The 144179-nt window shown below is 36.2% G+C and overlaps 5 protein-coding genes across 6 annotated transcripts in view; 2 read left to right on the forward strand and 3 right to left on the reverse strand.

The window, feature by feature from the left end:
• Positions 1–654: 654 nt before the first annotated feature.
• Positions 655–13870, reverse strand: LOC131955012 (putative defense protein 3). The gene is made up of 5 exons (XM_059318890.1): positions 13728–13870; positions 10554–10730; positions 2939–3085; positions 1463–1608; positions 655–696 (listed from the first exon to the last, which is right to left on the reverse strand). Exons 2-5 carry the CDS (start codon positions 10615–10617, stop codon positions 655–657), a joined length of 399 nt encoding a protein of 132 aa, XP_059174873.1. The 5' UTR covers positions 10618–10730; positions 13728–13870.
• Positions 13871–47383: 33513 nt separating this feature from the next.
• On the forward strand, positions 47384–77011 carry LOC131955013 (dual oxidase 2). The gene is made up of 34 exons (XM_059318891.1): positions 47384–47517; positions 48242–48331; positions 49192–49353; positions 50999–51183; positions 51763–51976; positions 52831–52997; positions 54198–54312; positions 54464–54560; positions 55193–55325; positions 56052–56151; positions 56648–56826; positions 61481–61665; positions 62036–62163; positions 62963–63121; positions 63848–63955; positions 64440–64678; positions 65239–65329; positions 67486–67583; positions 67906–68116; positions 68610–68703; positions 69063–69244; positions 69713–69791; positions 70051–70250; positions 70985–71129; positions 71596–71681; positions 71808–71901; positions 72222–72271; positions 72543–72645; positions 72908–73086; positions 73392–73621; positions 74252–74413; positions 75664–75819; positions 76505–76633; positions 76839–77011. The coding sequence occupies exons 1-34, from the start codon at positions 47481–47483 to the stop codon at positions 76959–76961; spliced, it is 4710 nt and encodes a 1569-aa protein (XP_059174874.1). The 5' UTR covers positions 47384–47480; the 3' UTR covers positions 76962–77011.
• Positions 77012–98303: 21292 nt separating this feature from the next.
• On the forward strand, positions 98304–109720 carry LOC131955014 (dual oxidase 1). Its single transcript, XM_059318892.1, has 20 exons — positions 98304–98340; positions 98750–98988; positions 99804–99894; positions 100093–100190; positions 100669–100879; positions 101167–101260; positions 101546–101727; positions 101856–101934; positions 102224–102423; positions 103436–103580; positions 104105–104190; positions 104353–104446; positions 105230–105279; positions 105456–105558; positions 105880–106058; positions 106320–106549; positions 107243–107404; positions 107936–108091; positions 108426–108554; positions 108750–109720. The coding sequence occupies exons 1-20, from the start codon at positions 98304–98306 to the stop codon at positions 108870–108872; spliced, it is 2688 nt and encodes an 895-aa protein (XP_059174875.1). The 3' UTR covers positions 108873–109720.
• Positions 109721–136258: 26538 nt separating this feature from the next.
• LOC131955015 (dual oxidase 1-like) lies at positions 136259–138602 on the reverse strand. The gene is made up of 4 exons (XM_059318894.1): positions 138438–138602; positions 137992–138120; positions 137732–137795; positions 136259–136266 (listed from the first exon to the last, which is right to left on the reverse strand). The coding sequence occupies exons 1-4, from the start codon at positions 138600–138602 to the stop codon at positions 136259–136261; spliced, it is 366 nt and encodes a 121-aa protein (XP_059174877.1).
• A 1396-nt stretch (positions 138603–139998) lies between these two features.
• The window catches only part of LOC131955017 (uncharacterized), a 4685-nt gene continuing 504 nt past the window's right edge, over positions 139999–144179 (reverse strand). The window contains exons 2-5 of one of the 2 annotated variants that reach the window (XM_059318897.1): positions 143370–143580; positions 141256–142372; positions 140620–140658; positions 139999–140436 (exon numbers count right to left, since the gene is read on the reverse strand). In XM_059318897.1, the coding sequence (XP_059174880.1) occupies positions 140432–140436; positions 140620–140658; positions 141256–142372; positions 143370–143576 (1368 nt within the window). In that variant the 5' untranslated portion in view covers positions 143577–143580 and the 3' untranslated portion in view covers positions 139999–140431. Of the gene's footprint in view, positions 140437–140582; positions 140659–141255; positions 142373–143369; positions 143581–144179 lie in introns of both variants that reach the window. The other variant, XM_059318896.1, reaches the window with a different exon arrangement.

Raw genomic sequence — 144179 nt, forward strand, 5'->3', positions numbered from 1 at the left:
TGTTGATGTGGGTTTTCATACTGTCCTAGGGGAGACAAATCATTCAAAATTTAAATTGTTGATGTGGGTTATCATACTGTCCTAGGGAGACAAATCATTCAAAACTTAAATTGTTGATGTGGGTTATCATACTGTCCTAGGGGAGACAAATCATTCAAAATTTAAATTGTTGATGTGGGTTATCTTACTGTCCTAAATGAGACAAATGTTTCAAAACTTAAATTGTTGATGTGGGTTATCATACTGTCCTAAATGAGACAAATGTTTCAAATTTTAAATTGTTGATGTGGGTTATCATATCGTCCTAGGGGAGACAAATCATTCAAAACTTAAATTGTTGATGTGGGTTATCATACTGTCCTAGGGCAGACAAATCATTCAAAACTTAAATTGTTGATGTGGGTTATCTTACTGTCCTAGGGGAGACAAATCATTCAAAACTTAAATTGTTGATGTGGGTTATCATACTGTTATAGGGGAGACAAATCATTCAAAACTTAAATTTTTGATGTGGGTTATCATACTGTCCTAGGAGAGACAAATTATTCAAAACTTAAATTGTTGATGTGGGTTATCATACTGTTCTAGGGGAGACAAATCATTCAAAACTTAAATTGTTGATGTGGGTTATCTTACTGTCCTAGGGGAGACAAATCATTCAAAACTTAAATTGTTGATGTGGGTTATCATACTGTCCTAGGAGAGACAAATTATTCAAAACTTAAATTGTTGATGTGGGTTATCATACTGTTCTAGGGGAGACAAATCATTCAAAACTAAAATTGTTGAAGTGGGTTATCGCACTTTCCTGGGACAGACAAACCATACAAAACGTAAATTATGCTAATAAACTACTATCGGTGTATGTTGTACACCTGTGCCCGATGATGCTACAATAACAGAATCTTCTTTAAAAACGGATATCTCTGTTAGCTAACTAGCTAGAAATTTGACATGTTTATGCCCATGCTAACCTAAACTCTAACACACGGCCTACCATAATCCTATCCTTAGTTACTAACCGTAAAGCTAAACATGACAGAGCCCCCCACCCCCCGAAAAAAGTCTACCGCCCTCTCCCCCCCCCCCCAAACACGAAATGGAATTTATATAGAAAACATACTTTTACCAGTGTCCGCCCCCTCTCCCCCCCCCCCCCCCCAAAAGGATATTAAGTGCTCCCCCTCCCCATTCATGTTGGCCTATATATAAACGTGAATCAAACTGAGTTATAGGTGCGTAAATTTTTTTAAAAATATATTTTAAGTAGTCTATTTTTGGACAGCAGCTTAACCATAAATGATAGGCCTACTTCAAATGGAAAAAAAAGTTATTAGATATAGACTGCTACACCTAACATGCGTGCTACCTTAGACTGCTACACCTAGCATGCGTGCTATCTTAGACTGCTACACCTAGCATGCGTGCTACCTTAGACTGCTACACCTAGCATGCGTGCTACCTTATAGCCCCCATGACACGTGAAGGCTCGGTATTTGGTTGCATCAAAAGTCTGGAACGTTCCCACCGCCTCCTCCTCGTTGCTGGCCTTGAAAGCGGCCATTTGCAGACCTTTGAACCCGTGGCCAGCCGTGCCGCGTACGGTGACTGTGGAGGGTACCCGAGAGTTAGATTTTGGCGTTGGTTGGTTTATTTATAGGTATTGGTGTATCAGAATATGGGGAGGGGGGAAGTAGATTGGTAAGAGGGGGGGGGGGGACACTTGTGCACGAAAAGATGAATATATATATATATATATATATATATATATATATATATATATATATATATATATATATATATATATATATATATATATATATATAGTGTAGTTTAGAAATCGTGGCATTATTGTAATTTTAATTATTTATATTTGTATCACTATGGGCAGATCCAGAAATGGACACGAAGGCTTACCCGATGTCCATTACCACCCACCCCCTTCATAATATCTAATCACAACCTCCCCCCCCCCCCCCCACCCGCCCAAAAAAACAACGACATAAAAGCTAGATATATGAACATTTGTAATTTAGGTTACTCCTCTCAGACAATGTAAGAGTAATTAAACTGTCTATAGCTAAATATATTGATGAATCCTCAGAGCAAAGGTGGAAAAAAACTTTGATGAACTGAGGTTGACAAGGAAATGTAGAGATTTGAGAACAAATCCATTTAGACATTATGGCAAGCTGATGACGGATAAGCCCATTATAGAGCTGTATTTACAAGATACACGCAAGAAAACAGGTTTAGCAAGATGGTTTTTGTCGGAGTTCACGAAATCCAATTTCAGAAATGGAGTGGCAAGGATTCGAACCTGGGACCACTCACTGTAATGTGACAGGACGAGGAGAATTAACGCCGTGAGAAGGAAGGCTAAAAACTGAATGCTACTTCACGCTAAAGTTGGACCAGGGTTAAACAAGGGTATAATCGTTGAATACAACCATAAAAACTGTATACTTCACACGAACTTGGCCAAGAGTTAAACGGGTATAATCATTGAATACAACCAGCTCGTTGTTAAAGTATAATGAATAAAGCTTTGTAGAATGTCGACTCTACTAGGTAACTTAGAAGAAAAAAATATATGGTCTGAATAAACTATAATATAAACAGTTTATTTGAGTATGAGTATATCGACAAGAAAAACGAAATCTTATATAGGACATATTTTCCTGATAAATGTACTTTATAAGGGCCTAGAGTACACTGAAAAATTACTTTAAGAATATCATCCATATCATCCAGAAAAAACTGCTGAGTAAATTATACATAAAAATTATTTAAAATGCCTTTCAGAACAGTTTGCTTGGTATATTGCATAGAAAAAATACTTCATATTAACACACAGAAAATAATACTTTGGTATATCGAAAATAAAAATAAAGATCTGCTAGATAGATTATACATAATGCTACAAAAGAAACGTCACCATTGATCAACTGCTCAGTGCCGGCTGTGTATGTTGACTGGGAGAGCTGAATTATGAAGGGTACTGGCTGCTGCTGAGTACTGGCTCCATGCTTGGGATATCTGGTTAGACATGTGCTCATGGGGGCTCCCGTCTGGTAGCCGCTAGCTACAGGGATAAATAAAAGTAAATTAGGATAGAGGTGTTCGTGTGGTAGCCACTAGCTGAAGGGAGAAATAAAGGTAAATTAGGATAGAGTTGTTCGTGTGGTAGCCACTAGACTAGATACAACAGGGATAAATAAAAGTAAATTAGGATAGAGGAGTTCATCTGGTAGCCACTAGACTAGCTACAGTGAGAAAAAAAGTAAATTAGGATAGAGGTGTTCGTCTGGTAGCCACTAGACTAGCTACAGTGAGAAAAAAAGTAAATTAGGATAGAGGTGTTCGTCTGGTAGCCACTAGACTAGCTATAGGAATAAGAAGTAAATTAGGATAGATGTGTTCGTGTGGTAGCTACTAGACTAGCTACAGCAGGGATAAATAAAAGTAAATTAGGATAGAGGTGGTCGTGTGGTAGCCACTGCTACAGCTGAACAGGACATCAGAATTTAATATCCCAATATTTGCAAAAATGGCATGTGTGTTGGTAACAAAATCAACCGACACGAAAGCTTTTATGGAGGTTTGGGGTGTGTTGCGAGTTTTCACGTGCGGACTGTTATTACTTGTAATGACTCGCTCACCTTCTAGCCCAGTTTTAAACTATGCTTGGCATGTTCTAATTAGGGAATGTTTGTGCTAACGAATGCATCGCTTACAATCAGCAATGTGGTGGTAAAATGCTGAATGTCTGCTTTACGTATCTTGTAGCAAATTGTTTAATGATTGAAAGAGAACGAAAGACACATTTTATGTAACTGATCCAGCATACCACTTGCACTTCAAATTGGTCATAATTTAAAATTTTGAATTTGTATATGGAAGCTATTTTTTAAAGAATATGTATAAGACTTGCTTCTTAGTTCTTAATTTTAGTGTTGTAATGAATTTCCTACATCACTATTAAGTACTGCGTGTCAACTTGTTATGAACCATATATGCCGTTGACTCCGATTTCAGCCTGCTTTTTTTTTTTGTATTTTCTTCTTTAGCCTTTGTCCGACCAGAACAAACTACAAGACAGCAGTTGTTTGGTTTTGGAGTTGTCATTATATTGATGGATGGACGTACGCAATATACAAGTCGTGTCACTATAGACGTTGTCTCACTACAAAAGTTGTCTCACTGTAGTTGTGTCACCATAAAAGTTGTCTCACCATAGAAGTCATTCCACCCATGAAAATTGGAGTTTAAGTTGTAAAACAGTCGCGATACTAAATTCTATTATAGAACAACATTGCTTTATTCCACCGCACTACCACATATCACAATAACGCCATAAAACTCCGCCATATCCCTACGGATTATATATAATCTTATTTAATTAATATCTGATTATCCCGATTCCCTATCGTGAATAACAGACAGATTAACCACGACATTCCGACATGCGCCTTGAGGTATTAGGGCTAGAAATAACGCTGGTTGTTTCTTCCTGTCTGGTCTAACCGCGACCTTTGACCTTGCAAAAGATGTGTTTACTGATGACCGTGGAGTTAATTAGGGGGGAAGCCAAACATCTGGAAAGATAATTAGCAGACCTGACGGCGTGCTGTAGTGTACAGTGTTGAAATCTTTCTACGGTATCTCGCGAAGTCTTACAACCATGGTCAAAATTACTTTAAAAATTGACCGAAAAATGTATTATCAGATGAAGAGTATGACTTATAAATTGACTGAAATAATTTAACATCTGTATATATTAAAGCACAGAAAATTAGAAGAACCAGGCTTCAATGTGGGAAACTTCTCTAGTTAGGTTGGATTAGGGTTTAGACTTCTACTGGATTCATAAAATGAGAATTAGTTAAATCTTGAGATACTAGTTATTTTACTATGGGAATGACAACCTATATATAAACACTAAGTCAAGGGTTAAAATTCGAGCAAGTTTTCCTTTTCGCTTCATACTTTAGTGGAGGCGTTAGGTATTAAATTATACGAATGTCACGAGTTTTTAAGAGATAATTAAGTCATTGGTTCTGACAACTTTAATTAGACTCATTGTTTTATAACAGATTCTTAATTGATCTATTAATTTAAAAAAAAACATATCAGAGTAGGTCAAATCTATGTATGGTTATAAAAATGTCTCAAATCATTTTGACTGCCCCGAGAAGAATACAGACCAATTGGGAAAAAATGTTTCCGATTTCCTAGGAATTTCCAGCCATTAGAAAAAAATGAAATTACAAACAGCTTGTACTGAACACTCCAATTAATTATTGATGGATCACCCTCGGTAATGACAGGAAATGTAGCTGTGTCTGGGGGAACAGTGGCTTGTGGGCCGTAGACTTACGTCTAGAGTTGTGATGTATGGTCATTTAACCAGCGCTAATGAGGATTAGTGTGTGTGTGTGAGAGAGTATAGGTGCTTCTGTGTGTATGCGTGTGTGATAGAATTGGGTCTATATAGGTTGGGAATGAAAAAAAAAATAAAATAAAATAAAATAAAATAATATATATATATATATATATATATATATATATATATATATATATATATATATATATATATATATATATATATATATATATATATATATATATATATATATATAATGTATATGTATGTTACCTCATTTTGTTGTAGACCGTAAAAAAACCCACTAAATATATCTCTTGTAATTCTAGACAATTGCCCACCGTGATAACTCTCAGTGGAATGTAAGACGTGTGTGCTAGAAACTGGTTGACCATCCCAACGTAACAGATAAACCAAGGTGCAGGTGCAGGTGCAGGTGCAGGTGCAGGTGCAGGTGCAGGTGCATGTGTATGTGTATGTGTATGTGTATGTGTATGTGTATGTGTATGTGTATGTGTATGTGTATGTGTATGTGTATGTGTATGTGTATGTGTATGTGTATGTGTATGTGTATGTGTATGTGTATGTGTATGTGTATGTGTATGTGTATGTGTATGTGTATGTGTATGTGTATGTGTATGTGTATGTGTATGTGTATGTGTATGTGTATGTGTATGTGTATGTGTATGTGTATGTGTATGTGTATGTGTATGTGTAGGTGTAGGTGTAGGTGTAGGTGTAGGTGTAGGTGTAGGTGTAGGTGTAGGTGTAGGTGTAGGTGTAGGTGTAGGTGTAGGTGTAGGTGTAGGTGTAGGTGTAGGTGTAGGTGTAGGTGTAGGTGTAGGTGTAGGTGTAGGTGTAGGTGTAGGTGTAGGTGTAGGTGTAGGTGTAGGTGTAGGTGTAGGTGTAGGTGTAGGTGTAGGTGTAGGTGTAGGTGTAGGTGTAGGTGTAGGTGTAGGTGTAGGTGTAGGTGTAGGTGTAGGTGTAGGTGTAGGTGTAGGTGTAGGTGTAGGTGTAGGTGTAGGTGTAGGTGTAGGTGTAGGTGTAGGTGTAGGTGTAGGTGTAGGTGTAGGTGTAGGTGTAGGTGTAGGTGTAGGTAGTTGTCGGAAGTTGTCGATAGTTGTCGATGTAGGTTTAGCTGTAGGTGTATCTGCAGGTGGAAATGTGCATGAACAGGTGCGGGCTATAACGCAGATGTAAGTGTAGCTATGGATAAAGTTGTAGATGAAGCTGTAGTTGTATGTTTATCTGTAGTTGTCTAGGTGTGCATAAGTGAATGTATGTAGGTGCATGTGTATGTGCACTAGTATCTGCACGTAATATTTGCATGTGACGGTGCAGATGCAGGTGGCCGTCACGTGTTCTACTAAAACAAAACTTTTTGTATTGTTCCAGCAGACCCCCCCCCCCCTCCCCACAACTCGCTATTCAAACAAGTCTATAAACATTTTAACACAAACAATCCCATGTCGCAATGTTCTTCTCTACATCGCTGAAATATTTAAACACAAATTAGATTGTAGCACCAGAAAGGTTGGATTGGCCTGGGTTACAAGATACGGTAAAAAAAAACACGACTTCATCTAATTAGCAGAGAGAAACTTGAGATGATATTAAATACAATTTCTGCATTTGCAGAACTAGAATTTATAATTAACTGTTGTATGTATGCTTGTGTAGCAGGTGGTACTTCGAGCATGTTTTAATTAATTTAAAGACTTAAGCATTGAGCAGGATAAACGGATCTCAGTGCAATGAAGCATTCAACAATGAAGTTAGACAAACTGATATCAGTGCAATGAAGCATTCAACAATGAAGTTAGACAAACTGATATCAGTGCAATGAAGCATTCAACAATGAAGTTAGACAAACTGATATCAGTGCAATGAAGCATTCAACAATGAAGTTAGACAAACTGATCTCAGTGCAATGAAGCATTCAACAATGAAGTTAGACAAACTGATATCAGTGCAATGAAGCATTCAACAATGAAGTTAGACAAACTTATATCAGTGCAATGAAGCATTCAACAATGAAGTTAGACAAACTGATATCAGTGCAATGAAGCATTCAACAATGAAGTTAGACAAACTGATATCAGTGCAATGAAGCATTCAACAATGAAGTTAGACAAACTGATATCAGTGCAATGAAGCATTCAACAATGAAGTTAGACAAACTGATATCAGTGCAATGAAGCATTCAACAATGAAGTTAGACAAACTGATCTCAGTGCAATGAAGCATTCAACAATGAAGTTAGACAAACTGATATCAGTGCAATGAAGCATTCAACAATGAAGTTAGACAAACTGATATCAGTGCAATGAAGCATTCAACAATGAAGTTAGACAAACTGATATCAGTGCAATGAAGCATTCAACAATGAAGTTAGACAAACTGATCTCAGTGCAATGAAGCATTCAACAATGAAGTTAGACAAACTGATATCAGTGCAATGAAGCATTCAACAATGAAGTTAGACAAACTTATATCAGTGCAATGAAGCATTCAACAATGAAGTTAGACAAACTGATATCAGTGCAATGAAGCATTCAACAATGAAGTTAGACAAACTGATCTCAGTGCAATGAAGCATTCAACAATGAAGTTAGACAAACTGATATCAGTGCAATGAAGCATTCAACAATGAAGTTAGACAAACTGATATCAGTGCAATGAAGCATTCAACAATGAAGTTAGACAAACTGATATCAGTGCAATGAAGCATTCAACAATGAAGTTAGACTAAATGATCACAGTGCAATGAAGCATTCAACAATAAAGTTAGACAAACTGATATCAGTGCAATCAGGCATTCAACAATGAAGTTAGACAAACTGATATCAGTGTAATGAAGCATTCAACAATGAAGTTAAACAAACTGATATCAGTGCAATAAAGCATTTAACATTGAAGTTAGATAAACTGAAACAATGAAGGTAGATAAAATGATCTCAGTACAATGAAGCATTCAACAATGAAGTTAGACAAACTGATCTCAGTGCAATGAAGCATTCAACAATGAAGATCAACATAAAAGAAAAAAAAATTTTGTAATACGCTCAGCAGAGACGATAGGCAAAAAGATCTAAGTGCTGAAATCCTACACATGTTTTACAACAAGTGGTACAACACAGTTGGACGATTTGTGTCACGCAGTGATTAATTGCGACCTACTAGTCCGTGTGTTCCGTGCGTCTATTTTTATTGGGTTTTTTTTTTTTTTTTTTTTTTTTTTTTTTTTTGTGGTTTGTTCTTTTTATTTTAGGAGTGTTTTTCTTGTATCGATGTGTGTGTGTTTTTATTTAGAAGGCGTTTTTTTGGGTGGTTTTATTTTGTGGGTGGTTTTATTTAGTGATGGATTTCATATTTTCTTATGTGTGTGTTTTTATCTTATTTTCTAGGTCTTTGTATTTTTAAAGTAATTTTTATAAAGTTATGTATGGTAACGCCTAGACCTGCAAGAATTGAAATACAGCATGACTAAATTGAAATGTCACACATCTAATTAAGTTAATGAATTATCAACACATCACGCGGCAAGTTTTGTCTCGCCATACCAATGACAATCCAGATACAACTAAAAACCAGTGTAGCATTATAAGCTTATTTGTTTCCTCTGTCTCTCTTAACTGGCTCGTCTATATCGATTGTTATGAGCTTTCATAAATAAAAACAAAGTAATCGATAAATCACATGTGTTGCCTGGGGAAAAAATGTAAGTAACAAGCAACGCCTAGTGTCAAGTTTAAAACATCTTCATTGTTAAGTGAAGTAGAATCAGAACACCAAAACAGGCTGCATCATGTAGATCAAATTAATAAATTTACACACTTTTAATAACCTGCCGTGTTTACTATACGTTGAATATAAAGAGATTTCAAGTCAGTTATAGTTAGAAAATGATAAATGTTATGGAGATTCAATAGCACTATGGGTTGGCTGGCTGTGTCTAAAGGCCTGGAAATTTTAAAAGGTGCCCCACAACCCACGATTGAAATTTTCATTTAGTATTTTCTTTCCTTCAAACCCTGAAGGGATGGTGAAATAAATTGTTTTGAGAGCAATCAACTCTATGGAATTTTACAGCATCGTCCCTGGAAGCCCACTGAGATTTTTGCCCGTGCCCCCAGGGATTTACCCCGGTAGACCGGCTGGCCAGTCCACCCCTGAATATTACAGTGTAGTGGCGGTCCGCTGGTCTGTATAGACCCCACATTTTAGGGGGCACTTAATATTTTCTTTAAACAACAAGAAAACATAACCAGGCCACACAATATTTTCTTTAAACAACAAGAAAACATAACCAGGCCACACAATATTTTCTTTAAACAACAAGAAAACATAACCAGGCCACACAATATTTTCTTTAAACAACAAGAAAACATAACCAGGCCACACAATATTTTCTTTAAACAACAAGAAAACATAACCAGGCCACACAATATTTTCTTTAAACAACAAGAAAACATAACCAGGCCACACAATATTTTCTTTAAACAACAAGAAAACATAACCAGGCCACACAATATTTTCTTTAAACAACAAGGAAACATAACCAGGCCACACATTATTTTTTTTAAACAACAAGAAAACATAACCAGGCCACACATTATTTTCTTTAAACAACAAGAAAACATAACCAGGCCACACAATATTTTCTTTAAACAACAAGAAAACATAACCAGACCACACAATATTTTCTTTAAACAACAAGAAAACATAACCTGTGCCACGCAATGATTATTTTCATCTAATGATAATTAGTTAGCTTAAACTCACTCGTGCATAAAAACACGGACATTTCACGTGTCATAACGTGTGAAGCAGAAGTCAAATAACGCTATGAAAACGGTTAGAGATGACTGATATCCCTAGACGATGTGACTTTCGTGTAAACGTGTTAATAAATAACAGCTCTATAAATAACAGCTTTATTCCCATTCTATCAACACATCATCGCATACGCGTTATAGACACACAAAACGGACATATTGTAAACATGTTAAAAGTTATATGTAATATATTGTATATATACTTCATATGGTTAAGTTAAAAAAATAAAAACCCACGTTATTCTAAATATGTACATAGGATAACGTATTCGTGCTTACAATATTCTCCTTATAAAAGTTTAAAAACAGAAATGAAAATATTCTCTTACCGTAAAAATTGAGGGCAAAAATGATCCCTGTGATTACGAGTTGTCGTGTAGGCCTAACTTCCATGTTAGCTCGCCCAGGGGAAGTAATGAAATGCAACACACAGATGGGAGGTAATCAAACGGTGTTGATAATTATCCGATTGCTGACTGGGATGCTTAACTTCTCGTGCAGCGGCTCTGTGTGGGAAAAGAGGGGAAGAGGGAGTGAGTGAGTATAAGTTCGTGTTTGGGGAGGGGTTTTATCTGTTTGATGTAAAGGGTCTTATCGTGCTTGTGTAAGGTTTATATCCTGGTGATATAGGGGTCTTTATGGTGTAGGGGTCTTTATGGTGTAGGGGTCATATCCTGGTGATGTAGGGGTCTTTATGGTGTAGGGGTCTTTATGGTGTAGGGGTCTTAATGGTGTAGGGGTCTTTATGGTGTAGGGGTCATATCCTGGTGATGTAGGGGTCTTAATGGTGTAGGGGTCTTTATGGTGTAGGGGTCATATCCTGGTGATGTAGGGGTCTTTATGGTGTAGGGGTCTTTATGGTGTAGGGGTCATATCCTGGTGATGTAGGGGTCTTTATGGTGTAGGGGTCTTTATGGTGTAGGGGTCATATCCTGGTGATGTAGGGGTCTTTATGGTGTAGGGGTCTTTATGGTGTAGGGGTCATATCCTGGTGATGTAGGGGTCTTTATGGTGTAGGGCTCTTTATGGTGTAGGGGTCATATCCTGGTGATATAGGGGTCCTTATGGTGTAGGGGTCTTTATGGTGTAGGGGTCATATCCTGGTGATATAGGGGTCTTTATGGTGTAGGGGTCTGTATAGTGTAGGGGTCATATCATGATGTTGGTGGGATTAGACTCGGGGGGTTGGATGTAAAACAAGATGGGGTGTTACTGTAATTGCAAAATTAATTATAAACATCGATTGATAAATCAAAATAAAATAATAAAATAATAAAAACAAAAACAAAGTAAGATCGATAATGTCAAAGATAATTAGTTCAAGCAATGTGTTAAATAATTGTTGTCAATTAAGTTATTATATGTTAATATACCTAAATCAAGAGGATTGCACAATTTATATTTAAAATTTGCGTTAAAAAACAAGTGACGTCAACACATTATAAATACGATGTAGGCTACAATAGAGGTTTAATAAATAGCAGGGCAGACATTAAGTTATCGTGTATTTCAAGACTGTTTAGTTTACAGACGACAGTTTACAGACGACAGTTTACAGACGACAGTTTACAGACGACAGTTTACAGACAAGACTGTGTTGAGTTTACAGACGACAAGACTGTGTTGAGTTTACAGGCGACAGTTTACAGACGACAAGACTGTGTTGAGTTTACAGACGACAGTTTACAGACGAAAAGACTGTGTTGAGTTTACAGACGACTGTCTTGCACTCACGACTCATCTGCCGGATATGATACGTCACCTCCTCTTGTCAGAGGCGTAGTCGTATGTTTGGTCTGACGTGCAAGTTAGGGGGGAGGGGGTTGTGTTGTTTAAAATGTACTACTATTTTGTACTCAACTTTCATGTAGAACATCCTGTTAGAGGCGTAGTCGTATGTATGATCTGACGTGCAAGGGTCTATTTTTAAAATGTTCAACTATGTTGTACTCAGCTTTAAATAACAGCATCCTGTTATAGTTATAGTATTGTAGGTCGGGTGAGTAACGGGTTAACGTTTAACACATACAACCATGCAGTACTCAACGTTTATGTACGCTATCTTGGTAAAGGCGTAGCCATATATTTATTCTTGTGTGGTAGCATGTAAAATAACGTGTGTGTGTTGATATGGACAGGTTAATATCTAGAATAGTGTGTGCTATTGTGTTCTTTCTAATTAGAAAACTTTGGAATGATATAAGCGGCATGTGTTGTTTGGTCACAACAATAGTCAAGGTTGATTATGATAATTACGTGTCAAATATGGTTTCTTTGGCAATATATATATATATATATATATATATATATATATATATATATATATATATATATATATATATATATATATATACCTATACTATCCTTATATTTCCAGCCGGATATATTAGGCCTACGGCGTAGATCAAGACCCGGGGAATTGGTTATATAAACCGTTATGTTACAAAAATAAATGTGCTGATTCATTTTAATTTAAAATAAAAACGAATTTGTTTTCTTTTTGCGGATGTATTTTGTTTATTTCCGGCCCAACCTCTCCCCCCTCCCCGCCACTTGATCTTTAGTGTGGTCGTTCACTATCCTCTTAACTTAAGTCTTACACTGCTATCTTAACCACTGTGTGCCTTTGTTTACAATAGTGTCTTTAGTGACTGTAGATGGTTTAAAAGCGTGTGTTGTTGTTGTGGAACTTAGGGTTAGTGTTGGTGTTGGGTTAGTGTTGGTGTTTGGTTAGTGTTTTGTTTATGGCAAGGGTATGTGTTATTGTTGAAGTTAGGGTTAGTGGTTAGGGTTAGTGTTAGGGTTTAGGGTTAGTGTTATGTCGATGGTTATGGTTAAAGCAAGGGTAGGTGTTGGATGTTGATTAAAGTGTCAATATTTTTATTACTACGCGGATGATAGAATGGCTAACAGAACTTTATCTTAGAGTAACTCGTCCCACGATTTATTTCACTCCCTTCTAACCGAATCAATATCAATTACTGATCCTCGTGCTAATAATAAGCTACCCGTGACTTCATCGTTCGATTAGATATAAGGAGGTCAAGGCCATGGACGAGAGCCATTACGGCCCACGCGAGATAGTTTTGAAAATGGGGTTGGGGGAAATGGTGTATCCCATCCCCAACCCGTAATGTGAAAAAATGTACATGCATAAAGCATGTGCAAAAGTCGTCTTCGTTTACTGTTAAACTCTTTTTATTTGAGACATTTATAGCTGGTCGATTACAAGAGCCGATGGTAGGTCCATATCGTTAAATTTTAGTTTTAAAATTTGGGCCTAAACGTGAACAACATAAAGGCTACAAGTATAAATGAATCATACACCACAATCTTTAATGATTGGATTCAGTGCGAAGATTGGAATTTATGTTAAGTTGCTATAGCGATGATACCATTCAAGCAAAATATGATATGTATATTATATACCTACCAGTATTTATCAAACTTTATTAAAATCTTGAAATACATTTAACTTAAGTAAAAAAATCCTTTACGCCTACCTTTACGTAGATGCCTGTATTATTCACCAGCTATACCAGTCTGCTACACACTGACAGTGTGTTTCTCTAAGGACAAAAACACAATCATAACACGACGAGAATTGAACAGACCGTCTTCATAAATGCTAAGTCATAGCCCTACGCTTCAGTTCCGCGTTTGAAAACAGGATACGAGAAAGTGGAAAGACTGTAAATACTGTAATTAACAAAACAGGATGGATTACATTTTACCTACGCGAGTGTTGACTTCAAAACAAACTCACTTGTGTACCCATTAATTAAGATTATTAATTATTTCTTCCTGTTAATTTAGATACGTCTTGGGGTTATTTAACAAATGTGTGAGAATTACATCTTTCTGAGATAAAAATGTGTTTTTCAAAATGCTAATTTTATATAACCATTGCATAAAATTAGTACATGCAGTGAGGTGACCTTATTTGACACAACAACAGGTTTAACCTCTGACCCCCTCGAATCTAGGTCAACGCCATCAAGGGACTTGAGTCCTTGGGTTTCATTGGGAGTGGCTAGGTCAAATCAGTAATTGCATGAGTAATATTACATGAGTAATATTACATGAGTAATCTTACAATCATATTGAGAAAACAACGTAAATTATGATTCGGTGGCAGAACCCCTTTCGTGTATGTCAAGTTAGCAAATAGCCTACAGGTTGTAATATCAAAGAAAGATTTCGTTTTGAGTCCAGTACTAGCAACAAAGTATTTTACTCGAGGTCTAACTTACTTATAGGCCACTAACTTTCTAAGGTTAGACCGCGCCTGTTCCTTACCCTATTAGTGACGTCATACTTTCTAAGCCGATTTGTATCCACAGCTCCCCCTAAAGCCATAAATCCATAAATCACCATAAAAAAGGCCAGACTCCACCTTTTAAAGTTGGTCACACAAATCAAATTCATCCCCCACCCCCCTTCTCTCTCTCCACACACACACACACCCACACACACACACGCACGAACTTCCCCCAAAAACCAACACAAACATAGACTGTAAAGAAAATTTGCACGCCTTTCATCTTATTTGTCCCCTAAAAACAAAAATGCAAAAAACTCCGTCGTCCTCTCATTACAAATGGCCCAGTTAACTCCTACAACCACACGGGCAAGACGTTATCTATGTACGATCTTTATACCAATAAGCCCGGCCTAAAGCGTAGAACATGACATTACAATAACTGATTGCAAATAGCATCCATTTAGTGGTCGGACAATCACTGGTAAGATCACTTGTTTTCGTTGATTTGTATCTATAACTCGGGAATTTTATCTATAACTATGTTACGGGACGGTGTGGCCTAGCGGTAGGGGCTAGACTGCTAAACCGAAAGGCTTGAATTTGAATCCGGGTTCAAGTCAATAGACCGTCCCTGAGTCCAACCAGCTCTAATGAGTACCTAACTCACGTTAGGTAAAGCAAAGGCGGCTGGGCTTAGTGCTGACCACATTATCCCTTCATATGCGAGGTCAAGAAACGTGTTAACCCTATTTCATCCGCCCAATGAATCGCTAGGTCTAAAGATTTTGAATTTGTACTGTTTTCCAAGATCAGTTAATTATTTGATGTTTTTGTGTTGAAAGTATGTTGTTGGTGGTTGGGTCAACAGAAAAATTCCCATTGAATCGCGATGATCGCGGCTGTTATGGGCCTATCAATGCTTTGATTAAAAAAATGTTTATTGACTTAGTTAACACTTCTGATTTGTTGTTTTGTTATCATTGTATATTAGAACTGTAAAGTAGCCCCTGACTTTGTAGGAATCAATTCTCAGTACGTGATGATAAACAAAATAAACTTTGAAAAATTTAAGACGGGATGGGGCCGCTTTTATTTATTTATTTTATTTTATTTATTTCCCCGGGCCACTTGGAAAAACCAGTCCGATCCGGAATTATGGTATAATTCAAAAGATTTTCACCATTACAAATAATCATGTATGTGTACGATACAGCATGTTGGATGATGCTAAAAAACAAAGGTGCAATGTTCACAAGGAAATCAAAGGAACGATAAAAGGTAAAAGCAATGTATAAAATAACCTGGATATATTTTCTCCTCAGACAAATATACGATGATTCCGCACTTTAAAATAAATTATTCACTTGTGCACAAACCAACACCTTGCTAATCTAAAAGTTTACCTGTAAATTACCCAGACCACTGGCACAAAATTAGGTTAGGTGTTATCTCATCCGCCCAGATAAGGTATTTCATCATCGCGGAGGGACGCTGTGTGTACTAGAGGCGGGTTGGGAATAATTAAAAAGTTGTTTCAAGGATTTCAAGCTTTACTTGGGTCTGGTGAATCTACGGGAGTTGTAGGCACAACAGAGTGATGGGCATATTTTGTGTAAATAGGAAGGGGCAAGGGCAGCGTCAGTGGTTGTAAATGGGCAATACTGCTGTTGTGTTATTAAAGAAGTGATAATGGTACATCAATAATTCAAACAGGGCATTGCTATTGTTAAGTAATTTATTGTATCGCATAGAACATTGCTAATGCTATTTCAAATGCCAATATAGGGCTTAGGTAATGTTAGGGCCTACATTTGTAGTGGCTAATTTTACAGGTGTAGCCTATATATAAATCAAAGTTCATTTGTGTAAGCAAATATTAATGGCGGACGAAACACACATAAAATAGAAGTATACTTGCTATAAATGTGTTAGCATATATGTCACAAGGTAATTTACAGACGTGTTAGTTTTCAAGCATACTATCTTACCTGTTCGTAACTTGGACACGTGCGGTGGAAGAAGTAGAGTTCATCAGTTTTAGTAGCATCGCACAAAAGGGGGAAGGGGGGATGTGGTCAGCGCTATGCCCAGACGCCTCAATTTCCCTAAGGAGAGGCAGGTACCCATCAAAGCTGGGTCGACTCAGGCACGTCCCACAGACTCGAGCCGAATTTGAGACTTTGATGTTAGCCGTTAAGGTATTACAACTACTTAATATACTTACCAAACTAGAGCCATCATAAAAATATCCCGACAATGTGAAGTTGTATCACCATACAGATGGTACCATAAAACATATACACACAATATGGTACCATACACAAAAAACCATACTCAATTAGATGGTACCATACAAATACCATACCCACAAAACGGTACTATACAAAAAACATACTCAATTTGATGGTACCATACAAAAAAACATTCCCACAAGATGGTAGGCACAAAAACCATACACACAAGAAAGTACTGTGCTAAAGCCATACCCAATGAGATGGCACCATTACAAAACCATATCTACCATATCTACCAAGATGATACCATACAAAGAGTCGCTATATCTCCCCATCTGATATCTCCCTATCTGCACTGTTAACGAATAACCGTCGTGGCAACGTTGCACCCTGCGGCTCTACAACAATAAACATCTCGCGAAACTTAGAGTTATCGTTCATTGATGTACCGTACACGCTTGCCTCCCTTGGCACAAGTGAGGATTTATTGAGCATTTATATGTGCTTATGATTTGCTTCAAAATACGTCCAAGTTCAACAAAGTGTAGCAAAACTCTTATGTTGAAAATAAATTGCATAGTTTAAAAAAAAAGGAATTTACTTCATAAAAATAAATTATTTACACTGTTTATCTGCTTTCAAATATAGCACTCTTTAAGCTGGTAAAAAAAATATTATCTTGCACACAAAAAAATATGTTACTTGTCCCACGTTGAAGTATAGGATCATTTCCTGAGTTCTGGGCCTTTGTTTAAGTTGAAGCCAGGGGCACATCCAGAGAAATGCGATTGACTGTGTCTTATGGAAGGGGGTCAAATATGCAAATAGTGATCTGGAATTTAACCAAGATTTTATAAATGCATGAGCGTCGTGTAGGCTTGGGTATAAAGATAAGAAATATGACGTTAAATCTGAGAATGCCCTGAATAGTAAAATATCTGAAGGTCCTTCACCTTTTAGCCTTCCTAACACGTGTAAAACATTCAGCAAAACGCCTACATCAACAGGATGTATAATTTGTGGAGTTTGTAGTGAAGATATTCAACGGACTCATGCATTGGGTTTAATTTTTTTTTAATGTGAGCTTTTTCAGTGTACGAAAATAGATCAACGGCTAGAAACTTTATAGGATTATAAACAAACGTATACATTTTTAGTTATCACCGTAGTCTACTAGGATCTCACACGACGATTGTATAACAGATTGTGAGATACTGTGTGTGGGTATAATTGAAGGGTAGCGTAACCATTATTTTGGCTAGTTTTTGCGACTCAATTTGCCATAATCAAATTCCTAAATATAATTTCCCCAGCCAATACGAAGTAGAAGGTCGTTGAGTGCCTTGGTTTAAAAGATGTTTCAAATTGTTCAGGTGGCCAACAGATGTAAGTAAAACAAGGTTCACATATACAACACGTTCATTCAAATGGTGCTTGTTAGTCCTCTTGCATTGTGATTCATTCACACGTACTGACTTGTACATATCTTACACATGCACATATGGTGGCATGTACACATTTCATACATTTACATTTTCTGTCGTGTACACATCTCATTCTTTCAAATGTCCTGGCATGTACACATCTCATACATTCAAATCATGTACACAACTCATACATTCACACCATGTACACATCTCATACATTCACACCATGTACACAACTCATACATTCACACCATGTACACATCTCATACATTCACACCATGTACACATCTCATACATTCACACCATGTACACATCTCATACATTCACAACATGTACACATCTCATACATTCACACCATGTACACATCTCATACATTCACAACATGTACACATCTCATACATTCACAACATGTACACATCTCATACATTCACACAATGTACACATCTCATACATTCAAACTATATACACATCTCATACATTCACACAATGCACATCTCATACATTCATACCATGTACACATCTCATACATTCACAACATGTACACATCTCATACATTCACACCATGTACACATCTCATACATTCAAACTATATACACATCTCATACATTCACAACCTGTACACAAGTCATACATTCACACCATGTACACATCTCATACATTCACACAATGTACACATCTCATACATTCACACAATGTACACATCTCATACGTTCACACCATGTACACATCTCATACATTCACACAATGCACATCTCATACATTCACACCATGTACACATCTCAAACATTCACACCATGTACACATCTCATACATTCACACCATGTACACATCTCATACATTCACACCATGTACACAACTCATACATTAACACCATGTACACATTGCATACATCCACATGTCCTGGCGTGTACACAACTCATACATTAACACCATGTACACATTGCATACATCCACATGTCCTGGCGTGTACACAACTCATACATTAACACCATGTACACATTTCATACATCCACATGTCCTGGCGTGTACACAACTCATACATTAACACCATGTACACATTGCATACATCCACATGTCCTGGCGTGTACACAACTCATACATTAACACCATGTACACATTGCATACATCCACATGTCCTGGCGTGTACACAACTCACGCCTCACATCGGGAAATCCCACACTCTGGAGGAAGGGACCGGGTGTGGGGGGGAGGTAGGGGAACAGCGCAAAGCTTTTTAGAGCTTGTCATTTTCATTAGGATCTGACAGCCCCGGCCCGGATATGACATCATCAGGTCGTCATGTGCGGGGGTGGGGGTTAAAGAAACTTTTTTGCTAGAGACCAAAGTATGGGACCTTGGCTTGTGACTCACGGTATGGGACCACAGTTTGTGAAGCATATGTGAAGCATAGAAGTATGGTATGGCATCACAGTATGTGACCTAAGCATGGCACCATAGGCGTAGTGAGATGGGGGGGGCGTGGGGTTACATATGTCCCCGGGCGCCGACCTTAGGGGGCGCCAAAATGGTTTGGAAAAACAAATTAAAATATTATTTTAGCTGCAGTTTTTCATTATAAATATAAAAAATATATGGGGAGGGTGCAAATGTAAAGTTTGAGGGGGGGGGGGGGTGCAAATTGAAAGTTTGAGGGGAGGGATGCAAATGGAATGTTTGAAGGGGGGGGGGTGCAAATTGAAAGGTTATTCCCGAGGGAGGCGCCTAATTGAAAGTTTGTCCCCGGGCGCCGGGAAGGGTCGCTTCGCCTCTACATGGCATTTCGCTTTAGAACCTAATCAAAACACGATCCTTTTAAAAGGGGTACATCATATATTAGACTCCAGTATTTGAAACAAAAATCATAACACACAAGTATGGTTGTGTGATTCTAACTTTACTTTCTGGAGGGAAGGGGGAGTTGGAGGTTTATTCTATTATGCAACAAAATACCCAAATACTTTGGTTAAATAAATTCAAATGTATATGCTTAAATATCGTGATGGCACACTAATAAATCATGGAATAATGTATTCTTATAAAAGTCTTTAACTTGTGAAACGTAACGCTGGAATGCCATTCGATGCTCTCTCATTAATGTGTGCGACATAATTCAATTGACACACAACCCAAACACAACTCGTACCGTATTTTCTTCAACCAAAACTAATGTTTTAATAGAACTAACACCGCCTGAAAATAGTCCATATTCTTCAAACAAAATCACCCCATAATGAAGCCAACAGTTTATCTACTTCTTATGAATAAACCTCTAAATGAGCCGAACACCGCGATCTACTTCAACAAAAAGAACACTCCATTTTTTTCTTGCTAACACCCCGTCTTACTACACCAAATGCTCCCTTGAATAAACCAAACACCTCTTTGTAGTAACATAACAACGCCTTTCTGTATGTTTGAACTACATCTACAACTCAGGAAGTAACAAAACGAAAAAACACTCCCCTGTGTGTGAACTTTAACCTTTGACCCTACGCCCTGGACTCTGTACGCGAATGTTGTTATGATCAGAGAGGGTTTGAAAATTTTACTTAGTGCTTTACTGTCAAGAGAGTACACGTCGTTCGTTCAATAAACGTTCGTTCGCTGAAACGTTAGTCCACCCAAACTCGAATGTTGATCGCTTTAGATGGTAAACGTTTAGTTCGTTCCAGTTTTTTTTTTTTAAATGCTGTTAATGTTAATCAACGTGATTACATTAACACAAATCGTGACTGAAATCACGATGAAACTTAAGTTAAATTTATGTGTTTTCAGCCTAAATGAAACAAACCTTTCGTTATCAACTTAGTTTAAACACGTGATTGCAACCTAAATTAAAGAAATGTTTCGTTTTCTCCCTTAACGAAAAAGTGTTATTTTATCAGCAATGATTCAAAACACTTCTTCATCGTTTTTAGTCATTCTGTTGGAGGATATATCCCCCAAAACACACTTTAAAGTGGCAACATGGTGTGTGCCATTTAGCTCTGTCTCTGACGTCAGCCTGATTATCTCTCTAGACTGGCTACCCTAGCTTTTGTGTAACCAAGAACAAACTACAAGGCAGTTGTTGTTAGATTGTTGGAGTTGTCTCTCCTAGATGGGCTGTAGTCCTGAACTAACAAGCCGCATCTACCCGGGATCCGAACTCTGGACTTTTGAAGTTAGCAATCATACACTCCTTCCCGACCCAGCCATACTCCACTTGTTCAACTGACGACTAAGATTCCCCAGACAACAGGACCAGCAGATGAGCCTGTATTTACTGCAGATGTACTGAAACATAGACACCACAAACAGCAGCACCAAAAGTTGTATCTCTACTACAACTCTACCATAGACTCCACAAACAACATCACCACTAGATTAGCCGTGTCTTTACTACAACTCTACCATAGACTCCACAAACAGCATCACCACCAGATTAGCCGTGTCTTTACTACAACTCTACCATAGACTCCACAAACAGCATCACCACCAGATTAGCCGTGTCTTTACTACAACTCTACCATAGACTCCACAAACAGCATCACTACCAGATTAGCCGTGTCTTTACTACAACTCTACCATAGACTCCACAAACAACATCACCACCAGATTAGCTGTGTCTTTACTGCAACTCCAGATTTCACTAACAGCACCACCAGAAAAGTTGAATCTTTACTGCAACTCTAAGATAGACTCCACAAACAACAGCACCACAAGAAATGTTGTATCTATTTAAATTCAACCATAGACTCCACAAACAACACCCTAAGATTAGCCATGTCTTTACTACAACTCTACCATAAACTCCACAAACAACATCACCACTAGATTAGCCGTGCCTCTACTACAACTCAACCATAAACTCCACAAACAACATCACCACTAGATTAGCCGTGTCTTTACTACAACTCTACCATAAACTCCACAAACAACATCATCACTAGATTAGCCGTTTCTTAACTGCAACTCTACCATAGACTCCACAAACAACATCACCACTAGATTAGCCGTGTCTTTACTACAACTCTACCATAGACTCCACAAACAACATCACCACTAGATTAGCCGTGCCTCTACTGCAACTCTACCATAGACTCCACAAACAACATCACCACTAGATTAGCCGTGTCTTTACTACAACTCTACCATAGACTCCACAAACAGCATCACCACTAGATTAGCCGTGCCTCTACTGCAACTCTACCATAGACTCCACAAACAACATCACCACTAGATTAGCCGTGCCTCTACTGCAACTCTACCATAAACTCCACAAACAACATCACCACTAGATTAGCCGTGTCTTTACTACAACTCAACCATAAACTCCACAAACAACATCACCACTAGATTAGCCGTGTCTTTACTACAACTCAACCATAAACTCCACAAACAACATCACCACTAGATTAGCCGTGTCTTTACTACAACTCAACCATAAACTCCACAAACAACATCACCAACAGATAAGCCGTGCCTCTACTGCAACTCTACCATAGACTCCACAAACAACATCACCACTAGATTAGCCGTGTCTTTACTACAACTCAACCATAAACTCCACAAACAACATCACCAACAGATAAGCCGTGCCTATACTGCAACTCTACCATAGACTCCACAAACAACATCATCACTAGATCAGCCGTGTCTTTACTACAACTCAACCATAAACTCCACAAACAACATCACCACTAGATTAGCCGTGTCTTTACTACAACTCAACCATAAACTCCACAAACAACATCACCAACAGATAAGCCGTGCCTATACTGCAACTCTACCATAGACTCCACAAACAACATCACCACTAGATTAGCCGTGTCTTTACTACAACTCAACCATAAACTCCACAAACAACATCACCAACAGATAAGCCGTGCCTATACTGCAACTCTACCATAGACTCCACAAACAACATCATCACTAGATTAGCCGTGTCTTTACTACAACTCAACCATAAACTCGACAAACAACATCACCACTAGATTAGCCGTGTCTTTACTACAACTCAACCAGAAACTCCACAAACAACATCACCAACAGATAAGCCGTGCCTCTACTGCAACTCTACCATAGACTCCACAAACAACATCACCACTAGATTAGCCGTGTCTTTACTACAACTCTACCATAGACTCCACAAACAGCATCACCACTAGATTAGCCGTGTCTTTACTACAACTCAACCATAAACTCCACAAACAACATCACCAACAGATAAGCCGTGTCTTTACTACAACTCTACCATAAACTCCACAAACAACATCACCACTAGATTAGCCGTGTCTTTACTACAACTCAACCATAAACTCCACAAACAACATCACCAACAGATAAGCCGTGCCTCTACTGCAACTCTACCATAGACTCCACAAACAACATCACCAACAGATAAGCCGTGTCTTTACTACAACTCTACCATAAACTCCACAAACAACATCACCACTAGATTAGCCGTGTCTTTACTACAACTCAACCATAAACTCCACAAACAACATCACCAACAGATAAGCCGTGTCTTTACTACAACTCTACCATAAACTCCACAAACAACATCACCACTAGATAAGCCGTGTCTTTACTACAACTCTACCATAAACTCCACAAACAACATCACCAACAGATTAGCCGTGTCTTTACTACAACTCTACCATAAACTCCACAAACAACATCACCACTAGATTAGCCGTGTCTTTACTACAACTCTACCATAAACTCCACAAACAACATCATCACTAGATTAGCCGTTTCTTAACTGCAACTCTACCATAGACTCCACAAACAACATCACCACTAGATTAGCCGTGTCTTTACTACAACTCTACCATAGACTCCACAAACAACATCACCACTAGATTAGCCGTGTCTTTACTACAACTCTACCATAGACTCCACAAACAACATCACCAACAGATTAGCCGTTTCTCTACTGCAACTCAACAAACCACAAGCTGGTACCGAGACATGTGCGGTCTTTAAAAACCCATTAACTCTAACCCCAACATTGACTTAGCTAAAATTGTTTAACCAGTTTTATGGCTCTCGTTCTTTAAACAGAAAAAAAAAGACAACTGACATGGTGAAACCCAACAGCTCGACTACATTATTTATGTCAAAATGTAAAGAATAAATAACAATACTAAAAAACTTCCAAGGAAAATCTATTTTTCACGCACCTAGAATGCATTAATACCTGCACACGTGATTAGAATTACCACCTTGTTAATGTTTTCTTCAATTAATCTCGTTGCTCACTGCTAATTTATTTAGCGTTCTTTAAAATTTAATGGAACTAATTTGAAGCAATGGTTGCCTAGCAACCAATGTTTTGTTACATAGGTTGGGATAGGGATATCACTATCTATTACTAGGGAATTGTTTAATTAAAGAGAATGCCGTTCTTTATTATTTTAAAAGAACATGTTTATTTGAATAGAATTTTAAAAGGAAAATTTTTATTTCATTAAATTTTATGTCGACTATTGAAGTTGCACACCTTTAAAACCAATTAAGAGATGAAGATTCAGTTTGTTATTTTGTATCTAGAGTTAACTCATAATTTTAAAATCTGAAAATCTTCAACAGAACATTTTGTATTTAAATATATTTTCATTTAAGTTTGTATATTTTATTAAAATGTATTAGATAAAATTTAAATTTGATAGATTGCGTGGACTTCTGTTATATTTTGTGGGTGCTTTCTAAAAAAAAAACTATAATATCTTGTTATATTTTGTGTTTTCAATAAAACTATAATAACATCTTGTTATATTTTGTGTGTATTTTCAATTAAACTATAATAAAATCTTGTTTTATTTTGTGTTTTCAATAAAACTTTAATAAATCTTGTTATATTTTGTGTTTTCAATAAAGCTATAATAAATCTTGTTATATTTTGTGTTTTCAATCAAACTATAAAAATATTTTGTTATATTTGTGTATTATTTCAATAAAACTATAATAACATCTTGTTACATATGTTCGGGTGTCAAATAGCAATGAATACGCTGACTTGTTATATTTTAATGTCCCCGTTTGTTGTCGATAAAAGTGAAGTGTGGGCATACCAAAGGCCTAACGATGCCGTACAACAAATAAAATACATTAAAAGCTGGATAAAAGATGGGGGTTGCAGGTAGTCCCTCTACAGTAGCTGGCGGCTAATTTTTTATAAACCCACCTTTTAAAATTCTACTAGTATACGGGGAAGTAATCATGTAAATCCTTGGTGAATAAAGCTCTTTTAAAACTTCAGTGTGTTTTAATTCAAATTAAACCAATGAAAAATAATCAGATAATCCTGACCGAATGAATATAAACTCACACCAACAAAATTAACTTAGCAAAATTAGTTGATTAGCTCATCAATAAGTAGAGTCGTTTCTTCAATTTAAAAAGTTTGCTTTTATTGTTTGCAATCTTGAGTTATCTCATGTCGCCGCCGAGTTCTGATTCAAATCGATCAAAGATTGATTTTTACGTCATGTGATGAGACAGCTTTAAATGATGGCAATGTAATGCAGGTTATGCCTGTCTGTCCACCAATGGAAGTAATATTAACGGACGTCGGTTTAAAAAAAATCCAAAATCAACAGCAGAGATCCGAAATTAAGTCGATGGGAATCTATATATATAATTCTCTTCTTGGAGACCATAGAAAACACCAAGCTGTAAGTGCGCTCCCTACCACCCCCATCCCTACATGGTCTGGTGAACTGTGGTTCACGTTAAATGTTTACAATCGTAGAGCCGGGTTTAGTGACGGCTATTAGGGGCAGATAATTTAGTTTGAAACTAATTTAAACTTAGAGGAGTTAACTAAGAGGAGGCTGCTTTCACGGGGGGGGGGGGGGGGGAGAATGGGTTGGGGAAAGGAGGGGGGGGGGGTTATCATCCTTAACGAGCTACTGATAGTGTTTTAAAGCAAATATATTCAGTGGCAGCATTGGTACTGTCGAATTCACAAATTATGAATTACTGAAAAGTAGAAAATAAAACAACGAAATAGCGGCGTATGATATGCCGCGGGTCGGCTCATATGTTTATAATTCGTTTGTATTGCATAGATGACTAAACGTGAAATGACTTTGTTTTCCTACTGGCTTTTCAAAAATATTAATGGTTTCCATATTTGTAAAACACAACATTTCAGTCAGACAAAAAGTTTTTTTTCTTAAATGATTTCTTCTTATCTGCTTCCACTCTCTTGATGTATTTAAGTATTTAAAAGTTAATATAATTTTTATATTTACTATATCTTGGTAATATTAAACTAGACTATCTACAAATTACTAAAACAAATGTAAATTTAAAACAAAATCATGAACCAATTACCAAAGAAAATGTAAATTGATCAATTAGAACTCAATTCAATTTTTTTTAACGCGATCTACTGCGAAACGTGATTCGATATTTAAAAACAAAGTGATCAAGAAATACTCAATTTTCTCACGAATTCATTTGACGAATGCCCGCGTGAGCTACAGTTATCTTGATGGATGTTTGCTTCATTGCTGGGGTGAAATCGACAAACATGATTGGAACATGGAAGGGGGGGGGGGGGTGTGAGAGATGGCGGACAACCGTGAGATCTTACTTTGTACTGAACAGCTGGTTGTAGAATATCCTTATCAACAAAACTAGCTATTGTCTATGTAAATGATCAGTATAGATGTATGCATATTGTTGTAGTTTTTAAATTAAAAGTAAACTTCCAATCATGTTTTGTCATTATGTATGGATTTAAATCACATGTACTTGGGTTGCACGAAAAAGTTAACAAATTATACAACATAAAAAATAAAGTAAGCAAAAAGTAAAGTTCCTCTTTCAGAATTAGCGATCCATAAAGCAGATGAAGTAGAAATTTATTTTTAAATTTAAATTTTATTTTACTATATCTAATGAATTAGATCTGCATTTTTACATTGCTTTACTAAATCTACTTTACAACAGCTAGTTTATTAAATCTACTTTATTAAATTTAGCTCAATAGAAATATTTCCCTTATTACACTTTGCTTGTTTAAAACTTAACAAGATCTGCTTTACTTATTAGACTTTATAAGATCTTATGAAAGCAGTTAAGATACAAGTGTGATTTTGTCTATTCTGGAGGTCAATGACCTTGATATGGACATCTCGTTTGTCAAAAATTCTTAAAAAGTTTCAAGACATAAATTGTTGACTTTTGTACGTAGGGGCTTATATGTTCGTGCTTTGTCGAAAACTAACAAAAAAATACTATGTACAGAGTTAAGTTGTTATTTTAAATGTAGATTTTCCCACAAAACACTTTTCAAGTGATGACAAAATTAAGTTTTTTAAAACTTATCTAAGTGAAAAAAATTGTGATTACAATTTTTTTTAAATTGTTGAATTGTGTGTGATGTCCGCTGATGGGCAGTGTATTATTTACAAACTTTAACATATTTTTTAAACAATTTAAGTTATGAAACAAAATTTTCAATATATTTTTTTTAATTGCTGAATTCTTGTGATATCCTTTTATAGGTAGTCCATTATTTACAAAATTTAACAATTTTTTTAAACGACAAGTTATTGAACAAAATTTCCATTATAAAATTTTTTTAATTGCTGAATTATGTGTGATGTCCTCTTACTGGTTGTGCATTATTTACACAATTTAACGAGTATTTTAATCGACACTACATAAATCGCAAAAAAAATTTATTCCTTTTAAAACGCAACGATATTTTGGGCATAAATGTTCCTTCAGCAAACGTGAAACCCAGATTAGCAAACGATGTTTTAATGGCGTTATGACGCGAAACGTTTCCCGCCAAAATCAGATCTAATATGAGCAGACGCCAGCCTGCAGATCCAGCCAATCGGGGACAAGCACTCATCGGGTCGTTAACTCCTCAAAACAAGATGTCCCGGCTATTTCGATCACGTGGTCCTATCGTTTGGTAATGACGTCATAGGAGGACGTAAGGAAAACAAATAATCTGTTGGAACAATGTGCTAGATAGTTCTATGTATGAAATGTTTTTTAAAGTTATGAAAGGAGAGTGGAATATATGGTGGGGTGGGGGTGGGGGTGGAGAGCTAGAAGTGAGATACAGTAGTCGAGATCAAAGTTTAGGGGAAAGACGTAAATCTCTAGTGGATCTGGTACCATCATTACCAAGGGTTTTGTGTAGTGTGACGTGTGAACGTGTGAACGTGCTGTGTTTAACAAGGATGTTATGTTGTGTGGCGTGTGGCCAGTAAGGATGTTATGTTGTGTGGCGTGTGGCGTGTGGCGTGTGGCCAGTAAGGATGTTATGTTGTGTGGCGTGTGGTGTGTGGCCAGTAAGGATGTTATGGTGTGTGGCGTGTGCCCAGTAAGGATGTTATGTTGTGTGGCGTGTGGCCAGTAAGGATGTTATGTTGTGTGGCGTGTGGCGTGTGGCCAGTAAGGATGTTATGTTGTGTGGTGTGTGGTATGTGGCCAGTAAGGATGTTATGTTGTGTGGCGTGTGGCCAGTAAGGATGTTATGTTGTGTGACCAGTAAGGATGTTATGTTGTGTGGCATGTGGTGTGTGGCCAGTAAGGATGTTGTGTTGTGTGGCGTGTGGTGTGTGGCCAGTAAGGATGTTATGTTGTGTGGCGTGTGGCCAGTAAGGATGTTATGTTGTGTGGCGTGTGGCGTGTGGCCAGTAAGGATGTTATGTTGTGTGGTGTGTGGTATGTGGCCAGTAAGGATGTTATGTTGTGTGGCGTGTGGCCAGTAAGGATGTTATGTTGTGTGGTGTGTGGCCAGTAAGGATGTTATGTTGTGTGACCAGTAAGGATGTTATGTTGTGTGGCCAGTAAGGATGTTATGTTGTGTGGCGTGTGGCCAGTAAGGATGTTATGTTGTGTGGCGTGTGGCCAGTAAGGATGTTATGTTGTGTGGCGTGTGGCGTGTGGCCAGTAAGGATGTTATGTTGTGTGGCGTGTGGCCAGTAAGGATGTTATGTTGTGTGGCCAGTAAGGATGTTATGTTGTGTGGCGTGTGGCCAGTAAGGATGTTATGTTGTGTGGCGTGTGGCGTGTGGACAGTAAGGATGTTATGTTGTGTGGTGTGTGGTATGTGGCCAGTAAGGATGTTATGTTGTGTGGCGTGTGGCCAGTAAGGATGTTATGTTGTGTGGCGTGTGGCGTGTGGCCAGTAAGGATGTTATGTTGTGTGGCGTGTGGCGTGTGGCCAGTAAGGATGTTATGTTGTGTGGCCAGTAAGGATGTTATGTTGTGTGGCGTGTGGCCAGTAAGGATGTTATATTGTGTGGCGTGTGGCCAGTAAGGATGTTATGTTGTGTGGCGTGTGGCGTGTGGCCAGTAAGGATGTTAAGTTGTGTGGCGTGTGGCGTGTGGCCAGTAAGGATGTTATGTTGTGTGGCCAGTAAGGATGTTATGTTGTGTGGCGTGTGGCCAGTAAGGATGTTATGTTGTGTGGCGTGTGGCGTGTGGCCAGTAAGGATGTTATGTTGTGTGGTGTGTGGCCAGTAAGGATGTTATGTTGTGTGGCGTGTGGCCAGTAAGGATGTTATGTTGTGTGGCGTGTGGTGTGTGGCCAGTAAGGATGTTATGTTGTGTGGCGTGTGGTGTGTGGCCAGTAAGGATGTTATGTTGTGTGGCGTGTGGCCAGTAAGGATGTTATGTTGTGTGGCGTGTGGCGTGTGGCCAGTAAGGATGTTATGTTGTGTGGCGTGTGGCGTGTGGCCAGTAAGGATGTTATGTTGTGTGGCCAGTAAGGATGTTATGTTGTGTGGCGTGTGGCCAGTAAGGATGTTATGTTGTGTGGCGTGTGGCCAGTAAGGATGTTATGTTGTGTGGCGTGTGGCCAGTAAGGATGTTATGCTGTGTGGCGTGTGGCGTGTGGCCAGTAAGGATGTTATGTTGTGTGGCGTGTGGCGTGTGGCCAGTAAGGATCTTATGTTGTGTGGCCAGTAAGGATGTTATGTTGTGTGGCGTGTGGCCAGTAAGGATGTTATGTTGTGTGGCGTGTGGCCAGTAAGGATGTTATGTTGTGTGGCGTGTGGCGTGTGGCCAGTAAGGATGTTATGTTGTGTGGCGTGTGGCGTGTGGCCAGTAAGGATGTTATGTTGTGTGGCCAGTAAGGATGTTATGTTGTGTGGCGTGTGGCGTGTGGCCAGTAAGGATGCTATGTTGTGTGGCGTGTGGCCAGTAAGGATGTTATGTTGTGTGGCGTGTGGCGTGTGGCCAGTAAGGATGTTATGTTGTGTGGCGTGTGGCGTGTGGCCAGTAAGGATGTTATGTTGTGTGGCCAGTAAGGATGTTATGTTGTGTGGCGTGTGGCGTGTGGCCAGTAAGGATGTTATGTTGTGTGGCGTGTGGCCAGTAAGGATGTTATGTTGTGTGGCGTGTGGCGTGTGGCCAGTAAGGATGTTATGTTGTGTGGTGTGTGGCGTGTGGCCAGTAAGGATGTTATGTTGTGTGGTGTGTGGCCAGTAAGAATGTTATGTTGTGTGGTGTGTGGCCAGTAAGGATGTTATGTTGTGTGGTGTGTGGCCAGTAAGGATGTTATGTTGTGTGGCCAGTAAGGATGTTATGTTGTGTGACGTGTGGCCAGTAAGGATGTTATGTCGTGTGGCCAGTAAGGATGTTGTGGCGTGTGGCCAGTAAGGATGTTATGTTGTGTGGTGTTTGGCGTGTGGCCAGTAAGGATGTTATGTTGTGTGGCGTGTGGCCAGTAAGGATGTTATTTTGTGTGGCGTGTGGCCAGTAAGAATGTTGTGTGGCGTGTGGTGTGTGGCTAGTAAGGATGTTATGTTGTGTGGCGCGTGGCCAGTAATGATGTTATGTTGTGTGGCGTGTGGCCAGTAGGGATGTTATTTTGTGTGGCGTGTGGCCAGTAAGAATGTTGTGTGGCGTGTGGTGTGTGGCCAGTAAGGATGTTATGTTGTGTGGCGTGTGACCAGTAAGGATGTTATGTTGTGTGGCGTGTGACCAGTAAGGATGTTATGTTGTGTGGCGTGTGGCCAGTAAGGATGTTATGTTGTGTGGCGTGTGACCAGTAAGGATGTTATGTTGTGTGGCGTGTGGCGTGTGGCTAGTAAGGATGCTATGTTGTATGTGACATGTGCCTGTGCAGTGTCTAACACGGATCTTTTACTGTATGACGTGTGACCAAGTACGGACCTTATGTTGTATCAAGTGCTGAAGAGTATGGTTGATATGTCGTATGACGTCTTGCCGCGCTGTGTTGAATATGTATGCTCTGGCGTATGTCGTTATTTCCAAAATATCCGGGTGTTTCAGTAAACAATATGCTTAGCCATGTTATTCTCTTTATCAAGTCTCAAGTAAATATTGGCAGGTCATTGAACTCTAATATCTTATATAAGCTCGATAATTAGACCCAGTGAACATAAGATTCTAGTCTGTCAAAATTAAAAACAAACCAGGCTACACCCTCCCTCACTTATAAGATGTCTGCTGTTGACATGCAGGATGTAGTCTGTTTGTTGTTGTTTTGCTTTATTTCAACATGTTTCCTTGTATTCGATACTTGTTGAATTTTAAAAATCTCTGTTGAACATATATCAACTTCTTTTCGATTAAAAAATGTAACAGCCAGATCTAAAGCCTCGGAATAAATGAAGGTATTCACTCACACACACATTCACCCACTCACACACCCACCCACTCACACACCCACTCACGGGTAATTGAGTTTTGCAGACGTCGTTCTGTGTTGAATCGGGCCACGCCCACCTTGTCTCACCCCCCCCCCCAAACACTTCCTACATAAAAAAAAAAAATCCCCGCCCCGGGAATCAATTAAATAAATCAGACCCCCACCCTACCCACCCCATAAAAATCAACAAAATAAAAACTACACCCCAACACTCCCCAATAACATGAAACGAATAAAGTTAGATACCACTCGCACAAAAGCCAGCAAAAAAAAACTGGACCTTCAACCCCCCCCCCCCATCTTACCCCCCCCCCCCCCACTCCCCACCCCTACCCCTCCTACCCCAGTGACCTCAGCCCAAGGATGATTAAAAAAATCTGTTTGCTTCACTTCATTAACGGATCAAGATGACAATAAAGACAAAAGGGAAACCCCTTACCCTCCAGATAAGAAGCGCGAAAACTGTATTAGGGGGACGGGAAGCTCTAGCCTCGGGCAGACGGCTCTCTGTGTATGGACAATTACAAAAAGAGGGATCAGAAGAGAAGAGAAACGGCACGAAATAATGTGGTGAACTGCGCTTGTTATTTTTTTTACGGGTTGCTTGCTTTCCATTTTTTAAAATTACATTGCAGCTTCCTTTATACTTTAAAAAAAAAACACTTGGTTTTTTTTTCTTCTAACTTTATTGTTCAAAATGTCGGTAATTTACATACCGTAAACTTAAAATGTAAAAAATGTCAAACGCAGCATAAAATTGCAAAAAAAAAGATTCTTTTTTAGTCAAGTTAAATGTGTAGAATCTAGGCCTTCGCTAAAATTAACTCAACATGTGTGTATATTAAAGGCGGCAATAGACCGCACAGTGATCAACTGAAAGTTATACATTGTATTTCCATTATGGAATGAAATGTTGGTGTTTTAATAGTTTTATGTTTACACAGATGCACCGGTGTAACTTTGATTTGTCTATAGAGGTCATCGAATTGGTGTCAGCCGAATGGTGATCTAACAGTGTTGTTGTTGTCTGTTAATAGTATTTTAACTGTCCTCTCAATGGTGATTGGTGATTTAGTGTTGTCGGGGAGAGTTAATTGGTGTTCTAACGAATTTTACTTTTTACATTTACCTGACCTTTAAGTCTTCTACCTTTGTCACATTTGTCTTCGGTCACTAGTCTACATCTATCTGCAGTGCCAACACAGAATTTTCTTCCCTACCTCCCCTCCCCCCCCCCCCCCCCCCCCAGCGAAAAAGAATTTATATAGAAGATTTTTACTTTTACCAGTGTAAATATATAAACAATATATATATATATATATATATATATTTATATATATGTATATATATATATATATATATATATATATATATATATATATATATATATATATATGTATATGTATATATATATATATATATATATATATATATATATATATATATATATATATATTAGGACCATATATCAAGATGCAAAATCGGAGTTACAATCTTTTGATTCAGGCAATAAGATCGGTGTCGCGATCTAGAATTATCGTCTAGCAAGATGGAGTATAGGGAACTCTTAAAGAGATAACTCTTGCGTTTCATTCCATTCTCTATTCGATTCCTTCCCTTTATTTCCCTATCGCCATAGCCGCATTAAAAACATTGATAACAACAGGCCATCAACTGTCTCTTGAAATGAATGTTCATTTTTAAGAAATATGACGTATACTATTTATATTGGGCATCCTGGTAATTCCACATCCATAGCCAGCAAGCATATTTTAATTTTTTTTTTTTACTTTTTTATTTCTGTGTATTATCGATTTTCGCCAGATTTATTTTTTCTTCAAGACGAATATTGGACGTAAAAATATTACAAAAATACACTTTCTTCTTTGCTAGTTTTTATTTTTATTTTTTATTTTTTGCCCAATATCTTTGGTTTATATTTTTGGATAATTTTTCCGATTAAAAATCCAACTTTTATAAAAAAAAATAATAAATAAATAAATAAATAAAATAAAAAAAAAACCCACAGAAATCTGCCAATGGGTCTGCACGATTTATCCTCCGATAAAGGGGAGAGGGGAGAGGGGGGTGTTTATTTTATTTACCCGCTAACAAACGATGTCTACGTAGACGCTTGTTTAAAAACAATCAACCCAGATTTACCTTGACTCCATGTGGTCTTTTCCATTTCCCAGACACTGAACATAAAATGACAGAAATGTGCTTTAAAGTAACTTTAACGTGTGTAATTTTGTGTTTAATTAGTTGTGTGCTTTATCACCATAATTGGAGATTTTAATAACTGCAGGTACTTTTATTACCCAACAGTTAACGTAATCGTCTGTTTAATTAGTCGATTTGTTTTCAAAATTAATTGGAGCTTTTAATAATTACTAGAATCTAGTACTTTTATTTACAATTAAGTAATTGCTTTTTTATAAACACGCCCAGTTTCTTTTTTTTTTCTTAAAGTATTTAGCATCCACCATACAGATTGTAAAGAGTTAAAGCAAACATTTTGAATCAACACAATTCTTTTAGTTTTTATATTTTCTCAGTAAAGTTAATCAGATATTTTTCTTACCACCTTCGCACATTTAATCAAAAGTAAACACCGTGCGGAACAATAAATTAGCTTGAAGGTTTGTTTTTTTTTTTGTTTTTTTTTTTTTGCCTGTTGACGAATTAAATATCGTAAAAAAAAGTCCAATCCCAAATCTTATTATATCATGAGTTCTAAATAAAGTTGTAAGACCACAGTAGTCTAGAGGATTTAAAAGACTAGTTTGAATCCTTGTTAGAACCAGCTTGCGCATGCGTCAAGTTGGAAGGGTAAAAATCGCTTCTCAGTGGATTCTGCTTCATTAATTCTGTATGCTTAAAGGAATATTTTTTTACTTATAAGACTGGAACAAGAATATGGCAGCGCACTGAATACAGTGGTTTGTTTGTGTTTAATTGTTACCATCAAGATGGTACTTAGCATTTTCTGAAACGTTTTTCACATTACAAACCAGAATAAATAACATAATCCAATTACATTATAAATCAGACAGAAATATTTAGAAGGTACAACAACGATATCTATATAACAAGAACATCTTAAGAAAGACAACTATGTATAACATACCCCTATTAAAAATGTTAGTGTTTTCAAGGAACAACAACTCTGTATGACATGCTCATATTACACATCGCAAAGAAAAGAATGAGAAATAACAGCTATATGTACTCCCATTACAAATCACAAAGGAAATATCTAGAAGGGACAACAACTCTGTATTATAACTCCCTTCACAAATCATACACACAAAATCATACATACATACTCAAGAAGGGACACAACTCTAAATTACAACTCCCTTCACAAATCACACAAAAATCTCAAGAAGGGACACAACTCTACAAGCAGCAGGACTCGACTAGCACTCAACAGTGGCCCAGCTAGCCTCCAGCCTTAATACCATCAACATTTTTTTTAAACCTCTGGAATCTTTATTGTAGCAGGGAGGAGGGGGGTAGAGGGGGGGGGGAATGATTGGCACTTTACTGCGCTGTGATCTGTAAACTCCCAACAGCTGAAAGGAATTAGCAACTCGATTACTTTCAACGTCTGTCTACGGTTTTTTTTCTCTTCGTCGCGTGTCTACACCTGTTTAGCTCGGGTATCGTTTGTTTTACAACAAATCCCCCACCCTCTCTCCCAAATCCAGCTCCCCCCCCCCCCACACACACACCTGATTGCAAATGTCTTCCCAAGTTTGCGATCAATATAGGAAACAGGTTCTGGCAGTAGCCCAGCCTGCCAACTGCCTGTCATAAAAAAAAACTTACAACCTTAACAAATTAGTTAACATGTATGATCAAACGAATAATATAATACATGATGCTGTGGGGACACCAGCTTTGTGAAGGTGATATGGTTTTTGTATAGTAAACCATTTTTTTTCCACAGAATATTGTAAAATATAATACTATGGTGGTATAGGCCAGCATTTGATTATAGAGAGGGGGGATGATGCATAATATGGTTGCTCTACAGAAATTTATCTTTACAATGAAGATGGGGGGGGGGGGGGTTGAAAGAGGTAGTAATGTTCGTTTATTCTCCTACTTGTGGTATACTTCGTTTCTTTTTGGTATACTACATATCTTTTGGTATACTACTTATCTTTTCTAGTATACTACTTATATTATTGGTATATCGCTTAAATTGTTGGTATACAACGTATTTTTGGTACACTACTTATCTTTTTAGTATACTACTTATCTTTTTGATATATTACTTATCTTTTGGTATACTACTTATCGCTTTAGTATACTACTTATCTTTTTGATATATTACTTATCTTTTGGTATACTACTTATCTTTTTGATATACTACATATCTTTAAGTATATTACTTTTCTTTTTGGTATATTAGTTATCTTGTTATGCTACTTATCTTTTTATACTACCTATCTTTTTGGCATACTACTTATCTTTTAGTATTTGACTTATATTATTGGTATACTACATAGCTTTTGGTATAATACTTATTTTTGTATAATACCTTTATATTATTTATATAATACCTTTTTTGGTATAATATTTATATTTTTGGTATACTACTTATCGTTTTGGTATTTTACTTATCTTTTGGTATGCTACTTATCGTTTTGGTATTTTACTTATCTTTTGGTATGCTACTTATCGTTTTGGTATTTTACTTATCTTTTGGTACATGCCTACTACTTATCTTTCTCTAGACAAAACAGCGCCAATGTTACCATAACATGCTCGCTGTACCATCGCTGACAGAAGACATTAGCAAGAGAGTTAGAGGGTATCTGCTCTATAGCTTGCAGCTAATAAAAACAAACCTTTAGAACAATAACACTTGCGTGTAGGTTTAGCGGTTTTTGTGAACTTTTCGTGTGATTATACAATAATACTAAATCATACTAAAACCAATTTCAACTGGCAAATTAAAAAAATAGCTGTATATTCCAACACCTGTAGAAAAGTTGCCGATGAAGACATTTGGAAAGACAATGTAAAGAATAAATTATAAGTACTAATTTAATTCAACATGCTTGGACGTCTTACATTAATTTAACTTGACTGTTATACAATAACAATTCTTATTACCAGACTGTATAACGGCACGTACTATTGTCTATCCTAACACAATACACTGAAGATTGTGTTATCTTTTGTCGACAGTGTACATGACTCACAACACAATACACGGAAGATTATCTTTAATCTACAATGTACATGACTCACACACAAGAGAGGTGTGGAAGATTGTGTGAGTGAGCTACATTTTGACAGAACAGATGGGCTTAGGCATGGTAGCCGTTTACATACAGAGTTTCTTCCAGGCATCTCTTCGCCCACCCACCACACCCCCCCCCCCCCGAAAATTTCAAGTGCACCCCCGGAGAAAAAAGTCTGGAAGAAACACTGTTTACATAGGGCCGGTGTCGAAATATGTGTTGAGTCAAATTTGATAGCTGTACCGAAAGGACAAGAGTCGAAATGTATCTGTGTACTATTATGTAATAGGTATACCGAAAAGACTTACATATTTGTCTACTACAATGTAATATGTATACCGAAAAAACCGGTATGTTTATCTAATATGATGTGATATCTATGCCGAAAAGAGGTGTATTTTGTCTACTATGATTTGATATCTATATCGAAAGGATTTTTATATTTGTTAATATGATTTGATATTTATACCTAAAAGACTGTATATTTGTCTGACCAAATCATGTGATAAATATACCGAAAGGACTTGTGCATTTGTCTACTAAGATGTGATATTTATACCGAAAAGACTTGTATATTTGTCTTCTATAATGATATCTATACCGAAATGAAAAGACCGGTGTATTTGTTTACTATAACGCGATACCTATACCGAAAAGACCGGTGTTTGAATGTCTCAAATCAGTGCAGCCTAATTGCTAGCGAAGTGGCACACGGTATAATCCTGATTGCGTGATTTCCGTCTTCTATTTCTAAGACGTGTAGACTAAACAGATCCCGCTCTTGATTAACCCTACCTCTCAATGTTGCTATCCAGACGGTTTGAGAGTTCGCTGAAAAAGGCTACATAACGTAGGAAATATTTTTTTCTAAACAAAAACTTGATTAAAATGCTCTATTGTTTTTATCTTAGAGTGTGGTTTGAAAATTGGACACTCGCCCAAGTTTTAAAAGAAAATCGATTGTATTTTGTTATGGTGTGTGAGATGAAGATGTGATCTAGTTTAAAGCAGAGACGATTCTGTCACATCGATACAACAGTTATATATGAATTATGTATGTATGTATGTATGTTTATGTAACAGATACAAATAAATAATTGACACAGATTTTAAATGTTTTAGCACTTGATAGATCTACTATGCTATCGGTTACCCCCCCCCCCCGGATGTAACAGCTGGTTATAGATCTACTATGCTATCGGTAACCCCCCCCCCCGGATGTAACAGCTGGTTATAGATCTACTATGCTATCGGTAACCCCCCCCCCCCCGGATGTAACAGCTGGTTATAGATCTACTATGCTATCGTTAACCCCCCCCCCCCCCGGATGTAACAGCTGGTTATAGATCTACTATGCTATCGGTAACCCCCCCCCCGGATGTAACAGCTGGTTATAGATCTACTATGCTATCGGTAACCCCCCCCCCCCCGGATGTAATAGCAGGCTATGGATCTACTATGTTATCGGTTCGTCCGCCCCCCCCCCCCTCGACATTGTGTAATGCTATTCGACATGCCAACACAACAATTAGTTCCATGCTTGAAGCAAGCGACTCACTAGTTTGCCCCGTGTTGGTATTCTCGACATACCCACGCTCAGGCGAGCTAACTCTTTCCTAATTAAAGCTAATTAACAATTACCTCTCCAGTACGGTACGTCGACAAAAAGTTAGCTGTTATTTTAGACACTATATTTAGAGTTACCATGTATTTATAACAGACAAATAACAAATCTTGTATTTTATTATTGTATATAACAGAACATAATAGAAATTCAAACAATAGGCCTAATCAAATGAACATACAATCTAGCACATGTAATAAGGTACTTACAAAAGTTGGAATCTTCTCACGTTCGTTATCCTCGGGAGCTTCCACATAACTGTTCCGGGTGGGTTTTTTTTTATCAACCTCCCCGCGAGGAGAGGTGTACATTGATTTTGTGGGCGGGCTATTTATAGAGCTCTTGAGTCTGGCGTGCGTCTTCTGCTCCTCTGCTGATGCGCGGGACAGACTTTTACCTTGGTTGTCTGAAATGTCTGTCTGTTGGGTTTTCTGTTGCATGGTATTTTTAAACGAGGACAGCAGATTTAAAATTAACAAAATATTAGGACAGCAGATTTTTAAATGAACTAAACAAAAGGACAGCAGATTTAAAATAAACGAAACATTAGGACAGCAGATTTTTAAAAAATAAACGAAACAAAAGGACAACAGATTTTATAAATTAACGAAACATTAGGACAGCAGATTTTTTTTTCAAATAAACGAAATATAAGGACAGCAGATTTTTAAATAAACGAAACAAAAGGACAGCAGATTTAAAATAAACAAAACATTGGGACAGCAGATTTAAAATAAACAAAACATTGGGACAGCAGATTTAAAATAAACAAAACCTAAAGACAGCAGATTTAAAATAAACAAAACATTAGGAAAGCAGATTTTTTTAAATAAACGAAACATTAGGAAAGCAGATTTTTTTAAATAAACGAAACATTAGGAAAACAGATTTTTTTAAATAAACGAAACATTAGGAAAGCAGATTTTTAAATAAACGAAACATTAGGAAAGCAGATTTTTAAATAAACGAGACAGTAGGGCATCATTTTTTTAAATTAACAAAATATAATAATAGCATATTCTTATCTTAATATTTGGTTTATTTCTGACTAATTTGACATTTTTGTATTCATCGGACATGTGTAGCCCCGCACACTGAAGGAAATTAAATTACCCAGCATTCGCACTAGCTGTGTTCCTCTCATGTTTCGCTCCGTATCTACCCCCCCCCCCCTCCCTCCCCTACCTGTAAGAGATGTGAAGAAATATTAAAGGTCTATACAAAATATAAACCTTAATAATTGCCCCCCTCCCCTAGGATATTTTAAGACCCCCTCCCCCTTTCCTGAGATAAATGTCTGAAAAATCCCTGCTGATAAGCTCACAACTCCCCGTTAACTAAATCTTTAATTAAGGTTAATTATGATTATTCGTGATAAGTGTGTGATTTAAAGAAAAAGGCATCATACACTTAAGTAAAACGTACCAGTAACTTAGACAATACGTAATTCATCTCTAAAAAAATAACGCAGTTTGAATAATTGGGCGGAACAACTGTTTTTAAAATGGCTAACAAAAACAATTCAATCGATTGCATTAAAAGCGTGTGCTCTTAAAAGCGTCACCGGAGCTAGAAATTGGTCTGCACTCACTTAATGCAGTGATTTGAGAAAAATGCGTTTTACAATCAGTAATATCGAATGGCGGACTGGAAATATCACACAGCAAAACAAAAATCACGTCTCGTTTTATGTAGTGATTTGTGACAAATGCAAGTCTTACAATCTGTAATATCGAGTGACGAACATGAAATATAATTGAGCAAAACAAAATTCATGTCTCCTATACGGTTGGATTTGTTTTGAAAACAAATAGCGATGTAAATAAATAGCTATGTTAAACAACGATTCATGGTCTGATTGTACTACGTTAGAGCGCTAGACTGCTAACCCAAAAGTCTCGCGTTCGAAACGTGTTCAAGTATGTAAAATGTCCCTGAGTCCACGCAGCTCTGACGGGTACCTAACTCACTGTAGGAAAGTAAAGGCGGCTGGGCAAAGTGCTGACCATAATATCCATTCATATACCGAGAACAAGAAACATGAACTGGGCTCCATCTTTCCAATGGACAGCTAGGTCTAAAGAGGAATCTTTACATTTGCATTTAAAACAACGATTCCATTTCTGCATAGTTCAAACTCGAGTTGGTGGGTGTTGGACTGCAAACAGATGTATTCAAATCATGTCAAGTATATGTTGAGAGGGAGGGTGTGGTCAGTGGTTCTCCCATATTGATTCATCGACGTCTTTTAGTCTAGGGTTCAAAGTAATACATCAAACTATTTCGGGAAATGATATTAAAAATCGCCAGGCCATTTAAAACTGTGTTAAAAGTTTTAATTGATTAAAAAAAGAGTATTCTTGTAATTCTACCAATGGAATAGAAAATCATTATTTTTAACTCATATGGGTACATTTTCAGAACCCCTGATCTAGTCATCTAGTCAATTTGATTTTAGTTAATGATTTTGGATTAGCTTAACGCGGATGATAGTTATGACTAACTAACCATGAACACAGATGGTTATTGTTGTTAAGCATACATGGACAAACGTTTATTATTTATATAAATTGATTTATTCTATTGTTTCATCTGAATTTGGACATCAAAAGGTGGTAGTTTATTACACTGATTCTCGCTACTGTTTTATCTATTAGTGGACATCATAACTGTTGTTACATCACACTGATTAGTTCACAACTGATAGAAATACAAGTAAATCAGGCAGGTATGTCAAAACTTTTATGTTCTTAAACTGTAGCTTATTTAATTAAATACATGTCACTATTAATAAAGCGTACAAATCTAAATTTCTTAAAATTGCAATTTAGAGTTGAAATGTATCACACGAAATATTTGCATTGGAGTGTTAGATATGCTACACTTAAACATTTGCAACATTTATAAGATTCAAACGTTTTTTACAGTGACATATATAACATACAAAAAACTTTTTACAGATGCATTTATATGAATTAGCAGATTAATGTATTTTCTGATAAACGTTTCGACATGGCTGGACATAAGTTCTCGTTTGAATGATTTTTGACCAATGCTGTTTATTTAAAGTAAAGTACAGATTCCTCTTAAGACCTAGCGATCCAGTAGGCAGATGTGTTTCCTGACCTCGGCATATGAATGGATGGTGTGGTTGTGGTTAGCAATATGTTCAGTCGCCTTTACTTTCCTCAACGTAAGTCAGATACCCATTAGAGCCTACTGTCACAAGTCCGATCCGAACTCGAGATCTTCGGTCTAGCAGCCAAACGCTCTAACACGCCGTCCTTTATTTATAGTAGCAGGAAGTAATAAAAAACAAATCGTGTTTGCAATAATTGATGGACTGTTTTTAATTGAGCGTGGTAATGCGTATTAGAAGAGCCACTCCTATAGCTATTTATTCATGAATTCAACAAACCAGAAGGATAAACAAACACCTTGTCAGGTATCGCTTGATGATTGTTTCAGTTGAGTGGTTTGTGAGCGCTCTTTGGCACTGCTAGTTGTTTTTTTTTTTAGATGTTTTTTTATCCGGGTCTGATTTCAAGTTTTTTAAAAGTAGTAGCAGTTATTTTATCACTCGCTTGTCAAGAAATTAGAAGTTGATTTTTCTCTATAGTGAGCCAACGGTTTTAGCTCTAATTAAAAGTAATGTGTCGCTTTAAAAAACCTAATTAGCTGACAAGCAAATTATTTCAAATTGAATGATGGACCAGTGTCTGAAAAAAGGTTATTAACCCAGGGTGTTAAGGTTAATCCATTAAAGTATCAATCAAGGTCACGTGATGAGCTAAATTAGAACAGACGCCAAAACATCAGAAACAGAAAAAAAGTTTTTTTTTGTCAACATGAAGATGTTAGACCAACATCCACATCACAATGACAATCTGTGCACATCATTTAAATTTGAAACAATCCACAAGTTAACTCTCGCACCAAACATTACCTTTAACATCTTCTTCTTCTTCTTCGTTTTTATTGTAATGTTGGACTGGATATCCGTCTGCACAATTAGGTATTTATATGTCAACCTGTTATGAATCAAGTTGGCCGTTGACTTTAATTTCAGCCTGTTTTTTCTTTTTTAATTTACTTCCATAGTCTTTCTATAACCAAGAACAAACTACAAGGCATCAGTTGTTTGATTTTAGAGTTGTCTCTCCTAGACAAGTTGCTGTTCGCAGATATCAAGCCTCATCTCCCCGTAACCTTTAACTATACACATAATCTTAAACTTGACTAGAAACCTAACTGATATGGCATTATAAACCCAGAAGATTTCATAATATGTTCTGGTCGTCGCTAGAGCCAAACAGTTTTATGTTCCTCATACAACACACATGAAAGAAGTGGCGTAGCGGAATGGGCGGGGGGTGCGCACCGCAACGGGTGACACCATTTAGGGGGGTGACACCAAGGCAAATATAGCAAAATATATACAGAAAAATGATAATTCCACTTATTTAAGTGATTAATTAGAGTGTTAAATAGTATTCTAAGAGCAGCAAATTTGACAAATCCCGATAAGGATGGACGGGGGGGGGGGGGTGATATCATGACGTAAACATACTTATGATAGAGAAAACATGCTACATATACACATGCGTGTATATGTATATATATATATATATATATATATATATATATATATATATATATATATATATATATATATATATATATATATATATGTATAGACATATGTAATTTTTTAAACCGGGGGGGGGGCACCATTATGTGCCGCACCGGGTGACACCAGACCTCGCTATGACACTGCATGAAAGACATATCCTTGGCTGCGCAGTAAAAAAAAATTCTCTTATAAAACACGCCACACCAACAACCCACACCACACCCACCATCCAAACATATTAAAACAGCTTTTTTTTAAATTAGTGAAGATCTCTACATAGTCTGAAATATTTTTCTCTTGAAACAATCAACCCAAGTGTTTTGTTTCATTTTTTCCCCTCTTAATGAAAAGTGACGCTCCCATTAGATGTTTATGTAATGTGTCAACGGTCAAATTGTTTTAAGTATGTAGGCTTAGGTCTATGTACCCTAGCAGTTTTTACAGTCAAATTGTTTTTAAGTATGTAGGCTTAGATCTATGTACCCTAGAAGTTGTAATAGTCAAATTGTTTTTAAGTATGTAGACTTAGGTCTATGAACCAGTTGTAACAGTCAACGGTCAAATTGTTTTTAAGTATGTAGACTTAGATCTGTGTACCCTAGCAGTTGTAGCAGTCAAATAGTTTTTAAGTATGTAGACTTAGATCTATGTACCCTAGCAGGTGTAACAGTCAACGGTCAAATTGTTTTTAAGTATGTAGACTTAGATCTGTGTACCCTAGCAGTTGTAGCAGTCAAATAGTTTTTAAGTATATAGGCTTAGGTCTATGTACCCTAGCAGTTGTAAACTCGTCCTAAAAGCTGCATTATAAACTTTATACTGGGGCAGATGTAGTTAAGTTCACCGGTTTCACTGTGGTCAGCATTATGCCCAGCCAACTTTACTTTGCTTAAAGTGAGTCAGGTACCCATTATATCTGGTTGGACGTAGGGACGTCCTACAGACTCGAGGACGGAATCCGATCGCAAGACTTTCGGGTTAGTAGTCTAGCGCTCTACCTCTAGGCCACGCTGTCCCTGTTGACTAAGTATATGAACTAAGAAACAAAATATATTCCAATATGCACTGACACTTAGCTGTTGTATCATTGTCACGTAGACTGTTCTTAAAACTTCAACCAAACAACTACTGTATTATATAAGATAAGAAACAAAGTATATTTCAATATACACTGTCTCCTAGCTGTTGTATCATTGTCACGTAGACTGTTCTTAAAACCTCAACCAAACAACTACTGTATTATATGAGATAAGAAACAAAGTATATTTCAATATACACTGTCTCCTAGCTGTTGTATCATTGTCACGTAGACTGTTCTTAAAACTTCAACCAAACAACTACTGTATTATAGTAGCTAAGAAACAATGTATCTCTCATTGAGTGAGTTGTATGAGTCGCAAATGCAGCGACTGCAACACATATGTATGACACACTTGAAAACTTGAAAACACAGATCTGCAACACACATGGGTCACACTTGAAAACACAGGACTACAACACATATGGGTGGCACACTTGAAAACTTGAAAACAAAGGACTACAACACACATACGTATACGGGTGGCACACGTGAAAACACAGGACCACATACAACACAATATGGGTGAAACACCAGAAAACACGACTACAACACACATAGGTGATACACTTAAGGCCACCGACGTACATCAGACAACAACCTCGCTTGAAGTGGCTCACAGCTTTTTAGTAAACTACTCATGATGCGACTAAACACATTCACATTTTATTGAGGTGTCTGTGTCACGAGATTTTAAGATCAACATCTGAGGTAAATTATGTAGTATCAACAAGTGCATTTTTTTAAAACTAGTAACAAGATAATGTTAAATGAATACATTTTTCCATGGAACTTGTATACTATTTTGCTGCGTGTTTTTTTTCTAGACATATATGATATACATGTCGCAAATGTAAACGCGGTTTTAAGATCAAATAGTGCTTTATTATTTAATTAATATACGACGTAGCTGCTACATCCAGAATGTTTAGGTATGTTTTTGTTTAAATTTATAAACAGTTTATACGCTTGAGTGTCAATCTATCCTGTCAGACACTTGTTTAGAATATAATTATGAACTATAGTTTTTTTTACATTTTATTGCCTTGTTTATTTAACAGAAAACAGCGTAACATATACTAACTTCAAATTAAAACATTCCAAATTAGAATATGCAGAAATCCCATCACACAGACCCCTTACACTGCAAGATTTAGCCAGTCGGTCGGTATAAATAAAAGATGATAAATATACCGTAATTCATTTAGCAAATTCATAAAACTCAATACAAGTTTGCCAGTTTCAGCTGTGTACAAATATTCTGGTGATTTGTTTTACAAGCAGTGGTTTTTTTTATGAATAACCAATTGTCTAGTAGCTCATGTGTACATAAATAACCCACTATAATAGTAGCTTATGTGTACATAAATAACCCACTACAATAGTAGCTTATGTGTACATAAATAACCCACTAAAATGGTAGCTCATGTGTACATAATTAACCCAATATTATGGTAGCTAATGTGTACATAAAAAACCCACTAAAATGGTAGCTCATGTGTACATAATTAACCCAATATTATGGTAGCTCATGTGTACATAAATAACCCACTAAAATGGTAGCTCATGTGTACATAAATAATCCACTACAATAGTAGCTCACGTGTACATAAAAAACCCACTAAAATGGTAGCTCATGTGTACATAATTAACCCAATATTATGGTAGCTCATGTGTACATAAATAACCCACTAAAATGGTAGCTCATGTGTACATAATTAACCCAATATTATGGTAGCTCATGCGTACATAAATAACCCACTACAATGGTAGCTCATGTGTACATAAATAACCCGCTCAAATGGTAGCTCATGTGTACATAAATAATCCACTACAATAGTAGCTCACGTGTACATAAAAACTCACTAAAATAGTAGCTCACGTGTACATAAATAACCCACTACAATAGTAGCTCATGTGTACATAAATAACCCACTACAATAGTAGCTCATGTGTACATAAATAACCCACTAAAATAGTAGCTCATGTGTACATAAATAACCCACTACAATTGTAGCTCATGTGTACATAAATAACCCACTATAATAGTTGCTCATGTGTACATAAATAACCCACTAAAATAGTAGCTCATGTGTACATAAATAACCCACTACAATAGTAGCTCATGTGTACATAAATAACCCATTAAAATAGTAGCTCATGTGTACATAAATAACCCATTAAAATAGTAGCTCATGTGTACATAAATAACCCATTAAAATAGTAGCTCATGTGTACATAAATAACCCACTAAAATGGTAGCTCATGTGTACATAAATAACCCATTAAAATAGTAGCTCATGTGTACATAAATAACCCATTAAAATAGTAGCTCATGTGTACATAAATAACCCACTAAAATGGTAGCTCATGTGTACATAAATAACCCTCTAAAGTTTACAAACCGGCGAACATCGTCAAGTAGACACTTGAAAGTAAGGCAACTCTAGTACACTGATAAACAGGAAACACGACATTTATGTCGAGAATCTTATTCAGGAGAATCTTATGAACTACACGCGAGGTATTGTTCAAATCGTAGTTTGGCTTTTGACCACGTGTGTTTGAAGAGCATCATTTGTATTAACTTTTTGAAGAACTAAGAAAAAACGGTAAACATTAATTAATGTACAAACATATAATATTAAAAAAAAACAATAATTATTTTAAAGAAAAGTATACAAAATTCAACACCATAAAAAGTTATGAAACATTGTCATATGTCCTTTTCCCTAGATTATTACTTTCAACAGATTTGGGTTTCCTGTCACCACATGTCACCATAGTAGTTTAGACGACAATTCAAATTTTAGGCAAGTCTGTGTCGCACATCACACATCACACATCACACATCACACACACTGCCATCTGCCTTAAATATGATTTTAACTACAATTATTTGTTTCATTAATTAAATGTGGCGTTAGGAGTCACCGACTTGTTTGTTCGCACAATTTGTTTTCAACCTCAAACCACTTTCAATTTCTACGCAGCCTAGGTTGTGATACACAAATGCAGCTTGTTGACAAACTACAAAGACAGTCGTGTTAGTCCTACACAGTCAAATCAGAAACAACAAGAGTAACTGACATCATCATGTTCTTGGGCGAGATCGTTGTGGTTTTGTTTGCAGGTAGGCTTAGAGGCTATATGGTATTTGTATTGTTTTAAAAGCTTTAGATGTATTGACGTGACATACGTTAGATCAAATTATGATATCAATGTAGTTGCCACAGAAAGCTTCTTCTACTTTTGTCGGTCTATGGCAACTTTCTTCGTAGTTCCTAAAGATAGTTCGGTTCTTGTCAGTTGGTTTTCTCCTGTGAAATTCCACGTCTCCTTTGGTATTCCCTGTTGTTGTTTTTTTCTTGAGGCGTCCAGTTCAGCGCTATTCCTTGTGATATCATCTGGTCTCCTCCTTAAAACATGGCCCAGTCAGCGCCATCTCTTTTTGATTACTGCTTAAACGGCTCTAGATTGCATAAATGGGCCATATTATGTTAAGTTACCCTTTCGGAAAAGAGTTATCCTGTGTCTGTGCTGGCATATGATGGGATAGTGTGGTCAGAGCACAGCCCAATCGCCTAACGTGAGTCAGGTACTCATCAGAGCTGGGTGGACTCATGGACTGCAAAAGAACTCGATCTCGGGATCCGAACTCGAGCCTTTAGGGCTAGCAGACTTGCGTTCTACCATCCACCCACACTGAGATATTTTGCTGTAACATACTTAATTTCTAGATATTTTGGTGTAACATATTTAAGCTCTAGATATTTGATGTTCCATATTTAAGCTCTATATATACTGTTGAGATAACCCTGTAAATATAACCCTGTACACATTTACCTTGTACACAGTGTTGTCACCCCTGAGGTGTGAGGAGGTGGAGCGTCACCCCAGTGATGGCTGGTACAACAATCTACTGCACCCTGACTGGGGGGCCATTGGTGAGTACAACAATCTACTGCACCCTGACTGGGGGGCCATTGGTGAGTACAACAATCTACTGCACCCTGACTGGGGGGCCATTGGTGAGTACAACAATCTACTGCACCCTGACTGGGGGGCCATTGGTGAGTACAACAATCTACTGCACCCTGACTGGGGGGCCATTGGTGAGTACAACAATCTACTGCACCCTGACTGGGGGGCCATTGGTGAGTACAACAATCTACTGCACCCTGACTGGGGGGCCATTGGTGAGTACAACAATCTACTGCACCCTGACTGGGGGGCCATTGGTGAGTACAACAATCTACTGCACCCTGACTGGGGGGCCATTGGTGAGTACAACAATCTACTGCACCCTGACTGGGGGGCCATTGGTGAGTACAACAATCTACTGCACCCTGACTGGGGGGCCATTGGTGAGTACAACAATCTACTGCACCCTGACTGGGGGGCCATTGGTGAGTTGAGGGGTGCTCTTGTGTGAATGGAGGAGGTAAGATATATGATTAAGAAGGTCGTGGACGTAGCCATAATGGATGAGTTCATGGGAGGGGATCCACGGGGTGGGGTAGGGGGGATTTTTCTTTATACATTGAAGAATCATTTGATCAGTGACATGATCAGTCACCTTATCTGTCTCTGATTGGGATATTCTCTGACATTCTAAGGAGCACCAACTATGAATATCGGGCGTATTGTCGTCAGAATTCCCATGAATAGTCCATCAATAATTTAATAATGATGCATTCAGTCCACATTTAAAGAATAAATACTAACGTATTTTTACAGCTACTTTTAAATCTGATTATTCTGATATTTCAACCAAATAATGTGTTGTGTTTCTCCGCCTCGTCAGACACCCACCTGTTACGACGTAGCCCCGTCAACTACAGTGATGGCGTGTACGAGCCTTCAGGCACCAACAGACCAAACCCTCTGGACATCAGCAGGATAGCTTTCAACGGGACGAATGACTTGAGCAGTGTCAGAAACAGGAACGCCCTACTCGTCTTCTTCGGTAATTTCCGTTTGTCTAATTCGTCTTCTTCGGTAATTTCCGTTTGTCTACCTCGTCTTCTTCGGTAATTTCCGTTTGTCCAACAGAGTGGGATATTCTTGTATTTTTGCATTAGCGAAACAGATGCTTGGATTTTATACAGTGGAGCATGGGAAATATTGCAAGATATCTTAACTCCCAATCGTAAGACATTGTCTTAAGTTTCCATCGAAGGCTCAAATATTTAAAAAGTTATCTGTCATCACAGTACCAATACCCAGCCGTACAACATACGGGCAACTTTGAATGTGTAGATTCTACAACACACAGCACCATTCTAGTGGTCTTACTAAGTACACAGTACTGACTCTAAGAACTTTGTGTAGCCACTTGTGCTGTTAATGTCTCCTACTTCTGTCCTGCCTTATGTAATTTTTTTCACCTATTTAACAACAGCTATTAAGCTAACAGAAATAAGTTGAATGTTGTGTTTGCGTCAGACATGTATTACAGCATCAATTTGTCATGCCTATTTGTTCACACTAGTATTACAGTTTCCATCATCGGCTTGTGAGGACTGATACAGATTTACGCTACCATTACATTTTTCTGACATTTACTTTCATTCATTGACAATTGTTTATCTATACATAGTAAAAAACGTCTGATTTCATTATTTTAACCCGGGAAATGTAATTAAATTAATGAATTGGTAACAGTGTTTCTTCCAGACTTTTTTCTCCGGGGGGGGGGGCACTTGAAATCTTCGGGGGGGCGGTAAACTTTCTTCGGGGGGGGGGGGGGGCGGACACTGTTAAAAGTATATATTTTCTATATAAATTATATAAATTTCATTTCGTTCGGGGGGGGGGGCGGTAAAAAATTTTCCGAAGAGATGCCTGGAAGAAACTCTGATTGGTAACTGGATCTCTTGTGGAGAGTTGAGGGTGGGAATGTCTTTAAAAAATAAACCTGTGAGGGACATTTTTGGTACACGTCTGTGGTTAAATAGAAACACCCGACGGTTTTAAAATACAACATGACAACGTAACTCTGCTTTGTTTTTATTTTTAAATATCAGATAACTTAGATATATTTCTAGATTGTAAAATGACATTAAAATTTAAAGAACATTTTATGGGGAAAAAATTAACAAAATGTAAAATTTTTACATGAAGAAATTATAAATTCAACTTTATCTCTCTTTGTTTGTGATTTCATTACAGTTTTTATTCGCAAAGAGGAAGTAACATTTTTACTTTATGTAAGGCTAATTTTTAAACAGTGTCATGTTCAAATCATGAAGATGTGTAATTTGGTAAGATGGTATCTTGTTTGCTTGTGGATATAACATCCATACACCTCGATATAAAAACTGCTTGGTAGGTGACAAATGCCTAGTTTTCTATGCATACCTGCATAATGAAGCGTTGTCCAGTTTGTCAAACCTCGGATCATGGTCAACGATTTTCATGTTCAATCCCGTTAATATGGTCATAAATAAGAGTGGTCCATGATATATGCATTACTATGTTTAGTTTCTCTGTAATGTTGTGTTTTCATTTTCATCGAAATTCTCAATTCATAATTACATATTGTCGTTAGGTATTAATCAGACCTAACTTTCTTTTAATGTTTTTCAAACCCGAATATTTAATTCTATAAGGCCAGCAGCTGGTTGAGGAAATAATGGACGCCCAGAGACCCGGATGTCCGATTGAATACTTCAACATTCCCGTACCCAAAAACCACAAGTACAACCCAGACAACAAGGACGATCTAGAGTTGCCGTTCTTGCGGTCTCGCTACGACCAACGGACGGGATTCTCGCCAAATAACCCGAGACAACAAGTAGGTCAAACGGGACATTTTGTTTTGCGTTTTTTGGTACTCAATCAAAGACATGCTAAACATTTTATAAGTAAATTATATCCACATTTTTTGTGCATCAAAACAAACTGAAACAATTTATTGTACGAAATACTTTAATTTAAAGTGTTTATTCTAAAAATGTGGACATTCAACTTAAGATAATTACTTAAACAAAAAGCAGATAAGAACACGTAATTTTACGTAATGTTGCAGTATTTATAACTACTGATTTCTGAAAGTGAGAAAAATATAATTCACCCAGTCAATACCATAGTAACAAACGAGCGTTGATAAGGGAATAATTCTATTCTTCAACACGTTGCCACAACTACAAATGTCTGTAGTGATTTTTAAGCTTCCCTCTACTAAAAGATAAATGAAACTGATGTGGCCACAAAAATAAGAAAAATAAAACTGTTTCCATGAAAAAAATAATTCTGAAAATGAAATCAAATTAATTTTAGAAACTAAATTTAAATGTGCGTGTTTTAGCCCCGGAAAAGTAAAAATCTAAACGTAACAAAACCACGTGATATGTATGACTATCTAAACTTTCAGCTAAATGAGATCACCCCCTACATCGACGGGAACCTGGTCTACGGGGCCGGGAAATCCGTTGAAGACACCCTCCGGTCCTTCAAGAACGGCGAGCTACTGGCAGATCACGAAGAGATCAAGAAAAGTTTCCCGGCAAAAAACGACATCCGGTTACCGTTCGCCAATCCTCCGTCACCAAGAGACCATATTCTAAGACCTGTCAGCAGATTTAGGCGTAAGGGAGGGACTTAAATACATTTTACTTGATGGTTAATTAGTAGCAGAAAAAGCCAGATTTCAGCTGAATTGTTATTTTAATACTCTGCTTGACCAGAAGAGACATGTTAAATTGTAATTTAGAGGGCCACCTGAATCTACTCAGCTCTGATGGGTACCTGACTCACGATATGGAAAGTAAATTCGGCTGGACATAGTGCTGACCACACTATGACTTCCAATGTCGAGATCAAGGAAACAGGTAAACACTACTTCACCTGCTGCGTGGACCGACAGGTTCGAAAGGGGTACGTTACACAGGTCCTCGTATTGTAACACAGGATATGTGTTTTCAGTCCCTTGCCAGTCTAGAAGTGTGAGACTTATTTAAAGTGTTATTTGTTTCTACTTAAGTAAGCCAGAATACTTTCTTGAGTTCAGAAGTATTAAGAATGTAACGTAATCTTTAAGTTAAATTTCCTATAAACTAGAGCACAAAATCATGCTTCAGCTTTAAATCAGGCAATATTGCGTGTGATTTTAGACTGGTCATTAATCACAGTGGGACAGATTGGTCTATCGGTAGAGAGCTGGACTGCTAACCCGTTAGTCTCGAGTTCGAATCCGGGTTCAAGTCTATAGACCGTCCCTGAGTCCACCCAACTCTGATGGGTACCTAACTCACGTTAGGGAAAGTAAAGGCGGCTGGGCATAGTGCTGACCACATTATCTCTTCATATGCCGAGATCACAGAAACAAGTGAACTCTACTTCACTTGCCCTATAGACTGCCAGGTTTGAAAAGTGAACTTTACTTTTATTTTTTTTTTACATTCATCACAAGGACTCACAAAAGGGATTTTTCTATTTGCAGGATTTGGGAACCCGAGGACCCACGAGAACCCGTTCATTACGTCACTAGCTGTTGTGTGGTTCAGGTACCACAACGTCATCGCCAGGCAGCTCAAGGCCAGACACTCAAACTACAGTGACGAGCAGCTGTTTAATGGTGCCAGGAAGAGAGTCATAGCACAGTACCAGGTGAGTAGCACAGTACCAGGTGTGTAAATAGGTCATAGCACATTACTAGGTGTGTAAATAGATCATAGCACAGTACCAGGTGTGTAAATAGGTCATAGCACAGTACCAGGTGTGTAAATAGGTCATAGCACAGTACCAGGTGTGTAAATAGGTCATAGCACATTACCAGGTGTGTAGCACAGTACCAGGTGTGTAGCACAGTACCAGGTGTGTAAATAGGTCATAGCACAGTATTAGGTGTGTACATGGTCATAGCACAGTATCAGGTGTGTAAATAGGTCATAGCACAGTACCAGGTGTGTAAATAGGTCATAGCACAGTACCAGGTGTGTAAATAGGTCATAGCACAGTACCAGGTGTGTAAATAGGTCATAGCACAGTACCAGGTGTGTAAATATGTCATAGCACAGTACCAGGTGTGTAAATAGGTCATAGCACAGTACCAGGTGTGTAAATAGGTCATAGCACAATATCAGGTGTGTAAATAGGTCATAGCACAGTACCAGGTGTGTAAATAGGTCATAGCACAGTACCAGGTGTGTAAATAGGTCATAGCACAGTATTAGGTGTGTAGTACAGTATCAGGTGTGTAAATAGGTCATAGCACAGTACCAGGTGTGTAAATAGGTCATAGCACAGTACCAGGTGTGCAAATAGATCATAGCACAGTACCAGGTGTGTAAATAGGTCATAGCACAGTACCAGGTGTGTAGCACAGTACCATGTGTGTAGCACAGTACCAGGTGTGTAGCACAGTACCAGGTGTCTAGCACAGTACCAGATGTGTAGTACAGTACAGGTGTGTAGCACAGTACCAGATGTGTAGTACAGTACAGGTGTGTAGCACAGTACCAGATGTGTAGTACAGTACCAGGTGTGTAGCAGGGTATCAAGTGTGTAGCACAGTACCAGATGTGTAGTACCAAGTGTGTAGCACAGTGTCAGGTGTGTAGCACGTTACCAGATGTGTAGTACCAAGTGTGTAGCACAGTATCAAGTGTGTAGCACAGTACCAGGTGTGGAGCACAGTACCAGGTGTGTAGCACAATAACAGGTGTGTAACACAAATCCTTACCTAAGTAGGCCTATGCGTGGTATGTACAAATTAATACAACTCTTGATTATAAGTTTACTTCAAGGAAATCTCAGGACTATGCTAGGGTTATATATATTTAATCAGAAACTGTTTTTCTGTTACAGAAAATTGTTATGTATGAATGGTTGCCGGGCTGGCTAGCGATCTACGCCAACGGATCGAAGTTTGATCTCCGTAGTCTGTATCCTTATGGGGGCGGTGGCTCGAATCAATACAAAGGTATGTTAGAACATTTCCGAATGTACATGCGAACAACCGCTAATGTATATGAGAATATGTACAAATGTATGTGGAAACCAAGTGTGCCATTCGTTTTTCTCTTGATCAGATTCTATTGTCTTAGAATTATAAAAGATTGTTGTATCTCCAGGTTATGACCCTAACGTCCATCCTGGCATCAGCACAGAGTTCCAGGCGGCGGCCTTCAGGTTTGGTCACACTCTGGTACCGTCCGTTGTTTACACCTTGTAAGTTCTGGTCAGCGCATCTTGTCTGATAGCACCCATAGACCCTAGTGCACACCTTGTTTGATAGCACTCACACACAAACTGCACACCTTGTTTGATAGCACTCACACACAAACTGCACATCTTGTTTGATAGCACTCACACACAAACTGCACACCTTGTTTGATAGCACTCACACACAAACTGCACATCTTGTTTGATAGCACTCACACACTAACTGCACACATTGTTTGATAGCACTCACACACAAACCGCACACCTTGTCTGATAGCACTCACACACAAACTGCACACCTTGTTTGATAGCACTCACACACAAACTGCACACCTTGTTTGATAGCACTCACACACAAACTGCACACCTTGTTTGATTGCACTCACACACAAACTGCACACCTTGTCTGATAGCACCCATAGACCTAGTGCACACCATGTCTGATAGTACTCATAGATCCAATACACACCTTATCTGATAGACTCCAGAAACCTAATAAACTGAAAACAAACTGAGCAAATGGCTATTTTTGTTGACCAGCGTACCTAGCACACATTATATAAATGTATAGGCGTACATAATCACTAACTAATGAGCTTGACTGACTCTGATATTTAACAACATTACTTTAACCACAGCAAAGATTTCCAGAACCGCTGCGCAAAGGTCTCCCGTCTAGTTCAGGGGAAATTCACCTCCCAGCCTGAAGGAGGGGAGCAGACCAAGGATGTGAAAGGAATTAGGCTCTGTAATTCTTACTGGGTTCCTGAAGTGAGTGAATTTCTATTTTTTTTTTTGGAAAACTTTTGACAAATCAATTATTATAAAAGGTCCTAATATTGTATTTATTAGCTTCTCACAGATGGTATAGCTATCATAAAATGCATCAGTACACAATTATTGCTATATTGAAAAGTATATATTACTAATATTTATTTTGATGCCCTTTTTAAAAAGTAAGATTACCTACAAGAGTATGCACCACTAAATTTATTGGTACACACACACACACACACACACACACACATATATATATATATATATATATATATATATATATATATATATATATATATATATATATATATATATATATATATATATATATATATATTGTTTAACGCGGAAAACAAGGTGACCAGCACATGATTTGTACAAAATCAGTAAAAAGCCTGTATATCAACAACTAAAGACTAAGCAAATGGCAGTAAAATACCTGCTATTTGTCTAGAACAATAAAACAACAGGACTATTTTCAGAAAAATGCAATAAAGATTTATGTAAAATTTATTAAAATACTAATAAATGTAAAGTGTCAGTAAAATCTCAATAAATATCAAAAACAATTACAGAACTATTCCGGTAAAATGAGTTTCAATTCCCAAGAGCAGTACTATCGTGCATACTGTACTTATTTCCCATACGATGCAAAACAACTGAAGCTATACATTTTTAAACAAAAAAACGATCATGATAACTTCAGTTTTATTGTTACAGGAGACGGTAGAGGTGGAGAATGGAATGGACGAGTTAATCCGAGGATTAATTTATACAAGAGCTACAAAAGAAGACAACATCATTGTTTCGGACTTGAGAGGTATTATTTAGATATAACGTACTCGTGCTTAATCTCATGCATGCCATTATACTATTTTACAGACAGGATCCATTTAATGTATAAAGTATGTGTAATTCTCCGACTGATGAAGTGCAGCTAAAAATTATTTCATTTTGTTATACAAAAAATTTAAATTTTTTATCAGCAACTTAAAAACATGTAACTTAAATTTACACGAATTAAATATTTCATAACCCTTAACCTACACATGAAAATCATGTAAAACCAGCCTAAATGTGAGATTCACTTTTTGCATAAAAAAAAAAAAAAATTTTGCTTTACTTTATAGTTTGATTTGGTAAATGTAGGGAGATATTTTGATATTTTAAAATCGTCAAACTCTAATTACAAATACGATAGCTTAGTGAATCCTCTATGTGAGTATAGCTATTGATGGGGACTGTCAATGTCTAGACACCAGTCAAATGAAAGCTGAGCTATAAAACATGCATGAACCGATATCCTCCACATTCAGAGGACGTCTTTGGTCCCCTGGATTGGTCAAGGCGGGACCTGGGAGCTTTGAATATTCAACGTGCACGTGACCTGGGACTTCCGGGATATAACGACGTACTGGAGGCTTACGGGTTGCCAAGGAAACGGAATTGGGAGGAAATCAATTCAAACTATACGAAGTATTTTAACTTTTCAACAGTAAGTACCTAGATTTTTAACAACGTAAACAACCTAGCGAAAATGAAGTTGCTTCGTCACCTTAAAAGGGATATGGCTATTTTGACACCTCATTCATTTTGTTACTTTCTCAAATACGAAGTATAGAGAAAGTATTGTAATTACAAAAAAATTCGCAATTTTTGCAAATCTCGATGTTTTACAAATAAAACATAGTTTTGCAATCTTGTCCGTATGTCTGTGTGTGTATGTGTGTATATGTGTATCTGTGAACACGATTAGTTGAGTACCGTTACAGCTAGGTTGATGAAATTTTATGTACAGGTATTATATCAAATTTGTAGTTCTGTATCGACTTTTCAGCGATTTCCGGTAACTGGAAACGGAACTTATTCTAATTTCAATTTTTCAAAAGCCTATAGCTTGAGTACTGTTTCAGATAAGATAAATGAAATTTCACATGTAAGTAAAAGATCTAACTCTCTGCCTTCTGTCAAATTTTGAGTAATTTCCGTTGACGGAAGGTACTTATAATATTCCGCACTATTATATACATATTGTTTGGCGTTTACTTGGTGCTCAATTCTTTTTTCTACGAGATTCTATTCTATTTTTTAAAAAGTAATTAAAAATAGATTAAAAATCTTGTCTATGTCCCGAGTTGCCATCCAGCATAGTGTTATATAAGAATATTCGAAGATTACTCCCGGTTAATTTTTTTCAATAATTTTAAAACTAGCTTTTAGCTTTTATAATGCCTCAGTTGCGATCTTTAATTAATAAGTAATTTTCTTGTGTTATTTTGTGATTGGTCCGATATTCGAAAGTTGTACTTGACTCCACCTCCTATTTCTAAAATACCGATAACACTAGTACCACTTCAGGTAGGTGAACAAAATTTCATGCGTAGTTATAAGATCATATTCTTTGGCTTTGATTCACAAATTTTGAATAATTTCCGATTTTCTAAAAAAAATAACATAATTCGAAAACGCTATATCAGTTTTGGTGCGCAATTCTTTTATTTTAAGCGATTCTATTTAATTTAAAGTGTATTTAAAGAGCGAAAACCAAGTGCTTTTTAAAGGAGTATTTCGCTTAATTTCTCAAACACATTCAGAATTTGGTAATTCTACATCGTATTCTGATAAAGCAATGCTACTCACCTCTTCGTATTTTCTCAACAACAAAAAAAAAGAATCCACAATTTTTTTTTCTGTTTTGTCACTAACTTCTATATTTCTACTAGCTGCATACCCGTGCTCCGCAACGGAAAATATTTTTTAATGTATCAACTTGGGAACAGAACAGAACAAAACTAAACACAAGCACAAACATAACACAAACTCAACACAACACAAACACAACACAAATACAACACAAATACAACACAAACACAACACAAACACAAACACAACACAAACACAACACAACAGAAACACAACACAAACACAAACACAACACAAACACAACACAAACACAACACAAACACAACACAAACACATCACAACACAAACACAACCTTAACACAAACACAACACAACACAAACACAACACAAACACAACACAAACACAACACAAACACAACACAAACACAACACAAACACAACACAAACACAACACAAACACAACACAAACACAACACAAACACAACACAAACACAACACAAACACAACACAAACACAACACAAACACAACACAAACACAACACAAACACAACACAAACACAAAACAAACACAATACAAACACAACACAAACACAACACAACACAAACACAACACAAACACAACACAAACACAACACAAACACAACACAAACACAACACAAACACAACACAAACACAACACAAACACAACACAAACACAACACAACACAAACGCAACACAAACACAACACAAACACAACACAAACACAACACAAACACAACACAAACACAACACAAAAACAACACAAAACAAACACAAACACAAACACAACACAAACACAACACAAACACAACACAAACGCAACACAAACATAACACAAACGCAACACAAACACAAACACAACACAAACACAACATAAACACAACACAAACACAACACAAACTCAACACAAAATCAACACAACACAACACAAACACAACACAAACACAACACAACACAAACACAACACAACACAAACATAATACAAACACAATACAAACACAACACAAACACAAAATAAACACAAACACAACACAAACACATCACAAACACAAACACAACACAAACACAACACAAACACAACACAAACACAACACAAACACAACACAACACAAACACAACACAACACAACACATACACAACACAAACACAACACAAACACAACACAAACACAACACAAACACAACACAAACACAACACTAACACAAACACAAACACAACACAAACACAACACAAACAAAACACAAACACAAACACAAACACAACACAAACACAACACAAACACAAACTCAACACAACACAACACAAACACAAACACAACACAAACAAAAACTTAACACAACACAAACACATCACAACACAAACAAAACCTTAACACAAACACAAACACAACACCAGCACAACACAACACAAACACAACACAATCACAACACAAACACAACACAACACAAACACAACACAAACACAACACAACACAACACAACACAAACACAACACAAAAACAACACAAACACAACACAAACACAACAGAAACACAACAGAAACACAACACAAACACAACACAAACACAAACACAAACACAAACACAACACAAACACAACACAAACACAACACAAACACAACACAAACACAACACAAACACAACACAAACACAACACAAACACAACACAAACACAACACAAACACAACACAAACACAACACAAACACAACACAAACACAACACAAACACAACACAAACACAACACAAACACAACACAAACACAACACAAACACAACACAAACACAACACAAACACAACACAAACACAACACAAACACAACACAAACACAACAAAAACACAACAAAAACACAACAAAAACACAACACAAACACAACACAAACACAACACAAACACAACACAAACACAACACAAACACAACACAAACACAACACAAACACAACACAAACACAACACAAACACAACACAAACACAACACAAACACAACACAAACACAACACAAACACAACACAAACACAACACAACACAAACACAACACAACACAACACAAACACAACACAAACACAACACAAACACAATACAAACACAATACAAACACAACACAAACACAACACAAACACAACACTAACACAACACAACACAAACACAACACAAACACAACACAAACACAACACAACACAACACAAACACAACACAAACACAAAACAAACACAACACAAACACAAAAACAAAACAAACACAACATAACACAAACACAACACAAACACAAACACAACACAAACACAACATAAACACAACACAACACAAACACAACACAACACAACACAAACACAACACAAACACAACACAACACAACACAACACAAACACAACACAACACAACACATACACAACACAAACACAACACAACACAAACACAACACAACACAAACACAACACAAACACAAACACAACACAAACACAACACTAACACAACACAAACACAAACACAACACAACACAACACAAACACAACACAAACTCAACACAACACAACACAACACAAACACAACACAACACAAACACAACACAAACACACCACAAACACACCACAAACACAACACAAACACAACACAAACACAACACAAACACAACACAAACACAAACACAACACAAACACAACACAAACACAACACAAACACAACACAAACACAACACAAACACAAACACAACACAAACACAACACAAACACAACACAAACACAACACAAACACAACACAAACACAACACAAACACAAAAGAAAACACAAACACAATGCAAACAAACACAATGCAAACATAAACAAAAACACAAACGCAATACACAAACACAAAAGACAACACTCATAAATTTGGATTCACATTTTGCTAATTAGCGTGAGTTGAATTTATTTTTAAATTACCTCACTTGGAAAATTACAAAAAGTTTAATTAATTCGTTTTTTCGACCCTATTATTATTAAAATGTATCCACTTTTTCTAGGAATCTAACGAAAGTGATATTTGACATTGATCAGTTTAATATGTTTTAGCAATGTGTGTGTATTTAATATTTTCTTTACGTTATGCAAAAGAGTAAAAACAGTGGCAACTATAAAATAAATTTAAGTTGTTATATAAACAAACCCTACTCTATTACATATAATAACAAACTGCGTTGCACTAAAAAGCACTGATGGTGCGACGTTTACTTTTATGTTTCCAAAATCTATAGGGCTGATAATTAGGTCACCAATCAGTTCTACGGCTCAATACAACTTGCATGAGCCATAGAACTGGTTGGTGACGTACTTACCAGCCCTATAGCGATGACACGAGGAAGGACTGACACACTAACATCCCGCTTATATTATAGATAGCCCGATTGCACTTGAAGTGTAATCGGGCTATATGTTGTTCACATGCTTCACTGTTCCTATTACTATTGAGTTGTGGCATTTAAGGGCAGAAAATAATGTAAACATCGTGTTTACAGACTTTGAGATTGCTGCGGAATTTGTACAACAACACACCGAGTCCTGACGAGCTGGATGTGTTTGTTGGTGGTTTGTTGGAGACCACAGACGACGGTCCTGGGCCTCTCTTTCAAAAAATTATTCTAGAACAGTTTTTGAGGATCAGACACGGGGACAGGTTTTGGTATGAGAACGAGAAGAACGGGTAAGTGGTGGTACACATAAAGGACAATGAGTAGGTGTTGCTACAGATATTTGTAATACTTGAGTTTTGGGAAGGACGGGTAAGTGGTGGTACACATACAGGACAATGAGTAGGTGTTGCTATAGATATTGGTAATTCTTGAGTTTTGGGAAGAACGGGTAAGTGGTGGTACACATACAGACCAATGAGTAAGTGTTGCTACAGATATTGGTAATACTTGAGTAATGTTGAATTTCAAATATCTGTTATCTAAATTAATATGCTGCTTATACCCGCTAAAATAATTGTTTAACAATACACATTTTTTTCTAATTTTATGTGGTCAAGTACTTTACAAATATCTGTAAAATGAACCAACAATTTTTTTCAGACTTTTCACATCTGAAGAATTAGGAGAAATCGAAAGTACGACATTTTACGATGTCTTGAACAATGTTACAAACGCTTTTAACCGGCTGACGACGTTTTCCGGCAAGGAGAAAGATGTCTTCGTCTGTAGTAAGATTGTTGTTTTTTTTACTGGCAAAGGCGTAGCGAAGGGGGGGGGGGGGACATATGTCCCCGGGCGCCAACCTTAGGGGGCGCCAAATTGAAAGTTTGAGGGGGGTGCAAATGAAAAGTTTGAGGGGAGGTGCAAATCGAAAGTTTGTCCCCGGGCGCCGGGAAGGGTCGCTACGCCTCTGTTTACTGGTCTATCTATGGTACCACGGAGTAGTCCTACATCGAAGTTTGAAATTTCAAGTATCACAGTATGCATCTGTAAGCTAACAGCTAAACTACGCTAGAAGGTTTCAGGGAAATTTTAAGCCTTCTGCCAAAAACGTTTTGCATTTGCATCAGTAGTTTAACCTCTGTAGTTTCGTTGTTAATCATTTTTGTCGACACAGACAAAAATCAATTAATCGATAAAACACAAGTTTTATGAGTCGGCGTGGTCAAAGCGGTAAAGCTCAGGGTTGCTAAACCATAAAGTCTTGAGTTCGAATCCTCGAACAGCAACACAACAAGCAAACAATTGCTGCCTTGTAAATGGCTTACATGGCGCATAACAAGTTGACACGTAATACTTAATTGTATTGGAGCCAATCCTCCTAACAATTTCATTTATGAAAGTTATAAATGCAATTTGCTTTGGCATTTGAGCGTAAAATAAAATTAAATGTGGAAAAACAACTTTATATAAGGTGTTTTATTTTTATTGTTCGTGAGATTGTGAAAGTGTTGCAGTGATAATCGTAATGAACACACACGTATTCAGCTAACAAATGTCCTGTATATATTTTGTTTCTCAACCCAGATGTCAATCCCCTATCAACACAGTGTAGGTGTGTCGATCCTTTCGTGAACAAGGCGGAAACTCATGAAGTGTGTGTACCTTTGCAGCATTACGATTACTTTTCTGGGAGTGAGGTCCCTTTTCTTGTCACTATAGTGATCATTGGAATGTCATTACCAGGTGTGAGCGAGTGCATGGATTATTTATTTAGAACCTCATATATATGTATATATATATGTTATGTTATGTTTTGGTAGTTATTACATTTATTGTATTACATTTATCTTGGTGATGTCCCTAGAATGTGTAGTCTCATTGTGTGCCGTGTTAATGTGTAGTGTTGTTTATGTCGTGTGAGTTGGCTAAGAATAAAGCTAGGTAGAAGACAGGTTGTAGGAGATATAGGCTAGTGCGTGAGTAATAAAGTCTTGAAGTTGACTAGAACAAGTCTCCTGTTTATTCCAAGTGATAAGAAACGAGTAATGTAACATGTAGTAAATAGGACTACACTTCAAGTAGTCAATATATATATATATATATATATATATATATATATATATATATATATATATATATATATATATATGATATAAATCCGTACATATGCATACATATGTAAGTAAATATATTTATATATATATATATATATATATATATATATATATATATATATATATATAGATATATATAGATATATATATATATATATATAGTTATATATATATTTACATACATATAAACATATATACATATATACATGTAAACATATATACATATATACATATGTACATTTACAGATATAGCCTCTCTCTCTCTCTTGTATATGGTTGTATATGTTTTGTTTGATTGTTTTAGTTGATTGTGTTTTATTTGATTGTGTTTTATTTGATTGTGTTGTATTTCCAGTTACGATTGGGATTCTGTTGCTTCTGGCCAAGCACAGACAAAAAGCTCTGGCTAAAAATGTTGCGACATCTGGACATACTTTAGCTGATGGTCCAAGTCATTTTTATGGTATGTTTTAAATACTTAGTAATCCCAAACAAACACAAAAACTTTATGCAAGGTCACATTCCCCCCCCCCCAATCTTTTCACACACACTATCGCACACATACATACACACACATACGTCATCACCAACAATTTCCCTTCCTTGACCCTCCTCATATGACGTCATTTATAGAATTCTCCTAATAAATTTTAAATAGTCATGTGACTGTCAAAGTCTGTTACTGTCAAATTACGGACCTAAGGCCAGAGGCGTAGCGAGGGTGGGGGGGGGACATATGTCCCCGGGCGCCGACCTTAGGGGGGGGCGCCAAATTGAAAGTTTGAGGGGGGGGGGGGGGTTGCAAATGAAAAGTTCGATGGGGGGTTGCAAATCGAAAGTTTGAAGGGGGGGGGTGCAAATCGAAAGTTTGTCTCCGGGCGCCGGGAAGAGTCGCTACGCCTCTGCCTAAGGCTAACGTGTCTCTAATAATGTCTTTATCTCCACAGCAACGGAATGGGTTGGCAGGACCACCTACGGTCAGCTTAACGCCAGGGAGGTCAAGGTCGAGTTAAACGACGAGAGGTTCAAGGTTTTTATCTCCAACCTCAACGGCGAGGTCATCCGACTTTTGGATCTCCGCCGCAAGCCGGACAACAATGGCGTCAGGCCGAGAGCGTCCGTTACTCGCTCCAGCGACAAGGGGAATAAACTCATGATGCTTGCCATCCCAGGGGAGATAGATCTGGTGAGGTTTTTGTGTTGTTTTACGTGTAAGATTGGTCTAACAAGGGCGGAAAAGGACAGTGTAGTGCTAGTCGGGTGGGAAGTACCTGATGACTAGTTGTGATAAGGGAGACTACTAAGTAAAATCACTAACAACTTATAATTGAGAGTTAGCTCCTTGTAATTGATACTACACTGTCAATTAATAACCGCTCACGGTATTTATAATTAACTATCACTTTTTCATTTTACCTAAAATAACAAGTAAAAAAATAGGCAATTTTTAAAAACTGAATTTTTGAGGGCTAACAGGATAATAGTTTATCTTTGAGACAATTTTAATACATAACTGTATCAAGTATCAAGCCATTTTTAAATATAAATAAATATGCTCTTTTTATTTAGCATTAATTTTTTTTACCACTTACAATAGATTATGAACAAATGTTGTCTATTACACAACATAACATTATCTTTCTTTCTGTAAAAAAAAATACCATACCAATATTTGAAGACAATATACTTAAGGCTTATAACATTCCTAAATCTACAATACAACATGTTGTTTTGGTACTTTGGCAGGTCCTCTACTTTACATCCCAGCAAGGAAGAGACAGTGCTTATGACAAGCTGCATAGGTTTTTTCAAAAACATGGATGGGAATATAAACAAGGTATAACATGATGTTAATAAAGACTTTTTCAATCATTCCTTAATGTGACATTTTACAGTCAGCATTGGATGGTTGAGTTAGATGGTTAAAGTAAACAGAAATCTTTTCATCCAACATTCACCAAACAACACGCCACTAACCTCTGCCCCAGTACGTTGTCCAAACCTTCTCTAATACTAACATATGTCTCAGTATTAGGTGTCATGGTCTATGTGAAAAGATGTTTTAACTGCTATGTCCAAAGTTGTGTCAATGTGTTTTAGTCTTTAACCTGACTATTGTGTGCTGATGAAGACCTTGGGCTGGAACACCTATTGTACCTGTATTTGTCTTTAACTTGTCTGGATACTACCTCTACCTTTTGTATAAGTACTTTTTGCACCCACGTTACTGCAGCTACCATAGTCAGTAATTTTGTGATCCTTATGTAACCCACAAAGTTCACTGCCTCTAGTCAGTAATGTTGTGATCCTTGTGTAACCCACAAAGTTCACTGCCTCTAGTCAGTAATGTTGTGATCCTTATGTAACCCACAAAGTTCACTGCCTCTAGTCAGTAATGTTGTGATCCTTATGTAACCCACAAAGTTCACTGCCTCTAGTCAGTAATGTTGTGATCCTTATGTAACTCACAAAGTTCATTGCCTCTAGTCAGTAATGTTGTGATCCTTATGTAACCCACAAAGTTCACTGCCTCTAGTCAGTAATGTTGTGATCCTTATGTAACCCACAAAGTTCACTGCCTCTAGTCAGTAATGTTGTGATCCTTATGTAACCCACAAAGTTCACTGCCTCTAGTCAGTGATGTTGTGATCCTTATGTAACCCACAAAGTTCACTGCCTCTAGTCAGTAATGTTGTGATCCTTATGTAACCCACAAAGTTCACTGCCTCTAGTCAGTAATGTTGTGATCCTTATGTAACCCACAAAGTTCACTGCCTCTAGTCAGTAATGTTGTGATCCTTATGTAACCCACAAAGTTCACTGCCTCTACCATATTCAGTAATTCTGTAATCCTTATGTAACCCACAAAGTTCACTGCCTCTAGTCAGTAATTTTGTGATCCTTATGTAACCCACAAAGTTCACTGCCTCTAGTCAGTAATGTTGCAATGCTTATGTAACCCACAAAGTTCACTGCCTCTAGTCAGTAATGTTGTGATCCTTATGTAACCCACAAAGTTCACTGCCTCTAGTCAGTAATGTTGCAATGCTTATGTAACCCACAAAGTTCACTGCCTCTAGTCAGTAATGTTGTGATCCTTATGTAACCCACAAAGTTCACTGCCTCTAGTCAGTAATGTTGCAATGCTTATGTAACCCACAAAGTTCACTGCCTCTAGTCAGTAATGTTGCAATGCTTATGTAACCCACAAAGTTCACTGCCTCTAGTCAGTAATGTTGCAATGCTTATGTAACCCACAAAGTTCACTGCCTCTAGTCAGTAATGTTGCAATGCTTATGTAACCCACAAAGTTCACTGCCTCTAGTCAGTAATGTTGTGATCCTTATGTAACCCACAAAGTTCACTGCCTCTAGTCAGTAATGTTGCAATGCTTATGTAACCCACAAAGTTCACTGCCTCTAGTCAGTAATGTTGTGATCCTTGTGTAACCCACAAAGTTCACTGCCTCTAGTCAGTAATGTTGTGATCCTTGTGTAACCCACAAAGTTCACTGCCTCTAGTCAGTGATGTTGTGATCCTTATGTAACCCACAAAGTTCACTGCCTCTAGTCAGTGATGTTGTGATCCTTGTGTAACCCACAAAGTTCACTGCCTCTAGTCAGTAATGTTGTGATCCTTATGTAACCCACAAAGTTCACTGCCTCTAGTCAGTGATGTTGTGATCCTTGTGTAACCCACAAAGTTCACTGCCTCTAGTCAGTAATTTTGTGATCCTTATGTAACCCACAAAGTTCACTGCCTCTAGTCAGTAATGTTGTGATCCTTATGTAACCCACAAAGTTCACTGCCTCTAGTCAGTGATGTTGTGATCCTTATGTAACCCACAAAGTTCACTGCCTCTAGTCAGTGATGTTGTGATCCTTGTGTAACCCACAAAGTTCACTGCCTCTAGTCAGTAATGTTGTGATCCTTGTGTAACCCACAAAGTTCACTGCCTCTAGTCAGTAATGTTGTGATCCTTGTGTAACCCAGCTCCCCATTTGGTGGAACAAATAATGTGGAGGGAGGCCATGACAATAGACCAGAGGAAGGAAGTTTTGGCCAGATTTTTCAAAAGTGTTTTAGCTGAGGTAATTTTCCTTTTTTTTTTTTGGTCCACTAGAAAATTTTGTTTCACTTTTAATAACCTTAGTTCAGTTTAAAAATTTTGGCATTTCTAAATTTACATAATGTCAATAAAAGATGTATAATTTAGCCTATAAATTTAAATTACATTGATTTCACAACTACAAAAATGAAATATATTTGTAAGCTTATTACAGCACATAATTGCTATTTTATCTACTGCACATGATTGTTGTTTTATATACTGCACATAATTGTTGTTTTATATACTCAGAATAATTGCTATTTTATTTACTGCACATAATTTTTGTTTTATCCACCTCCCAGTTATCTGGAGGGGACATGAGAACTAACATCAACCCTGAGCAAACTGAGGAAGTTCTGTCCACTAGACTCACCAGAACTGAATTTGCTGATGCCCTTGGCCTTCAGCCCCACTCGTTGTTTGTCAGGAACATGTTCTTGTTGGTGGACTCGTCAGGAGATGGATTTGTTTCATTTGAGGAGTTTAAAGCTTATTTTGGTATTTTATCTTCAGGTCTGTAAGATTTTACTTTAAAAATTGTCATGATTAATTATTGATCTAAGAATATATTGTTTTAGATTTAATTATTTATTTGCAAATTGTATTCTCCTTTTTAATAATAAAAAAAAAGTGTAAAAAAGTTTTAAGCTTATTTCGGTATTTTATCATCAGGTCTGTAAGATTTTACTTTAAAAATTGTCATGATTAATTATTGATCTAAGAATATATTGTTTTAGATTTAATTATTTATTTGCAAATTGTATTCTCCTTTTTAATAATAAAAAAAAAAGTGTAAAAAAGTTTTAAGCTTATTTCGGTATTTTATCATCAGGTCTGTAAGATTTTACTTTGAAAATAAAAATTATTTTTTATTGATCTAAGAATATATTGCTTTAGATTGAATTATTTATTTGCAAATGGTTTTCTCCATTTTTTATAACAACAAAAAAAGTGTAAATTTAATTAGTTATTTATTCTTAAACTTTCTTAATTTTTAATTTCAAAGGTAAACCAGAAGAAAAAGCTCTGATGTTCTTTAAAATGTTTGACACAAATAGAAAAGGAAAATTATCAAAAGACAACTATAAGAAGATGATAAGGTGAATTTTAGGCATTGCTTTCAAGAAAATAAAATTTATTTTGTTTACAATTTCTATACTAATAATAATTTTGTTTTATAGTTTTAATTTCTTAATTTAAATTTATATTCAAATTTCATGACCGCTAAATTTAATTTTCACTCTGTCAAATTCCATTTTTTGGAAAAAAAGTTTTACTATGAAATGAAAAACTTTTCCCCTGATTTTTTTAAGTTGTTGATTATTTGAATAAACTTGTTCATCAGCAGTTTCTTTGACTGTAAAAATTATTTCTTTCTTTGAAGTGAATTTATTGTAATCTGGTTCAAAATTAGTTACATGAAGTTTCTGGTTAACTTTTTATTCAATTAATTATGCAGGGCCTTATTGGAGCTGAACGAAGCAACAGATACAAAAGCACTAGATATAAACAGTATGGTGGATACAGTCTTTCAACAAGCTGGCAAACATAACGAGGGTTACCTGACCTTTGAAGACTTTAAAAATATTATGTTCTCTGGCAATGATGACTTGTGGAAGTCAGCAGTATTAAACCTGGATGGTGCGTAGTTAAATTCTTCTTCCCAGTGAAACACAGACCACTTACAATGTCCTTCAATACTTTTACATTTTTTGCTATTTTTACCTACCTCGCTTCCAGGCTTTTGCATAATTATCATGTGTTTTTCAATTTTTTAATGACAGGTGTTTTTTAATCTTCCTCTTTTTCTTGATTGGGGATTCTGTAATTCAACTTCCTTAATGTATGACTTATCCATCTCAACCTTTTTTTTAATTTTTTGATCCACTGGGATTTGTCCTGTCTTTTCCCACACCATTTTGCTAGGAACTTCATTAAACTATATTACCAACCTTTAAATTAGGTGATGATTTCTGGTGTTAACCATTTTTAATTACAGTATGGTAATGATAGCTGTTCAAAGATTTTAAGAAAAATATGTATATATACTTAGTTGACTGGACAAGTTTTCTTATCTAAGTTAAACTGAAAACTTCTTTCATCCAACAGTTGGGGGTGGGGTCACTAAACTAGGAAAACAACAAAGTTCTGTGAAGGAACGAACAAAATCATTTATTAAAGGATATGAGTGAGTTTATTATTTTCATTTACTTAATGAACAACCAGGTTTATTTATTTTTTTAGAATTTTTTGTTATAAAATAAAGTTGCTCTTTTGACCAACAATTTAAATTTATTTATTAAACAACGAAACAAACATTAATATTCCACCAACCTTCATTTTATTACATGTCTATGCACATGTTAAAACCATAAAGAAAATTTGAGTTATAAAAAATACAGTGCAAAGGTAAAACACAATTTAAAAAAAAACAACTATTTTGACAGAAAAGTCGTGAGGTCAAGTATGGTTGCAGGAGCAACACAAAGAGTGAGGCTGACATCAAAAGTTGAAACACCCCCAACTTCCAGAGTTGCCGTCTTCTTCCACACACTCACCCGCTATGTCAGCAACAAAAACAGGCAAATATTCTGGGTGACACTCTACACTCTGGTGACTTTTGGAATATTTATTGAAAGGGCTTATTGTAAGTTTGCATTCAATTATTTGCTCTAATCAATTTTAACTTTTGCATAAATATTCATATATCAAACAAGAAAACTTAAATTTTATGAAAATTAAAACTCTATATTTAAGATTTTTGTGTTTGTGCATTATTTTATTTAAAATAAATTAAATGATATTACTTCCAAAACATTAAATTATGTCAGTTTTCATAAGCTTAGCTTTACAATGTCATTTATCAGTAGCCTATCAACTTAACATGACAATTTCATTTTATGCCTAACTATTATATTAGTTAAATATATGTAAAATTGTTCAAATTATTTCATTGGCTAAAAAAGTGTAAAACTATTTGTTCTGATTAATTTATTGGATAAATGAGTATAAAATTTTGTTCAGGTTATTTTACCTGGCTAAATGAGTGTAAAATGTTTTGTTCGGATTATTTAATTGACTGGGGATAAAACTGTTAGTTCAGATTATTTAACTAGTGTAAAATAATTTGTTTAACTTATTTACTTTGCTGAGTGAATGTAAAACAATTTGTTCAGATTATTTGCTTGACTAAATGAATGTAAAACTTGTTGTTCAGACTATTTGCTTGACTAAATGAATGTAAAACTTGTTGTTCAGACTATTTGCTTGACTAAATGAATGTAAAACTTTTTGTTCAGATAATTTGCTTGACTAAATGAATGTCAAACTTTTTGTCCAGATTATTTGCTTAACTAAATGATTGTAAAACCATTTGTTTAGATTATTCTTTTGAGCGTGAACATGCTGGCCTGAGACGTATGGCAGGTTATGGAGTCTCTGTGACCAGAGGTGCAGCCAGTGCCCAAATGTTTACCTACTCCAGTCTCCTGGTCACCATGAGTAAAAACACACTCACATTCTTCAGGTGAATACAGTTTATTTTTATAAAGATTTAATATTTACACTTATAATGTGATAAGTTGACATTCCTCATCTGTTGTTTACTTTTTTGTATTAGTCAGATTGTAATTTTTTCATATTTTTACAACTCTGGTATAATATAACCAATCAAACATAGAATCTTTGCAAATGTTTATATCAGCCTATTTTAATTGTATGTAATGTTAAGTTTATTTCATATTCTCACCTACAATAATTATTTTTTTAAAATTATTTTGCCACATTTAAAACTTATAATATTCATTCATACCATCTTATGCTTTGCTTATACTATTTGTAACATTTACCCTACATTATTTAATTACATAATATTAAGCTGATATTTTTGTGACATTTATTCTACAATAATCCTTTACAAGATCTTATGATACTATTTTTTTGTTAAGTTAATCCAACAACATCCATTTACACAATAATATGTCACCTTGCAGGGAAACATTCGTACACAGGTACATACCTTTTGACAGTGCACATGCCATGCACATCTACATAGCAGCACTGGCTGTTTTATTTACAGGTGTGTATGGGAAGAATTTGTTTTATATGGAATTAAAATTTAAAGTTTAAAAAATAAATAGTTTTCAGCTATTAATACATGTTCTATGACCAGTTCTAGTGTTCACATTTTGTTTGTAACTTCTAGTGATACATGTGATTGGTCATGTGATCAACTTCTATCACATTGCAACCCAGCCCTCTTCTGACCTGAACTGCTACTTCACTGAGTTTTTCAGACCGTGAGTGTTTGGTTGAAAAATTGCATTTTACCTAACAAAATATATTTCTGTTTTTTTTTCTAAGCTAGAAATATTTCTCCTGAAGGACTCTAAAAATAGAGTTAGACTAGAATAAATATTCTTCTCTTTGAAAGTTTATCAATAGTATAATTTTAATGACAAATTTAAGTTATTCAATTAAATATAATATTATATTTTTGACACTAGAAAAAACATTATCTAATAACTTTATGGCATCTTTGTTATTTCTAAGTAAAAATAAATTATTATATTAATTATCCTAAACTTTGTGCTAAATGTTGTTTGCAATAATTATTTAGAACACACGTGTTGGCAAGTTTCCAGTACTGGACATATCAAACTATAACTGGTAAATTAATTAAAATTGTGCAAAACTTGCTATTTATATTGATTAAAGTTTTAGGCATTAATTTCATTTCAACAGAATTATTGTTTAATATTGCAAGCATTGTATTTGTACAATTAATTTTGCCTTTTCTATTCAAGAAGCTGTTTACTGAAGTCAATATTTAAAGAATGTGAATTACTGAGTTTTTTTAAATTTAGATTTAAAATTTACATCACAGACATGTTTATTTTGAGATGTAATTGACTAACAAAAATGTATCTTGCTGTCCCAGGTGTAACAGGCATTGCCTTGGTTTTTGTAATTGTTGTGATGTATGTTTTTGCCATGCCATATGCCAGACGGAATGTCTTCAAGTATTTCAGTGCAACACATAAGTAAATGATCAATTTTCTTTAAATATTGCATTATATAAGCTTTTAATTTAAGTAATTTATGCAATGTTTAAAATTAAAATTTTGTGCATGGACTTATTTTTTTTAAAAAGTTAATCAAGTCAGTTCTCTAAAAATTGGATCATATTAAAAACCATTATTGTATTTTGTAAAATATAATTTTAATACCAAACAATATTTTTATATATAATACCAGTGAAAGATGAACAATGATTCTATGTGATATAGGTTATCTATTTTGCAGCTTATATATTTTGATCTACATCCTGCTATTTCTTCACGGCCATGCTCGTCTGGTACAAGTACCACTTTGGCCAAATTATTTCCTTGGGCCAATGGTTCTATTTGTCTTAGACAAGCTGGTATCAGTCAGCAGAAACAAAGTTCTTCTGCCCATCCACAAGGCAGTTCTACTTCCATCGGGTATGTCCTTGTCTTGTGGCCTTAACTCAGTTTAACAATACAGAAACAATGAGATGTGTTTATGATATCATGCAATAAAATACTTTCATGATAACATGTTGAACTAAATATTTTAATTCTTATTTAATTTTAAACTTTATATAAATGGATTTTCAAGACATTTTATAAACTATTAAATCTAACTAAGTCATGAATTTATATATATATATATATATATATATATATATATATATATATATATATATATATATATATATAATCTAAAACTAAGTTTAAACAATATTTGTATCTGTATTCTGTACCAGGTGTGATAAATATAATAATCAAGAGACCCCTGGGCTTCAACTACCAGTCTGGGCAATGGGTCAGGATAGCCATTCCACAGCTAGGCAAGGGAGAGTACCACCCCTTCACACTGACATCCGCCCCACATGAAAAAAACATCAGCTTACATATAAGAGCTGTTGGACCATGGACCAATAATTTAAGGCAGTTGTTTGATCCTAACAATCCTAATAAAGTCAGCTTTCCTAAGGTAACATTTTTTTTACTTTCAACTGCAAATTTTAAAATTGAATGTACATTTTAAAAAAAACAGTTTAATCTAAAACATTTAATTTTATAGTTAAGCATTAATCTTCAATGACATCTTCCTATTTCAATTTTTACCTCCCCTAACCCCAAACTTAAATTGAAGACACGTTGGCTGAAAATTGCAAATTTTTTTTTTATTTTAAAACTTTGTTGTCTTTCTAACACATTTAGTGAACTCAGTCAATATTGACTTATCCATTTCTATTGCAATATATGGAAAAAAAAACTCTTTTAAAAATGCTTAATAACTGCTAAAATTTAGTTTTTAAGAATACATTTTTAAAATACAAAAGTGTGTCTTCACATTTTGACCCCCACCTGCTCCTTATACATTGTCACAGAATCTTAACCCCAACACACACACAAGCATGAGTGTGATTCCATTTGAAGGCAACGACTTTAGCAAAAAACAATTCCTTATTTAATTTATTTAATCATTTGATATTTATGTGAATAAATGTTAGCATCAAAAGAGTATTTCTCATCCATTCTGAAGTACCCACATGTTGAATTTAAAATATTTCAACTGTTTTAATTGAATAAATGAACATCCATGATTGTCTATTGTTAGGCTTATATAGATGGACCATTTGGTGAAAGCCACCAAGACTGGTTTAGATTTCCTGTCTCTGTGTTGGTGGGTGGAGGAATTGGAGTCACACCTTTTGCCTCCATCCTTAAAGACATTGCTCATAGAGCCAAGGATGTCAGCACCAGGATACCATGTCAGAAGGTGGGGAGTCATGATTATATTTTTAAACAAACATGTTTTCAGTGTTCAATATTATATAAAATAACAGTGAAAGCTAAAGGTTTTTCAATTTATTTTTAGTAGTTTGCCAAACACTACAAGTGTGTAGTACACAAACACACATAGTGACACAAACACACCTAGGGACATAAATGACCATTGGGAGTTTAAAACCTTAGGAAATTGTGACCAATGCTTATTGACATCTGCAGAAAGCACACAATTTTGTGAAATCAACATTTGCACCAATAAAACTATGGCTGTAGTAAACCAACACATTCGGAGTTTCACTTCTTAAAGATGTAGAACAAAAACACACATTGAAAGGATAAGTTAGGTCTACATCATGTAGTTTCCAGTCTCTCTTTTTATCAAGTTTAGTTTATTTTGTATATATTCAATGGTCTGCAGAATATTTGGCAAGGATGGCAACAATTTTATAAGAAAACATTGTTTAGCCACAATTAGAAATGAATTTTACTTCACTTTAAGAAAATATATATTACCTATTCCCTTTGATGTGTAACAAAAATAATTATAATTATTTATAAACAAGTATATTCATCTTGAGAACTGCAGAGTTTTGAATGAACGACTGAGATCGTACTTTAATTATTTATTGTGTTGTCTTTATAAAAACAAAAGGTGTACTTTGTGTGGGTGACGAGATCATGCAGTTAATTATTTATTGTGTTGTCTTTATAAAAACAAAAGGTGTACTTTGTGTGGATGACAGAGATCATGCAGTTAATTATTGATTGTGTTGTCTTTATAAAAACAAAAGGTGTACTTTGTGTGGGTGACAAAATCATGCAATTAATTATTTATTGTGTTGTCTTTATAAAAACAAAAGGTGTACTTTGTGTGGGTGACAAGATCAAGCAGTTAATTATTTATTGTGTTGTCTTTATAAAAACAAAAGGTGTACTTTGAGTGGATGACAGAGATCATACAGTTAATTATTTATTGTGTTGTCTTTATAAAAACAAAAGGTGTACTTTGTGTGGATGACTGAGATCATACAGTTAATTATTTATCGTGTTGTCTTTATAAAAACAAAAGGTGTACTTTGTGTGGGTGACAAGAACCCAGCAGAGTTTTGAGTGGATGACAGAGATCATGCAGTTAATTATTTATTGTGTTGTCTTTATAAAAACAAAAGGTGTACTTTGTGTGGATGACTGAGATCATACAGTTAATTATTTATCGTGTTGTCTTTATAAAAACAAAAGGTGTACTTTGTGTGGGTGACAAGAACCCAGCAGAGTTTTGAGTGGATGACTGAGATCATCAGACAAGTTGAGGCTGCAGACACTCAAGGATTTGTTGATGTCCAGATCTGTATCACACAGCTCAAGGAAAAGTTTGACCTTAGGACCACTATGTTGGTGGGTTGACTTAATGGTCACTTAATTTAGCACTACAGTTACGATAAAATTACCTGATAAACTTTCGTCCTTATTCCTTTATTATTATTAAAGTGAACAGAGTGTTAACAAAAAAGTTAATTGTTAAAATCTAGATTTTTTAAAATATTTTTTTATTAATTTTAATATACCTAATATTATTGAGTATTTTGTGTCTTCTTCTTCTTCGTTCTTAATTATTAGTGTTGAAGGGGATTGAGATTTATCTGCCAGTGGGTTTGAACTCGAGACTTTGTTCGAATTTATCATCCATGAGCTTTTTGCCGACTCAACCACGCCTCCAACACAATTAAGCGTTACGTGTCAACTGATTATGCGCCATTGAGGCCATTGACTCCGATTTCAGCCTGCTTTTCTTTTTGGATTTGCTTCAATAGCCTTTGTCCAACCAAGAACAAACTACAAGGCAGCAGTTGTTTTAATTTTGGAGTTGTCTCTCCTAGAAGAGTGCCTGTCCCCAGCTAACGAGCCTCATCTGCCCGAGGGTTCGAACTCGAGACTTTTCGGCTTAGCAACCATGAGCTACTCGACCACGCCGACCCCTGTATTTTGTGTAATTAAGCATTTTATTGTTTGCAATAAATATGTTTTGTACCTCTATTTTTTGTAAGTAATAGTTTATGGTTTTTAATTCTTTTTCCCCTAGTATATATGTGAGCGTCACTTCCAGAAAATTGCTGGTGTGAGTATGTTTACTGGTCTTAGAGCAAAAACACATTTTGGCCGTCCAAAGTTTCAAGACTTTTTTGAAGCCATCAAATTTGTGCATAAAAATGTAAGTGTTCAAAAACTGATATCTTAAACTCATAAATTAGTGTACATTATAAATAATAAATAATAAACTCAAAACATATTTGAATATTTCTAAAATAAAAATAAAGTTTTGAGTGACATTTTATAAATGAATCTCCTAAAACAAGATTTTCTTTTTGAATTCTGTCATGTTTAGTATTTTCCTAAATGTATAAATGTTCCTACAGGTCCACCAGATAGGTGTCTTTAGCTGTGGCCCTCCTTCTATGACAAGAAATGTCCAGCAAGCTTGCACTGAAAACAACTCCTACACCGGCCCTTCACTGATCCACTACTTTGAAAATTTTTAAAATCTGATTGGTTACAATGTTTTCAAAGTAGACCTACACAGCAATAGAGATCTGGTTAAAAATAATTTTTAGTATAATTTTGTGTTTGAATTTCATATTTTGATTGCAAAACTCTTATTCAGTTCTTTTAAAACTCAAAATTCGTATTGTTTACAAAATGAGGCCTAGTTTTATAACATGGCTTTAAATACATACTTTTTAAGTTTGATCTTATAAAACATTGTATATCTATATTTAATTAATTATTTGAAAGACTTAATACATAGGATATTTTGGAAAGGGTGTTTTTAAAGCTACTCCAATATTTTACAAATATTTTATGAAAATTTAAGTTTTTTTTACTTTTAGTTTGTGTTCTAAAAATTATAATGCCAGTTACATATTAAATATTAAACAAGTATAATACTCATCCCACTGCTAGATTGTAGACAACACACAAATGTTTGGACTATTTGTCACATTATTTTGTTTTGCTTTGTGTTTTAGAATTTTTATTATGTAAGTTACATATTTTATTAAACATGTGATTTTACATCATAATTTTTTCAACTGTTTATTTACCTTTCATAATTGTTTTTAATTTTAACATTACCAGTGAGAAAATTATTTCATTTTCTTATTATATATTTTAAAATGCTAATCTTGTAACACAAATATAGATTTAATAATTTTAGTTTAGGATTCATCACATGATAATTGTGTAGTCAATCCATATAAAGTTTTTAGCAAAGGCAGTCTGCAAATAGTTTCAGAATAGCTAGAAGACAAGGTTTAATTTTGTTGGAGTTCGTAAGAAATAATTTTTTCCTGCAATAATTTTGTGTTTGAATGTTGACTTATTGTTTGTATTCAGTTATTACATCAAACCATGTTTTTCTACAATGTGATCGTAATGAACATTACATAAATTTATTAAAATATTAGACCAAAAAGAATCAGAAAATCATCATTTCAGAACATAAACATTTTCAGGTAATCTATCGTTTTGGGTACGTAAAATCGCCCGCAACTTGTAATGTGAAAAACAGGTGACTCGTTAAATTTTAATAATTATTTCACATTTTATGATTTTTAAAATACAAAAATGTTTCCTTGTTTCATTTATGTACCTGTTTTTAAATAATTGAATTAAAACTTTTCCGTAATAAATGAAGACTAGCCATGTTTCCAACCAGTGTTTCTTCCAGACTTTTTTCTTCAGGGGGGCACTTGAAATTTTTGGGGGGCGGTAGACTTTCTTCGGGGGGACGGACACTGTTAAAAGTATATATTTTCTATATAAATTATATAAATTTCATTTCGTTCGGGGGGGGGGGCGGAAAAAAAATTTCCGGGGGGGGGGGGGGGGCAATGCCGAAGAGATTCAAGGAAGAAACTGTGTTTCCAACAGATGCAACCATGCTCATTTACTATAGCAACCATCTTGTTTAAGTTTTATTTTTATAAGCTTATAGCGCAAGATTCAGGGGGAAGCCACTCTATTTTACAAATGGCTGCTGTTTATATAGCAAATCTTGCTATCAGATACTGCTGTTTAAAGTTAATTTCTGGCCTATATCGATATATTATTTAGCCATTGATTTAGGTTTATTATTCATTTATCTATAATATTTGACACAAACATATCACAATATACTTCTATTAAAGCCTTGACAATGTGGTAACGTTTTCGTACATTAAAAGCCGCGGGCGATTTTACGTACCCAAAACGATAGATTACCCATTTGCAAAAATATTTCAATTTAAATGTTAAACCATCTTTTGCACATAAAAATAATGTTTTCTTTTTTCTTTACTCTGAATTTTCGTTTTTGATTTTTATTTGAGGTCATTTGTTTAGATAATGTTATCCTTTTTTTAATCAAAACGATGAGTTTTGTGTTCAAAATAAATACATTTTAAATTTTAATCATTTTCTGAAAATTAACATTTACATATTAAAATTAATTATTTCAAGTTTGAAAAAATAAGATTCAATGTTTGTTTGCAGCCGCTTGTGCCCTTCTGAACTACCCTCTTTAATTCCAGAACACATGACAGATCACATTTTCTTCCTAGATCTAGTAATTTTATTTAGATCTAGATCTAGACATCTAAACTCTAGTATGTGAGGTTAGTTTTTGTGATGTTCGCGTCATAACTCAAAACTTCGAAGTAACGATAACTCCAGTTATTTATGTCTTCATATTGTCAACTTATTTACAGTTACCGTTCTTATCCCACTCTTGCAAACATTTTTTAGCGCAATTTCCATTCTGGAGAATTGCGTTTATTAACCCGTCATTTCTGGATGGATGAATGGATGGATGGATGGATGAATGTATGAATGTGTGTCCGCAGCTTTAAGTCGTATCTCCTCCTCAACGAAGCAATATCGAGGACTAGTTCCAAAAGCAATTATGTTAAGCAAGTTACGAGGATGAGCATAGGCCATAAAAATTCCGGGTTTCTTTCATGGATTTCCCGGAAAAGCCAAAAAACCTCGAAAAAATGAAGTTTTTGGCCCATATCTCGGCTACTAGCCCACTTAGCGACTTGAAACATGTACCAATCGATTCCTGCCATAATTTAGAACAATATTGCCGAAGAAAGTTTTCAAAAATATCCTTTCGTTCGGTCACAAAAATTTTTTTGAATTAATTAAAATTTTGACCGAATTAGTAGGCATTTTTTCCAACCACACCACACGCGTCATCACGTTCAATAGCTACGCCATCACGTTCAATGGCTGCGTCATCACGTTCAGTAGCTAGGCGCGCAATGGTTTTTAGTCATGTAACTCTATTGTAAATAAAACATGTATTTTAACCAATGGTCTTACTAACCCTGCTCTTGATTTACGCTACGACAGAGCTATTTTTAGATAACATAAGGAAATTGCGCTTAAATGTCACTAGACTTTTTAATTAACTTGTTTTATTAAAAACTCCATGAAAATGAAAGTCGTCAATGTAAATGTACATACACCTGTACATGATTGAATGATTGAATAAATGTAGCTTCAAAGTCTTAAACAATAAATTACTCAATATTTGTTACTTGAATACAATCTATACAAATAGGCGGAATTTCCATAAAGTTTTAATGTGTAATAGTAATATGTGTGCGTTCATTCGATCGCACTATCACTTGTACGATCTCTGTCAACAAGATTTGACTAGCTGATTATGTGTATGCATTTATAGCCACTGCCTCGAGTCATGTCTACCATGTTTAAGACCAGGAACTAAATTTGTGACGTCTCCCCTCACTACAATCATCACTATGTAAACAAAACACCTTTTTTTTCTTCAAGGGACGCAACCACATTATACATAATACAAGGGACGTAACAATCACTAACAAAACATGTTACATGTAGTATTAGCTATACATTGAACCCTTGACTTCAGTTGATAGAAACTGAATTGTTGCAAAAATAAATACGCTCTTAATTGTTCTAATAAGTCACGTAAAGCTACTATGTTGATTTTTTTTTTAAATTTCACATATTGGAACACAATCCTATAAAGTTAGATCTAAAATATTTTTTTTAAATGGCCATAGCCTTTCTGAAACATCAATAGAACTTTAATTGAAGTTAACAAGCAGATCTTGCTTAACTAGGTGCTCATTACAGTATTAAAGATGTCTGTTTAACAACAAATAGGCTTCATCAATGTACTAATAATCAATAATTTCATGAGATTTTTTATTGGAAAAAAAAAGAAACTATTTATTAAAATAGCTCGGGGTCCCTGTGTCCACCTTTGTTACCAGTTTTCTTCCAGACTTTTTTCTCCGGGGGGGAGGGGGGCATTTAATATTTTCCCGGGAGGGGGGGGGGGGGGCGGACACTGGTAAAAGTGTGTTTTCTATATAAATTCCATTTCGACTTAGCCCCCCCCCCCCAACAAAATGGAAATTATATAGAAAACATATAAGAGATGCCTGGAAGAAACTGTTTGTTACAGGGATGTTACGCCACTGCCTCGAGTCATGTCTACCCTGTTTAAGACCAGGAACTAAATCTGTGACATCTCCCCCACCCCTCCCCTCACTAGAATCATCACTATGTAAACAAAACACCTGTTTTTGTTTGTTCTTTTTTCACAGCATCGCCCTTATAACAGGATGTACTGTTCATTTATTTCTGATTAATCTAACCGGATTTGTTTAAAGCGAATCAATTCAAATCTATTTACTTTATAATCTTATTTTACAAGCTACCCAAGTTTATTTTTTTACTTCAAATAAACATCATCCTGATTATAAGTGCATGTCCTATAAAGTTATATTTATCCACCTAGAAAATGTAAAATGTCTATTTCGGTTAATTTTGTTTTTAAAACATGAAAATATATTTATAAATGTAAACTTAGGTTGCTTGAAATGTTATTACTTTTTCCTAAATCATCACGTTCACCCTATCACATCTAGTACCTAACGGTTCACATTTTTGTTACTGTGTTCAATGTGAGGAAGTTAGGCGTGGATAAAGAAAATTGATACGATTAAAACATAAAATTATGAAAATTTCAAGTTTTGACAAAAACAATAATTATTAGATGGAAGCCTGTATGTTTCAATGGTAAAGTCATCGTTGGGTTATGGATTTTGTAACGGAATTTATAATTTTTTATGGATTTTACATACGGAAGGGGTTAAAGTTTAGCAAAAACAAATTTGCGTTTCTATGGAAACCTCTCTGTCTAAGCGAAATGGCAGATGTCGAGAAACCTACACATGTAACCAGACGTCGAGAAACCTACACATGTAACCAGACGTCAAGAAACCTACACATGTAACCAGACGTCAAGAAACCTACACATGTAACCAGACGTCAAGAAACCTACTCGTGTAACCAGACGTCAAGAAACCTACTCGTGTAACCAGACGTCAAGAAACCTACGCATGTAACCAGACGTCAAGAAACCTGCACATGTAACCAGACGTCAAAAAACCTACACATGTAACCAGACGTCAAGAAACCTGCACATGTAACCAGACGTCAAGAAACCTACCTACACGTGTAACCAGACGTCAAGAAACCTGCACATGTAACCAGACGTCAAGAAACCTACACATGTAACCAGACGTCAAGAAACCTACACATGTAAGACGTCAAGAAACCTACACATGTAACCAGACGTCAAGAAACCTGCACATGTAACCAGACGTCAAGAAACCTACACATGTAACCAGACGTCAAGAAACCTGCACATGTAACCAGACGTCAAGAAACCTACCTACACGTGTAACCAGACGTCAAGAAACCTGCACATGTAACCAGACGTCAAGAAACCTACCTACACGTGTAACCAGACGTCAAGAAACCTGCACATGTAACCAGACGTCAAGAAACCTACACATGTAGCCAGACGTCAAGAAACCTACACATGTAACCAGACGTCAAGAAACCTACCTACACGTGTAACCAGACGTCAAGAAACCTACCTACACATGTAGCCAGACGTCAAGAAACCTGCACATGTAACCAGACGTCAAAAAACCTACGCATGTAACCAGACGTCAAGAAACCTACACATGTAACCAGACGTCAAGAAACCTACACATGTAACCAGACGTCAAGAAACCTACACATGTAACCAGACGTCAAGAAACCTGCACATGTAAGACGTCAAGAAACCTACACATGTAACCAGACGTCAAGAAACCTACACATGTAGCCAGACGTCAAGAAACCTGCACATGTAACCAGACGTCAAGAAACCTGCACATGTAACCAGACGTCAAAAAACCTACCTACACGTGTAACCAGACGTCAAGAAACCTGCACATGTAACCAGACGTCAAGAAACCTACACATGTAACCAGACGTCAAGAAACCTACACGTGTAACCAGACGTCAAGAAACCTGCACATGTAACCAGACGTCAAGAAACCTACACATGTAACCAGACGTCAAGAAACCTACACATGTAACCAGACGTCAAGAAACCTACCTACACGTGTAACCAGACGTCAAGAAACCTGCACATGTAACCAGACGTCAAGAAACCTACACATGTAACCAGACGTCAAGAAACCTACACATGTAACCAGACGTCAAGAAACCTGCACATGTAACCAGACGTCAAGAAACCTACTCGTGTAACCAGACGTCAAGAAACCTGCACATGTAACCAGACGTCAAGAAACCTACACATGTAACCAGACGTCAAGAAACCTACACATGTAACCAGACGTCAAGAAACCTGCACATGTAACCAGACGTCAAGAAACCTACACATGTAACCAGACGTCAAGAAACCTACACATGTAACCAGACGTCAAGAAACCTGCACATGTAACCAGACGTCAAGAAACCTACACATGTAACCAGACGTCAAGAAACCTACACATGTAACCAGACGTCAAGAAACCTACACATGTAACCAGACGTCAAGAAACCTACACATGTAACCAGACGTCAAGAAACCTACACATGTAACCAGACGTCAAGAAACCTACACATGTAACCAGACGTCAAGCAGAGTTTCTTCCAGGCATCTCTTTTTACCGCCCCCCCCCCCCCGAACGAAATGAAATTTATATAATTTATATAGAAAATATATACTTTTAACAGTGTCCGCCCCCCCCCCCCCCCCCCGAAGAAAGTTTACCGCCCCCCCCCCCCCCCCGAAAATTTCAAGTGCCCCCCCCCCCCCGGAGAAAAAAGTCTGGAAGAAACACTGACGTCAAGAAACCTACACATGTTACCCTTCGTCTGGTATCAAATATAATGTTGAAGTTAGAAGTATTTAAGTTCATCTCTAAAGTAGACATGCTGAACCAAGATCGTATTCTTCATCTACCTCTGCTTAGTTTTTTTAAATTATAAAATTGCCCAACATGGCCAACTGCCACCGACTCCGGCCTACTTTTCTTCCGGTTTTGTTCATCAAAGAACAGTTTGCAATGCATCTTTTGTTAGATTCTGTAGTTTTCTCTCATAGAACGGTTGATATCCCCAGCTATCGAATTTTTGAACTTTTCGGTTTGGCAACCCTGATCTTTATTGACCCGACCACACCGACCCGCAACAACTTTTTCAGCTAATTTAAATGAGTTAATTCTTTTATCTCAAAATATTTATTTTATGACTTGGGCACTTTTAGCACTGAGGTCTTCATTTGTCTACTTGTGTTACCAGCCGTTAGATAATGACAGGCGGAAGTGAGATGACGTATCTTTGAAGTGAACGGATATCTGCTCCAATTCGCTGGGGAAAATCGTACAACAAACTCGCCTCTATCTTTAAGTGGCTTTTATTGCATGCTATTAAAACATGCACTTAAGGTTATAGAGTCTCACCTGTAGATTGGGGTTTTTATTTTTTTATTTTATGGATTAAAATGGAAAATCCACTTTTTATTTATATGTGACGTGGAGAGTGTAAAAAAATCAACTTTAGAACTTCCTTTCTGTGTTTATTTATATCGTTGTGAATTTGAGCACTTTATAAAGGTTTGACGTCGAAATGCGAAATTACCTTCCTCCCTGAGGCAAGTCTCCTCTATCTAAAATATCTATTATAAAAGTTCGAATCAATAAACGCGGCATTCTGTACAACACCTGATGTAAGCAGACTGAGTACGATTTGCACAAAAACTGTGGGTCTATGATTAAAATTTAGAGCTGATTTACGAGTGAGTTTTGTAGCAGTAGAAAAAATACGTCCAGTAAACCTAGCGTAGTTTTGATTAAAATGTAGCATCCATGGAACCATCTTCAACATGATATACTACATAGTTGGACATTAAAACAGTAGCGGTGGTTGTGTATCTAGTGTCAGCAATTGATGTCGTGTATGTGTTTGTGTTTGTGTGTGTGTGGGGGGGGGGTCAAACATACAAGCTATCAAATGCCTATCCGTTTTTGTGCTATATCTCATTGTGCCTTTAGGTTAGGGTGTTATCAACCTGTACCATATATTAAAATTGAAATTATTTATGGACATAGCCGTAAGTATCTGTAAGTTCAAGCGCTGAAAAAAAAGAGCTCCAAGTTACAAAGAAGTCAAACAGTCTAACCCGACAGATAGGCCACGGTCTGATAAATACGTCTATAGGGTGGATTTACTCTGTGTTTTACACTCTATACGTGTGTATTTTAATGAGGCGTTTGAACTGTCCCATCCCTCAGTGTTGAAGATGAGCCAACAGCTGAACTAGCCTATCGAAGTTTTTCGGTGTAGGCTATAGAGTGGTTAAAAATAGATGCAATAGAAGGCTGGGTAAAGACGATGGTAAAGTTAAAGCTTTTGATTGCACTTTTATGTGTAGTTCTCTTGCAGGCATGCCATAAACGTAAACTAGTTAATGAAAATAGATGAAGTGTAACTACGAGGTAAAAGAAGGGTTGCAAAATATTTACAATTATGATGTATACTGTATATTAATGTAGCCTATACGAAAAAAACAGCAAGAAATATGATCCCAATAAACCTCGGATATGTTAATTATTACTATGTTGAATGTTTGTATATTATTATCTATGGGTATATGTCAATGCATTTTTGGCTATGTTGGCTTTTGGGTGTATGTCTACCAATGTTTTTTCTATTTTGGCTTAAATGTTTATGTTGGCCGAAGGATGTATCGGCTATCTGTGAATGTTTGTAATGTTGGCCTATGGGTGTATGTCTATGAATGTCTGGATTTTTATGTAACTTTCTATGCCGATTATCACCCTTCTCTGTGTTTATCTAAGGCATTATTTGTTTGTCTGTCTGTTGCTGTCTGTCTTTATTTTACCATTCTAGTTTGGTTCATTTGACTGGGCAAATATGAAACATTATATATATATATATACTAGCTGCATCCCGTGCTCCGCCACGGTAAATCTTTTTAAAATATACCAACTTTGGAACAGAACAAAACAAACAAAAACACATCACAAACACAAACAAAACACAACCACAACCACAACACAACCACAAAACACCCACAACACAACCACAAAACACCCACAACACAACCACAAAACAACCACAACACAACCACAAAACACCCACAACACAACCACAAAACAACCACAACCACAACACACGGTAAATCTTTTTTAAATGTACCAAGTTGGGAACAGAACAAAACTAAATACAACACAAACGAACGCAAAGAAAAAAAAAACGAAAAAACAAACACAACACTCATAACATAAACACAATTTAAATACAATCATAAAGGCATATTGCTCACAGTCTAGCCCGTAGCGCCAAATCGCACCCTTTCCGGTGATTTGCACCCCCCTCAAACTTTCGATTTGCACCCCTGTCCCCCCGCCCTAAAACTTTCGATTTCCACCCCCCCCTCGCGCAATTTTTTCCAACCCACTTTGGCGCCCCCTAAGGTCGGCACCCGGGGACATATGCCCCCCCCCCCCTCGCTACGCCTCTCCTATAAAACCCGAAAGATAGAATAATAATTAGAAAACTGTATAAATAATAGGCAGTATCTATAATATCCGTGTTTTACCTACAATATTTCACTTTATCCATTCACGCATTTTTTTTCCAGTACTTTAAATTTTAAAAATTTACAATAGAGTTTCATAACTAAAACCATTGCGCACCTGATGAACGTGATGACGCGTCTATAATAGTGCTGAATAGCTGATTAAAAATTATAAGTAATAAACAGTAGGGCCTACATTCAGTGAATAAAATAAATAAAAGATTGCCTTTTATCAATCCATGCTAATTATAATTTTCTAACAATAATTTACTCTTACACATCCGGATAATTTGCATTCACATTTTGCTAATTATATTATTGCAACACTAATTCCTTCTATGACGACCGTATATTTGCATTCACATTTTTTATTAGCGTGAGTTTAATGTATTTTTAAATTACCTCTTTTGTCAAAATTAGAAAAGAGTTAAATTAATTTGATTTTTCTACGGTACTGCCTATTATTTATACTGCCTAAATACTGCCTATTATTTATACTGTTTTCTAATTATTATTCTGTCGGTTTGCGGACAAGCTAGGGGTTTTATAGGAGAGGCGTTGCGATGGGGGGGGGGGGGGGGCATATGTCCCCGGGTGCCGAAAATTTGGAAAAAATTTGCGAGGGGGGGGGTGGAAATCGAAAGTTTTAGGGCGGGGGGGGGGGGGAGGGGTGCAAATCGAAAGTTTGAGGGGGGTGCAAATCACTGGAAAGGGCGCGATTTGGCGCTACGGGCTAGACTGTGAGCAATATGCCTTTATGATTGCATTTAAATTGTGTTTATGTTATGAGTGTTGTGTTTGTTTTTTCGTTTTTTTTTTTTTTTTTTTTTTTTTTTTTTTTTTTTTTTTTTTTGCGTTCGTTTATGTTGTGTTTAGTTTTGTTCTGTTCCCAAGTTGGTACATTTAAAAAATAGTTACCGTGGCGGATCAAGGGATGCAGCTAGTATATATATAATGGTTTAGCTTCCTGGTTGTGTAAGATTAAGGAATCACGTTCGCAAAACATTTACAGCTTAAAATTTCTTCTTTCAAAGAAAAGTGCTTCAGATATCCTGTTAAAGATTTCTTGCTTTTTTGTCATCATCACGATCTACATACTTACCTTCGAGAACAAATTTGTAACAATAGCAAGTCGGTCGGGGTGGGGTGGGGACACCATAGACAAGAAAAACATGTTTCTAATTTTAAGTTAGTTTATTCGTGAATATAAAATGTCACTTTACATAAATGAGTGTCTGATTTATGCTCAGGGTGGTGGGGTTGGGGAGATTTAACGAGGTTTTGGGTATTTGAAGTTTATATTTGGCGGGTTCAAGGAATACCTGGTACATCTAGTAGACACGAAGTACCTGGGAACAGGGTGACACCGGGAAGTTGTTTTGGGTATTTACCTTGTTCTTTATCGTTACCTGAGTATTTAAAGGCATGGTAGTGTCTGGAGGTTATAATTGCACAATACTGGGTGGTTGAGATTTATATAAAGTGGTCTTTTTGTTGTAAACTCAGGTAAAACTATCACAAGTCTAGGCGGGTATAATAAGAAATTGTGTGTGAATAATAATTTTTAAAATATATCACTGCATTACTTCCCTTTACTACTTCTCAAAAGAGAACTATAAAAGAAATCACAGTATATATTTATACTACTTTTTTCTGCGTTTAGCTGCAAAATATAAATTTGGAATTGTTTCGGAACTTTTTACATCAAATAGCATTTATATTTATACACGAATATAGCTAGGTGTTATACAACAAAAATATTCCTGGTATCTTTATATGGTCAGCCCACCAACAATAGTAACATGATGTTGCTACTGGAGGTCTTTATGCTTGCGTCCACAGGTAGGTTAATGCTTATATATATATATATATATATATATATATATATATATATATATATATATATATATATATATATATATATATATATATATCTGCCTTAAGGTATTTGATTTAACACGTTGGCTATATGAGATCTCTATAAAAGAAGTAAGTTTGATCTCTTCCAACTCTGTTGTACAACACAGTGGTTAATTTTTACAGTGTTGTCAGCCCTGAGGTGTGAGGAGGTGGAGCGTCACCCCAGTGATGGTTGGTACAACAATCTACTGCACCCTGACTGGGGGGCTATTGGTGAGTACAACAATCTACTGCACCCTGACTGGGGGGCCATTGGTGAGTACAACAATCTACTGCACCCTGACTGGGGGGCCATTGGTGAGTACAACAATCTACTGCACCCTGACTGGGGGGCCATTGGTGAGTACAACAATCTACTGCACCCTGACTGGGGGGCCATTGGTGAGTACAACAATCTACTGCACCCTGACTGGGGGGCTATTGGTGAGTACAACAATCTACTGCACCCTGACTGGGGGGGCCATTGGTGAGTACAACAATCTACTGCACCCTGACTGGGGGGCCATTGGTGAGTACAACAATCTACTGCACCCTGACTGGGGGGCCATTGGTGAGTACAACAATCTACTGCACCCTGACTGGGGGGCCATTGGTGAGTACAACAATCTACTGCACCCTGACTGGGGGGCTATTGGTGAGTACAACAATCTACTGCACCCTGACTGGGGGGCCATTGGTGAGTACAACAATCTACTGCACCCTGACTGGGGGGCCATTGGTGAGTACAACAATCTACTGCACCCTGACTGGGGGGCCATTGGTGAGTACAACAATCTACTGCACCCTGACTGGGGGGCTATTGGTGAGTACAACAATCTACTGCACCCTGACTGGGGGGCTATTGGTGAGTACAACAATCTACTGCACCCTGACTGGGGGGCCATTGGTGAGTACAACAATCTACTGCACCCTGACTGGGGGGCCATTGGTGAGTACAACAATCTACTGCACCCTGACTGGGGGGCCATTGGTGAGTACAACAATCTACTGCACCCTGACTGGGGGGCCATTGGTGAGTACAACAATCTACTGCACCCTGACTGGGGGGCCATTGGTGAGTACAACAATCTACTGCACCCTGACTGGGGGGCTATTGGTGAGTACAACAATCTACTGCACCCTGACTGGGGGGCTATTGGTGAGTACAACAATCTACTGCACCCTGACTGGGGGGCCATTGGTGAGTACAACAATCTACTGCACCCTGACTGGGGGGCTATTGGTGAGTACAACAATCTACTGCACCCTGACTGGGGGGCCATTGGTGAGTACAACAATCTACTGCACCCTGACTGGGGGGCCATTGGTGAGTTGCTGGAAGGGTAACCATTTAAGCCAATTGTGTTTTTTTTAGTTGTGGTGTTGATTTATTGGTGAATTTATTAAGTGGTAGCTTTTGTTTTATACCATAAGAGTGTAGGGCTTGTTGGCTAAAGGGAGTTTGTTTTCTAGTTTTACCTTGAGTAGATCCCATCCCTGAGCCAGTTCATTGTACTCCCCCTCCCCTGGGAAATTTACGTACGCTTTCACGGAAGTTTCATGAGCACTCCCCCCTCCCCCGGAGAAAAGAAAGAAACCTTACCTGTTACTGTTTATAAAGCCATATTAATTGAATTAAAACTACGTGAACTCCTTGATGTAATATTACAAAATAGCATATAGGCCTACACCCAGTTTCTACAATATAAAATTACCATTCAACGTTGCAGTTTACCTTTACAAATGTATTTTTTTCCTTGCGTTGCCTCGTCAGATATTTCTCGTCAGATATTTCTCGTAAGATACTACAACAAATTAACTAAATGTGTTGTGTTTCTCTACCGTCGTCAGACACCCACCTGTTACGCCGTAGCCCCGTCAACTACAGTGATGGCGTGTACGAGCCTTCAGGCGCCAACAGACCAAACCCTCTGGACATCAGCAGGATAGCTTTCAACGGGACCAATCATCTCAGCACAGTTAGAAACAGGAACGCTTTACTTGTGTTCTTTGGTAATTTTCTTTCTTCCAAGTTATCAAGTTTGTTTCCTTTTTTATGTTACATGCTTTCATTTGTCCTGTACTGTCCCTGTCCTATCCTGTCCTGACCTGTCCTGTCCTGTCCTGTCCTGTTCTGTCCTGTCCTGTCCTGTCCTGTCCTGTCCTGTCCTGTCATGTCATGTCATGTCATGTCATGTCATGTCATGTCATGTCATGTCATGTCATGTCATGTCATGTCATGTCATGTCACGTCGTGTCGTGTCGTGGCATGGCATGGCATGGCATTGCACGGCATGCCACATAATGCACGGAGTATTTATGTCATAAATTAACAGAATAATTTTATTGATGTGAATTTTAAAAAACAATCAAGTTTCTATTATTCTATTCGAATATTCCAGGCCAGCAGCTGGTTGAGGAAATAATGGACGCCCAGAGACCCGGATGTCCGATTGAATACTTCAACATTCCCGTACCCAAAAACCACAAGTACAACCCAGACAACAAGGACGATCTAGAGTTGCCGTTCTTGCGGTCTCGCTACGACGGAAGGACGGGATACTCGCCAAATAACCCGAGACAACAAGTAGGTCCAGCTGCCACAACTTTATCCTTGTCCATCTGATTTCAGTATGTCTGGGGTTCAAATCTGGAAGTCCATGAGGCAAATGAAATAAAGTTTACGTTTTTTTGTGGTTCGACATATAAAGGGATAGTGTAGTAGCTTTTACTTTCGATAACATGAGTCAGATACCCATCAGGGCTCAGGGGTCCTACGTTCACGAGCCCGGGATCCGAACTAAGACTTTCAAGCTAGCAATCTTGCGCTCTACTTGACAACCACATCATCCAGTCGGGGGTCCAGCAGACAAAAATGTGTGTCATGACACAGCAGTGTAACGTGGGTGCTCACACGTTCTCTTCAACTCGATCTTTTGTTTTCTACAAACTTTATTCAGCTACAGCTGGTTTGGTTGTAGAACTGACGGTCTCTGAGTGACGGCATTGTTGAATAGTAGAGCATACGACTGTTAACCCGAAAGTCTCGGTAATCAGAGTTTATTTTAAGTATCTCTTTGGAAGAACGTCTGCCAGTGTCACCACCCTCCATCCCCTCACCCGCCGAAAATTTAAGTGCCACCTACCCCGGAGAAAAAAAGTCTGAAAGAAACACAGCTGGGCATGGTGCTGACAACACTATCCACCGAAATAGGTGAACTTTATTTCACTTGCCTCATAGGCTGTCAGGTTTGAAAGGGAATTATATTTTAAATAAACCAGTCTGATAGCCAAAGTTTCCAAAGTATTTAATTTATTATTTAATAAAACGCAAAATTCATCCTGCACCTAATTACTCACAATCATATCCACGCTTTTGATTATCATCGAAAATCGCGTCATCTTATTGTCATCTACGTCATACTACTTTCAAACACCTCATTTCAGCTAAATGAGATCACCCCCTACATAGACGGGAACCTGGTCTACGGGGCCGGGAAATCCGTTGAAGACACCCTCCGGTCCTTCAAGAACGGCGAGCTACTGGCAGATCACGAAGACATCAAGAAAAGTTTCCCGGCAAAAAACGACATCCGGTTGCCGTTTGCCAATCCTCCGTCACCAAGAGACCATACAATGAGGCCCGTCAGCAGGTTTAGACGTGAGGGATTTTTTAAATATGATTTTAATAAGAAGAGCTTGATCTCGTAAACATGTTCCCGAAAATCTCATACGTATAATGTATCAGATCTTTAATACTGTATACAAGTTTCCAGAACCTTAGTCTCATACACAAGTTCCCAGAATTTTTTTCTCACACACAATTTTCTCTGAATTTCTCTCAAATACAAGACCCCAGAAATTTCTTCTCACGCACAATGTCCCTGAATATTTGACTCACTTACAAAATCCCTGAATATTTGACTCACATAGAATTTCCTAGAAATTCTTTCTTTTGGGCAGTGGTTCAATGCTATTTATGGACGACCCCTAAGTTGGTGAACAAGAATTAAATAAGCTCCGGCTGACGGTTGAGTTTTTTTCTTGCAGGATTTGGGAACCCGAGGACCCACGAGAACCCGTTCATTACGTCATTAGCTGTTGTGTGGTTCAGGTACCACAACGTCATCGCCAGAGAGCTCAAGGCCAGACACCCGGACTTTAGTGACGAGCAGCTGTTTAATGGTGCCAGGAAGAGGGTCATAGCACAGTATCAGGTGTGTAAATAGGTCATAGCACAGTACCAGGTGTGTAAATAGGTCATAGCACAGTACCAGGTGTGTAAATAGGTCATAGCACAGTACCAGGTGTGTAAATATGTCATAGCACATTACCAGGTTGTAAATAGGTCATAGCACAGTATTAGGTGTGTAAATAGGTCATAGCACAGTACCAGGTGTGTAGTACAATATCAGGTGTGCAGCACAGTACCAGGTGTGTAGCACAGTACTAGGTGTGTAGTACAGTACCAGGTGTGTAAATAGGTCATAGCACAGTATCAGGTGTGTAAATAGGTCATAGCACAGTATCAGGTGTGTAAATAGGTCATAGCACAGTACCAGGTGAGTAAATAGGTCATAGCACAGTATCAGGTGTGTAAATAGGTCATAGCACAGTACCAGGTGTGTAGCACAGTACCAGGTTAGTAGCACAGTACCAGGTGTGTAGCACAGTATCAGGTGTGTAAATAGGTCATAGCACAATATCAGGTGTGTACATGGTCAAGGCACTTTAGCAGGTGTGTAGCACAGTACCAGGTGTGTAGCACAGTACAGGTGTGTAGCACAGTATCAGGTGTGTAAATAGGTCATATCACAGTATTAGGTGTGTAGTACAGTATTAGGTGTGTAGTATCAGGTGTGTAGCACATTTCCAGGTGTGTAGCACAATATCAGGTGTGTAGTACCAGGTGTGTAGCATAGTACCAGGTGTGTAGTACCAGGTGTGTAGCACAGTACCAGGTGTGTAGTATCAGGGGTGTAGCACAGTAACAGGTGTCTACATGGTCATAGCACAGTACCAGGTGTGTAAATAGGTCATAGCACAGTACCAGGTGTGTAAATAGGTCATAGCACAGTATTAGGTGTGTAGTACAGTATTAGGTGTGTAGTCCCAGGTGTGTAGCACAGTATCAGGTGTGTAGCACAATATCAGGTGTGTAGTATCAGGGGTGTAGCACAGTAACAGATGTCTACATGGTCATAGCACAGTACCAGATGTGTACATGTATGTAACAAATCTTTTTTTGCGCTAGTTGTTCTAAATACTTCCAGTCGTAACAAATCTTTCTTGTAACCCTTGCAGGACGCGTCTCAACTTTTTCATAAAATGTTTACAATTGTTTGTCTCTCCACAGAAAATTGTTATGTATGAATGGCTACCAGGCTGGTTGGCGATCTACGCCAATGGATCGAAGTTTGATCTCCCTAGTCTGTATCCTTATGGGGGCGGTGGCCTGAATCAGTACAAAGGTATGGACAGAACCAGCACATAGTTTCTAGGAGAGTAGGTGAAAACAAATTCGGACAATACATATGGGCAATGGTCGGCGCCAGGACACGATAATTGTTAAACTAAAAGCTGGTTGATGTTATTCAATTTTTTACCTTGTCTCAAAATATTTTATTGTTCAGCGACTAGAGTATAGCCGGATAGATTTATTGCTGTTGTTGTATCTCCAGGTTATGACCCTAACGTCCATCCTGGCATCAGCACAGAGTTCCAGGCGGCGGCCTTCAGATTTGGTCACACTCTGGTACCGTCCGTTGTTTACACCTTGTAAGTTCTGGTCAGCACATCTTGTTTGAGATCACTCACACACAAACTGCACACCTTGTTTGATAGGACTCACACACAAACTGCACACCTTGTTTGATAGCACTCACACACAAACTGCACACCTTGTTTGATAGCACTCACACACAAACTGCACATCTTGTTTGATAGCACTCACACACAAACTGCACACCTTGTCTGATAGCACTCACACACAAACTGCACACCTTGTCTGATAGCACTCACACACAAACTGCACACCTTGTCTGATAGCACTCACACACAAACTGCACACCTTGTCTGATAGCACCTATAGACCTAATGCACATCTTGCCTGATAGCACCATTATACATTTTAACACAAAACTCCCACTGTAAACCTTACTTTAGGATTTTCACTATTTATTAGCACCAGTAAACTTAATTTTCGAATACAATATTGTAGCTTATGTATTTATATCCGAATATTACAGCACACAGTATCAAAATCAATGCCTAGTAAACGCTCGCAATGTCCGGGCAAAGTTTACTTCCCAGCCTGAAGGGGGAGACAAGGGGGAGAGTGTGAAAGGCATCAGGGTGTGTAACTCCTACTGGGTCCCTGAGGTAAAGCATCACGGTATTCCGTGGTTAATATTTAATATACAACAATCACATGTGTTAAATATAACCATACCCTGGCTAAATCAATAAAGGCAGGGTATGAAGGACTAAACTACTACACTAGTCGTACCAGAATAAGAAATCGTATTTAAAACCTTAAAGCAACATTTGGTTTCAATTCATGTTTGTATACATTTTGTTAAACTTTCATGTTAATATTTTAACCGGGTGATTAGAATGTCGTTATCATTAGACTACATGAAGATCTTGAAATTATATGCATCAAACATTTAATACAAATGTACCTAGCATTAAAACAGAAGATATGAATAAGATTGTAGAACTCAATGTTTCTTAAGTCTATCCCCAATACAGAAGTGGCACATACCTTGTGGCAGTAGAATATTTTTAAAGAGAATATTTGAAAAATTATGTTACAGGAGACAGTTGAGGTGGAAAACGGAATGGATGAGTTAATCCGAGGATTAATTTATACCAGATCTACAAAAGAAGATAACATCATTGTATCGGATTTGAGAGGTATTATTTGGCTTTACTCATCCTAGACTAACATGGCAATTGTGATGTGTGTTATAATGTGCAATAATAAATTGCATGTATAGGCCTACACGTAGACGTAGACAATTAAGTTAAACAGAAGAAAATTCCAATTCGCGTTAAATTTACCCTGTCTGTAACAATGTTTCTTCCAGACCTTTTTTCTCCAGGGTAGGCACTTGATACTTTGGGGGGGTGGATTAGATTTTCCGGGGAGGGGGGGGGGGCGGACACTTGTAAAAGTATGTTTTCTACATAAATTCCATTTCGTTCGATTCTTTATCTTGTGTCATTTTATCATTGTTACAAAAGTTACTGCTGATTTCAATCAATGATGATGCTCGTGTATTTAGTTTGTCTTCGGCTTTGTTTATGCTCTAATTTAAATAACATAATATGTTTTTATGCAAACTGAAAGACGAATATGAAATATGATAATATAAACCCTCTCGTTCAGAGGACGTCTTTGGTTCACTGGATTGGTCAAGACGAGACCTGGGAGCTTTGAATATTCAACGTGCACGTGATCTGGGACTTCCGGGTTATAACGACGTACTGGAGGCTTACGGGTTGCCAAGGAAACAGAAATGGGAGGATATCAATTCAAACTACTCGCAGGTATGTTAGTTTTTAAATATGCTATAAATAGTTAACTCGGAGCTGTAACTTAGTTTGAAACTATTAAAAAAAACATGAACAAGTTACAAACGAACTAAGATAAATCATCTAGTCTGCCTTACAATAAGACATTATGGAACGGAGTGGTCTAGCGGTAGAGCCAAGTATAGAGCTGGGCTATTTTTAGTTTACATACTTATATATAATATAAGTAGGCTACCAAAGGCAGTAGGCTTACTTTTATCATGGTTGGCAGGGCCATATTCAAGTGGTTTTTTTTATATACTACTAACGTGGCCCATGTGGGACAGAGTGGTCTAGCGGTAGAGAGCTGGACTGCTAACCCGTAAGTCTCAAGTAGTCTCAAGTTCGAATCCGGGTTCAAGACAGTAGATCATCCCTGAGTCCACCCAACTCTGATGGGTACCTAACTCACGTTAGGGAAAGTAAAGGCGGCTGGGCATAGTGCTGACCACATTATCTCTTCACAGAGGTCACAGAAACAAGTGGACTCTACTTCACTTGCCCCATAGACCGTCAATAAGTCAATTATTCCGTTTGAATTTGATTCATCAAAAGATGTTTGATATTGTTTGATTTAGATTTTGAGCGATCTGCGACAGCTATACAACAACACACCGAGTCCTGACGAGCTGGATGTATTTGTTGGTGGTTTGTTGGAGACCACAGACGACGGCCCTGGGCCTCTCTTTCAAAAAATTATTCTAGAACAGTTTTTGAGGATCAGACACGGGGACAGGTTCTGGTATGAGAACGAGAAGAACGGGTAAGTGTCTAGTGAGACAATGGATTCAACCCAGAGATTAAGATGTTATTTTTTATTGACGTTGTAGCTGATCATGCCATTTCTGAAGTGGCAATCTTTACCACAGTTATCGCAAATCATTGTTGTTGGTACAAATTCGGCAGATTTTCTTTGTTTTGTTCCTCTCAGTCTCAAAGGCTAACTCAGACTTGACAAAGCCTATATATATATATATATATATATATATATATATATATATATATATATATATATATATATATATATATATATATATATATATATATATATATGTATATATATATATATATATATATATATACATATAGGCCTATATATTTATATATATAGACCTAGTGCCTAAACCTATTGTCCTAAAAATCCTGACATTTGAATAAATTTGTAAACATAGGCCTAAATAAATGTGATTTAAAATTATAAAACTGATATGTTCACAGATTATTCACTGCAGAAGAAATACAAGAAATTGAAAATACAACTCTTTATGACGTGCTTGACAGTGTTTCGAACGCTTTTACACAATTTACCCAGATTCCTGACAATGATGTCTTTGTATGTAGTAAGTCCTGTGATTCTTAATTCTATAAACTTTAGAAAAACTCATTAGAAAAACTTCATGTAAATATAAATGTAAATAAATTATTCAATCCCCTACACAGACATACATAGAATCTAGCACATAAAAAAAAACAAATACATGCACCATTTCTTTAAAATATACACATTGCATTGTAAAGTAGGCTTATAGATTTGTATTCCATGACAGAAACAGTTAAGTTTATCTATTCTTCTCTATTTTAAAAGTTGGCGTATAATTTAAATTGAATAATTTTGTCTAAAGAAAACAACATAAATAATGACAGCCGCAACGATTCAATGGATTGTAGATGCATCGACCCATTTGTAAATGCTACAGAAACCCATGAGGTGTGTGTGCCTCTACAACATTATGATTACTTTTCTGGGAGTGAGGTCCCTTTTGTTATCACAATTGCAGCCATTGTAATTTCAGTGCCAAGTAAGTATACTTTTAAATCTAATTCTTCTTTAGTATACACATCTTGAAACACTAAATCGTTTGACATACATTAATACTTATATATATATATATATATATATATATATATATATATATATATATATATATATATATATATATATATATATATACATATATATATACTTCTAAATATATACTTATATATATATATATATATATATACATATATATATATACATATATATATATATATATATATATATATATATATATATATATATATATATATATATTTATTTATTTATTTATTTATTTATTTATTTATTTACTTATTTATTTATTTATTTATTTATTTATTTATAAATATATTGAATATTGAATTTTTATACGTTTAGTTACTGTTGGAATCATGCTTTTATTGGCTAAACTGAGAAAGAAATCCCTCGCCAAAAATATTGCTAATTCTGGCCACTCATTCTCTGATGGTCCCAGTCATTTTTACGGTAGGTTATGAATTTTATTAATACAAAATTTGTTAATTTGTTAAGTTCAAACTGTTTGCTATACCATTATAATTTAATTTTGAATTAAATCATTTCAGGCTTTTTCTGTTTTCACAGCAATTAATTATTTTCTAAATGCATACAATGAACAGGGGGATGCCTGTAGTTTCCGTGGATCAGGGTAGGGGAAGACACTGGTTCAAGCATATATTTTCTACACACTTTATATATTTTTTTGTATTTTCTCCGAATGGGAGAGGTAAAAAAGGGGTAGGACATGCTCCAGCCTTCCTCTACCCACTCAATGGACAGATGACTGGAAAAATAAAGACTTCATTGATTGGGGAAGGGGGGGGGGTTGGCCTGGTTGTAAAATGACACGTTAGATATGTAACATGGTGGTTCTTAAAGAGTGGTAAAATCTTGCAAAAAACACTTGAGACATCTTATGTGTAAAATTTGCATATTTATGATATGTATGTAATATTACACCAACAATGTCTTTAGATCTAAAATCTAAAACTAAGTTATGAACACAAGAATGTTTTTAAAAAATTAAAATATATCTTTACAATGGCATTTCCCCACAGCAACGGAATGGGTTGGCAGGACCACCTACGGTCAGCTAAACAGCAGAGAGGTCAAGGTCGAGTTGAATGACGATAGGATGAAAGTTTTTATCTCTAATGTCAGTGGACAGGTCATACGTTTGCTGGATCTCAGACGTAAATCCGACGGTGATGGAAGCAAGCGCAAAGCTTCGGCTACTCGGTCGAGCGACAAGGGAAATAAACTCATGATGCTGGCCATCCCAGGGGAGATAGATCTAGTGAGTCTGTTTCTACTAGCTTGGATAATTATCATTTATGTGATTGGAAATGTAAATAAAAGAGTCAGTGGTAATCTAATAGAGCACAGGTTCCCAGTCTATAATTCATAATAGGAAACTGTTTGTTGGAGGTTGCAAACTTGCAGACTAAACCAAACAAAAACATATTTTTGCAATTGTATTGGTTTGTGTGGATGACTCGACTATATAATAAGGGGTGGACCTCATAACATTTTGGAAGTCTGTGTATTAGATGGAAAGAAAGTAAAATTTAAACAGTTTTAAAAGTTTGTGTGTGAATTTTCCAATTAATATTTTATTGTTTCATTGCACTCCCCACCAATTTTAATTATAGGTATATTCATGTTTTGGGTAATTTCTTAAATTTGTTTCACTTCCAATAAAATGATGGGGAGCATTGAAAAAATATGTGAGTGATGACTGATCTTTTTGTAGCTAGCTGGCCATGTATCTCAATTTCACTCATCTCAATGAAAGTAATGTCGCCTTTTATGTTCTATAATTCTTACCTTGATTTTGTGATGCTATTTGATCCCTGTCCAAATATTTTTACTGCACTACACACTAAAGTGTGTAATTCTGTAGAGATAGTTACTGTTCCTGATAATCAGAGTGTTTTCCCTTGGTTATAAACTTTTTTTTAATTGTCACATTCATTTACATTTATAAAAAAATTTAAACTAGCACTTTAATTTGATGGGTTGTCATTTAATGAACTAACTTATCTAGTATTTATATATTTTAGAAAAAACAAATTCATTTCCTCTTTTAACAAATTTATCTTGTCTTTGCAGGTCCTCTATTTTTCATCTCAACAAGAAAGAGATAGTGCTTTCAATAAGTTGTTTGAGTTTTTTCAAAAACATGGATGGGATTATAGCCCAAGTAAGATGTCAAAAAACATATATGTCCAAAATATCTTCCTAAGTTTTCTACAAAAACAATATATTGTGCAATTGACTTATGTTTTTTATATATTAGATGTCAAAAAATTTCCTAACTACTGTTAATAGCAAAATAGATAATTAACTATTATTTTTTAAATTTAAAAATGTAACAGTTTTATTATTGTGTGGATTTTAGCTCCAAATTTGGCTGAACATGTGATGTGGAGGGAGGCCTTAACAATAGATCAGAGAAAAGAAGTTTTGGCCAGATTTTTTAAAAGTGTTTTAAATGAGGTAAATAGTAATTTTATTTATTTGTTTACCAACATTTGTGGTGTTTTTATTTTAAGTCAAAATATTTAGCCAAGCAAAACTTAAACTGTGTGGTGAGGGAGTTGATGAAGAAGTTTTACACACACACACACACACACATGCATATATATATATATATATATATATATATATATATATATATATATATATATATATATATATATATATATATATAATACATCAATCTATTCCTAATCCTAACTGCCTAAGTCCGCTGTCCTACACTTTACCTCTACTATCTCAACTATCTGCTAGTCCCAATAATATCTATGTTCAACTGATTTCTAGCATGTGACCGGTCATCTGGCTGCTCATTTCTCAATAGTCCTCATCTGCTGGCTACTCTACCTGATTCATTGCTTGACATCTGACCTATTTCTAATCTTGCCTAACTCTACATCATCAAAAACTGTTTCCATTTATTTTATCCATCACCCAGTTATCCGGAGGGGACATGAGAACTAACATCAACCCTGATCAAACTGAGGAAGTTCTGTCCACTAGACTCACCAGAACTGAATTTGCTGATGCCCTTGGCCTTCAGCCCCACTCGTTGTTTGTCAGGAACATGTTCTTGTTGGTGGACTCGTCAGGAGATGGATTTGTTTCATTTGAGGAGTTTAAAGCTTATTTTGGTATTTTATCTTCAGGTCTGTAAGATTTTACTTTCACAGCGTCCAGCTAAAAACATAACTTTGTTATTTCTTTCTTTCTTTATGGACATCACTGGCTCAGGAGGCATCTCTCATTAGCTAGGCAGGCCTCGACAAACCATCTAACTGGCTTAGATACTGTTTTGATGGCCGTGTATTGGTTGCTTCTGTCCTTTAATTCTTGCCAGGCTTATCTTCCAGCTCACTGAACTTCATTATTACTTAGAGCTATAAAATATATTTTATCTAAACTTATGGCGTCTTTGTTTCTTTTTACCAAACAGGTAAACCAGAAGATAAGGCTCGAATGTTCTTTAAAATGTTTGACACCAACAGACAAGGAAAGTTATCAAAGGAAAACTATAAGAAAATGATTAGGTAATGTGTAAATTTGCCTGAAGAAACTATTTTAGAAAAGAAATTATTTTATTATTTTTCTTTAAATTTTTTTATCCTTTTTATTTACTATATATTATTATAATTTTGCATCTATTTGTTACATTTCAATCCTATTAAACCTTTCGTAAAAATACAACAAGAAACACTAACTTTGCAAAAAATACATCTATTATTATAATTCAAAAAAATTATTTTATTATTTTTGTACAATATTGTTTAGGAAATTTCCCATGTGCTAATAATTTTATTAAACTATTCGTATAGATCTCTGTTGGAGCTTAATGAAGCAACAGATACGAAAGCACTAGATATAAACAGTATGGTGGACACAGTCTTTCAACAAGCTGGCAAGCATGACGAGGGTTACCTGACCTTTGAAGACTTTAAAAATATTATGTTCTCTGGCAATGATGGCTTGTGGAAGTCAGCAGTATTGACCTTAGAAGGTGTGTGCTATTTCAACTAAAGTGTCAACTAGGCTTTTTAATTTAAATTAGAGACATGTTGGCATACACACATTTCAGGATTAAATTAGTGAATGTGTAAATAAATTATTTTTTAAAATTTTGATTAGTTGGTGGAGGTGTGGCAAAACTAGGCAAACACAGGAGCACAGTGAGGGATAGAGCAAAATCTTTTATTGAGGGATATGAGTGAGTATTAAAGATTAACAAGAAAATCTTTTATTGAGGGATATGAGTGAGTATTAAAGATTAACAAGAAAATCAAGTAGAATATCAAATTTATTTATTATTTATGAACTGTATATATTTTTGCACAGTGAGTGCATATTATTTTTGCACGTTTTATTATATATTTTGCAGCACTTAATTAATGTATTTTCAAATGATAAGCTGTGAGATTTTTGTTTTGACTTAATACAACAGTGAAATAAGCACTATGCTTTATAACTTGCAATATTATCAAATTATCCATTTTCAGAACGGTTGTTAGATCTAGTATGGCTCCTGCTGCAAATCAAAGAGTCAGGTTGACATCTAAAAATGAAACAGCTCCAAAGACAAAGACTGGGATGTTTCTCCGCACACTCACCCGCTATGTCAGCAACCACAACAGACAAATATTCTGGGTGACTCTCTACACACTGGTGACTTTGGGAATATTTATTGAAAGAGCTTTATGTGAGTTTGGCTCTGCTGAGTTCAATCAGTGGCAGTTTAATTCTCATTTATGATATTGTGGTGTCGGTGACTTGTACACAGAAAATGTAATACTAAATTTTTTTTTGTGTTGCCTCTTGGTCCCATTTACTCAAACTATTAGGGAAGTTGATTTTCCTGAGCTTAGACCAAATGGTACACCAAACCTAACAAAATTATATCACATGTAATCCAAGTGATAGTTTTATCTAGTAGTATTCTAATACATTTCTTCATAGTAAAACAAACACTGAAATTACAAAAATGATTTATGATGCAAATCAACAAAAGAACAATGTAATGCTTATGATTTATAAAAACTTGAGCAATGTAGAGTAATATCCATCATTCAAGCTTTTCAAAGCACCATTGACAACCAGTTTGAAAAGAGTTTTCTTACTTTACTTTTACTATGTGCTATTAAAGATATATAATTATTTTATGAATGTATTGTAAAACTTAATGTTCAGATTATTGTATTGGATGAGTGTAAAACTGTGCTCAGATTATTTTCTTTGCTAAATGAGAGTATAACAATTTATTCTCATTATTATACCTGGCTAAATAATAGTAAAACTACATGTTCGGTTTATTTTACTTGGCTAAATTAGTGTAAAACGTTTTGTTCAGATTATTTACTTTCCTAAATGAAAAACCATGTGTTCAGATTATTTGCTTGACTAAATGAATGTAAAACCATGTGTTCAGATTATTTGCTTGACTAAATGAATGTAAAACGATTTGTTCAGATTATTTGCTTGACTAAATGAATGTAAGACGATTTGTTCAGATTATTTGCTTGAGTAAATGAGTGTAAAACCATGTGTTCAGATTATTGCTTGACTAAATGAATGTAAAACTTTTTGTCCAGATTATTTGCTTGACTAAATGAGTGTAAAACTATGTGTTCAGATTATTTGCTTGACTAAATGAATGTAAAACCATGTGTTCAGATTATTTGCTTGACTAAATGAATGTAAAACCATGTGTTCAGATTATTCTTTTGAGCGTGAACATGCTGGCCTGAGACGTATGGCAGGCTACGGAGTCTCTGTGACCAGAGGTGCAGCCAGTGCCCAAATGTTTACCTACTCCAGTCTCCTGGTCACCATGAGTAAAAACACCTTAACATTCTTCAGGTGAATGCTTTTTGACAGTGAATTAGCAATTATTTTTTTTTGGGAAAAGGTTCTAATCATTACTTTAAAAAAGCATTTGGCATAGGAAATGTGTACCTTTACTTATTACATTGCTTCTATATTCATTTTGGACTTTTTCCTTAATTTCAACATAATTTTCTTCAGTTGTTTTTTTATACAGAAATAGATGTTTCTCTTGTTATTTTAAGCCATACTTTAGATTATATTAAGGAATATATATATATATATATATATATATATATATATATATATATATATATATATATATATATATATATATATATATATATATATATATATATATATATATATATATATATATATATATATATATATATAATTGTTTTAACTCCAGCACTTAAAGGGTTAAAAATGTAATTTTTTTGTCAAAATGGATACAATGAGGTGATGATAGGTTATTTTATTTTTCCATGTCACCTAATTAATCCAATATTCTTGTTAATTTTATATTTAAACTTCAAAACATTCTGGTTATTTTGCAGGGAAACATTCGTACACAGGTACATACCTTTTGATAATGCACATGACATGCACATTTTTATAGCAGCACTGGCTGTTTTATTTACAGGTAATTAGAAAAAAATTATTTGATAAGTAAAAACGTACTTATCAATTAAAACTTTAAAGCAGCAACCTAAAAAAGAAAATGTGATTGTTTCTGATTAAATAAACTGAAAAAATAATGTATATTTTTATTAGATGGTTAAATTTTGTATTGTTGTTCTAACAGTGATACATGTGATTGGTCATGTGATCAACTTCTATCACATTGCAACCCAGCCCTCTTCTGACCTTAACTGCTACTTCACTGAGTTTTTCAGACCGTGAGTGTAGAGACCATTTTGTAACATTTACATTAATAAATTATAGAGATATTTCACTCTTTGTTAAATACACTTTTGAGAAACATTTTTCAGATATAACATTTAGTCCTAATCTGATGTAAAACTGTTAATATATATATATATATATATATATATATATATATATATATATATATATATATATATATATATATATATATATATATATATATATATATATATATATATATATATATATATATATATATATATATATATATATAAACAAATTTAAAAAAATAGAAATAAATATATATTTATATATATATATATATATATATATATATATATATATATATATATATATATATATATATATATATATATATATATATATATATATATATATATATATATATATATAATGTGTGTGTGTGTATATATATATAAATATATATATATATATTTATATATATATATGCATGTCATCTGTATATATATATATATATATATATATATATATATATATATATATATATATATATATATATATATATATATATATATATATATATATATATATATATATATATATATATATATATATATATATATACATTATATATATATATTTTTATTTATATATATATATATATATATATATATATATATATATATATATATATATATATAGATGACTAGAATCAAGATTAGTTTTTCATTAAATAATTAACATTATTAGAAACCAATGCTCAACTTGAAGCAGTAAAACATATTCATTTATTGATTTGTATTGTTGTTTAGAACTCACGTTTTAGCAAGTTTCCAATACTGGACCTATCAAACTATAACAGGTAGGTCAATATAATTCTAAATATAGGGCCTACTAATTAAAATTTAACCTATTACACATCAGCAAAATTTGACCTAAGTTGAATATGTTATAGTTGTGTATGTTATCTTTGCTCCTCAAATACAGGAATGTATTTTTATATAAAATATTATTTTTAGCTATATTTTGTATGTACAGGTCTAACAGGCGTTGCCTTGGTTTTTGTAATTGTTGTGATGTATGTTTTTGCCATGCCATATGCCAGGCGGAATGTCTTCAAGTATTTTAGGGCAACACATAAGTAAGATTTACAGAGTCTTTAATTTTTTTTCAAAATAGGCCTAGGTAATATTATAGGCCTTTACAAATTGTTAAAAGAAATAAAATTCTATAATCAATCATATTTTTTTTTCATAACTTAAAATTAATTTAGAAATTTATTTTATGAATTTATTTTAAGTAAAAGTGAGGGTAAAATATGAAATGAAAGTTAGTTTGAAGTGGAAAAGCAGTTCATCTTAGACAAAATTCACATTTTTAGACTTTTTTAATGTTTAAAACAAGCGTAGTGTGCATAAGCACTTGGTCAGTTTATTCTCATCAATAATGAAATTTATTTCAGTCTGTACATTGTGATCTACATCCTGCTATTTCTTCATGGCCATGCTCGTCTGGTACAAGTACCACTTTGGCCAAATTATTTCCTTGGGCCAATGGTTCTATTTGTCTTGGACAAACTGGTATCAGTCAGCAGAAACAAAGTTCTTCTGCCCATCCACAAGGCAGTTCTACTTCCATCTGGTATGTCCTTGTCTTGTGGCCTTAATTTACAGCAGCATTAAAGTTCTTGACCTTAATCTCTACCCTTAGTACTTAACATAGTAATCTCAATCACATTTATATAATTTACATATATTTTGCCACAAATTATCTGTTATTTAATTTACACTTTAATGTTAAGAGAAAAAGTTTAACTTTACTTCAGTCGCTCATAGAATATTTGGTCTGTAAGTGCTGTAATTTTAATCAATTTAAAGAACATTTTTACCATTTGTACACCAGGTGTGATAAATATAATAATCAAGAGACCCCTGGGTTTCAACTACCAGTCTGGGCAATGGGTCAGGATAGCCATTCCACAGCTAGGCAAGGGAGAGTACCACCCCTTCACACTAACATCCGCCCCACATGAAGAAAACATCAGCTTACACTTCAGAGCTGTTGGGCCATGGACCAATAATTTAAGGCAGTTGTTTGATCCTAACAATCCTAATAAAGTCAACTTTCCAAAGGTAATAATTCCTTTTGACTTTCAATTGCATATTTCAAAATTGAATGAAAAAAAACCCAGTTAATCCTAAACATTATTTAATTTCATGGTTAAGATTTATCCATAAATGACACCATCCTTTTAAAGCTTTTTTTACCTCCCAAATCCCCACCCTCAATCGAAAACACACTTCAATATACCACCTCCCTGAAAATTGCAGTTTTTGTATTTTCAAAACATTGACGTCTTTCTAACATATTTACAGAACTCGGTCAACATTAAGTGTAATGATCCATTTCTATATAATGTATTTATAATAAGGAAATGTCTTTTAAATTCTAAATAACAGCTAACATTTATTTAGTTTTTAGGTTAAAATCTTTAAAATGCTAAAAGTGTGATTTCACACTTTAAACCTTTGCCCCTCCTTATACATTGTCACAAAATGTTACCCCACACCCTACTCCTTCACCACACCTACACACAAAACACACACACACACACCACACACACACACTTCAGAAATGTTGTTTTATTCAATATTAAAAAACAGTTCCTTTTTTTCCTTATTTTAATAGTTTGATATTTAATTGACTAAATGCTAGCCACTAAAATATATTTTCTAATATATTGTTTAAGCAATCCACATGTTGAATTTACAACATTTTAACTGTTTTAATTGATGAAATAAACATCCATGATTGTATATTGCTAGGCTTATATAGATGGACCATTTGGTGAAAGCCACCAAGACTGGTTTAGATTTCCTGTCTCTGTGTTGGTGGGGGGAGGGATTGGAGTCACACCTTTTGCCTCCATCCTTAAAGACATTGCTCATAGAGCCAAGGATGTCAGCACCAGGATACCATGTCAGAAGGTGGGGAGTCATGATTATATTTTTAACCAAACATGTTTTCAGTGTGTTAAAACTATTTAAAATAACAAAATTAGCTTGTAGTTTTTTAGTTCATTTTTTAGTAATTTGTAAAACACTACACTTTGAGAAAATATATTTAAAAAAACAATGTGAAATTATTTATCTAATCCTTTTTATGTGTAACAAACAGAATTTAGTCCTTAATAGAGTATATTCATATTGAGAGCTGTTGACGTCTGGTTTCTCCATTAGTTTTTTACTAGTATTGATGGAATATTGGTTTTGGTAGAGAATTTGAAAAAAAAATATCCAAGTATGTGAGCACACAATTGCTCAAAATTTAACCCTGTTAAATGTCAATATGTTTTCCAAAGTGTGGGTAGCATGAAACCTACAGTTTTGAGTGGATGACTGAGATCATGCAGTTAATTATTGATTGTGTTGTCTTTATAAAAACAAAAGGTGTACTTTGTTTGGGTGACAAGATCATGCAGTTAATTATTTATTGTGTTGTCTTTATAAAAACAAAAGGTTTACTTTGTGTGGGTGACAAGAACCCAGCAGAGTTTTGAGTGGATGACTGAGATCATCAGACAAGTTGAGGCTGCAGACACTCAAGGATTTGTTGATGTCCAGATTTGTATCACACAGCTCAAGGAAAAGTTTGACCTTAGGACCACCATGTTGGTGGGTTGACTTTTATGGTCACTTAGAGGCCTTTATTAGGCACTATAGTTAAGTTAACATTCCCTGATAAACTTTCAGCCTTATTACTTTACTATTACTGAAGTGAACAGAGTATAAAACAAGTTAATAGGCTTCAACACTTAAAATCTAGAGTTTTTTTCGAAGCAATACATTTATTGTAAATTAAATGGTTATTTGATTATCTAATGTTAACATACCTAATATTGTTGATTATTTTGTGCAATTAAGCATTTTATTGTTTGCAAATAAATATGTTTTCCAGCTCTATTTTTTGTAACTAGTAGTTTATGGTTTGTAATTCTTTTTCCCCTAGTATATATGTGAGCGCCACTTCCAGAAAATTGCTGGTGTGAGTATGTTTACTGGTCTTAGAGCAAAAACACATTTTGGCCGTCCAAAGTTTCAAGACTTTTTTGAAGCCATCAAATTTGTGCATAAAAATGTAAGTGTTCAAAAATTAGTATTAACCGTAATAATAAACTCAAAACATATTTGAATACTATTAAACACTAAAAAAGTTTGAGAACCAACCTCAATGATATGTCAACTCTTTTAAAGAATCACCTAAAGCAAGTTGTTTTTTAATTTATATTCTCTGTTGCTTAGTACTTCCCTAAATGTATCACAACATCCACAGGTCCACCAGATAGGTGTCTTTAGCTGTGGCCCTCCTTCTATGACAAGAAATGTTCAGCAAGCTTGCACAGAAAACAACTCCTACACCGGCCCTTCACTGATCCACTACTTTGAAAACTTTTAAAATCTGATTGGTTACACAGATTTCAATGTCCACAGCAATAGAGATCTGGTTAAAAGCAAATTTTAATATAATTTTTGTTTGAATTTCACATTTTGATTGCAAATCTCTTAAACAGTTCTTTTAAAACTCTTAAAATTTGTATTGTTTACAAAATGAGGCCTAGTTTTATAACATGGCTTTAAATATTTTTTAAGTTTGATCTTATAAAATATTGTATATCTATATCAAATTAATCATTTGAAAGACTTAATATTTAGGATATTTTGGAAAGGGTATTTTTAGATCAACTCCAGTATTTTGCAAATATTTTATAAAAATGTAAGTTTTTTACTTTTAGTTTGTGTTCTAAAATTATAATGCCAGTTACATATTAAATATTTAAAAAGTATAATACTCATTTGTGCTTTTTACAAGCTTTTATTTAACTCACTTCCTCTGTCGTCAGTCGTCAGTCTGTCGATAGTCTAGATCGAAACGTAGGAGTGAAAATTCGGACAGTTCTACTTGACCGATACGATTCACAGTTGGCACGTGGGTCAAGACATGAAGACAATGCAATCTGAAACTAAATTTGACTTAATTGGATGCCTAATTAATTTTTTATGAATTAATTAAAATTTGGACCGAATTAGTTGGCATGTCTATCCAACCACACCACACGCGTCATCACTTTCAATGACAATAGCTGCGCCATCAGGTTTAATAGCTGTGCCATCACGTTCAATAGACGCGCAATGGTTTTTAGACATGTAACACTATTGTAAATAAAACATGTAAAGTACTGAACATACATTTCATAAAAAAACGTTTTAACAACAAGCTTTTATGTAATGATGCACTAAAAAGTAGAAAATAAATTATACACTACTATTTAAATTACTATAAAGAAAAGCGTGGGTCACTTTAGTACTTTAGTACCTATTGGATACCTTTACTAATATTTGAGAAGAGACCCAAGCTTTTCTTTATAGTAATTTAAATAGTAGTGTATAATTTATTTTCTACTAATTGGTGCATCATTACATAAAAGCTTGTTATTAAAACGTTTTTTATGAAATTTTTTTACCATGTCATCTCATTGATTGATTGCAGACAACACAAATGTTAGAACTATTTGTCACACCATTTTGTTTTGCTTTGTCTTTTAGAATTTTTATTATGTAAGTTACATATTTTATTAAACATGTGATTTTACATCGTAATTTTTTCACCTATTTATTTACCTTTCACATAAAACCGTAATAAATACTGGTTAACACTGTTTTTAATTTTAACCTTACCAGTGAGAAAATTGGTGGCCGGAAAGAACCGCAACGGAAAAAAGCGCAACGGAAAAAAGCGCAAATCAAAAAGCGCAACGGAAATAAGCGCACACGGAAAAAAGCGCAAAGAGAAAAAAGCGCACACAGAAAAAAGCGCAAAGAGAAAAAAGCGCAAACGGAAAAAAGCGCAAAGAGAAAAAAGCGCACACAGAAAAAAGCGCAAACAGAAAAAAGCGCAAACGGAAAAAAGCGCAAAGAGAAAAAAGCGCACACGGAAAAAAGCGCAAACAGAAAAAAGCGCAAACAGAAAAAAGCGCAAAGAGAAAAAAGCGCACACAGAAAAAAGCGCAAAGAGAAAAAAGCGCAAACGGAAAAAAGCGCAAAGAGAAAAAAGCGCAAACGGAAAAAAGCGCAAACAGAAAAAAGCGCACACGGAAAAAAGCGCAAACGGAAAAAAGCGCAAACGGAAAAAAGCGCAAACAGAAAAAAAGCGCAAACGGAAAAAAGCGCAAACAGAAAAAAGCGCACACAGAAAAAAGCGCAAACAGAAAAAAGCGCAAACGGAAAAAAGCGCAAACGGAAAAAAGCGCACACAGAAAAAAGCGCAAACGGAAAAAAGCGCAAACAGAAACAGAAAAATGCGCAACCAGAAAAAACACAACGAAAAATGTGCAAAAGAGAAATTTAGCACAAAGACCATATGGACTAGATGACACATTTATACATGACTGTTAGGGCTGCTGTGAGAGTGTCGTGTTTGATCACGTGATCTACTACCATTTAAAGCGTACCACTACCATCTGCATTCCCATCACCACGATACAGGCGATAATCACTTTACACAATGCCTATTATTTTCTTGGTCAATAATTATTCAACTACTATTCTCGTATAAACATAAAACTATCGACATTACACGAAGTATCTTTCACATTCTCCCTAGTCCGAACTACCTAGCTTGCATACTATAACAACCCGTTCCTATGGCAAAACTTCACTCCCTAAATAACTCCAGTTATTTATGTTTGCATATTGTCAACTTATTTACAGTTACCGTTCTTATCCCACTCTTGCAAAAAAAAAAAAAATAAACCGGGAGTGATCTCCCCTAAACTTTCTCGAATATTCTTATATAAAACAACAGGGTATGGTAACTAGGGATATAGTTATGATTTTTAATCCATTTTAAATACTTAAACTTTTAAAAATAGAATAGAATCTCAGTAAAAAACAATTGCACACCAAGCGAACGCCTAATAAAGGTGTGTATAATAGTGCGCAATAGTATTAGTACTTAATAAATTTACATTAGTTTTTTGAGAAATCGGAAGTAGCGTAAATTACTACTTCCGGTCAACGGAAATTATTCAAAATTTAACAGAAGGTAGAGAATTAGATCTTTTACTTACATGTGAAATTTCATTTATCTATCTGAAATAGTACTCAAGTTATAGGCTTTTGAAAAATTCAAAGTAGGAAAAGTACCACTTCCGGTTATCCGAAATCGCTCAAAAGTTGATACGGATCTACGATTTTGATAAAATACTTAAATATAAAATTTCATCATTCTAGCTCTAACGGTACTCAAGTTATCGTGTTTACACACGGACAGACACACAGACACACACACAGACACACACACACACACACACAGACATACGGACAAGATTGCAAAATTATGTTTTTCCGTAGGACTCGTCAACCAAACGGATCAATATCAGAATATGTTGCTGCTTTACGTCATCTAAGTGAATTTTGTGAATTCGGGGACACGCTGTCTGACAGACTATGTGAAAAGTTTGTGACAGGTGTAAACAGCCCTGATGTTCAAAGAAAGTTGCTTCTCGAGACAGATCTAACATTGGAAAAAGCAATACAACTTGCAACTTCGTTCCAGCAGTCATCCGATGCGGCGAGATCTCTGACGCCTTCAGGGATCCATGCAGTAAACAGCAGGTTAGTCAACAAACACCAACCCCATCAGAGCATTTCGACTTATGCTAAACAGCCTGCACGTTCAAAGCCTAGATCTAAATCTAGTAATAATTATCAAAAATGTCATCGATGCAACGGTCCCCATGCATCTCATCGATGCAAGTTCAAGTCAGCAACTTGCTATAAGTGCAGTAGGCAAGGTCACATTGCCAAGGCCTGCTTTGCAAAGTCTTCGTCTGTTGCTACATCTAGCCAGTCAAGACAGTACCGCAACCAAAGGCAGCACTATGTTAACTCTCACCAAGACAGCCAAACCCAACCAATTAACCACTCTACCTGTGAAAATGCTCAAACTTATCTGCAGCCAGAGTTCAACCTGTTCTCTGTGAAATCAACAAGTCATGCTCCCATCAACGTACCAGTTTATATCAACGGTAAGAGCATCATCTTCCAACTTGACACTGGAGCATCTCTATCCGTCATCACAAAGAAGGACTTTGACGCAGTCACAGGAGGATCAGTGCCTCTACAACCATGTCACAAGTGCCTAACAACATACACAGGTGACAATGTTCCAGTGATAGGAGAGTGTATGGTTCATGTAAGTTATAATGGTCAAAGTGTTAAACTTCCTCTTCTTGTGGTTGAAGTAAATGGACCACCATTACTAGGTAGGAACTGGTTAGTTGATCTTAAGTTAGACTGGGGGAGTATATTTTCAGTGAACAAAGCAAGAGAATCTAGTTTTACTTCAAAAGATAAAGTTATATCTGAAAATGAAGGTGTCTTTGGTAGTACAGGATTACTAAATGATAGAACAGTGAAGATAAGCATTAAAGACACAAATCCAAGATACTGCAAAGCTAGAGTTCCACCTTATGCAATGAGGGATAAAATTGAAAATGAGCTAAATAAATTGGAATCTAATGGCATCGTAAAGAAGGTAGACTATTCTGATTGGGCAACGCCCATTGTGCCAGTGTTAAAGAAGGATGGTTCCGTAAGAATTTGTGGAGACTATAAAGCTACACTGAATAAGCAAATAGAGCTAAATAGGTACCCTATTCCTAACATTGAGGAAATTTCTTTGAAGTTGGCAGGAGGAGCTAAATTCACTGAATTAGACTTTAGTCATGCTTACACTCAACTAGAACTGCATCCAGATTCAAAAGTCTATACGACAATAAAAACTCTACCAATATGAAAGACTATGTTTTGGCATATCATCTAGCCCTGGAATTTTCCAAGCTGTCATGGACAGTATTTTTAAGGATATTCCAAATGTTTGTGTTTACTTTGACAATGTGTACATAACTGGTAAGAATGACACTGAACATCTTAAGGGGATATGCTATGTTTTTTTCTATTTTTTACAGTTTAAGATCTAAAGCCTTTTGAATACTTTTATCATATTTAGCATATTAAAGTAAATATTAAACAGCAAAAAAAAAAGGGTCGAAAACAATTTTGGTTGTCATGGAAACCCAAAAAACCTCCGCCATTTTGAATTTTTGGGTACTTTTAAAAATACTAAGGCTTTTTTATTTATGCACCTATAGCAATCAAATTTAAACTGCTTATATTTCAGTATATATTAAAACTTTTGTCACGACAACTTTTTGAAATTATTACTAGTAAGAATTTTACACAAAAAAAAATCGGACCCTTTTTAGTATTCAATAGTTTCAAAATGTGCATATTAATTACCAAATACTTTTTTTCTATGAAAGCAATCACAATTCCCTCGTGACAAAAGTTGTATTTTTGCATGAAGAACATTTACTGAAAATATGGTTGGCATAGTTTAATAAATGAAAAAGTAGTAGGCTTTTTAGTGTTAAAAACCGGCGAACTGAGAAAAACAGCCAAAAGTAACAAAAAGTAGGTCACGAAAATACCATATATGTGTAAACTGCAAAGCCGATTGTAAGCTTCGGGTATTTCCGAGATGTAGGAAATTAAGTTTATTAAATACATGAGAAATCCAGCTTTCCAATAATGTTAAATACAATATAAGGACGGATATAAAACTTTTCATAGAGAGCTTGTTAGATTGGGGAATATTGATTATTTTTTAATTAATAGGGACATAAAAATGGTAATTCAAACACATAAAATATTTTTTTTTTCTTTAAAGTTATTATTTTCTTTATACAAAAATGGACAAAGTATCCAAAAGTGCAAGAAACCCATCATGACGAAAAACAAGAAATTTTGTGATTTTTTTCCGCGCAGATCCCCTTAAAAACACTTGATAAAGTCTTGAAAATAGTTGGTGAAAAAGGTTAAAAGATAAACAAAGATAAATTTCAATACATGCTGACAGAAATTAGTTTTCTTGGTTATAATTTGAGCAAACAAGATCTCAGACCTCAACCTGAGAAAACAAAAGCCATTAAAGAAGCACCCAAACCTGAAAATACCCAACAGCTAAGAGCTTTTTGGGCTTGATAAATTACTATGCGAAGTTCATAGGGAATCTGTCTGGTAAACTATCACCACTGTACAAGCTGCTGCAGAAAAATGCAACTTGGCACTGGGGTAAACAACAAGATGCTGCTTTTAATGTAGCAAAAGAAGCTTTGTCTTCTGACACCTTACTAACTCACTATGACCTAGGGAAAAGACTTATCTTAACATGTGATGCTTCACTAGATGGTGTAGGAGCAGTGTTATCCCACATAGATGAAAATGATGACAGACCCATTGCTTTTGCCAGTAGATCTTTGAACCAGGCTGAGAAAAATTATTCTCAGTTAGATAGGGAAGGCTTAGGCATCATTTTTGGTGTTAAGAAATTTCACAAGTTTCTGTTTGGTAGGGAGTTCACCATCTTTACAGATCATAAGCCATTCCTGGGCTTATTTGGGGAAAACAGACCCCTGCCTGAGCATGCCTCACCAAGGATTCAAAGATGGGCTATCACACTAGCCGCATACAATTATGAATTGAAATACAAACCTGGATCTGAGAATAGTGCAGATACGCCAGATAGTCTTAGTCGTTTACCTTTAAAAAAACCAAAGCCTTAGCTATGTACCAGAAGATGTATTTGTTCTTTTCACTATCATGGATAACTCCAATATAAATGTGAATGATGTTAAGAGAGAAACACAAAAAGATGAGTGCTTAATAAAAGTATATGAGTACTGTAAGAATGGTTGGCCTGAAGAGTCTGTGAATGACGACTTAAGGCCATATAAAATAAGAAAAATGGTGTTAAGTCTAGAAGATGGATGTATACTATGGGGGTCAAGGGTTATTATCCCCAAAATGTTACAAAAAGAAGTTTTAAGAACTTTACATGATACTCATCTTGGTTCTTCTAAAATGAAGAGTCTAGCACGATCGTGGTTCTGGTGGCCACATATGGATGCTGATATTGAAAAATATGTAAAGCTTTGTTCAAGCTGTGCACAACATTCAAATCAACCAGCTACAGCACCTTTGCAAAACTGGGACTGGCCAATCGAACCATGGAAACGTATACAAATAGATTTCGCAGGACCTTTCATGAACAAAATGTTAATTGTTACTGATTCACATTCTAAGTGGTTAGAAGTTAAAATCATGAACACAATCACTGCAAATGATACCATTATAGAACTTAAGGAAATATTTTTAACTCATGGATTACCTGATCAAATTGTTTCAGATAATGGGCCTAGTTTCACAGCTCATGAGTTTAAACTGTTTTGTGTGGCAAATGGTATTGAGCATATAACCACATCACCCTATCATCCTGCTGGGAATGGTTTGGCTGAAAGAGCGGTAGGCATATTCAAAACCGCTATGGTGAAAATGAGTACCAGTAACAAATTTTCTCTCAGGGAAAGAGTAAACAGGTTCTTAGCCAAATACCGCACAACTCCTGATATAACAACAGGTGTTGCACCATGCGAATTGTTATGTGGTAGGACAATTAAAACTCACCTTGACCAACTACATCCAACTGTTCAAAGGTCTGTTTCCCAACATGTGTATTTTAATGAGGCGTTTGAACTGTCCCATCCCTCAGATGAGCCAACAGCTGAACTAGCCTATCAAAGTTTTTCGGTGTAGGTTATAGATTGGTTCAAAATAGATGCACTAGAAGGCTGGGTAAAGACTAGGGTAAAATTAAAACCTTTGATTGCACTTTTATTTGTAGTTCTCTAGCAGGCATACCATAAACGTAAATTAGTAAATGAAAATAGATGAAGTGTAACTATGAGGTAAAAGTGAGGGGTGCAACATATTTACTAAGATGATGTATTAAATGAACACACAAAAGAGGTTTTTCTATCTGCAGGATTTGGTAATCCGAGGACCCACGAGAACCCGTTCATTACGTCACTAGCTGTTGTGTGGTCCAGGTACCACAACGTCATCGCCAGGGAGCTCAAGAACAAAAACAAGAACTACAGTGGCGAGCAGCTGTTTAATGGTGCCAGGAAGAGAGCCATAGCACAGTATCAGGTGTGTACATGTTAATAGTACACTACCAGGTGTGTAGTACAATATCAGGTGTGTAGCACAAATCCTTACTTAAGTAGGCATATGCGTGGTATGTACAAATTAATACAACTCTTGATTATAAGTTTGCTTCACAGAAATCTCACGGCCATGTTAGGGTTATATCGTCAATAAGAAACTTTTTCTGTTACAGAAAATTGTTATGCATGAATGGTTGCCGGGATGGCTAGCGATCTACGCCAACAGATCGAATTGATCTATGTCGTCTGTATCCTTATGGGGGCGGTGGCCTGAATCAGTACAAAGGTATGTTAGAACATTTCCGAATGTACATGCGAACAAGTGCTAATGTATATTAGAATTTGTACAAATGTATGTGGAAACCAAGTGTGCCATTCGTTTTTCTCTTGAACAGATTCTATTATCTTAGAATTTTAAAGGATTCTTGTATCTCCAGGTTATGACCCTAACGACCATCCCGGCATCAGCACAGAGTTCCAGGCGGCGGCCTTCAGGTTTGGTCACACTCTGGTACCGTCCGTTGTTTACACCTTGTAAGTTCTGGTCAGCGCATCTTGTTTGATAGAACTCACACACAAACTGCACATCTTGTTTGATAGAACTCACACACAAACTGCGAACCTTGTCTGATAGCATCAGCACAGAGTTCCAGGCGGCGGCCTTCAGATTTGGTCACACTCTGGTACCGTCCGTTGTTTACACATTGTAAGTTCTCGTCAGCGCATCTATTTTCATAGCACCCATAGACCTAGTGCACACCATGTATGATAGCACCCATAGACCTAGTGCACACCATGTCTGATAGCACCCATAGACCTAGTGCACACCATGTATGATAGCACCCATAGACCTAGTGCACACCTTGTCTGATAGCACCCATAGACCTAGTGCACACCATGTCTGATAGCACCCATAGACCTAGTGCACACCATGTCTGATAGCACCCATAGACCTAGGGCACACCATGTCTGATAGCACCCATAGACCTAGTGCACACCATGTCTGATAGCACCCATAGACCTAGGGCACACCTTGTCTGATAGCACCCATAGACCTAGTGCACACCATGTCTGATAGCACCCATAGACCTAGTGCACACCATGTCTGATAGCACCCATAGACCTAGGGCACACCTTGTCTGATAGCACCCATAGACCTAGTGCACATCTTGACTGATAGCACCCATAGACCTAGAGCATACCTTGTTTGATAGCACCCATAGACCTAGTACACATCTTGTTTCATAGCACCCAAAGACCTAGTGCACATCTTGACTGATAGCTCCCATAGACCTAGTGCACACCATGTCTGATAGCACCCATAGACCTAGTGCACACCATGTCTGATAGCAACCATAGACCTAGGGCACACCTTGTCTGATAGCACCCATAGACCTAGTGCACATCTTGACTGATAGCACCCATAGACCTAGAGCATACCTTGTTTGATAGCACCCATAGACCTAGTACACATCTTGTTTCATAGCACCCAAAGACCTAGTGCACATCTTGACTGATAGCTCCCATAGACCTAGTGCACATCTTGACTGATAGCACCCTTAGACCTAGTGCACATCTTGACTGATAGCACCCTTAGACCTAGTGCACATCTTGACTGATAGCACCCATAGACTTAGTGCACACCTGTCTGATAGCACTCATAGATCCACTACTCAACTTGTCAGGTAGAATCCAGAAACCTAATAAACTGAAAACAAGCTGAGCAAATGGCTATTATTGTCGACCAACAGACCTGGTACACATTATGTAAAAAGCCGACTTCCAAAAGGCCGACATCCAAAGGGCCGACTAAACAAAAGGCCGACAAGACAAAAGGCAGACAAGACAAAAGGCCGACAGCCAAAAGGCCGACATGACATACGGCCGACAGGACATATGGCCGACAGCCATAAGGCAGACAGCCAAAAGGCCGACAGGACATAAGGCCGACAAGCATAAAAATAATAATATCGCAAAATATATGTTACTGCATAGCTGCTATCTTGACAACTATCGAAATAAGGCATGAAATAAGGTGAAACATTCAAGAGAGGAGACGATGCTAGTTGCTATCCTTATTAGGTGAACCATCGGCTCCAAGCTACTGAAGTTTACCGGAGTGTCTTAAACACAAAGGATCAACACGTAAATATTGCGAAATGCGGTCACTACTGTCTTTTATTGCTGCTTCTATGTCAACGAGGTGAGACAATCATCAAAGAACCAAGTCAAAAGCCGTCGCATCATCGCCCACATGCAACAAAGTGGAACGCCAAGAGACAATGCTAAATGCGATCCTTATAAGGTGAACAATGGGGTCCATGCGTCTGGAGAGGACGGGAGTGTACAAAGGATAGCCAGAAAAGTGGTGTCACCACCATATTTTGCAAAGAAATCAAAGAAACCGAATGAATATTTATGAGAAACTTAAACAGTCGTATATAATTACATATTTTTTAGATACAATGGAATGTAAAGTGATAGAGTCACAGAAGAGAAAACAAATGCTTGTTGTTGATGGCTTGTCCTAACAAAAAACAGACAAAGAGGAGACCTCTTCTACTGGGAATGTTGCCAACGCCAGCATTTAGCTGCTCATGAAAAGGCAGATACTCTCTGCAAAGCTCGAGCTAGCACGATTTTCTTAAATGGTTCCCACACATTGAGAAATAGTAGTGCGTACAACCATGCACCACAAGACAGTGACGTCATCGTTCGTGAAAAATTGACACAGCTAAAGACCATTGCTGCCATTAGTCAAGAACTACCAACTCAAATGGTAGAGGCTTCAACATCTGACATGAGCATGGTAACAAGGGTTGATATGCCATCAAAGCAGGCATTAACAAAGCGAATTAAAAGGACTCAAAATAAAAACATCCAGTAGAGCCACATACATAAACAGAACTACACTTAAATTTTTGCATGGCGTAGCGTACAATTTGTCATACTAGGTCCTATTTTTTTCACGGTGACCAGCACATGATTTGTATAATATTAGTAAAAAAAAACCCTGCATATTGACATCGGAAGACTAAACAAACGGCAGTAAAATACCCGTTATGTGTCCGTAACATACAGTAAAACAACAGGACTATTTTCAGAATAATGAAATAAAGATTTATGTAAAATGCCTTTAAAATACCAATAAATGAAAAATGTCAGTAAGATCTGAATAAATATCAAAACAATAACAGAACTATTTCTGTGAAATAAGTTTATAATTCACAAGAGAAGTACTATCATGCAGACTATAAGATACGTATTTCCCATTCAATGCAAAACAACTAAAGCTATACATTTTTAAACAAAAAATAAATCTTGATAACTTCAATTTTATTGTTACAGCAGACAGTTGAGGTGGAGAACGGAATGGACGAGCTAATGCGAGGATTAATTTATACAAGAGCAAAAAAAGAAGACAACATCATTGTATCGAACTTGAGAGGTATGATTTAGATCTAACGTACTCGTGCTTAATTACCATCTCATGAATGTCACTATACTATTTTACAGATAGGATCCGGTCAATGTATAAAGTATGTGTAATTCTCCTACTGATGAAGTGCAGCTAAAAATTATTTCATTTTGTTATACAAAATATTTAAATTTTTTATCAGCAACTTAAAAACATGTAACTTAAATTTACACGAATTAAATATTTCATAACCCTTAGCCTTCACATGAACATCATGTAGAACCATCCTAAAAGTGAGATTCACTTTTTGCCATAAATATATAAAAAAGAAATAATTTTTCTTTACTTTATAGTTTGATTTGGTAAACGTAGGGAGCTATTTTGAAAATTTTAAAATTCGTCAAACTCTAATTACAAATACGATAGCTTAGTAAATCCTCTATGTGAGTATAGCTATTGATGGGGACTGAAGTGTCAATGTCTACACACCAGTCAAATGAAAGCTGAGCTATAAAACATGCATGAACCGATATCCTCCACATTCAGAGGACGTCTTTGGTCCCCTGGATTGGTCAAGACGAGATCTGGGAGCTTTGAATATTCAACGTGCACGTGACCTGGGACTTCCGGCATATAACGACGTACTGGAGGCTTACGGGTTGCCAAGGAAACATAATTGGAAGGATATCAATTTAAACTATACGAAGTATTTTAACTTTTCAACAGTAAGTAATTGGAATTTTTCCCAACGTAAACAACCAAGCGAAAATGTAGGGATATCGCTATTTTGACACCTCATTCATTTTTTACTTTGTCAAATACGAAGTATAGAAAAAGTATTTTAATCGTGTAAAAAAATTCGCGATTTTCTGCAAATCTCGATGTTTTACACATAAAACATAGTTTTGCAATTTTGTCCGTATGTGTATATGTGTGTCTGTGAACACGATTAGTTGAGAACCGTTACAGCTAAGTTGATGAAATTGTATGTACAGTTATTATATCAAATTTGTAGTTCTGTATCGACTTTTCAGCGATTTCCTTTAACTGGAAACGGAACTTATTCTAATTTCAATTTTTCAAAAGCCTATAGCTTGAGTATTGTTATTAGATAGATAAATGAAATTTCACATGTAAATAAAAGATCTAACTCTCTGCCTTCTGTCAAAATTTTGAGTAATTTCCGTTGACGGGAAGTAGTAATTTACGATATTTCCCATTTCTAAAAAAAACGCATGTGAGTTTAAAGTACTTATAATATTCCGCACATATACATATTGTTTGGCGTTTACTTGGTGTGTAATTATTTTTTTTCTACGAGATTCTATTCTACTTTTTTAAAAGTAATTAAAAATAGATTATAAAATCATGTCTATGTCCCGAGTTGCCATCCCGCATAGATTTATATAAGAATATTCGAGAAAGTTTAGGGAAGATCACTCCCGGTTTATTTTTTCAATAGTTTTAAAATTAGCTTTTAGCTTTTATAAATGCATGACCAATGCCTCAGTTGCGATCTTTAATCAATAAGTAATTTTCTTTTGTTATTTTGTGATTGGTCCGATATTCGAAAGTTGTACTTTACTCCACTTCCTATTTCTAAAATACCGATAACACTATTACCACTTCAGGTAGGTGAACAAAATTGCATACGTAGTTATAAGATCATATTCTCTGGCTTTGATTCACAAATTTTGAATAATTTCCGATTTTCTAAAAAAAATAACATAATTCGAATACGCTATATCAGTTTTTGTGCGCAATTCTTTTATTCTACGCGATTCTACTTAATTTAAAGTGTATTTAAAGAGCGAAACCTAGTGCTTTTAAAGGAGTATTTCGCTTAATTTCAGATTTCTCAAACACATTCAGAATTTGGTAAATCTACATCATATTCTCATAAAGCGATGCTACTCACCTCTTCGTGTTTTCTCAACAAAAAAAGAATCCACAATTATTTTTTTTTCTGTTTGTCACTAACGTCTATATTTCTACTAGCTGCATACCCGTGCTCCGCCACGGTAAATATTATTTAAATGTACCAACTTGGGAACAGAACAAAACTAAACACAACACAAACACAACACAAACACAACACAAACACAACACAAACACAAACACAACACAAACACAACACAAACACAACACAAACACAACACAAACACAACACAAACACAACACAAACACAACACAAACACAACACAACACAAACACAACACAAACACAACACAAACATAACACAAACACAAACACAACACAAACACAACACAAACACAACACAAACACAACACAAACACAACACAAACAGAACACAACACAAACACAACACAAACCAAAACAGAAACGCAACACACAAACACACAAAGAAACACAAACACAATGCAAACAAACACAATGCAAACACAAACAAAAACACAAACGCAATACATTTTGATCAATAACTATTTTATAATTTATTATTTCCAAATATGTATAACATTAAAATATATAGGCCTATAATTCGCGTGAAACGGATACCGATGGCCAGTTATCAATAATTAACATAATCACATGTAACATAAATTATATATCATGAGTATATCATAAGTTAGTATGTTAAATATTAATTAATCAAATAAATAACTATTTATTTTATTTGCAAATCTATTCTTTATAAAGAGCTAGATTTTAAGTGTTTGAGCCTATTAGCATTTTTTATACTCTGTTGACTTAAAGAATTGTTAGGAATAAAGTCAAGATGGGAGGCCTCTATATGAACATAAAAGTCAACCCACCAACATGGTGGTCCTAAGGTCAAACTTTTCCTTGAGCTGTGTGATACAAATCTGGACATCAACAAATCCTTGAGTGTCTGCAGCCTCAACTTGTCTGATGATCTCAGTCATCCACTCAAAACTCTGCTGGGTTCTTGTCACCCACACAAAGTACACCTTTTGTTTTTATAAAGACAACACAATAAATAATTAACTGCATGATCTTGTCACCCACACAAAGTACACCTTTATTTATAAAGACAACACAATAAATAATTAACTGCATGATCTCAGTCATCCACTCAAAACTCTGCTGGGTTCTTGTCACTCACACAAAGTACATCTTTTTTTACAAGCTTTTATTTAACTCACTTCATCTGTCGTCAGTCGTCAGTCTGTCGTAAGTCGTCAGTATGTCTAGATCGAAACGCCGGAGTGAAAATTCGGACACATCTACTTGACCAATACGGTTCACAGTTGGCACATGAAGACAATGCAATCTGAAATTAAATATGACTTAATTAACTGAATGATCTCAGTCATCCACACAAACTTTCATTGATCAAGTCGAATAGCTCTTCTGAGTTCACGTAGGACAAAATGGCCACATACTGCCCCTTTAAATATTGGAGGCAGGGCTCAGCATTTAGTCTGGCCCCTATCCACGAAGATCTGTCCGGCAAAGGTTAAACCTGCCAGGAGCACTAGGCTCCCACCGGCATAGAAATGCGGGTCATTGGGGCACACAAGCCATCCCACCACGCCAAGGCGCTGAGCCGTTAGGATGGCCCGAAGCCTTCAACTAAAGTTTTCGGCGTCCGCCTATGAGTGTTTTGTCCACACGCTCACACGACATGGCATTGCTACTTCGCGAGCTCAATACCAAAGACCACGACTGAACCGTAGTGTAGAAGGATTGGCTATTCCCTTCTACGCGTTTCAGTAGCAGTCATTTGGTAGGCCACTTGCTCCATGACAATGGTACTCGTGTGATCGTGTGTACTCACGGCGAAATCACCGTACACCTAGTTGAACGCCCCAGGTTCGGCTGACGAAAAACCAGATTGAGCGATATACACCTCAGACACGCGGGCGTAAAAGAAACAACTTACTTTAAGGGGGCAGTATTACCCAGACTAAGGGAGAGAAACAAAAATATTCACAAAAAAAACTATTCAACACACATGTCAAACTTTTACAACAGTAGTAACGTTTTGTCTTCTATAATACAGTATATAAATTGTAGGGTATATGTATAGCAACAAATTTTCAAAAATTATTTTGTTAATATTTTATTACATTTTAAATATTTTTGTAAACAATTTTCCAAAACCTTAACTAAAGTATTTAAAATTAGGTATAAATTTTCCTTTCGTAGAAGGCTATCGGAAATAAAATCATAGCATGCTAATAAGGGATACCATTTCAGAAAAAAGATCGCCTAAATTGAAATATGTTTTAATGTTGTTAATTGAGTCGGCGTGTGGTTTGTCTGCGGTTAAACGGTTTCGAATTATGTCTTTTGGTCCTAAAATGTCTAATCTGTCTTCCACAAAATTGAAGTCCACGGCCAAAATGATGTCATGTTGGTTGTATCTGATAGTTAATAAATGTTCCAGGTTTTCATAAAATTTACTGTCTTTTGGTCTATGTGGTCCGTGTACATTGACTATGCTTAGTTTTCCCTCTTGTCCCTCGATTGTAATTATTGCTAATTTTCCCTCAGAGTCGGCGTGCGTGTCTGTTATATTGAACTTGTTTGATGTGTTAAAAATTGTTGACCCGCTTCCCGTGATTAGTGAACTGTAGCTGTGGTGTGCTTGAGTTAACCCTAAGTTGTGAGTGAATTTGTCTGCTGTGTATTTATTTTTGAAGTTAGTTTCTTGTAGTAAAATGAAGTCAGGTTTATGTTTGTCGATTAATTGTCTTACGTACTTGTCTTTGTATTTTGTGCTTTGTATGTTGAGGGTTATGATTGTGAGGTTACTTACACTGCCTTTAACACCTGGTCCGCCTTAGTCTGTTTTGGGATTAGTGGAGGGGGTGTAAAGGTTTTCCTTTTTGTTGTGGTCCTGTCCTTTGCGGCTGGGCGTGTTGGGGTTGGTCGTGTAGGGCTCTGTATTGTGTCGGTTTCAATGATGTGTTCGTTTTCTTTGCTTCGTAAACTATCTTTCTTATTTTTCCGTGAAGGCTTGTTTTTTTTTCCCTGAACTTTTGTCCATTCACCTTCTGTTGTGTGGGCTGTAGCTGTAGTTGATTCTTGAGCTGGTACTTGGGCTGGTTCAATTTCTGCGGCGTCGTCAGACACCTCTTCACTGTCGTCAATAAGTAGATCATTGTCGTAATAATTTCCATCGTTGTCTATATATATATTGTCTCTCTCCCTTACATAGGGGCTTCGGCATGCGGCCGGTCCATGTTTGGTCGTGTCACAAAGGGGGCATATCGACCTCCTGCCGTTGAGTTGTAGTAACAGGGTGTAGGTTTCTCCACCAATTTCTAGGTCAATGTAATGGGGTAGGTCCTTTAGGGGAGCGTTAGGACAGAAATCGACTGCCCACTTGTCGCTTTTGCCAATTTTTAAAGTTGACACGATTGTGTCTGGTTCTGATATTTCAATCATAATTTTGTTGATCATATTTTGGGTTATGGTAGGGGGTACCCATTTTAGGTGACCCCTCTGACCATTTTTGTCCACATGAAACAGCAACATGCTGCTACAATAATCTGAATGTTCACATATCACAACCAGATGTAGAGAGTTGTAGATTTCATCAGACTTCAGTGAGATATACCATTCGCTTGGTTTTCCTAAGTTGTAGACATTTATAATTTGTGAACGGTTTATGTTCAATTCACACGTAAACAGATCCTCTAAGATAAATTCATCGAGTCGACGTTCTTTTTTTCCTTTAATCAACACACGTAGCGTGTTTTTGGGAAGCCGCCCAGGTGCGGACCCCGTAAGCGTAATTTTTTTGAAGAGTGTACTTACAGGTACAGGGACAATTCTCTCCTTTTGTAACACATCTTCTGTTTTTCTTCCACTTTCAAGAACATCTACAGTTTCATTTGAATAAGTATCTGTTACGGGTGTTGGCACAGGCCAGCTGGTAGTTTGCGAGGTGTCCGTATTATCCACAGGACAGAGCGAAGGCCAGCTAAGGTTTTTTGAAAGTCTTGTCTGTCTAGTTTCGGCCATCTTGAAATGAGCGCAATATCCACACACCATACAAACCACCCACGGAAGTAACACATCTGGGAATAGATTCCGTCTAGACAGAATTTACGCCCCATCGAACATGAAAATCAACAAAGTAGAACATCTATTCTCAACACTACAGTTTAGTGACCATACAGCAGTTCTGACAACTTTAAAAAATGAACAAATACAAAACAAACCAAAACACAACACATATTGGAAATTCAATAATACACTTTTACTAGACGAGCGCTACATTAACTTTATAAAAGATTTAATAAAATTTTACACGCAGTCATCACCAAAATTTAACAAAACCCAACATCGGGAAGATCTAAAACAAGACATTAAGCGGGTATCTATCTAATATGCATGTAGCATTAACAGCGTAAGGGCCCACATAGAAACTAAACTAGAAAAACAACTAAGTATACTTAAAGGAATCAACAACAACAAAGAACAAATAGACGCAACAGAAACAGAACTTTCTAAAATACAAGAGCACAAATATAGAGGGGCGCAAATTAGAAGTAGAATCGAACAAATAGGCTCGGAAAATCCCACACACCACACCGGACGGCCTGACAAGCGAATTTTTTAAAGCCTTTTCAGCCGACCTAACTCCCCTCCTTTTAGCTACCTTTAGAGAAATGTTTCTGCTAGAACAATGCCACGAAAATTTCAACAGATCATACATAACATTAATACGCAAACCCAAAACCGATCCTAAACTAGCCCAAAACTATAGACCTATTTCTCTCTTAAACACTGATTACAAAATCCTATCCAAAGCTATCCCTATCCCTATTAGAATGCATTAGAAACATTAGAGACATCAGAGGAATCGACATTCCAAATCAATTAAACAAAAAAATTCTAGCGTACGCTGATGATACAGCATTTACGCTCCAAACCGAAAAATCTATCATTCTAATAACAGACACTTTCCTTGACTTTGGGCTGGGTAGCGGGTCAAAAATTAACCTTATGAAAACCAAAATCATGGGACTGGGACGTTGGATTAACAAACCCATTTACCCACTAAACATGCTAGGTAGGCTACCAACAAACTAAAACTTTACGGCATAACCCACTATAATAACCCACACACCAACAACGATGATGAATGGAAACAAGTCTTAAGCAAAATCCAAAACACCATAGCACTTTATAAATTTAGCTCAACAACAATTTTTGCTAGGTCATCTATAATTAATAGGTACGTCATCCCAAAAATTATCTATATAGCCACGGCTAAAACAATTCCAAAGCCAACAATTAAACATCTGAATAAAATCATTAGAGAGTACATATTTCAGACCACAATTTCAAACATTAGCCACAACACGTTAGTACAAAACAAACTTCATGGAGGAATAAACCTGCACGATATACAGACCAAAATCAATACATTCAGACTAACACACATTAGCAGAATAATTAGCCAACCAAACTTTCACCCTCTAGCTCACTACTATATAGGCATTCAGCTCAACAAACTTACAAAAATCAATAATACAACTCCACATTACATAGGAGGAAAACACAGTCCCTTTTACACAGAATGTTTACAAATATTAAAAAACAACGAAAAACTTGTTCACATAAAGTCACAAAATATTTACAAAAAGCTAGTGCAAAAGCTCTCAACTCCACTATACAACAGAATTCAATGGTGTAGGAAATACGCTCTAACAGACACAATGGACACCTTCAGAAACCTACACCTCAAAACCATCACACCCAAAGCCAGGGAAATAACATACCGACTCATCTACAATTCAACACCCCTAGCAAAACAACAGAAACCATTTTGCCCACTATGCAGACAAAACTCACCCGAAACCGAAACGCACATCTATTTAGAATGCCCCACCATACAAAACATGAAAAAGACGCTAGAAACCAAAATAATAAAAAACGAGACCTACAATATCGATATAGTCATAACTCTAAACAAAATCCCAAAACAAAGAGATAGGACGGATCTAGAGCAAAAAGCAAGGACGGTAGCTATATATAGACAGACTATTTGGAACAGTAGAATAAAAGCAAAACACGACAAGGTACAGTTCACTGGACACGTACTAGACTTGATTTATCGTAGACGACTTGACAATGACAGCACTCAAACAAATATACCATAATTAACAACACCAAAACGTAAAGAACATATTACACCGTATTTGCCACCTGGAACGTCTAATCGAACTGACATATCCCCCTTCCATCACACCCTCCTCGCCCCCCGCCCGTAAACCTCTTGATCCCAATATCAAATTTCCCCTCAAAACTGTATCCCCTCGTCCCCATGACCCCCACCCCTGTGATGAAATACTATGTTTAATAGTGAAAATGATGTATTATCCAAATACATTTTTCTAACAACATCAATGTAACTCCCACCCCTCAACCCCCATGTCCACACTTTGTGTCGCATCATTTATCATTTGCCATTCATTTTCCTATTGCTGCTTTTTGTGTATTGTTTTACTTATAAAGCTTACAAACATTGTAAAGCCATCATTTGTTACTATATTACTATTATCATATATGTAAGGTACTTTGGTCCACAATGTACAAAATGACCCCAATGACCCGTACTCCTTTTGTATTCATGTTATTATCACCACATTAACACTTACAGTGGTTTTGTTAACTTTACTAACTCTTTTATGTGAACACCTTTTTTTTTTACCTATAAAACTGAACTGTATCCCCAAACCCCGTGATAGCTACACGCCTACACACCCCTAACCTGTCGGTACTAAACATTCAACTAAACATAAACACCGACTTGAACATGCCAACCTTTCACCCTCCCACTAAATCGCTCACACAGCAATCTGTTCGTCAAACCCTCCCCCCCCCCACCCCCACCCACACACACTATAAATGGTAACACCTCAGCAGTCAGATAACACAGCACATATTTTGACGCTTGGCTTGCCTTAAAAACACGCAGACACCCTCTCCACGCCTCGTCAGGCACATCTACCCACTCCCCCCTCTCCCCCTCTATCCACTTACCCTCAGACTTTAACTGTTCCAACGACCCCACCACCCACCCCAACATCAATTTCGAATATCTATTCATTTACTTATTTAAAGTTCTAAATCTTGTTTCTTTCCCCTCATTTTTCACACAGCAACCTTTTGAAAACTCAATGCGACCAGTACATAAATAAACACTCTTTTAACTAGTCAACTTAGTTGTTTCCCTACATAGAAAATGCTCCACTGTCCCATTGACATTCTCTGGAAAATACCCTTTCCACACTACACACAGACTTCTGACACTTTTATTTGACCTTCACCCCCTTTTACTGTCATCCTTTGTAATTTTTTTTTAATAATCATATACATGACATCATGTAAATATTCATTTTGTACATGTTCAAACCCTTTCGTTTTCATTTGAAACTATGAAAAAAATGTGATGTTGATGTACTTGTTTTAATTGCAAATAAAAGTAATAATAAATTTAAAAAAAAAAATAAAAAATAAAAAAAAAAAAAAAGAAAAAAGATCGCTTCTCGTCCTTTTGGCAAGATCAAGTGATAACCTATACTCATCCAACAATGTCACAGCCTAGCTCGATGACTTTTGCAAATATTGTCAACGCCAGCAAAGGGGTTGCGCCCTTGGATGTTCCCCCTCGGTCGAGAGACTTGGGGAGAAGCCACCCGGACTACGGTCCGGGGGGTTTAATGAAATCCAGGGCCCAACCCTTTTCAGCCACAACCGCCATACTGGATCTACCTGAAGAAGACTGTCCGGAACTCTTCCCTGCTGACTCACCCACTATCCAGGTTACAATCAACTCAAAAGGTCAACCCAATCTGAGGGGTCACATCCTCCGCCAACTAATAAGCAATCAACAGATCTTCCTCCTCAACTACGGTCGTGCAGACACTTGGTACTTTTCATCAACTGCCTTCGACGTCTACACAATACACACAAAATATACGGTCCATATACGCTACACTTCACTGTACACGAAAAGGACAGAATAAACGGAACCCTTAGATGGTTCCCACCCACACTCAGCGATCGCACACTTATACAAGCACTACAACCCTACAGCAACAAAGAACCTTCCATAAACACAATCCCTTTCACCACCAACCGCAGCTTCTCCATATACACTGACAACCCAGAAACCATCCCTCACTACATTCAAATAAACTACAAAAACAAGTCATTCAACATTCTAATAGCCATCAACGACAGAAAAAAGCCTGCCAAACCTGCTCGTCAACTGAACACTGGACCAACCGCTGTCAAGCTCTCAACCCAGATTCAATGCCCGGTAATCAAATACCAGCACAAACGACAGCATCACCTGCTCCACAAGCTCCCATGCCAAGCAATCACCAATACCCCTCAATCGAAGACGCAGCATCGAACCCAAAAACACCGCCCAAAAAGCAGCCCCCAGCACAAAAACCAGCGCCACCCGCCCAGCCAGCACCAACACCAAGCAGCCAACAAGCAGCGCCACCCGCCCAGCCAGCACCGTCACCAAGCAGTCAACAAGCAGCGCCACCCGCCCAGCCAGCACCGTCACCAAGCAGTCAACAAGCAACGCCACCCGCCCAGCCAGCACCGTCACCAAGCAGTCAACAAGCAGCGCCACCCGCCCAGCCAGCACCGTCACCAAGCAGCCAACAAGCAGCGCCACCCGCCCAGCCAGCACCGTCACCAAGCAGTCAACAAGCAACGCCACCCGCCCAGCCAGCATCAACACCAAGCAGCCAACAAGCAAATACAGCTAATGAACCAACAACCTCAAATAAAAGCATAACGGAATCTTCAACCATCAAATCAGCTGCATCAAAAGTACTCATACCAAATTTCGCTTCACCACGCACGCTGAGCTCGAACACTTTTGCGTTTACAGCGACGTCAACCTCTTCATTTATCAACCCCAACCTAAGTGTAGAAATGAATGACAGCACAAGCTTAAAAAGGAAAAATGAATACAGTCCCACAGACACAAAACAAACAAAAAATAAAAAATGTAGTAAACCATTATTCAATGTCAATATTTGCAGATTTTGCACCCAGAATTTCGGCCATTGGAAATTTAGGGAAGAGCAAGAGAAGGAAGTGCATGCGAAATTCTTAGAGTGTTACAAGTGCAAGGATTGGTTCTACGATATATACGAACACTTCGCAATAAACCATCCGAAAGAGACAATGTACTCCTGCCACAACTGTAGCGTGCGCCTCCCTTTGGAGGGTATGAAGGCGCCCACGGAGTGCCACCATCCGTCACCCAAATAACAGAGTACACCATTTTTGATCTGTTAACTAAAAAGCAGAAAGAAGATATAAGAAACATAAGAAATTATCATCAATAACACGCTTCAGAAAGGAAATAAAGTGACAAGCAAGGTTAAAATAACACTTTATAGACGTTTTGTATAAGACACATATATACTTTTATGCAAACCTACTCTTGCTGCCAACCCTTGGGAAGGGAAAGCAGCAAGAGAGGAACAATATTAAACGCCAACCGAAAAAAAAAAAATTTCAGAAAATTTCAAATATTTTCGTCTGACTTTGAAAAATTCTAAAAAATTCAAAAAGTGTTACAGTTGATATCTTCTAGATCTAGTTCCAACGATAGGCTACTCTGTTATGAATCTCCTACAGTATTTTCAGCAGGGAGGGCCTAAATGTTGGAAAACCGCAGCCAAAAATTACTTAGTAAAAATTTTTTGTTAAAGTTATTTATAAGAAATGATTGCATCATAAATTAACTTTCTTTTATGTGCTGTTTTTAGCTCCTTGATAATTGCTAATATGGTAAAAAAAATCTATGTGTGTATGTATAATAGGTTTTTTTTGGCACATTTTTTCGCCAATTTTCAAATGTCTGGGTGATACTGTCCCCTTAAGAAGTTTTGTAATAATACACAAAAATCATAAGTTTTCTCCGTGTTACACCTCTTTACCTTCTCCTTTTAAACTTCTTTTAATACAAGCTTTTATTTAACTTGCTTATTCTGTCTTGTTTTTCGTGCTTGCTTCGTCATCGATCGAAACTACCGAGAGAAATTTCGACTAGGTCGTGCTGAAAGATGCCAACACTATGACAGCTTCATGACCCTACCAGGCTGCCGTGTAACGGCCATGTAACAAGCGCTGGTCAGTAGCGTACGTAGGGGGGGGGGGGTGGGAAGCAAAGTGGTGCCTTTTTGGAAACTTTTTAAACTCAAAGTTTTAAACAATGATATTTATTAAAAAAATATTTTTAGTCGGCACATCTATGTAAGTCACAAGATTTCTTTTTATGCATCAATTAAGCATTATTGTACTAGTCTAGTAGTGTCTACGTTTACAACACGTATTAACAGCTGCATCAGTTTGCCATTCTAAAAATAACCATTACGATACATTGCAATGTTTAAAAAACCTCTACGGGTAGTAACACTTGGAAAGAGGGGTGTTAAGTTTAAGGCAACTGTATAATGTATTTGCGTACGAATAATTGAATTAGAAAAGTGCTTCTTTACGATACAAAAAAATATGGCGCAACGGCCCAAATTTCTCTTCTTCCCCTCCCCGTAATTTAAACCGCCATCGAGCAACATGTCACCCCGGGGTTCGCGCCCAAAAAAAGATCATCAACCTTCTTATACATGATGTACGATATGCGTTCCCGGCCGTCCGCGCCTAATGGGAGTGGTTATGAGGGGTCGTCCATAAATGATATCACACTCGAAGGGAAAGGGGAGTCCATAATTTTGTGACGGTGTGTGACGAGGGGGAGGCAGTGGCGTAGCTACCGTAAAGCTAGAGTAAGCAAGGCATAGGGGCCCAATGCACTTAGGGGCCCTTTTCGTTCTTTAAAAAAAGTTAATAAATTTTAATATTTCTTTTATATAAACAATTTCAAAAAGAAAATGGAAATCAAGTTGCTTATTATTTTACTGTAGAAATTATTCAAAATTTCAAAAAAGTCCCAAGTCCTTTCATAGTGTACAGGCAGTGTGTGTGTGTGTGTGTGGCGGGGTGTGGTGGCGTCGAATAGGGCCCACCCGTATTAATAACACCACAGGCGCTGAACGTGGGAGTGGGGAGGCGTCGAACAGGGCCCACCCGTATTAATAACACAACAGGCGTACATGGCCCACTCGTATTAATGATGACCACAGGCGCTGAATGTGTGTGTGTAGGGGGGGGGGATGGCGTCGATAAGGAACCACCCCGTAATAATAAGACTACAAGCGCTGCCGCAGTTTTGGTAAGCAATTCAGAGAATTAGCCTATAAAATTTGAATGTAAGATACGACATCCGGCACCCGTACATTTTCAAGTATCGCTAAAAGCCTCAACTGAGTGGGAAGCTCTCAACCCCCCCCCCCCCCCCACACACACACACACACACCGCCCAGAGACCTGCAACTCCCTTCTGTCTCCCTTATATGTACGACTAGGTCGCAGCTCTTCTTCTTCTTCGTTCTTAATTATTAGTGTTGAAGGGGATCGAGATTTATCTGCCAGTGGGTTGTTTTTTTTTTTAACTCGAGACTTTGTTCGAATTTATCAACCATGAGCTTTTTGCCGACTCGACCACGACTCCAACACAATTAAGCGTTACGTGTCAACTGGTTATGCGCCTTTTAGGCCATTGACTCCAATTTCAGCCTGCTTTTCTTTTTGGATTTGCTTCCATAGCCTTTGTCCAACCAAGAACAAAGTACAAGGCAGCAGTTGTTTAATTTTGGAGTTGTCTCTCCTAGAAGAGTGGCTGTCCCCAACTAACGAGCCTCATCTGCCCGATAGGTCGCAGCAATTCGGACGGGTATGCCAGTTCCGTATAAAACTTTTTTAACATTCGATGGTGATAATTGAGAGTTTGGTGTCTATGATGAGATTTTTAAATCTGTTTATTTGCATATTATGATGATGTTATGAAACAAATTGTAAATATGCTTTTTGGGTCAGTAACTTGACCAGCTAAAATAGATCTCAAGAAGCTCATTAAAAATTTTGCAAACTTAAAAGCATGAAAAAGAAATCAAATCTAAATAAATTATGATATCATTTTTTAAAATTGTGCTTGGTTAGTGATCACAAGGAAGGCTGTCTCCCTGAGCTTTTACTGAAGGTGTAACCCCCCCCCCCCCCCACCTCCTCCTCCCCCCCCCCCAACAATTTTGCATTTTCGGTGGGTAGAACCCCACCCCCCTTCCTCTCCTGAAGAGAGTCTACCCCTTACCCCCCGAACAAAATGGAATTGATATAGAAAGTATATACTGTTCATAGTGTCCCGTCCTCCGGAAATTTTAGTTCACCCGCACACCCCCCCCCCCCCCCCAGAGAAAAAAGTCTGGAAGAAACACTGGTAACTCGGGTTACGAAGGGGCCCATTGATAATTTGTACATAGGGGCCCGAAAATCCTAGCTACGCCACTGGGGGGAGAGGCGGGGGGGGGGGGGGTTCAGGTGGTGTGACGTCACAATTTTGCATTATAAAAAAACAATGTTAGTAAACGTATTATAGCCGTTCTTAAATTGTAATAGAAATTGATTAAAATACTCATTGTTGGTAGTTCAAACAAGATTTTGGAAAAATATCGATGTTTTAAGAAAAAATAAACTGAACAGCAATTTTGAAAGGGGGGGGGGTGTGGTAGGCTTAGATGTGACGTCCTTTTAGGGGGGGGGTAATTTTATAGTTTAATGTTATTTTATAATAAACATTCTAAAACAGAAAGCAAAACAAATGGATGTGACAAACAATCCAAACAGTTGAGAAATATCTACAATCAATCAGTGTGATGACTTGGAAAACAGAACTAAGTATTGACAGTATCTTCCTGAATTCATCCAGCTCTCAAAGGTTCCTGACTCAAGGCAGGAAAAGTTTTATGTCAATATATAAAGTCTCTTTCATCTGAAATATTAGCTGTTTAATCTGGTATTAAACTTTCCTTACACATGATAACCTAAAAAAAGTTCAAACTTCTTTTATTCATAAAATATTTGCAAAACAGGTATAGTAAAATTTTTAAAAAATCTTTTATTTTAAGAAATCCTGAATATTACTTCTTTTGAGGAATTAATTAGTACAGGTATAAAATATTTAATAAGATCAAATTATGTATTATGTATGTATTAAAGTATGTATTTAGGGTTTCTTCCAGACTTTTTTCTCCGGGGGGGGGGACTTGACATTTTCGGGGGGGGGGGGGGGTAGACTTTCTTCGGAGGGGGGGGGGGGGGGGGGCGGACACTGTTAAAAGTATATATTTTCTATATAAATTATATATATTTCATTTCGTTCAAGGGGGGGGGGGGGGGCGGTAAAAAAATTTCGAAGAGATGCATGGAAGAAACTCTGTATGTATTAAAGCCATGATATAAAACTAGGCCTCATTTTGTAAACAATATAAATTTTAACATTTAAAGTTTTAAAAGAAGTGAATAAGGGACTTGCAATTAAAATGTAAAATTCAAGCACAAAATTTTAGTTTAAAAAAAACTATGTTTAAACACATATAATTGCAGTAAACTTTATAAAAATTATAACCAATCAGATTTTTAAAGTTTTCAAAGTAGTAAATGTTGTAAAGTGAGTTTGATGCTACAGGGTCAATGCTGAACATGACGAACAATAGAGGACGACGACCCAATAGAGAACACAGAACGACGATACGATGTTTCATCTTTTATTATACACGATACCAACAGCTACATAAACGATAGACAGGACGACGACTTCTAGACATCCGCACAAGACTCCGACTGACTTCTATCTTCCTAACAACCAAAACATTCTCTCTTACGTCACATCCTTATTTATTCACGCATTCATAATCTTTTATTAATACCGCTACACACATACTCTCAAACCATCCACAACTTTATTAGCCCCATTCAACCACACACCTACTCTCAAACCAGCGATATCTTTATTAAACCCGTTCAACCACACACCTACTCTCAAACCATCTATATCTTTATTAAACCCGTTCAACCACACACCTACTCTCAAACCAGCGATATCTTTATTAAACCCGTTCAACCACACACCTACTCTCAAACCATCTATATCTTTATTAAACCCGTTCAACCACACACCTACTCTCAAACCAGCGATATCTTTATTAAACCCGTTCAACCACACACCTACTCTCAAACCAGCGATATCTTTATTAAACCCGTTCAACCACACACCTACTCTCAAACCATCTATATCTTTATTAAACCCGTTCAACCACACACCTACTCTCAAACCAGCGATATCTGTATTAAACCCGTTCAACCACACACCTACTCTCAAACTCTTTCCATACACTTAAGTCCATTCACAACAGTAAACAATTAAAGTGCTAGTATAAGAAAAAAAGCAATAAAAAAGTCCTATTCTAACAAAATTGTGTTAAGAAAAACAAATTTTAACCAGATCTCTATTGCAGTGTAGACCTACTTTGTAAACATAACCAATCAGATTTTAACAAGCTTTTATTAAACTTGCTTCCTCTGTCGTCAGTCGTCACTAGACCGAAACACCGGAGTGAAAATTCGGAAACTTCTACTTCACCGATACGATTCACACTTGGCACGTGGGTCAAGACATGAAGACAATGCAATCTGAAACTAAATTTGACTTAATTGGATGCCTAATTAATTTTTTTATGAATTAATTAAAATTTGGACCGAATTAGTAGGCATGTCTATCCAACCACACCACACGCGTCATCACGTTCAATAGCTGCGCCATCAGGTTCAATAGCTGCGCCATCACGTTCAATAGACGCGAAATGGTTTTTAGTCATGTAACACTATTGTAAATAAAACATGTAAAGTACTGAAAATAAACCGGGAGTGATCTCCCCTAAACTTTCTCGAATATTCTTATATAAAATAACAGGGAATGGGAACTCGGGCTATAGACATGATTTTTAATCCATTTTAAATACTTAAAGTTTTAAAAATAGAATAAAATCTCGTAGACAAATTAATTGCACACCAAGCGAACGCTAAATAAAAAAAGTGCATAATAGTGCGCAATATTATTAGTACTTTAAAAATTTACATTAGTTTTTTGAGAAATCGGAAGTAGCGTAAATTACTACTTCCGGTCAACGGAAATTACTCAAAATTTAACAGAGGGTAGAGAATTAGATCTTTCACTTACATGTGAAATTTCATTTATCTATCTGAAATAGTACTCAAGTTACAGGCTTTTGAAAAATTCAAAGTAGGAAAAGTACCACTTCCGGTTATCGGAAATCGCTTAAAAGTTGATACGGATCTACGATTTTGATAAAATACTTATATATGAAATTTCATCAACCTAGCTATAATGGTACTCAAGTTATCGTGTTTACACACGGACACACACACACATACGGACAGAATTGCAAAGCCCAGTTTTTCAGACTGGATTACGCATAAAACCTCTTAATTTTGATAAATCTGGATTGATAATTTTTGCCCGATTAAAATAAGTCCTCTATACTTCGGATGTGAAGAAGGACTGAGGTGTAATACGGTGAAAATTGTGAAAATTTCAAGTGATTTTTTGTGCACGATTACAATACTTTCTCTATACTTTGTATATACGAGAAAGTAAAAAATTCATAAAAAAACGTTTTAATAACAAGCTTTTATGTACTAATGCACTAAAAAGTAGAAAATAAATTATAGACTATAAGTATAGTAGTCTATAATTTATTTTCTACTTTTTAGTACATAAAAGCTTGTTATTAAAACGTTTTTTTATGAATTTTTTTAAAAAGTTTTCAAAGTAGTGGATCAGTGAAGGGCCGGTGTAGGAGTTGTTTTCCGCACAAGCTTGCTGGACATTTCTTGTCATAGAAGGAGGGCCACAGCTAAAGACACCTATCTGGTGGACCTGTAGGAACATTTATACATTTAGGAAAATACTAAACATGACAGAATTCAAAAAGAAAATCTTGTTTTGGGAAAATCCTGTAAAAAATGTTACTCAAAACTTTTTTTTTTTCAGAAATATTCAAATATGTTTTGAGTTTATTATTTATAATTTACACTAATTAATGAGTTTAAGATATTAGTTTTTGAACACTTACATTTTTATGCACAAATTTGATGGCTTCAAAAAAGTCTTGAAACTTTGGACGGCCAAAATGTGTTTTTGCTCTAAGACCAGTAAACATACTCACACCAGCAATTTTCTGGAAGTGGCGCTCACATATATACTAGGGGAAAAAGAATTAAAAACCATAAACTACTAGTTACAAAAAATAGAGCTAGAAAAAATATTTATTGCAAACAAAAAAATGCTTTGCACAAAATAATCAACAATATTAGGTATGTTAACATTAGATAATCAAATAACCATTTAATTTACAATAAATGTATTGCTTTGAAAAAACTAGATTTTAAGTGTTCTATTAACTTGTTTTATACTCTGTTCACTTTAGTAATAGTAAAGTAATAAGGCTGAAAGTTTATCAGGGAATGTTAACTATAATGCCTAATAAAGGCCTCTAAGTGACCATAAATGTCAACCCACCAACATGGTGGTCCTAAGGTCAAACTTTTCCTTGAGCTGTGTGATACAAATCTGGACATCAACAAATCCTTGAGTGTCTGCAGCCTCAACTTGTCTGATGATCTCAGTCATCCACTCAAAATTGCTGGTCTTAGTATGTTTACTGGGATTAGAGCAAAAACACATTTTGGCCATCCAAAGTTTCAAGACAACTTTGAGGCTCTCAAATTTGTCCATAGAGATGTAAGTGTCCCAAACAATTTGACTTAACACAACTTAATAAAAAGCTGATAAAGGTATTTAGCAATCTCAATATTTGGTCTAAATGTTTGGAAAAGTTTATTTTTTTAAAATTCTATTAACCCTAAATCGTTGGAAACCTCATTTTGCATTAAACCTTTTACTTAAAAAAAACACTTTTTTATTTGACCTTTGCTTTTTGCTTAGAATGGTAATAATAAATGAATTAGTATTTTTATAGATGTACCTAATTTTCATGTTTAGCTTTATCTAAAGAAATATTTGATCATTTCCTACAGGTCCATCAAATAGGTGTCTTTAGTTGTGGCCCACCTTCTATGACAAGGCAAATCCAGCCAGCTTGCACAGAAAACAACTCCTTCGTTTATCCATTACTTTGAAAACTTTTGAATTTACATTGTTTACAAATACAGGTCTTAGTTTTGATAAACACTGCTGTTTAATTCACTATTTTAAACTGCTTTACTTTTCTATCAATTAGTTAATGTTATTTGACACATTTTTTTAAAAAATCATCAGCTAAGACTTTCTTGGATGATGAATTTTTAAATTAAATGGAATTATTTTAAATATTGGTAAAAAACTAAGTGTTGGAAAATGTTATAATACCAGACTAGAAGGGCAGAGTCTCACTTGTGGATGTGAAATTCATATATTTTGACCTGGATTGATTAAGGAACATTATATGGGTTCAAGACTATCAACATTGTTATAACATCCCTTTGTTAACTGTTAAAATATGTATTGTAAAGCAATTTTTTTTAAATTTCTTTTTTTTTCTTCAAATTATTTTGCTTCATAGCTAAACTTTTAAAACCAAAGTGCTACACATTATTTTAGTTTTTACATTACCAATGAGGTAATCATTTAATCTATTCTCTTGATGTAGATAAAATTAAAGCACTGACTTGTTTCCACTCATGAAAAAAAAAGTTGTATCTCACATAATTTCTTATTAAAAAATTATCTCAATTTTTTTTTTACAAAACACTGTTTCAGCAAGTATTTATACTCTCTACATTTGATTTTACAGCAGAGTTTCTTCCAGGCATTACCACACCCCCGAACGAAATGAAATTTATATAATTTATATAGAAAATATATACTTTTAGCAGTGTCTGCCCCCCCCCCCCCCGAAAATTTCAAGTGCCCCCCCCCCCCCCCCCCCCCCGGAGAAAAAAGTCTGGAAGAAACACTGTTTTACAGTCTCAAACTTCAAATATCATACTTAGAAAATAAAATTGTGGCCCTATACATGTACATACATTTTTAAAATTTAAATAAGGATTGAAAACTTGTAGTTAAAAAATATTTTATTGACTTTTTTTTTGATGTTCATTTGTCAAAGATGGTACATTATTATTTAATAACTGCAAACATCTTTTATAAGTGATGATTGTTACCCCCTTAAATTTCATAATCTGATACAAAACTCTCTCAATTACAGCAGTGAATCATTATTTATAATTCATACAAACTAAACTTCTAATGTTCCCTTCAAGGTAATAAAACATGGAAAATGTCAGACTAAGCTCTATAACACCATGATATTCATTTCTTGTAAATATAAGCTCTCAAGCATCAAGCATAAATGTGCTACTGCCACCAAATGAAGATGCCAGATTCTCAAATTAGTTAAGCAACAATTTATAGCTCACGACACATGAATCATTCTGTCTTGTGGTGGCTTTTGATCAATAGATGTTCACTCTTACCGCAAGGCATTTCATGTTGATCCTAGTTGATCCTTGATGTTAATCTTAAATAAATGATTAAGAAGGCTACAGTAAATTTTACTGAGATGAGGATACATTATTCAATAACTGCAAATGTTAAATAACTAGCTATAATTGTTTGAGATATAAATTACTTAATTATTCACTGCAAAAAAAAAAAAAAATCTACCACTTATAAAGCTAGAGCTTTATTGCCTTCTCTTCACCTCTTCTAAATAGTTTCATCCATTTAAATACTTTTGACTCTGTGGAAGTGATAATAAATATAAAATAAAGATCTCCTTTTGTATATGTAGGGTCTTAAAAAAATTTCATAGAATGTAAAAATCCTTAATAAATATCAGCGCTTCTTCATGTATACCAGATTAATAATTAAAATTTTTAAACCAAACATAAAATTAGAGAAGCTTGTGAAATGTGTTAAAGGATATAAGGGGTCATCCATAAATGACGTCACGCTTTTTTTTGACGATTTTTACCTCCCTCCTTGAATTTTTTTTAAAACATCGATATTTTTCTAAAATCTTGTCTAAACTATTACAATTTATTAAAACAGTTATCTAAAACGCGAAATAACTTCTAAAATTAGTTTTCTAACATTGCTTTTTTATAATGCAAAAGTGTGACGTCTCAACATCTGAACCCCCCCTACCCCTTATCACACATCGTCACAAAATTACAGACCCCCATCCCCCCTACGAGTGTGACGTCATTTATGGATGACCCCTAATTACATAAACTATTCAAGATTAAAAATTTTTTATAACATTTTCACATTTTGCTTTGACTAAAGAAGTACAAATTATTGAAAAAAAAATTTTAAATTAAAAAAAAAAACTCACTCTTTTTTGAGATACAAGATGTGTTGCTCAACTGTTGACTAATGCTGCTGATGCTGCTAATCTTCTTGGTAGGATGAATCTGCTTGCCCCTCAGCGAGTGGATGGCTATCTCCGACTGGTTGGCTAGAGTTGGCAGTTCTATCTCTACGCTGCTGGTTAAACTATCTGGGGGGCTTATCTTATCATAGTCCTCTACATTTCTTTCTTCCTGCAGTTCACTGATCTCATTTTCTACCTCAGAAAAATTTCTTGAGCTAGGCCTGGAGATGGCAGTGATGATGGAGTTGACAAGGAATGAGATGTGTGCACTAGAAACCACTGTACCTTCCTCCAGGTTCTCAATAGCTTGGTTCAGGTTTATGTTTTGAATGAAATTGCTGTCTGTGATGGAGAGTGATTCAGAACTAGTCCGGAGCTTTGGGCAGGGCAGAAGAAGCTCATCGTTGTGCTGGACAAGATATTTGGGCCGGGTGGAGCCTATGCTGATGTCTGAATCTTCACGCTTGGACAGTTTTTGTTGACACGCCTGTCTGTGAGTGCTCAGCTCTTGATCACAGTGTTTTACATAGTGATGTGTTAGATGATGCTCTAAGGAGTTTACTTTCTTACTCCTGGTTTTCTGGGGTACCAGCTTGCTATTTCTGACTTTAAGATTGTTCTGTTTGTCTTGGTGAACATTGTGATTATTAATGCCACTTGAATCTAACTCTGTTTGTTTCTCTTTATTGAAGTCAAATGTTGGGCTTCGTGTTATTCCTTTATAGCAAACAGCATCTGCTTTTGATATATTCACAGTTGAATTTGAAAAAGTCCTACCTGGACTAACATCTTTATGAGCTTGTAAAGGCATATTGCTTCTAGTAAATGTGCGATTCACCATCTTGTTGCGGCCCTTAGTGAAAGTCTGGTGACTGACTGGGCCACTTAAACTTTTAGGCATTTCGGTAGGTTTGTTAAATGAAGAGTTCCTACGCTTGAGAGCAGTCTGGGTTTCTCCTTCATCTAGACTGTTTTCCTGGTCTCTGCCTGGTGAACATAGGGCAGCTGGTTTTTTTAAATGGCCTTTCATTTCTTTCTTGCTTGAACTAAATTTTTTAACTATCCCCCAGTTCATGGCCTGTTACAAGATAAATTAGAACAATTGTACTGAAATACCTAACATGCACAGACAAAAATAATATGAAATGCATCAACTTTGTTAAAGGCTAAATCTTAAAATATATTAAAATACTTAGAAATAAATAAATACTTTTTAGATAGCAGCAGTGCATTTGCATACAGCACAACCAATTTGTATACCAAGGTCATACTTATAGATAAACACTATTTCATATGCTATAAATTGAGTCATGAAAGGGTAATATTAAACTCTTTATTCCAAGCTTTTTCTTAAGTCACAATAGCTATGCGTGGATGGGTGTAGGTAAATCTTATAACCCTATTTTGATTGAATTTTAATGGAGTAATTTCTTACTAATGTTTCTCTGATGATGTTACATGAAGATTATAATTTAAATATAATTTGACAGTAAATTAGCAATTTAAAGATTACTAAAGAAAATAACAAAGGAAAATAACTAAGGTAGTATCAATGGTTAGAGAGGTACCAATAGGAAACATGTGATGCAAACATCTGAAAATTTTACTAAAGAAACATTTCATCATAAACTAGTTTTTAAATGCACTAAACAGATGGAAAAAGCTAAAATAGCTGAATTTTTAAAAAAAACTATAATCTAGATTTTTACAACTATTTTCAAAAATAAATTGCCAGCTACAGATTCCTTTTTTCTTTTAAATACAATCAAACAGCCAATTGGTGTTTTTTTTACAAATAAAAACAAATCTTTATTTAACTTATAAAGTATTGTTGTTTTTTTTTATGGGCATAAGACTACAGTATTAAATTGCCTTTTATTACTGATGTATTTTACTTTTACATCACAATGCTACAGTACTTATGTTGGGTGAAAATGGCTTGTTTAAAGTTTATTAGGTGTTGTTGATTTAAATTATTAAACTACACCAATGCAGTAATATGTGTTTCAATATGTTACTGAATAAATGAAAATATAGTGAAATTTAAAACGAATGATTGTAAATTTTAAACTTACACTCAAACTAACACTATTTCCATCACCATTATTAGTCTTGTCAACAATTTCATTCAATATAAATCTGTGTTGAGTTTTGCCATCCACATCAAGGCAAACAAAGCCACTGGCAGAGACGAAGTCATCAAATTTCACATGTTTCTTGCAAATATCTCTAACATAGCGAGCTATCATAAAGAACACTTTCTCTGAAAATGGAATCTCCATGCCTCTGAAAAATATACAGTATAAGGGTATTTTGCTATAAGAAAGTTTTAAATCCGTGTATAAGATACCTGCTATTATTTTGACATGTATTTGCATTTTTACTATTTTCAAAATTTTAGTCTGTAACATGCTTGAACTATTTACAAATAATCAAATCATTTGCATTGTTAATTGATAAAACTCAACAACAATGACTGCATTTTTTACCACAATCTTAATGGTTTTTTTTTTACAAAGGTGATGAAGATTGCCTGACTAGGATTTTTTTAAAGTATAGAATATCTGAGTGAAAAGTTAATAATTGCAAATACTATATATTATACAGTTATCAATTTTGGATACATTTTGTTATGTTATTTTTTATAGCCAATATCAGTTATATTAATATCAATCATATTTTCAAAAGTGCATAAAGATCTAGATTCTATATGCTATAATCTGCATCAAAAGATGTTTTATTGATAATAGACATAGACTTAGAAATCTTTGTAAAGTTTATTTTTGTAACTTTCAAAACATAGATCTAAATCCTCCTAAAAATGTGAAATAATTACTAAAATTTAATGAGTCACCTTTTTTTCACATAACTAGCTCGGCCGAATT

Source organism: Physella acuta, unplaced genomic scaffold (assembly GCF_028476545.2).
Source record: "Physella acuta isolate Inbredline_101_S28 unplaced genomic scaffold, ASM2847654v3 ptg001047l, whole genome shotgun sequence".
Classification (NCBI taxonomy): domain Eukaryota; kingdom Metazoa; phylum Mollusca; class Gastropoda; family Physidae; genus Physella; species Physella acuta.

Coding starts and splice junctions, on each gene's coding strand:
- LOC131955012 (XM_059318890.1), bottom strand. CDS start 10,617: ATGGAAGTTAGGCCTACACGACAACTCGTAATCACAGGGATCATTTTT. Junction 1,609..2,938: donor CACTGAGCAGTTGATCAATG/GTGACGTTTCTT, acceptor TACCCTCCACAG/TCACCGTACGCGGCACGGCT. Junction 697..1,462: donor CGTGTCATGGGGGCTATAAG/GTAGCACGCATG, acceptor TGTCTCTCCTAG/GACAGTATGATAACCCACAT.
- LOC131955013 (XM_059318891.1), top strand. CDS start 47,481: ATGTTCTTGGGCGAGATCGTTGTGGTTTTGTTTGCAG. Junction 64,679..65,238: donor TCCCAGGGGAGATAGATCTG/GTGAGGTTTTTG, acceptor GTACTTTGGCAG/GTCCTCTACTTTACATCCCA. Junction 73,087..73,391: donor GGCAGTTCTACTTCCATCGG/GTATGTCCTTGT, acceptor ATTCTGTACCAG/GTGTGATAAATATAATAATC.
- LOC131955015 (XM_059318894.1), bottom strand. CDS start 138,602: ATGTGTTTTTGCTCTAATCCCAGTAAACATACTAAGACCAGCAATTTT. Junction 138,121..138,437: donor ACCTTAGGACCACCATGTTG/GTGGGTTGACAT, acceptor TTTTTCCCCTAG/TATATATGTGAGCGCCACTT. Junction 137,796..137,991: donor TCAAATTTGTGCATAAAAAT/GTAAGTGTTCAA, acceptor ATGTTCCTACAG/GTCCACCAGATAGGTGTCTT.
- LOC131955014 (XM_059318892.1), top strand. CDS start 98,304: ATGAACAGGGGGATGCCTGTAGTTTCCGTGGATCAGG. Junction 98,341..98,749: donor TGTAGTTTCCGTGGATCAGG/GTAGGGGAAGAC, acceptor ATTTCCCCACAG/CAACGGAATGGGTTGGCAGG. Junction 106,059..106,319: donor GGCAGTTCTACTTCCATCTG/GTATGTCCTTGT, acceptor TTTGTACACCAG/GTGTGATAAATATAATAATC.